Source organism: Lissotriton helveticus, chromosome 7, assembly GCF_964261635.1.
Source record: "Lissotriton helveticus chromosome 7, aLisHel1.1, whole genome shotgun sequence".
Taxonomy (NCBI): domain Eukaryota; kingdom Metazoa; phylum Chordata; class Amphibia; order Caudata; family Salamandridae; genus Lissotriton; species Lissotriton helveticus.
The window spans coordinates 1,562,583,326-1,562,727,504 of record NC_136068.1 but is presented as its reverse complement, the minus strand read 5'-3'; the positions used below and the strand labels follow the sequence as shown (position 1 = coordinate 1,562,727,504).

The 144,179-nt window shown below is 45.6% G+C and overlaps 1 protein-coding gene across 3 annotated transcripts; it reads left to right on the top strand.

Moving 5' to 3' along the window:
• The first annotated feature begins 35,959 nt into the window (after positions 1-35,959).
• On the top strand, positions 35,960-137,912 carry LOC144770503 (suppressor of cytokine signaling 3-like). 3 transcript variants are annotated; one of them, XM_078655060.1, is made up of 3 exons: positions 35,960-36,289; positions 62,609-62,657; positions 133,789-137,912. In XM_078655060.1, exon 3 carries the CDS (start codon positions 133,899-133,901, stop codon positions 134,580-134,582), a length of 684 nt encoding a protein of 227 aa, XP_078511186.1. In that variant the 5' UTR covers positions 35,960-36,289; positions 62,609-62,657; positions 133,789-133,898; the 3' UTR covers positions 134,583-137,912. The 3 variants fall into 3 exon arrangements, with proteins under 3 accessions (XP_078511186.1, XP_078511185.1, XP_078511187.1); XM_078655059.1 differs by lacking the exon at positions 62,609-62,657 and having other exon boundaries at positions 36,151-36,289; XM_078655061.1 differs by lacking the exons at positions 35,960-36,289; positions 62,609-62,657 and adding an exon at positions 101,139-101,252.
• The last annotated feature ends 6,267 nt before the right edge of the window (positions 137,913-144,179 follow it).

Here is a 144,179-nt window from a genome sequence, read left to right as displayed (position 1 = left end):
TCGCTGTGGACCCACTACGCGGAGAAGTTTCGGGGCTTGTTTGAAGCTGGAGGAATCATTTTTTTACTACAGAGGATTTTGCAGAACGCTATTTTCGGCCTACCACTCACCCAACGGTCCGTGAGTAGCTTGCGATCTTTGAATACAACTCGCATTCCTTGCGCGCTATGCTCTGCGAGGCGCAGCAAGTTGTTTCCTAGCAACGCTCAGGAGAACAATTGTGGCCACGCAGTGAGAGTACGCATCAGAGTAACGCGACGCTCTGCGTTTCAAACCTCACGTTCAAGAGATTAAAGCCTCGTTTCGGATCGCGGCCATTTTGGGTATTGTTTTGAGTTCATTTTACCCGCATCTCCTCGTAGCTTTTAAGAAATCGATAATCTTTTGCCATTTCGCAAAGAGATATTCCGGAGACTACAATGTGCATTTATTTCAAGGTATGTGACTGAATAAACAGTGGGCATTATTGCGATATTTTCTTTAAAGAAAAGAAAAGAACCTATTTTGGAAATAATAATAACTTTTCAAAGTGTATTCAGAGAAGTATTTACAAGTGTGTTTTACCACCATTTCATTCAACATTATCTTGTGTGAGGTGACACTTTTAATCTGTAATGGCCCAACAAATAAGTGTTCCAGTTAATGTAATTCTACCACCTCTATTCTTGAGTGAAGATGGTAACCCACAAATACAATGGGAGGATTGGTTCATCATTTTTGACAATTACCTGGAAGCTTTAGATGGGCAGGAGTTTTCAGCAAAACGCAAAAAGGCAATTCTTCTCAGCACCCTTGGCAAGGAAGGACAGAGAGTTTTCCGGTTTCTACCTATAGCTTTACAAGCTAATGGGCAACCTATGCCCGATGAGTACAAGGAAGCCATTGCTAAGTTCGAAGTGAGATTCTCAAAGGAGGAGAATCTTGTAATGAGTCGGTACAAATTTTACACGCAGCATCAAAGGGAAGCCGAATCTATAGACGAGTTTGTAGCACGTCTTAGGGAGCTGTCTATTAAGTGTAAATTTGGGGCCATGAACGATGAACTTATAAGAGATCAACTCATAGTGCAGTCTTCAAACAAAAAGATAGAAGAAAGACTATGGGCGGCCAAGAATCCCACCTTGAAAGCAGCTATTGAGTTGGCAAAAGTAATTGAAGAATCTGAAAATTGTATGAAAGTTAACGATTCTTACGAAAAGAACATCATACAACAGGATGTTTCTGAGGTTTCTGACAAGAAAATGTATCCAGAGAGTGAACATTATGAGGAAGAGTCCATTGCAGTTGTAAAGAACAAAAATAAGTCTTTTCAGAGAAGGAATGTTCCAATTAACAAACAATGCTCAAGATGTGGGAGCTTTAGCCATTCTTCTGAAGAAAGGTTTTGCTTTGCCTCAAATAAAGAATGCCTCAAATGTGGCCGTGTTGGACATTTCTCAAAGATGTGCAGGGCTAAAATAAAGCAGAGGGTAGCCGTTGTTGAGGATTATATATGTGAAGACATTAAACAAAGGGATAAACTTCTTGTTGTCAATGATGTCGACGTCGTAGGTGAAGAGAGGTGTCAAAATAGACCCAAAGCGCTCTTCTATATCGACAAACGTGAAGTGTTCCTGATGGTAGACACTGGATCTAGATATACAATTATACCACAAGATTTGTTCAAAAGCATATGGAAGGAAAAGGAACTTGCACATAGTGATATTTCCCCGACTGGGTTCCAAGGAGAAAAACTGACATCATTGGTTACTTTGACTGTGATATTGTCTTTGAAAAAAGGTCTACTTTTGGTAGAGTTTGTCTCTGTGGATGGTCCACCCATTTTGGGTTGGGTACATCAGTATGACCTTTACATTATTATCAACCCTAGGGCAAAAAAACAAGTTATGGTAATTGAGGATGAGAGTGTGGACAGCATTCTTCAAGAGTTCAAGCCTGTATTTTCAAATGAACTGTCGGAACTGAAATGGTATTCTCATCATATCAGATTGAAAAAAAGTAGTATTCCTGTACAACACAAATTAAGGAGAATTCCTTTGTCTATTAGGGATGAGGTAAAATCTCTGATAGATGACATGCTACAGAGTGGTGTGATTGAGCCGGTAGAAGCCTCTGCGTGGGTTTCTCTGGTAGTGATTTCGAAGAAGTCTGACGGAAAATTGAGGTTCTGTGTTGACCTCAGGTCACTGAATAAATGTGTAATTGCAGACACTTTTCCTTTACCTAATATAGGCGAAATGGTATCCACTCTTCAGAGGGCTAGGTTCTTCTCTAAGCTCAACCTGAAGAGTGCATATCATCAGGTGAGACTGCATGTAACCTCCAAACAACTCACTGCATTTGTGACCACTGAGGGAATATTTCAGTTCACACGGCTTCCGTTTGGATTAATTTCGGCGGCTAGTGTGTTTCAAAGAATGGTAAGTGAGATTTTTAAGGGCATACACAATGTGGTTTTCTTCCAAGATGACATCTTACTTTTTGGAGACACTGTAGCTGGTCATAACAGAGTACTCAGAGATGTTTTGCGGAGGATTTTGGACACTGGACTCACTTTACGTGAGGATAAGTGCTCTTTTCTTGTGCAGAATATTGAGTATCTGGGTCATGAAATCTCAGTTGTTGGTGTTAAACCAAAAAGAGATCTTCTGGAAGCCATACGTCTTGCTCCTAGTCCAGTTGACAAAGACCAGTTACGCTCCTTTATGGGGTTGATTGAGTATTACTCAAAATTTATTGAGGAGTTCTCAGAGAAAACCATACCCTTGAGAGAGTTACTAAAGAAAGGCTGTAAATTTGTTTGGAGTGTGGAACATGCAAATTGTTTTAATAGTATAAAACAAGATATTTGTAATGCAAAAATTCTTGCACCTTTTGATACCAGCAAAACTTCTACTTTGATGGTTGATGCAAGTGCCTCTGGGATAGGTGCTGTTCTTTGACAGAAGCACAAGGAAGGTGATCGTCCCATAGCTTTCGCCTCACGCACTCTTTCCTCGTCTGAGAAAAATAATTCTGTTATCGAGAAAGAGGCTTTGGCGGCAGCTTGGGGAACGCATTACTTTCGTACCTACTTGTGGGGTACAAAATTCAATTTAAAGACTGATCACAAACCACTAGTTCGTATTTTTTCACCTGGTGGTACTATTTCTGCTTCCCCTAGACTTGCTAGATTAGCTGCAAAATTACAGGAGTACCATTTTGAAATTTCTCATTTGCAGGGTTGGAAGAATTTTCAAGCAGATTGTTTGTCTAGGCTCTCTGTTACTACTGAAGGCACAAACAAGCTTGGTTTTAGTTTAGAGAATTTTGACGGTAACATTGCCTGGATTGATGACATCCTTTGCTTAGGTGAAGGTTCTTTTTCAAAGGATGAGTGGGTTGCTGCAATGACGGATGATGTTGTTTTGAATGAAGTCATCCAATTAATGAAACTTGGCTCCAGGCGAGAGTCTTGTGTCAGTATTAGTGTTAGACCATTTTTAAAAGTAATTGATGAATTTTCGTTATGCTATGACAATGTTTTAATGCGTGGAGAAAAATGTGTTCCACCCGCTAGTTTAAGACAAAAGTTGATAGCCTTGGCACATGAAGGCCATTTGGGGCATACTTTAACACAACAGAGGTTAAAGGTTAATTTCTGGTGGCCTGGTATGGATTCTCAGGTGTCTTCTTGGGTTGACTCATGTTCATTTTGTAAAGAAAGCGAAAAAAGATTGAAAGTTGCTGTTGGCTCAAAGATGGGGAAATTGTCTCATCCTGATTCACCTTGGCACACTTTGTGTATTGACTTTATTGGTCCAATGGGGGAATTACCGTTGTCACAGCGTTTTGCAATAGTTTCGATTGATTTGTTTAGCAATTGGTTATCTGTGGAATTTTTGAGAGATATTACCACTGAGACAACTATTAGGCATTTAAGATCTTTGTTCCAGCAAGAAGGGTTTCCAAGTGTTATAATTACGGACAATGGTACACAGTTGGTGTCTCATTCCATGTGTTCCTTTTTGAGCAGTTCTGGCATTACTCAGCGTAAGACCTCTTTCTATAACCCTCAAGGTAATGGTTTGTGTGAGCGCATAAACAGACTTGTAAAAGGAACTATCCAGATGGCTCTTACACAAGGCGCTTCTGTTGATGACTTGGTGCAAGAAATGGTATATCCATATCGAACTACTTTTCATTGTTTCAAGGATAAGTCTCCTTTTGAAATCATGCGAGGCAGAGTTCCAAGCACCAAGTTAACACCTTCCTAGTTAAAAAAAATGTTGTCTAACAATGAGCAGTTTATTGATGCCACCAGTTCACAGTTTCGTTCTTTAAAAACTGAAAAAGGTGATCTAGTAAAGGTGAAACCAGGCAGGGTTACTAGTGGTTTATCCAAGTTTAGAGGTCCTTTCATTGTAAAAAGTGTTTTTCCACAATATGTCATTTTGTCTAATGGTGAAAAATTGAATTTGCGGAGGGTGGCTTTATATCAGAAGAGGGATAGTAACAAAACTCTTTCTTCAAATTCATCTTTTGAAAAAAATGTTTCTAATGGTAGGAATAGTGGTTATATGTTTTCTTCAATGGAAGATTCTACTACTAACGGGTACTAAAGCAATCAAAGCCGCACAAATCCACTATTTTGAGGAGAAAATTAAATCATCTCTCAACTCAGCCCGAGAAACGTACCTAATAGCTAGGAAACTCCTCAAAATACCGGAGCCCCCCCCTCGCCCCCCCCGGTGGAACCCTCAGTTACTCGCTGCAATGAACTTGCAGAATTTTTTAACTCAAAAATTGTTAACATCATCAAATCACTTCCCCCTACCCCCCCGGATGCCCTTAGTGCCCCCCCGGACGTCAACCTGCCCACCACTCAGCTGTCAGCCTTCACCCCGCTTACAACTGACACCACCCTCCTAACACTCAGCTCCATCAAAAGTGGTAGCCCAACTGACCCTGCTCCACTTAATATTTTGAAACTAGTCGGATCTACCATTCTACCTTATCTGACAAAACTTATTAACAATTCACTCACCCTAGGCATCGTCCCTCCCAGCTGGAAAAAAGCAATGGTGAAAGCATTGCTAAAAAAAAACCACCTCGATCCACTGGAACTCGGCAACTACAGGCCGATCTCCCTACTCCCAGGTATCAGCAAAATAGCTGAGAAACATGTCAACCAAAATCTCTCCCAATACCTCGAATCTAACAAACTACTGGAACCCTCCCAAACGGGATTCAGGCCAGGCCAGAGCACCGAGACCGCAATATTGGCGGTAGTCGAAGAGGCAAGGAAGATCATGGACTCAGGGGGATCAGTGGCAGTGATCCTCCTGGATCTCAGCGCTGCATTCGACACCGTCAACCACTCAATCTTGATCCAAAGACTCAAACATCTTGGAATCACAGGAACGGCTCTGGCCTGGTTAGAATCCTTCCTCACAAACAGATCCTTCCAGGTAACAGAGGGCACCTTTACGTCCAGGCCTACAGCCATCAACTGCGGGGTACCCCAGGGCTCATCCCTGAGCCCAACCCTTTTTAATGTTTATATGTCCCCCCTCGAGAAAGTCGTCGCCCCTTACGGTATCAAACTACTGACCTATGCTGACAACACTCAACTGGTGGTCTCCCTCAACCAGCAGGACCACTCCATTCCCAACCTTCACACTTGTTTGATCGAAATAACGAAATGGATGAGTAGTTCCCACCTCAAGTTAAACAACGAAAAAACCGAAATAATGTTTTTAGGTAACAAATCTCTATACAGCTCCATTTCCGTATGGCCTTCAGCCATGGGCCCTCCCCCTGTGTCCAAACCAGAAATTAAGAGCCTGGGCATCTGGTTAGATGAAGAGCTCAACTTCTCAGCCCAAGCGCGGAAAACTGCTGGAACCTGTCATGGCCTGTTAAGATCAGCAAGGAAAATACTACCCTTGCTTCCGGCACAATCCCGCAAACTCCTCATCCACAGCCTTGTACTTTCCCGATTGGACTATGGCAACGCCCTATACCTGGGGGCCCCAAAAAAAGTTCTAGCAAAACTTCAAACGGCTCAAAATGCAGCAGCCCGCATTCTCACAGGAACCCATCGCAGATGTTCAGCCAAACCATCCTTGAAGGCCCTCCATTGGCTCCCAATTCAAGAGAGAATACAATTTAAGGCACTCTGCACGACCCATAAGATTCTGCACGGCAAGGCCCCTCTCATACTCCAAAACCTTATCTCACCTCATACCACCTTAAGAACGCTCCGCTCTTCCAACTGCAATTTAGCCTCAGTACCCAGGATCAGAAAAGCCCGCTCAGGCGGCCGACTGTTCTCATTCAACGCGGCTAAACTATGGAACTCGCTCCCCTCAAACCTTAGAGCCCAACCTAACCTTCTCTCATTCCGCAGAGCACTTAAAACATGGCTTTTCCCATAAAACATTCTCACTAGGTTATCACTAGGTTCTCACTAGGTTCTTGTCTATTAGCGCTGGGACGCCCATGGGCAGCCATGCGCTCTATAAATCTGTAAAATAAATAAATAAAAATACTTCTCATTCCTTTCCTGTTCCCAGGCGGAGTGATGGAGGAGGTGACGCTTATGACTCTCAATGCTGCAGTAGTGTCCCTAACATTACTCCCAATCATTCCATTTCTAGTTCTGTCTCCAATCCTGGTATGGTCAGAAATTCAAGGTATCGTAGACCACCTTTGTATTTGAATGATTATTGTTGTGATTAATTTGTTGTTTCTTTTTCTTTGATCATTGTTGTTTTTATGTTTTCTTTTCTGTATTATGAGGGAAGATGTGTTGTATATTAATTACCTTCATAACTCTATGGTTTTCTTCTGTATGCCCTATGCTGTATTCTAGAATTTAGATGGCTCTGACTCAACTAGAATCTTGTGAGAGTCAGTTTGTGCCTGGCCAGCTAGCGTTAGGGAGACTGCTGTTTGTGCTCCATTAAACTACAGCTTTACTTGTACTGTAGTCATTCTACTTATTTACAACATAAAACATTACCAAAAGGCTTTCCACTCAAATACTCATATATAACTGATGTGAATAATGTTCCATTTGCTCGAATCCCTGGAGTGGGGGATAGAGTAATACCAAACATAGAGCATAGATTAGGACTAATCTTAGCAAGACATGAAGGGCTTGCCCCTGCACAGGCAGATGTTTCCGCCAGTGTCATTATTAAAACATAGATACTGAGTTAACAGACCAGAAACTCTGTTTTGGAATGTGAAATCTGCCAAAAGATGAAAGTCTCTACAGTGAAACGTCCTGCGCAGACGCCCCTGTTATTTTCAATAAACCATTAGCTTGCATTTACCTGGACCACTGCGGTCCCTTACAGAGGGACGGTAACTATAAATATATCATGGTCGCAGTAGATTTGTGCTCAAGATTCATTTGGATGTGGCCTCAGTTTTCGGCTGACTCTCGAACTGTTATAAAAGATGTGCGAGTCTTTATCGGCACATATGCAGTCGGCACGCTACATTCTGACCAGAGTCCTGCGTTTAGCTCTCGAGCTTACAAGGAGGCCATGGCCAAATTGGGCGTTGCATTGCGGTACTCTAGTTCATTCCATCCAGAGGGAAATTCGGTAGTGGAGAGAAAAAAACGGGCCATAAAGCAAACGATAACAGCTAGGGTATTAGGCTCGGGTGACGGGTGGGTCGAACATCTAATAAGTGTCCAACGTAGTCTTAACAATCTGCCAAGAAGTTCTCTAGGGGGTATCACTCCATATGAAGTTCTTTTTGGGATCAGAATGTTAATTTCGTATCTCGATTGTCAGACTTCAGTGGTAGACCAAAAACCCTTTGATATCAAAGAACGTTTGGCTGTTTTACAGGACTTAAATGAAAAAAGAACGAAACAAAGTAACGTGTTCCTGAAGCCAACCACCACTGAAGAGAAACCGACCGTCCCAGCAAGACCTGTCTGGATTCCTAAGTTTGGGGATCTAGTCAGAGAAAAGATCACAGACAAGAAGGAATTTGGGCCTTCTTACAGACAACCAGTACCTGTCCTAGCAATCGACGGATCAAGAACAGTATTACTGCCGCCCCTTCCTGGTAAAAAGGAGAACAGGTTTGTGTCCATCGATCTGGTCAAACCACATCATGTGGCCGATCATAAGCAGTAGGCCAAGTGGACTCCGACAATGTAGCAGACGCCCTAATCTGGCTACTATCCAAGAGGTTCAAACTGAGAGACTCATCACCTTTGAAGAATCTGCAGTGCGAAATGAAGGACTAAGCAACAAAGCTATGGAACGTGTCCCTCTTGAAACCCAAATAACAGTTCGTCAAGAAACGCCTGTCTACAATGCAGTATCATCAGAATAAACAAATGTAACAAGTGATCAAGTGGTTCCAGCGATTTCAATGAATCCTGATTCAATCCCTACAATTGACAGAACTGCCTCTGGGTATTTTATTAACTTTGATATGTTTTCTGAGGATCCCAGCGAGTCTAAAACAATGCCAGTAAAAAGAACTTTCAAAGAACAAGCAACAGACCTTTTTCATCACCTGGAAAATACTTATCTGGTCTCATCATGGATTGAATTTTGGATTATGTTGGGTGTGCTTTTTCTTCTACTTTGGTTAACTCTGGTAATAACTTTGGGAATTCTAATAAATGGAAGATATGTTAAAAAGGACACAGCCAGTAAGAACATCTACTTACTACTCAAGCCACACAAATCATCTCATGGTGAACAAAGAGACTTGTCATCAGTGAACATCACAGCCATTCCTATACCTGGTGGTATAGCTTGGGACAAAAATGATTATGACATTTTTGGCCCGGCAGAGCTGTTGAAAATTTCACACCAGTTCAAGATTTCCTTTACAAATCATGAATACTTAGAAGGTTCATCAGATTATGAACAAATGTATTGTTATAGTCACTATGGTCACCATTTCTTGCACAAATCTGTAAATCCTAGAAATGTACTGATGTATAACCAATGGGAACATTGTCCTACGCCACCAAAGGGTATCTCGAATACATATAAAGGAAAATCTCCATACTTTTCAGGTTTTAATGTTTCAAATCCAGAGTCATTTTACTTTAAAAATGTTAATAAGACAGGAATGTTGACAAATACCAAGCACATTTTCTGCTGCCTTTTATGCTCAACTGTCTTCTCTCGATTTCGACTTTTGGAAAAGACAATATTGAGACAAAAACTGTCTGGGGCACAAAAGACTGGCAGGTGCAGGGATTAGAAGCCTTATTTAGAGCCTGCACCATCTGAGAGCAAATTATGTTTATGAATGGCACTGTCCAACAGACATCTTGTCTTAGGTTACCCAAGATAAAAGACCTAAACAAACTGTCTATACCTGCACCTACACAACTTAGTGACAACACTTCAGAGGGGGAGGTCAATGTACATACTATTTTGCATCACAACAGAACAGATCCAGATTGGAAAAAATGGTTAATGTGTCCCATTCCTGACCACAACACAAGGTTTCAAATTCACTAGGCCAGATCCAAGATATGTTTGGAGACAGCATCCAGGAATAGCAACAACATACAGTGTAGGGAAACTGTGCCTTGAGTACCTACACAAATCTACACTAAAGGATGTAAAGCAACACTTATCTTTACTTAAAGATGGCGCTGATCTAAGTGACTTCTTGCATAAACGTTTTATATATGGTGTATCTATGCATTGTATAATGAAGCATGGAAGATTACGCAAGCAGAGACTGCAGAACGAATACGAGAAATTGATCGTATTAATTTAGAGAAAACTCTCTCAGTGGTTGACAATGGGTTAACATCTCTGTTGTCCAAAATATATTCTTTGGACAGCATAGTATCCTCTGCCATAGACATAATGGAACAGGACTTGGTCATGCTGCAACATGGCCAGTCGCAATTATGTTCTATCATGCTATTAGGTTGGACGTTGCAAAACGTTTGTTCAGGCTAAGTGCCTTCACGTTTAATCAATACTACGTCACTGTTTTCAGAATTTAATCTCACTGATATACAGATCAAATTGGCTCAAAGGGGAGCAGACTATATGGTGCTGAGTATTGAGAAACTGGAAAGATTTCCATTTACAGTCGCTGAAAAGCCAGCTATTGAATGGATAATACATGGAACAATCACTCTGCCTGTTACAATATTCCATTTTCAATATTGCTTAAAACATAGACCAGCAGGCACATATGAAAGGTTGGGTAAAGAATACATCAAGACATCCTGGGAATTACCATACACACACAAATGTTGGAGTGGGAGAAGAGAAGTTTTTCTTAGTAGCCAATGCAAGGTGGCCGAGAGGGCCTGGCGCCTTTTGTATGATGGGGAGGCTAAACTCGCCTATAAGGCGGCGGTGAAGGCCTACCACCGGGACATCCTGGGTGCCAAGAGGGATTATCTGGCTAGGAGGATTGAGGCATCTGTGAACTCCTGTAAGGAGATCTTTAATATTGTGAAGGAGTTTACGACCCCCAGCTCCCATCCGCCCCCACTGGCTTCGTCGGATGCATGGGCGTGTGATCTGGCCGGTTTCTTCACTAATAAGATCAAGGCGATTCAGGCCACCTTCGTGGAGGGACCGGATGGAAGTGGCGTTATGAGGGCGGATTGTGGACTTCCGCATACACCTGCGGCGGTGCTGTCCGATGTCCCTGTTGTTTCCAGCGATGTGTCTAGGTCGCTGCTGGCCAATCTTAAATCTGGTTCGCCACTTGACCCCTGCCCTGCCAAATTCCTGGCCGGGATGGCGGCAGTGGTGAATCCACTGGTCAACCCTATCCTCAATGCCTCCTTGAGGGAGGGGAGGGTCCCCAGTTCTTGGAAAAGAGCGATGGTGATCCCCCTCCTAAAAAAACCGGGTCTCGACGCCGAGGCTTTGGCCAATTATAGGCCAATCTCGCTTCTTCCGGCGTTAGCGAAGATTACAGAAAAACACGCCCACGGTGTCCTGTCGAGCTTTTTGGAAGCTAACAATCTGCTCCATATATCCCAATCCGGTTTCCGTCCTAATTTTAGCACGGAAACGGCTTTGTTGGAGGTTACTGAGATCATCAGGGAGACCTTGGATGTCGGCGGCAGGGCCATGTTGGTCATGTTAGACCTATCGGCGGCTTTCGACACCGTCCCCCATAAGGCGCTTCTAGCTAGGCTATATGACATCGGCCTTAGGGGGACGGTACTTAGGTGGTTTACTTCTTTCCTTGAAGGGCGCCGCCAGACGGTCTGGGTTTCCCAGAGTTCCGCCGAGATGCCGCCACTGGGAGTCGGGGTTCCACAGGGTTCTGTGTTGAGCCCCACGTTGTTTAACATCTTTATGTCCCCTTTGGCGGCCTTGGTGGAGGCATACGGGGCCCAGATCGTCTCTTATGCCGACGACACGCAACTCCTCTTCACATGCGGGAAAGACCAAGAGTTTGATGGAGAGAGAATTCAGGACTGTCTTGCATTGGTCTTCGACTGGTTCCAGCGGAACAGTCTGAGGGCCAATTCAAGTAAGTCTGAGGTTCTATTCTTTGGTTGCGTCGCTGATCCGGAGTGGCAGCAATGGTGGCCGTCCGACATGAGCCCTCTGGCACAGTCCTCCTTGGTGGCCAAGAATTTGGGTGTCAAACTAGACAACCAGTTGTCGCTGAGAATTCATATTCTTGGTCTGGCTGGCACCTGCTACGGAATCCTGAAAATGCTCCGTAAATTTCTGCCTCTGCTGTCTGAGGAGCACAGGAGGATTACTGTGTAGGCCCTTGTCGGCTCAAGGCTTGACTATGCTAATGCCCTCTTTCTTGGCCTCCCTGAGTACCTGGTTCAGCGCCTTCAGGTGGTGCAGAACTCTGCCGCCTGGGCTATTTTTGGCCTACGCAGACGAGCTCGAGCTTCCGGGCTGCTTCAGACGCTACACTGGCTGCCTATCAGGAAGCGGATCCAGTTCAAATCCCTGACTCTGATGCATAAAGCCCTATATGGATCAGGGGCTGGATATCTGCGGCGGAGACTGGCTTTCTATCGTCCAGTCCGCTCCCTGCGTCCGGAATCCCTCTTTAAAGCGGTGGTCCCGCGGGTGAGGAAGGCCCGCGTGGGAGGGCGTTCTTTCAGCTGCAGAGCCCCCCAGCTGTGGAATTTGCTTCCTCTTCCGCTCCGCAGCACTGCCAATTTGCTCCAGTTCAGGAAGAGCCTGAAGACCTGGCTTTTTAATCTTTAGTCTGTTTTTACTGTCTATTGCTCTTATTGTTTTCCTCTGTTGTTTTTTTTCCTCATTTTAGCTGTGTTGTGTTATTTTTACTCTGAGCTGCAGGTGGAAAGCACCGGGACACTCATATCGAGTAGCCGTGCGCTATATAAAAGTTACATAACATAACATAACATAACATAAGATTAGTGGTAAAAATTGTGAAAATGCACTAAGCGGTTCTCTCATTTGTCAGGGTATTAATTTACACGGGGCCTGCAATGGTTCCTATAGCAACTTATCCTGCCACCTGCAAGGTTCGCCGGCTGCAGTGATTGATCCAATTTTTAGGCAACTTTCTAATGGAAGTTACATTATGTTGAACGATCACAGCTGCTGTGGCATATTGCCAGGTTTACTTTATCTCGTAACTGTGTCAGCCAGGGTCACTTGCTGTATGCAAGTATTGTTTCCTAAAACCAAGACAGACCGGGAGTCGCTGGTATGGCCTTCACTGAGCATCTCTTCTATACGAATTGATACTTTAAGCAGAATGAAAGCCATTCTTTAACAAAAAACAGTGCCACTGACCTCGGCCAAAGAAACGTATGATCTGCAAGTCGCAGGGACTTCTGCGGAGACACACACGGAGATACACACCCTATTAACTACAAATTGGACTGTACATTTCTCAGAAATGTTAGGTCGTATCTTAAACATGTCAGATACCAGTGGTATTGTACACGTATTTAAGACAGTTTTTTCGGGACTATTAACGCCATTTGAAGCAGTCCTAGGAATATTTCCAAACTTCGTGCACTCTGTGTTTGGCGGATTGCCTCTCATTTTGGGACTCGCTGCAGGGATACTCTTTTTACTCCTGTTGCTGCGATATGGCAAGCCAAGTCACCAGCGATACCCAGTTCACCGTGGAGACCACTCTACTGGCGATGAAGTGACGTGAGCGCACCGTCCAAATTTTGGGACTACCTCGTCTAGGAGAATTAAATACCACATGGTTTGTATCATTCAGATCAATTTGGCAAGATTGCATCTTACCTGTTCTACGATGCCTGCTATGCGGAGAAGAATGCTTTTTCGGCACCTGTCTCACACTCCTATCAGTCATGCCAATGGATGTTGATACTTTGCTGGACCTGGTAAAGGCTAATGCGCAGTGTAGTCTCCAACGCTACCACAGACGCAAAATGCAACTGCTGAGGAACGAGAGGAAACAGGCACACAGGTACCTTCCAATTCGAACATTGCTAATGCGACCAACACTGACGGCGATGCTTCACACATATGTGCGGTTGATCTTCTTAACAAGGTAATCCAACTTTCACCTACAATGGTAGACACATTCTTTACAGACTTAGAAGAATTGATGTTTTCTCCAAACAATATTACTGACTTTTGATTTGGCACACAGTGTTCTGAGAGACTCTGAATTCGACCTTCATTTTTTCAAAACAAAGTTCTAACTTTGGAAACTCTATTTTTTTCTATGATTAACTTTTTGTTTTTCCAAATTTGAATTTTTTTGTTTTTAGCACAAAGTAATCTGCTTAAAGTACAACTACTCATAGAGAACTAGAATTCTTTGAAAACTTCCAGAGACAATATTTGACCTTGTCCACGTACACAAACAGTTTTCTATAATCTGTCATGAAACAGTTTCGGCACTTTTCCTTTTCTGTATTTACAAGCCATTTCATAAATGTATTTTCGTGATTCATTTGGTTAGCATTTTAAAAAAGTCACCTATATGCTTAGAATGAAACATTGCTTTAAATGCGTACAGCACAAATGCTTTTTCTTGTATGTTATGTTATGTTATTAAATCATTTATTGAGCGCACTAACACTGATTAGTTTCTTGGCGCTAAAATTGACAGTAACACAATCGAAGGTAGGGAAAATAGATTAAAAAGCTTGTCTAAAAAGCCAGGTCTTCAGAGCTTTCCGGAAAGGTAGGAGATCTTGGCAGAACCGGATTTCCAGAGGAAAGGTGTTCTATAAGCAGGGGGCAAGTGTTGCAAACCTACGTCCACCAGAACGTTTAAGTTTGAAGGGAGGGGTCTGGAGAAGGCCTAGGTGGAGTGAACGAAGGTTGCGGGAGGGAACGTATCTGGTGATTAATTGATTAATGAATTAAGGGCTTTTGCCGTGTAGCGACTTAAAGATCATACAGCCTGCTTTGAAGGAGCAGCGTTGTATGACCGGAAGCCAGTGCAGTTTGATGAGAAGAGGAGTCGCTGCCTGCCACCTTGGTTGCTTCAGGATCATCCTAGCAGCATAGTTCTGCACCATCTGGAGACGCTTGAGTAAATAGCTTGGGAGACCCAAGTAGATGGCATTCGCGTAGTCCAGATTGGACAGAACAGTGGCGATCACAACCTGGGTAATAGCTTCTTGTACAACCAGTAACAATTCAGTTTTATGTGTTTGAGTGGGTTTTTAACACATCATGTTTAGATATGTTTAACGTGTTTAGAACTTAGTAATGTCATACATAAGAAAGTGGATTGGGAGTTGAATGGAGTTTTAGATTCCGAATGGATTTTCCTGATTCATGCACTTATATAGGTACAATTCTCGTTGCCCTTATATAGGCATAAGAAATCCAGCCATTATTTAGGCATAGCCCATGCTACCCAAATACAGGCATGGCTATTTCCATCCGTTCACCAAACGTCACAACGATTTCTTGGAAAACCAGCTTAAGCCGTTAGGGACTTCCCCTTGCTTGAATATTGATTTCTCCAAGAACTCAGTTACTTTACAATGAACAACTATTCCCCAGGGGTTCATTCATGACGTTCATATGCCCGACTTTACGTCAACTATGGCATTCCTAAACACCTTCAAGGTATAAATATACCTTCACTTGCTATAGCAAGATACAGTGGTTCGGAGCAGTTCGTAGACCTACTTGCCCGAAGCAGCTCGCTACAGCAAGTGCCGAAGGAAGCCGACTCTCCAGCTGATCAGGAAGCTGCCCTTCTCTGCCGAGATTCCAGCTCCAGTGTTTCCGGCTTTCCTTGCGGGGTTTTGGGAAATTGAGTCCCGAGACAGAGATACCAGACCTCCTTCATTCTAAACAGGTATGGAGCTGATTAGAACCTAGAGAAACCTTTGGTAGATTCTTGGCAAAACTTAACCTATGCAAAAGACCATACTTATTTCTTCCCACGTACTAGACTTAGGTTAGATACATTGGGGTAGGCATATTTTAGAAGCACCAGTTGAGTATTTTAGTATATGTTATTTATGTATGTATTTTTATATGGCCTAGAAACCATACAATACTCTTACAGTATTATTTCATATTACTGTTTACGCTGTACGAATTATACTTCGCATTCTTCCTAACGATGGTAGCAGTTCACCTCTCTTGCATGAGAAAGAAGGCTGTTCAATAAACCCTTTTATTGGAAACGGCCATCTCACTATTTCTCTGCAACTCTGTAGAAACTAAGCATGCACAATTGACTAGGTGAACTAGTTATCTATTGTTTCCACGACTCTGAAAGATATGTTCTTATTCTTGGGGAAACAAATTTGTCATATTTATGCGGTTGTCAGAAACGAATCCACTAATCCCTTCTTGTGAATTCGAGAAAGTTTCTAGTGACCTCTGAGCTAGCTGGCACTCACAATTAAGTTTAGTATATTCGATAGAGACCTATTGACTTAAGTCCTACATCATATCTATAGGATATATCATTGCAATGCGCAGAGCCTATTGGGAATATAGGAACTACACTACAGCCTCGCTCTGAGGTCGCCCTGCTACAGTGCAGCATGCACCTTGTTACCTGTGTACTTCAATAAAGAAGATTACCTACTACAGCTTCTAAGTGTGGTTACTACACTTATTTTGGCATAGCGCTGTCTACGCTAAGGACCAACTTACAAGGACACATTGTTTCACCCAACACTGTCCCTGTCACAAGAAGGAATGGGATTCGTTACAGGAGGTCTGAGAAAAATTCCCTGTATTTTGCGTTGCGACTCTGTGCCGTGATTGGAAATCACTTGGATCATCTGCTTTGCGGTTGGGAGTAACATTGTTAAAATTCAAGAAAGTGTAACCCTATCCTATTACCACTTACCAACGGTCATCTTTAACGGCAAGTCATCTATCCAAATCCAGCATTGCAGTGTGCCGCCGCAACCTCTCTGCATCGTCATTTCTTGCACGCGTCTTTCGTTCTGCGAGTTCCTCTGTTGCGACGGAGGTGTGTCCTTTGAACGCATCCAGCAACAGAGGAGAAGGACTAATTTATGCAACGTAGTTACGCTAGACGGCACGCATGGAGGCCATCTTTGAATACTAACCGTATTTCGGATGTGAAAGGAGTGTCACTTCGTCGGAGAGTCGTCTATTCATCAGAGGTCTTCTGGTTCCAGTGTTCATTTCATTCTACTTTACAATAGTTACAGTATCAGATTTTATTATTTACATTTTTATTCACAGGAAAAGTGTATGCAGCGCAATATCTGCTTTGTCCATTCCAGTGCAATGATTATGTGAAGCTTTACTTCTCCTGGACATTGCGTTTTTGGGAAAATACTTTACCTTTTGGCTGACTTGGTCTACATTTGCTTTAAATTTTCAAATATTATACGCTTTATACTAAACCACTTTCTCTACTGCACAAGTCATGTCTACTAGTAGAACAAGCACATCTACTAGTGGAACCAGCACAGCAGTAGGTGAATTCAATCCTTCTTCTATGCACATTAATTCCCCAAAGAAATTTTTAACCACACCTGGAGAACCATTGGTTGCTTGGAATTAATGGAAGGAGTATTTTCTTAACTATATTGCCAACCTGGAAGACATCAGTGGAAACTTCTCTACTGAAAGGAAAAAAAGGATTCTAATGTATGCTTTGGGTCCTGAAGGGTTACGTGTCTACAATGAATTACAAAAGCAGGAGAGAGTGGGGGGGGGTGATATTGATGTTTTTAAAGCAGCCATTTGAGATCTTGATGATCATGTTCTGACAGTTCTGGTTTGCGTAAAAGGAACATTAAGGCGTTGCACTAGTGGCACAGAGTGGCTTTGGAAATTGAAAGATTAGTACGTTCATGTGTTAATTGTGAATGCTTGGACAGTACTCAAAAAAATCTCAATCCCCCTATGTCTTCTCTGGGTTGTCCTAATCAGCCTGGTGAAGATGTTGCATTACATATTATGGAACCTGTGTTGTGGCAAGATGGTGTTACCAAGTACGTTTTGGTTTTAGTTGACCTTTTTTCTAGGTGGATTGAAGTAAAGGTGGTCAAGAAAGAATTTAACACTGAAACTGTTATTAACTTTCTGGGAAAATGCTTCATAAGAGAGGGTTTTCCTGCGTCCATTCTAACGGACGATGGTATCCAATTTATATCCAACATGATGAAAAGATTTATGGATTTCACTGGCATCAAACAGAGATTTACAGCCTTCTATCATCCCAGAGGTAACTCTGTTGTGGAGAGAGTCAACAGGGTATTAAAGGATGTTTTACAATTGGCTTGAAGGGAAACAAAATTGGAATGATGAACGGGATACATTGATTTGGCCTTACAGAGTGGCTGTCCATGACATAGTGGGTGAAAGTCGTTTCGGATTGATGCGTGGTAGATGCCCTCATTGTAGAATTAATTCAGGATGGATGGGTAGAAGTAAGAAGTATGAATTGGACTGTGATCAGGTAAGGTAGTGTATTACCAAGTCTCAATGTAAGAACAAAAGTTATTTTGATGCCAAGCATGGTACCAAAGAAGTTTGCATTAAGGTGGCACAACTCGTCAGGGTTAAGTGTGGTAAAAAAGTTGGCAAATTGCACTCTTGTTTTCTGAACCTAAGAAGGTGACCAAAGTCATGTGCAACACTGTTGAACTGGATGATGGCAGTGTTCACCACATGAGTCGTATTTCCATTCCTTGTGGTCCTGTTTCTGTGAATGAAAATGGTGCAAAGGTGAAAGGAACCAGTTATTGGTGGATGGATACTTTACATTTTGCTGAAAGGGGAAAAGACTTAGTTAAGGATCCACATTCTCATTTGCTTGAGACTATACCACAGGATGTTCCTTGTGCACCTGAACCTGGGATTGAACGTGATCTTGAACTTGAGCCGGGGACTGAGTGTGAAGGCTCTCTGGAAGGCGCAGCACCTCTTGTTTGTGATTCTGGTTTGGGTGTTGAGACCAGTCTGGCTGAGAGATCCAGCAAAGTTGGCAGAGGTATTAAAACTCGTAAGACTCTAGAGGAGTTTGTTCGTTATTAGATGTACTTGCTTTTTGTAAATGCTTTGTTTTATTTGTAAAGAAAGGGGATGTGTAGTAACATGGTTTTCTTGTTATTGTTTGGTGGGTTGGAATGTGGAACTAGGGGATGTTATCAGAATGGTAATATTGTAGGGCTCTGGAATGTATTGCCTCACTCTGAGGTCGCCCTGCTACAGTGCTGCATGCACCTTGTTACCTGTGTACTTCAATAAAGAAGATTACCTTCTACAGCTTCTAAACGTGGTTACTACACTAGGGCATCCTTGAGAGAGGCTAGCAGAGAAGGTATGAATGGAGAGAGGAACAGAAGAACATGGATTAATGTAAAGAGGGATAGCAGAGAAGAGAGAGTATCGGTGAAGAGCAGACAGCAATGAACAGAGAATGCATCTGTGGAGAGAGACAGCAGCAGGGCACAAGTCCTACAAAAAGAAGTGGGGTGGCGTCACGGTAGGAAGTGACGTTATGAAAGGTGCCGTGCTACTAGTCCCAGAGACCCCAAAGAGTGAAGTCCAGCTGTTTGGCAGGGGGTACGGCATCCCCCCGGTAAAATATGTGGGGGTTCGCCGTCCACCCGTGTGGTACCCCGACTCGAGCCCTGGACAGCAAATAAGAGAGAGGGTATCTGTCGAGATGGGACAGCAGTGAAGAGAGTGTACCTCGGGAGAAGGGCAAGTTCAGAAGAGAGGATATCTGTGCACAGGGGACAGTAAACAGGTGGGAGAGTATCTGGAAAGAAAGGTGTTGCAAAGAGTGAACCTCTAGAAGGGCCCTTTCCGTGGAGCAGTACAGGCAAGAAGCTGGAAACCCATTAGCACCAGCTTAGAACACTATAAAGCAGATACATGCAGGTCATCACAAGACAGGCAGTACATTAGTAACAGTGACCCGACCTAACATGGGGATTGCAAACACACCTGACAGAGACTGTAATAATGTGGTGTTAGAACTGGGATTTTCTGGTTGGCTAAGGCTTATGCCAAAGCCAGGCAGAAACCACCATTCTAGTCAGGGCAAGGGAGTCACACGCCAAGATAACCCCTGCTCACCCCCTTGGTAGCTTGGCACGAGCAGACAGGCTTATCCCGGAGGCAATGTCTAAAGCATTTGCGCATGCAGACAACAGCAACAACATCCTAGGCACACCACAAAAGGAACTCCACACAAGGTTATATAAAAATAACTTCTGTATTGTCAAAAACACATCAGATAGTAATCACACAATATACATTGTGCCAACTGGCACGGGCAATATTTACAAGGGATTATTTACACCAGGACAGGGCCACATGGGCCACTGTCAGAATCAACACTTAGCAGAAATAGCACTTCTAGAACTTAGAATAAGTGTAGCACAAAAGAACAATTAGGTCACAACCAGTAACTACTGGTAAAGGTAGGTACACACTACGCAATACTAATAACCATAGATATAGATCACGCATGGACACATAACCTCTCTAGTATAAACTATAGTAGGCAACACACAACCACCTAAGAATAAAATACATTTAGGGGTGTAGGTCAGAAGCATTACACATGATGCATAGAAACATTCAGAGGTGTAGGTAAGACACATAATGATAAAACACATATGTAAAATAACCTCATAATCCAAAACCAAAGTTCAGAGGTATAAAACACAGGGTGCGTAAAACATACTAAATGCATTGCATTTCCTAGCACCACATTTAAAGCACATATCACAATAGGCAACTACCATCACATAGATAATCACATTGCGCAAAAAGTCACCTTAGGGCCTTGCGCCCTACCCACATACCAGACCCCTGGCCAACTGGCCATCAAACAAGGGGACTCAAAAAGCCCTGTGTCCAGAATGTCAGGGCGTGCTGCCACGCAGCGCCAGTCAGGGGTGCGCCACAGGCGCAAAACAAAACGTTGCAGCTGCCCACTACTTGCTGGGCAGCTGGGAACAGTGACAGGGCCTAAACGTTGCAGCTGGCACTAAGTGCTGGGCAGCTGTAGCAGGCCTGGCACCACTGTGCCATCTCTGTCCCTCCCAGGGACTCTCTCTCAATTGTGCCTAAACGGTGCAGCTGCCCACTACTTGCTGGCCAGCTGTAAATCAACAAAACTGCGTCAGGGCCCTCACTGGCCCTAGAATCCTGTTTCACAGCGTTGGAGCCCTCTGGCTCCGGAATCACCTGTGCCCCCGGAGCATCCTGGCTCCTTGAGTAAAATATGCCCCCCAAACGTTGGAGCCACGGGGCTCAGAACCAATAACCATGCCCCCAATAGCGTGTGGAGCGCACTGGCGCTCAAACAACCAAGGTGCATTTTGGCGAGAGCCACCTAGGCTCTTAAATCAATATGTTGCCCCACGGATCCACACATGGGCTCAGGAAACTAATGGGGCGTCGGGGGGGGGGCGCAGGCTCCTTAAACAACTAGAAGTGCCCCCTATAAACAAATGCCCCTAACGTGGGACAATCACGGGCCTTCTAGCTCCGGGATCAACTCTCCCCACGTTGGAGCGGCCCACTGACACACGGGCCGCTCTGACATAGTGCCTCGCACTGGCACTACAACAATCCATCAACTCCCTCGTGAAGCAGAACAAAACTGCCCCCAGCATCACCCGGCCCAGCCCTGACTCACCGGACCTCGGGCGGCGCTTCCTCGGCAAGGACGGGGCGTTCTCCACCTCATATCCAGCGCGGAGGGGCAGGCACGGTCAATGTGCCGCCCGCCCCCTCCGCACCAGCACCATCTACTCTTTCGGCACCCGGGCCTTCAGAGTGGAGCCGCAAGGCTCCAGGTCAACTTCTCCTCCGGGGCTCCCTCCCAGCTCACATGGGCCCCGGGGGGCCATTCCTCGGCCAGCTGCCTCTCTCCACCGGCCTGCGGCGGCCGGCGGGACTTCCCCCCGGATTGCAGGCCCCGCCCCCGTCCCGGCAAAAGATGCCTGACTTCCTGCCTCGGAGGGCCGCCAATGGCAGCGCGGCCCCGAGCAGGGAGGCGGGCACAGCGTCTCCTCAGTAATCCCCGGGGCCTGCGGTGAATTCTCGGCACACAGCGCTCCTAAGCGCTTATCGGAAAATAAAGCACTCCCAGCGCTAGAGGACCAACAGGGCCTAAGTGGAAATAAAGCGCTCCCAGCGCTAGAGGACCAACAAGGTCCAAGTAGAAATAAAGCGCTCCCCAGCGCTGGAGACACACCAGTCCAGGACAAAGGTCAGGCCCCCAAAGGTTTCAGGGACCTCCATCAGGCATCCAGGGGCTGGGCAGGGCCCAGGGAGGCAAGCCTTCCCCTGGGCCCAAGCAGCAGCACGCCCCTGGCAGGATTCATATAGAAAAAAGAACATTTTGTAAGGGGACACATTCCCTTTTTATACAGTGAATTCATTTGTCTAAAGGTGCAGGGTGGGGGAAAAACCAGGCGCAGCTGGTTTGGGAGCCCCCTTGATGAGCTCAGCCACCCCTCCCATTCACTAGTCAGGCTAGGGTCATCAGTCGCACCACAGGGGGTGGAGCAGCATTGTGTGGGGAAAGCCCAGCCCTATTTAGGTCCTAGGTGCACCCCTCCCCTCACATCAGCATGCTAATCTCAACACTCACCACTGGGCAGACCCATCCAGACTCCTGGAGCCAGGCTCCAGCCAATCACGAGCCAGCACACTCACTACACACGCACACTCATGTCTAGAAGTGGCACTTCCACACTAGACACATTCATGCCGCATACATCATTACGCAGCATTCAATCTCACGAGTTCGCAGATACAAAACTCGACCCTGCACTCCCCACACATCAGGAACTACCATGGTCACACATATTCCCCATGCATTCCTATGGGAGGGCAGGTCACTCTCACACATACACAGAGAGCTCACGCACTTTACACTGTACCACAGTGAAAAAGTGCGCAGAGACCTAAAGTCACCAACACCAGGTTACAGAAATAGGCCAGGAAAAAGCAAAAAGTTTCGGGTGTACCTGCCAAAAAAGGGCCAGGTCCAACACAACCCCCTTCCAGCCAAAACGCAGGGTAGACCAATCACTCCCTTGATGGGCTTCCCTGTATTGGGCGACAAAACATGGACACGGGCCCGCACGGCAGGGACACCCTCCGGTTTTGCGCCACTCTGAACACACATGGATTTCTCTCAACAAGAGCTCTCTGGCACAACTAGGATACCCCACTGGTACTCTCTAGTCATCCACGGCCAGGACCATGCCCTAGGCCATCCAAATGTCACAGGTCCTGACCAATCCACAGAGTGGGGGGCAGTAACCCCTGGCACACAATAGCCATTCTCCACTCTCCCTCTCAGTGTAGCTACAACTACCACTGATCCTTCAACCTAGGGTCCGTACCCTCAGGCTGATCAGAGGTCACGGGCAAGCATGCCCTATCCTACCTCTACTTCTGGGGTTCCGCACCCTCCCAGGGAAGCACCCACCAGAACACAACTCTCCCACCAGATCAGGACCTCAGTCCATCAACTGGTCTACCACCTGGGATCTACCTTCCGGCTACACCGGGGTCAGAGGCGAGGATTCCCTCCCTCTGCACCCCCTTCCAGTTCCATGATCACAGGGTGAGTCCCAGAATGTCTCAGGCTAGACAGAGCACACGCCAGTGGCGTATCAGCGACACACTCTCCTCCAGTACTCCTTATCACAGGGTGATTCTCAGTATGTCCCAGGCTAGACAGAGCACACGCCAGCGGCGTGTCAGCGACACACTCTCCTCCAGTACTCCCTATCACAGTGGGATTCTCAGTATGTCCCAGGCTAGACAGAGCACACGCCTGCGGCGTATAAGCAACACACTTTCCTCCCAACTGTTCAGGACCCTGTCACAGACGCTCTTCTCTCCAGGTCAGGCTACCTGAACCTGGCCTCCCCCCTCCTCGGGGAACAACCTCCAGAGGCCCCACAAATGGTCAAGCACTCTAGACGGTCAAATACCCAGCGAACCAGGACTTCACGGGGAGCACGCATGCCCCCCCCTGAGGGTGACACATCACAAATGTGTCGGCGAAAGTCTGCATGACTCAGAACAGAAATGGCGTCACCATGGTCACTCACGGGTGGCTCAGCCCTTCTGGCTGGCCCCTGACCCACTGGCTTTTCCACTGGGGCTTTTTCCCCCCTCCCTGACCTCAACCAGGCCTTATGCATCCTCCACTTAGGAGCGGCACTGCCCAATACTAGGACCGCCGGAGTTCTAGTTACAGAAACTCCCCATCCTCTAGACACAGGAAGATCCTCCTTAAGTGACCGGTAAGTACAGCCTAGGCCCCTGACCTGGCGCTCCCTTAGGGAACCCTCCAGGCCCTGAGACAGGGTTTTGGGCCAACATGGGACACACCGTCCCACACTCACTCCGCCCTCACTGAGACAGGACGTGAGCCCCTACACCCCTCCCATTCCACTGGGACCTAGCTGGGCTACACATGAACCTCTTCCCCTACACAGTGGAGAAGTGTGGCTCAGGGGTTAGAGGCGGCAGACCCGGAAGCTGAGATCGGTCCTGGACCAGGGTTCAATTCCCCGCCTCGGCGGGTCTTGGACTAAAAATTCCACAGACTCGATAATTCTCGCCCCGGTGCCTCCTCGACTCACGGGTTCACACTCTGCGACTCTGGGCAATAGCTTGCTTAATCTCCACAACGGCCCCTCGCGGCGGGATGCCTGACTTTCACCTTGTGGATACCCTGCCATCTCACAGGGGAATATCAGGACGGGTTCCCTAAGCAAGCGCCGGGACACCCACTGCGGGTAGCCGTGCGCTATATAAGCACAATCTACATTTACATTTACATTTACAGGATCATCAGATACAGAAGCCACTCCTTTTAGAATGACTCCCCAATGCCTCTGCAAGACATCTAGCACACCGCTAGACATCCACCTTCTCGTCCAGTGCCTCTGCAGGACCTCCTGCACACCACCATAGGTACATCTCCCGGGCAAGCTTCTTTTATCACACAAAAAAAACTCACACCAACTCTTCCAGTTCAACACACCACTCATCCACACACTCCCCCTCCAGACTGGTGAGACAGTTCCTCACTGCCCCTGACTCTCAACCTGTACCCCTCTTACTGAGCACCAGGCACCATACTCTGGGAACTGGGAATGGGACTTTACGCACTGGACACATTTTAGCTGCCACCACTGGATCCTACCATACTGGGGAATCCAGACACACACACTACACTCAGGGGATAACCACCCTCCCGAGCAAGCCATTTCTCCTCCACACTCCCTCTCTTCCATATTCCCACACAGGGACAGGAACAGAGATTGGGCTCTGGACCCAGCAAGGGATTCCTTATCTATGGGAACCTCCCCCTCTACTGACGTCCCGCCCTGTCATTTCTCTCATCTGCCACTAAACATAAAGCTCAGGAACACCATTTGAAAATGACACTCTTGAGGAAAAACAAAATCATCAACAATAATGCCAAACATGTGACTATCTAAAAATGCAGAGTTTTGTAATGTAGCCAGTTGTCGCTGTGGTACTGCGCAAACACAAGTCCTAATCCTCACCGCTGACCAACAATGTTAGAACTGGGATTTTCTGGTTGGCTACGGCTTACGCCAAAGCCAGGCAGAAACCACCATTCCAGTCAGGGCAAGGGAGTCACACGCCAAGAAAACCCCTGCTCACCCCCTTGGTAGCTTGGCACGAGCAGACAGGCTTATCCTGGAGGCAATGTGTAAAGCATTTGCGCACGCACACAACAGCAACAACATCCTAGGCACACCACAAAAGGAACTCCACACAAGGTTATATAAAAATAACTTCTGTATTGTCAAAAACACATCAGATAGTAATCACACAATATACAGTGTGCCAATTGGCACAGGCAATATTCACAAGGGATTATTTACACCAGGACAGGGCCACATGAGCCACTGTCAGAATCAACACTTAGCAGAAATAGCACTTCTAGAACTTGGAATAAGTGTAGCACAAAAGAACAATTAGGTCACAACCAGTAACTACTGGTAAAGGTAGGTACACACTACGCAATACTAATAGCCATAGATATAGATCACGCATGGACACATAACCTCTCTAGTATAAACTATACTAGGCAAAACACAACCACCTAAGAATAAAGTACATTTAGGGGTGTAGGTCAGAAGCATTACACATGATGCATAGAAACATTCAGAGGTGTAGGTAAGACACATAAAGCATAAAACACATATGTAAAATAACCTCATAATCCTAAACCAAAGTTCAGAGGTATAAAACACAGGGTGCGTAAAACATACTAAATGCATTGCATTTCCTAGCACCACATTTAAAGCACATATCACATTAGGCAATTACCATCACATAGATAATCACATTGCGCAAAAAGTCACCTTAGGGCCTTGCGCCCTACCCACATACCAGCCCCCTGGCCAACTGGCCATCCAACAAGGGGACTCAAAAAGCCCTGTGTGCAGAATGTCAGGGCGCGCTGCCACGAAGCACCAGTCAGGGGTGTGCCATCGGCGCAAACCTAAACGTTGCAGCTGCCCACTACTTGCTGGGCAGCTGGGAACAGTAACAGGGCCTAAACGTTGCAGCTGGCACTAAGTGCTGCGCAGCTGTAGCAGGCCTGGCACCACTGTGCCATCTCGGTCCCTTCCAGGGACTCTCTCTCAATTGCGCCTAAACGGTGCAGCTGCCCACTACTTGCTGGGCAGCTGTAAATCAACAAAACTGCGCCAGTGCCCTCACTGGGCATAGAATCCTGTTTCACAGCATTGGAGCCCTCTGGCTCTGGAATCACCTGTGCCCCAGGAGCACCCTGGCTCCTTGAGTAAAATATGGCCCCCAAACGTTGGAGCCACGGGGCTCAGAACCAATATTCATGCCCCCAATAGCGTGTGGAGCGCACTGGCGCTCAAACAACAAGGTGCATTTTGGCGGGAGCCACCTAGGCTCTTAAATCAATAATGTGCCCCACAGAGCCACACATGGGCTCGGGAAACTAATGGGGCATCGGGGGGGGGGCCCGCAGGCTCCTTAAACAACTAGAAGTGCCCTCTATAAACAAATGCCCCTAACGTGGGACAATCACGGGCCTTCTAGCCCCGGGAACAACTCTCCCCACGTTGGAGCGGCCCACTGACACACGGGGCTGCTCTGACGTAGTGCCTCGCACTGGCACTACAACAATCCATCGGCTCCCTCGTGGAGCAGAACAAAACTGCCCCCACATCACCCCGCCCAGCCCTGATTCACCGGACCTCGGGTGGCGCTTCCTCTGTAAGGACGGGGCGTTCTCCACCTCATATCCAGCGCAGAGGAGCAGGCAACGTCAATGTGCCGCCCGCCCCCTCCGCACCAGCACAATCTCCTCTTTCGGCACCCGGGCCTTCAGAGTGGAGCCGCAAGGCTCCAGGTCAACTTCTCCTCCTGGGCTCCCTCCCAGCTCACGGGGGCCCCGGGCGGCCATTCCTCGGCCAGCTGCCTCTCTCCACCGGCCGGCGGCGGTGGGCGGGACTTCCTGCGGGATTGCAGGCCCCGTCCCGGCAAAAGATGCCTGGCTTCCTGCCTCGGAGGGCAGCCAATGGCAGCGCAGCCCCGAGCAGGGAGGCGGGCACAGCGTCTCCTCGGTAATCCCCGGGGCCGGCGGTGAATTCTCGGCACACAGCGCTCCTAAGCGCTTATCGGAAAATAAAGCGCTCCCAGCGCTAGAGGACCAACAGGGCCCAAGTGGAAATAAAGCGCTCCCAGCGCTAGAGGACCAACAAGTTCCAAGTAGAAATAAAGCGCTCCCCAGCGCTGTAGACACACCAGTCCAGGACAAAGGTCAGGCACCCAAAGGTTTCAGGGACCTCCATCAGGCATCCAGGGGCTGGGCAGGGCCCAGGGAGGCAAGCCTTCCCCTGGGCCCCAGCAGCAGCACGCCCCTGGCAGGATTCAAGTAGAAACAAGAACATTTTGTAAGGGGACACAGCCCCTTTTTATACAGTGAATTCATTTGTCTAAAGGTGCAGGGTGGGGTAAAACCAGGCGCAGCTGGTTTGGGAGCCCCCTTGATGAGCTCAGCCACCCCTCCCATATACTAGTCAGGCTTGGGTCATCAGTCGCACCACAGGGGGCGGAGCCAGCATTGTGTGGGGAAAGCCCAGCCCTATTCAGGTCCCAGGTGCACCCCTCCCCTCACATCAGCATGCTAATCTCAACACTCACCACTGGGCAGACCATCCAGACTCCGGGAGCCAGGCTCCAGCCAATCACGTGCCAGCACACTCACTACACACGCACACCCATGTCTAGAAGTGGCACTTCCACACTAGACACATTCATGCCGCATACATCATTACGCAGCATTCAATCTCACAAGTTCGCACATACCAAACTCGACCCTGCACTCCCCACACATTAGGAACTACCATGGTCACACATATTCCCCATGCATTACTATGGGAGGGCAGGTCACTCTCACACATACACAGAGAGCTCACGCACTTTACACTGTACCACAGTAAAAAAGTGCGCAGAGACCTAAAATCACCAACACCAGGTTACAGAAATAGGCCAGGAAAAAGCAAAAAGTTTCGGGGTGAACCTGCCAAAAAAGGGCCAGGTCCAACATGTGGTTTTTCATGGGCATCTCCTGTTTTTGTGCTGGCGAAGCTTGCCTGCATTCTCAGGATAGTAAAGGGGCTTTTCTTCTATTATATTGTAATGAATCACTTGCTTCATAACAATATAATAGCATCTGAGGAGATGGGTGCAGTGAAGTGTGAGATAGATCTGGACCGGGCTGAGGAGAGAGATAGATGGTGTAGAAGAGCTGAGAGACTAACTGTAAGACTATGCTAAGTAGAGAGGACATCTGTGAAGAGCGATGGTGCAACAGAGATGAGACAGCCTCTCTGTAAAGGGACTGGGCTGAAGAGAGGGGGCATCTGTGGAGAGTGATGGTGCAGAAGAGATGAGAAAGCCTCTCTGTAAAGGGACTGGGCTGAAGAGAGAGGTCATGTATGGAGAGCGATTGTGCAGAAGAGATGAGACAGCCTCTCTGTAAAGTGACTGGGCTGAAGGGAAAGGGCATCTATGGAGAGCGATGGTGCAGAAGAGATGAGACAGCCTCTCTGTAAAGGGACTGGGCTGAAGATAGAGGGCATCTGTGGAGAGCGCTGGTGCAGAAGAGATGAGACAGCCTCTCTGTAAAGGGACTGGGCTGAAGAGATAGTGCATTTGTGGAGAGTGATGGTGCAGAAGAGATGAGAGAGCCCCTCTGTAGAGTGACTGGGATCAGGAGAGAAGGTGTCTGAGGAGAGAGAGATGGTGCAGAAGAGATGAGAGATGGATTAGGCTGAGGAAAGGATGTCTGTGGAGAGAGATGGTGCAGAAGAGATGAGAGAGGCTATCTGTAAATGGAATGGGTTGAGGAAGGATGGCACCTGTGGAGAGAGATGGTGCATTGGGGATGAGAGAGGGCATCTGTAGAGTGAATGGGCTGAGGAGAAAGGGCACCTGTGGAGAGAGATGTGCAGCGGGAGGAGAGAGGACATCTGTAGATGGGATGGGCTGAGGAGAGAGGGCACTTGTGGATAGCGATGGTGCAACAGAGATGAAACAGCCTCTCTGTAAAGAGACTGGCAACAGGAGAGAAGGCATCTTAGGAGAGAGAGATGGTGCAGAAGAGATGAAAGATGGATTAGGCTGAGGAAAGGGTGTCTGTGGAGAGAGATGGTGCAGAGGAGATGAGAGAGGCTATCTGTAAATGCGATGGGCTGAGGAGAGAGGGCACCTGTGGAGAGCGATGGTGCAACAGAGATAAGACAGCCTCTCTGTAAAGGGACTGGCAACAGGAAAGAAGGCATCTCAGGAGAGAGAGATGGTGCAGAAGAGATGAAATAGTGATTGGCCTGAGGAGAGGGTGTCTGCGGAGAGAGATGGTGCAGAGGAGATGAGAAAGGCTATCAGTAGAAGGAATGGGCTGAAGAGAGATGGCACCTGTGGAGAGAGATGGTGCAGAAGAGATGAGACAGTCTCTCTGTAAAGAGGGCATCTGTGGAGAGTGATGGTGCAGAGGAGATGAGACAGCCTCTCTGTAAAGGGACTGGCAACAGGAGAGAAGGCATCTCAGGAGAGAGAGATGGTGCAGAAGAGATGAAAGAGTGATTGGCCTGAGGAGAGGGTGTCTGCGGAGAGAGATGGTGCAGAGGAGATGAGAAAGGCTATCTGTAGAGGGAATGGGCTGAAGAGAGACTGCACCTGTGGAGAGAGATGGTGCAGCAGGGATGATAGAGGCTGAATGTAGGGGGGACAGAGCTGAGGAGAGGGCATCTGTGAAGAGAGATTGTATAAAAGAGGTGAGAGACGCTATGTCTAGAGGGAACTGGGCTGAGGAAGGGGCACCTGTGGAGAGAGACGGTGCAGCGAGGATGAGAGAGGACAGCTGTAGAGGGACTGGGTTGAGGCGATAAGGCATTCGCGGAGGAAGATGGTGTAGAAGACAAGATGGAGAGATGGTCTGGGGAGAGAGGGCACCTGTAGAGAGAGATGGTGCAGCAGAGATGAGAGAGGACATCTGTAGAGGGAAAAGCCTGAGACGAGAGAGGATCTGTCAAGAGTGATGGTGAAGCAGTTATGATAGAGGCTGTATGTAGAGGGGACTGGACTGAGGAGAGAGTCCACCTGTGGAGAAAGAGATGGTACGGAAGAGGTGAGAGACGCTCTCTCTAAGAGGAACTGGACTGAGGAGAGGGTGTCTGTGGAGAGAGATGATACGGAACAGGTGAGAGACGCTCTCTCTAAGAGGAACTGCACTGAGGAGAGGGTGTCTGTGGAGAGAGATGGTACGGAACTTAAGCAGTAAGAGATGCTCTCTCTAAGAGGAACTGGACTGAGGAGAGGGAGTCTGTGGAGAGAGATGGTATGGAAGAGGTGAGAGACGCTCTCTCTAAGAGGAACCGGGCTGAGGAGAGGGCGTCTGTAGAGCGAGATGGTAAGGAAGAGGTGAGAGACGCTGCCTCTAAGAGGAACTGGACTGAGGAGAGGACATCTGTGGAGAGAGATGGTACAGAAGAAGAGAGAGACGCTCTCTCTAAGAGGAACTGAACTGAGGAGAGGTCTTCTGTGGAGAAAGAGATGGTAGAGAAGAGGTGAGAGACGCTCTCTCTAAGATGAACTGGGCTGAGGAGAGGGCGCCTGTGGAGAGAGATGGTAGAGAAGAGGTGAGAGTCGCTCTCTCTAAGATGAACTGGGCTGAGGAGAGGGTGTCTGTGGAAAGGGTGTCTATGGAGCGAGATGGTTGGGAAGAGGTGAGAGACGCTCTCTCTAAGAGAAACCGGACTGAGGAGAGGGCGCCTGTGGAGAGAGATGGTAGAGAAGAGGTGCGAGACGCTCTCTCTAAGAGGAACTGGACTGAGGAGAGGGCGCCTGTGGAGAGAGATGGTAGAGAAGAGGTGAGAGACGCTCTCTCTAAGAGGAACTGGACTGAGGAGAGGGCGCCTGTGGAGAGAGATGGTAGAGAAGAGGTGAGAGACGCTCTTTCTAAGATGAACTGGGCTGAGGAGAGGGTGTCTGTGGAGAGAGATGGTACGGAACTTAAGCAGTAAGAGATGCTCTCTCTAAGAGGAACTGGACTGAGGAGAGGGCACCTGAGGAGAGAGATGGTATGGAAAAGGTGAGAGACGCTCCCTCTAAGAGGAACTGGACTGAGGAGAGGGCAGCTGTGGAGAGAGATGGTAGAGAAGAAGTGAGAGACGCTCTTTTATGAGGAACTGGGCTGAGGAGAGGGTGCCTGTGGAGAGAGATGGTATGGAAGAGGTGAGAGACGCGCTCTCTAAGAGAAACTGGGCTGAGGAGAGGGTATTTTCTGGAGAGAGAGGGTATGGAAGAGGAGAGAGATGCTCTCTCTAAAAGGAACTGGGCTGAGGAGAGGGTGTCTGTAGAGAGAGATGGTATGGAAGAGGTGAGAGACGCTCCCTCTAAGAGGAACTGGACTGAGGAGAGGGCAGCTGTGGAGAGAGATGGTAGAGAAGAGGTGAGAGACGCTCTTTCTAAGATGAACTGGACTGAGGAGAGGGTGTCTGTGGAGAGAGATGGTAGAGAAGAGGTGAGAGACGCTCTCTCTAAGAGGAACTGGACTGAGGAGAGGGCAGCTGTGGAGAGAGATGGTAGAGAAGAGGTGAGGGACACTCCCTCTAAGAGTAGCTGGGCTGAGGAGAGTGCGTCTGTGGAGAGAGATGGTAGAGAAGAGGTGAGAGACGCTCTCTTATGAGGAACTGGGCTGAGGAGAGGGCGCCTGTGGAGAGAGATGGTATGAAAGAGGTGAGAGACGCGCTCTCTAAGAGAAAACGGACTGAGGAGAGGGTGTCTGTGGAGAGAGATGGTAGAGAAGAGGTGAGAGACGCTCTCTCTAAGAGGAACTGGGCTGAGGAGAGGGTACCTGTGGAGAGAGAGAGTATGGAAAAGGTGAGAGACGCTCCCTCTAAGAGGAACTGGGCTGAGGAGAGGGTACCTGTGGAGAGAGAGAGTATGGAAGAGGAGAGAGATGCTCTCTCTAAAAGGAACTGGGCTGAGGAGAGGGTGTCTGTGGTGAGAGATGGTATGGAAGAGGTGAGAGACGCTCCCTCTAAGAGTAACTGGACTGAGGAGAGGGCACCTGAGGAGAGAGATGGTATGGAAAAGGTGAGAGACGCTCCCTCTAAGAGTAACTGGACTGAGGAGAGGGCACCTGAGGAGAGAGATGGTATGGAAGAGGTGAGAGATACTCCCTCTAAGAGTAACTGGACTGAGGAGAGGGCACCTGAGGAGAGAGATGGTATGGAAAAGGTGAGAGACGCTCCCTCTAAGAGGAACTGGACTGAGGAGAGGGCACCTGAGGAGAGAGATGGTATGGAAAAGGTGAGAGACGCTCCCTCTAAGAGGAACTGGACTGAGGAGAGGGCAGCTGTGGAGAGAGATGGTAGAGAAGAAGTGAGAGACGCTCTTTTATGAGGAACTGGGCTGAGGAGAGGGTGCCTGTGGAGAGAGATGGTATGGAAGAGGTGAGAGGCGCGCTCTCTAAGAGAAACTGGGCTGAGGAGAGGGTATTTTCTGGAGAGAGAGGGTATGGAAGAGGAGAGAGATGCTCTCTCTAAAAGGAACTGGGCTGAGGAGAGGGTGTCTGTAGAGAGAGATGGTATGGAAGAGGTGAGAGACGCTCCCTCTAAGAGGAACTGGACTGAGGAGAGGGCAGCTGTGGAGAGAGATGGTAGAGAAGAGGTGAGAGACGCTCTTTCTAAGATGAACTGGACTGAGGAGAGGGTGTCTGTGGAGAGAGATGGTAGAGAAGAGGTGAGAGACGCTCTCTCTAAGAGGAACTGGACTGAGGAGAGGGCAGCTGTGGAGAGAGATGGTAGAGAAGAGGTGAGGGACACTCCCTCTAAGAGTAACTGGGCTGAGGAGAGTGCGTCTGTGGAGAGAGATGGTAGAGAAGAGGTGAGAGACGCTCTCTTATGAGGAACTGGGCTGAGGAGAGGGCGCCTGTGGAGAGAGATGGTATGAAAGAGGTGAGAGACGCGCTCTCTAAGAGAAAACGGACTGAGGAGAGGGTGTCTGTGGGGAGAGATGGTAGAGAAGAGGTGAGAGACGCTCTCTCTAAGAGGAACTGGGCTGAGGAGAGGGTACCTGTGGAGAGAGAGAGTATGGAAAAGGTGAGAGACGCTCCCTCTAAGAGGAACTGGGCTGAGGAGAGGGTACCTGTGGAGAGAGAGAGTATGGAAGAGGAGAGAGATGCTCTCTCTAAAAGGAACTGGGCTGAGGAGAGGGTGTCTGTGGTGAGAGATGGTATGGAAGAGGTGAGAGACGCTCCCTCTAAGAGTAACTGGACTGAGGAGAGGGCACCTGAGGAGAGAGATGGTATGGAAAAGGTGAGAGACGCTCCCTCTAAGAGTAACTGGACTGAGGAGAGGGCACCTGAGGAGAGAGATGGTATGGAAGAGGTGAGAGACACTCCCTCTAAGAGTAACTGGACTGAGGAGAGGGCACCTGAGGAGAGAGATGGTATGGAAAAGGTGAGAGACGCTCCCTCTAAGAGTAACTGGACTGAGGAGAGGGCACCTGAGGAGAGAGATGGTATGGAAAAGGTGAGAGACGCTCCCTCTAAGAGTAACTGGACTGAGGAGAGGGCACCTGAGGAGAGAGATGGTATGGAAGAGGTGAGAGACACTCCCTCTAAGAGTAACTGGACTGAGGAGAGGGCACCTGAGGAGAGAGATGGTATGGAAAAGGTGAGAGACGCTCCCTCTAAGAGGAACTGGACTGAGGAGAGGGCACCTGAGGAGAGAGATGGTATGGAAAAGGTGAGAGACGCTCCCTCTAAGAGGAACTGGACTGAGGAGAGGGCAGCTGTGGAGAGAGATGGTATGGAAGAGGAGAGAGATGCTCTCTCTAAAAGGAACTGGACTGAGGAGAGGGCAGCTGTGGAGAGAGATGGTAGAGAAGAGGTGAGAGACGCTCCCTCTAAGAGGAACTGGACTGAGGAGAGGGCAGCTGTGGAGAGAGATGGTAGAGAAGAGGTGAGAGACGCTCTTTCTAAGATGAACTGGACTGAGGAGAGGGCACCTGAGGAGAGAGATGGTATGGAAAAGGTGAGAGACGCTCCCTCTAAGCGGAACTGGACTGAGGAGAGGGCAGCTGTGGAGAGAGATGGTAGAGAAGAAGTGAGAGACGCTCTTTTATGAGGAACTGGGCTGAGGAGAGGGTGCCTGTGGAGAGAGATGGTATGGAAGAGGTGAGAGACGCGCTCTCTAAGAGAAACTGGGCTGAGGAGAGGGTATTTTCTGGAGAGAGAGGGTATGGAAGAGGAGAGAGATGCTCTCTCTAAAAGGAACTGGGCTGAGGAGAGGGTGTCTGTAGAGAGAGATGGTATGGAAGAGGAGAGAGACGCTCTCTCTAAGAGGAACTGGACTGAGGAGAGGGTACCTGTGGAGAGATAGGGTATGGAAGAGGAGAGAGACGCTCTCTCTAAGAGGAACTGGACTGAGGAGAGGGCACCTGAGGAGAGAGATGCTATGGAAATGATGTCCTACGGTGGATGAAGAGAAAGGTGGACTGGAAGAAAGATTGACCATAGAGTGAGAAGAGTGGACAGAACATCTAAGGGGAGACCATGAAGCAGAGAGGAGGGTAGTTATCTCAGGAGAGGCGTTTCTCGGGCAAGAAGGGCTGCAGAGAGGAGAAAGAGTGCAAAGATGAGTGAGGCGATGTGCGAGAAGGGTAACACCACCGGAGAGAGTGCATCTGAGGGGGAAGGGGTAGCAAAGAGAGAGGAGAGAGACGGTATCTGAGGAAAGAGCGTCGTAGAGATGAGCAAGGGGCAGCAGTGAGAAGACATGGTCTGAGGGGAGACCGAGTGATGCAGCATGAGGTGAGAGAGAGGGTATATGAGGACAGAGACCGTAGGAAGAAGAGAGAGGCCGGACAAACGGATGCGTGACAGTGCAGCAAAGACAAGGGAGGGCGTCAGGGAAGAAGGAGCAGCGCAGAACGAGAACGTAATGAGGAGAGAGGGGTCTCGGGTGAGACAGGCAATAATTAGGAAATTGAGGATAGCGGGGCAGTCTGAGGCGAAAGGGGCAATAGGGTGGAGGTATGACGAAAGAGGGGTATCTGAGGAAAGAGTGATAGAAGAGGGGCGTGAGGGGCCGCAAAGAAGGGAGATGGCATCCGAGGTGCAGTCCCACTCTAGGGGAGAGGCTTATAGGTAGAAAGGGATATGAAGAGGATGGATATCATGGATATGAAGAGTATTTGAGGAGAAGGGGGTAGAACGGAGGCAACATTGGGCGAACCAGCCAAACAAAGAATTATAAAGTGGCATGGAAGCTAGGTGGGGTCAGGGGGCAGTGAGTGGGGAGAGAGGCACAGAACATAGGGGCACACAGCAGGGCGATCCGAAGAGTAGGGGTGAAAAGAAAGAAGGGGAACAATTGAAATAGAAAGGGTAGTAACAGCTGGGTATTAGAGTGCTGTGTAATACAATAGGGGTGAGCAGATGGGAATTAAAGGTATAGTGACAGCTATTGGGGCGAGCGTAGAAGAGGGGGAAGAATGTATGGGAAGTAGGTTAGAAAAAAAACAGCGAGTGAGAATGTAAAAGAGCTGCGCTTCCAGGGCAGGAGGGGGAGGGGACGACTTCCTGCTATTCACACTGTACATGTTGTCTAATGACATTTACAACACACTGCAGGGAAAAGCATAATAAAAAAACCCTGAAAGAGCTCCGATTGAGAAAAGTCCTACCCCTTACCAACAGCTCCCTCAGCACTTCCAGGAATAACCAGCCGGAGAGGGGCGGGGAAGGGGGGCGGAATTCAAGCAGCACCCAGCCTCTCCCAGCAGCCAATCCCAGGCCGGCGGCCCAGCGGGGACATCCGCCACGGGCCAATCCTATCGCTGGGAAGGGAAAGAAATAAATACACACGTTACCCCTCCCCCGCTATCGTACAACTAACTCCCCCCCCCCCCCTACACTAGTGGAAGGGGAAAAAAGAAGTAAAGCTTCGCATGTGAATGGTGCTGCTCAGGCGGGACAGTGAGTGGAGCTGTCCCGGGATGAGGTGAAGCGGACAGAGCTACTGCCACAGCGAGGCCAGGCAGGCGCGCGGTGCCACGGTTTCCCGCCAGGGCAGGTACTTTTGCAACCTGTCTCGTTTGGTCCATTGCTGCCCACAGTCCTCGGGAGGAGAGCCGCTGTCCTGTGCATTCAACCATTCATCCTTTCGCTGGTCTGGACGTCTGCTAGTACCTGTTCTAAAGAGCAGCTGGCCAGCATGACCCCTGGTGCGGGGTGCTCCTCTCTGGACCGAGGACCGCAGGGATCGGACAAGACCCACCGCAGGGAGGTGAGTTCTGCTCCTGGGGGGTCTAAGCGGTGACTCTCATCCAGAGTAGATGGGATTCCCACGTGGTGTAAAGGGATCAGGAGCGTGTTTGGTTGAGACACTGGCTGTTACAGGGCAAAATCTATCCAAACTGAAGTTGGCGGAGGGGTGTATTCTGCAGGACAAATAATTCAATAATTCTCATTAAAAAAGAAGTGAACATTAAATATTAGGGGTTTTTAGCCGGTATCGAAAAACTTTGCACGGAGACAATGAAACTTGGAAATTGTGTTTTTAAACAATATCACACGTTTCTGTGATTAAGCAAGCACATTATCCATAAATAGTACTCGAGCAGGAGAGACATCTCACAGCATATAGAAACAAAGTATGGTCATCACACTGTAGTGTAGGGTGAGTAACAAACAAGGTGTTGTCAAAATGTCTTCAAAGACAAATGCATCAAACACAGCTGCCTTTCAGGCATATCATTCCCTGACCCGCAATGTACACTTATTCTTTCATATACTGCATTTTTTTGTAAGAATCAGTGTACACGTTTGTTGGGCGGTTCTTCCAAGATGACCCCCCCCCCCCCCCCGTCTCACTTTAAAGTGCACCTCTCTCAGCCAGTGTTTTCCATAGCTCATATTTGTTTTAATTAATTGAAAAACACTACTGTCAGTCGTTGTTTACATTTATCTCCGGTAATGCTCTCACGCGCCGCGAGTCCGCGACCATGTTTTGCCGCCTGTACATTTCACATAATACTACTTTTGATCAAATATCCGGTGTGCGACTAGATACTTTTAGACAGGGGAGGCTTGTTATAATCAAGTTTGAGGGCCGGTGAGCTCGGTAGCGGAGAAGGGGGAGAGGAGTTTGTTGATGTCACATCGTGAAGGAGCCAGGTGCAATATCTGTGGCATGGCCTCATGGAATACATACATGACGCTCGTTTCACAGAGAAACCGTTATGTATGTTGCATCCGCCTGAGTGCCTGGTAGGCTTATGGGAAGCAGCCTTTCTCGTTGTGCCCTATAACATATAGGATTTTAGATGGTAACATTGAATAACTGGGACGTGTTTCACCGAGGAGTTCCGAGTGGCATCAAATAGACGAGAGCAAAGCGCCCGTTGTCAATTATGTCACTCGGAAACCTGAGGTGAACCGCCCCCCCCCCCCTTATTCTCTTTTTACCCACGTGTTATGTATGCCCCCAAAAATCATCAACCCCTGCTTTCAATTACTACCCAAGAGCAGAAAAGGACTGGGCAGCCATATGAAACATGGCCTCTCCTCCCTGTTCTATATGTAAAAAGAAAATAGCTGTCGAGAAATGTTGACAATTTCATCATGTTAATGAGGTAACTTTATATTCTAGGGAGCCTTATTCATTGAATGAAGTGGATATCCCATGCAAGAAATGTTGGTAAACTTGTTTGAAATGTTGCAAGTTCAAGTCGAGTTTTAAGTAAACACAGTTGCTGCTAAAATGCAGTCAAATGACGTCAAATCTTGGTATAGTATAAAAAGTCACTCTAAACTTGGGGGCATGGAGGATGGTGCTGTGATTCAGTTGGAATGCCTCCCCAGAGCTATCGATTTTCGCCAGTGTTATACCTAACGCTACCCGTCGGTGCATTAGCAGTGTAAGACGTCCAGTGCAGTTATTCCAAGCCATGAGAGCGGCAGTGAGTGTAGGCTGGTACAGGAGGTACTGGCCCAGGTCCCCGCCTGGTGGTTTAACTCATAAACACGGTTTCACCAAGAAAGTGGATGCACAAATCCAACATATTCACATACACACGGTTCTGTACTCGCCACAATTGGTTCTGGACTCGCTGTTCTGTTTCTATATTGCCATGTTCTACTTTTCATTTCTGCTTATGTATTATCTATGTGGTTCTGTCCTTGCTGTGTTTTAGTTTTGTACTTTCAGTGTGCTGGTTCTATAGTGGTGTAGTTGTGGTCTGTACGGTGTTCAGGCTCTTCACCCACCACGTATGGCTTCTCTATGAGCTCAGGTCTTTTTCTGGACTTTGTTCGCCCTTACTTGCTGTAATATGGTTTGGCACGCCATATATTTTATTGCTTTACTACCGTATTTTGGTTCTCCACTGTTGTGTTCTGTTTCTGTATTAACTTTGTTGCTGCTTTGCTGTGTTATGGTTTGTACTTGCTATGTTTTATTTCTGTACTCACTGTATTTTGGTAATGTATTTTCAGTTTTCTGGCTCTACACTAACCGAATTTCTGTTCTGTGCTCTAGTTTTATACTCACCATGTTTCACTTCGCTCTTTTGTTCTGTTGCTCATTCTTATATTTTTGTGCTCAGTGTTTTAATTTCGTGCTCACTGTGTTTTCTTTCTGTCCTCAGTGTATTTTCTTTCTGTGTTTACTGTATTTAGCTTCTAGGAAAGCTATGTGTATTCTGTTCATATTGTGTCTAAGAACGAGGCCACAATCACCTCTACAATTCAGTGTGGTGTGTGTGTTGTAATCCCCCCACAGGAAAAATTGTCACAGCTCAGAAGAATGGCAATTTATAAATTGCGAATTACACTTGTTCACTGACCCCAAAATGGCGGATTTTGTCTTTAAATGAAAAATGTGGCATAGGGTTAAAGGCTCCTGTCCTACTCCTGGCAATCTATGACTGCCGCAGATTTCAAGGATTTACGCATGGAAAGAAAAAGTTTGTGAATGCCAACAGTTGTAAATCTAAGACAGAAGGTATATACTGCTCGTTTAGGCATTAGTTATTAAGAGCCACCACACCATTACTAAACTTAATAGAATATTTTATTTGTAGTGAAGAGGGATACGCCTAAAATATGTGGCAAGCAGTTTACCCAACATGTTCTAGAACTGGATTTAGAATAGGAACGTAGGGATTTAGAATACGAATTTATATAATCTTGGAACTGTGTTGGATGAAAACAAGCTATATAGTGCACCAAATGGTTTCAAAATAATAATTCAACAAAACTTTCTTTGTAATGAAAACAGTAAATTTTCATTCAGTACCTCTCTATCGTAACCCATTTTACGTTTTTCTTTTTCTAGACCACATAGATCTACGCATTTATAATCAAACTTCTTCGAGTTTTACCCCGGTTGTCTAACATTCTTGGCAGAAAGAGGTTGTATGTGCGAATGTGTATGGTTGCTGACCCACACTCTTGGGAAGGGATTTCTCCTGCATGGCTATGGTGAGCGTGCTTCCCTGTCCTGCGTCTCTACAATTTTCTTTGTTTTTTGTCAAAATAAGTGCTTACCTAAATAATGGACCGAGACTCCAGAACAGTGCCCAGTGTTCGAGTGGACCCGGACCCTCAAAGAGCGACTTCTGTCATTTCTTATTGGGCTTTTTGGCGATTGCGGGCAAGGCAGCTTGATTATTGGTAAAAGTTTAGGCCTTTTCACCTGCCTCCCTCTGGTGGAGTTGGCTAGTGTCCTCTCCTGCAAAACAATTCCGCCAGTCTGCCTAAGCTAGGTCTTTCAGTTGCATATAATATGGATATGTGTAGAAATGTGTGTACAGTGCAAATTTTAGTCATATGTTGAGTATGTAGATTAGAGGGGTGTGTGCATGAGTGCGTGGTGCAGTGCACTTTGTTTTCTTGGATTCCATATGTGTGAAGCAACTGAAATGATGGGGGGTGCTTTGAGCTAGGCTAGCAAGTTCTCCGTTGATCTTGGACATCTCATTTAGTGCATTCTTTCATCCACCCCTTGATAGATGGATACTGTGTCCTCTGGGTGGGGCTATCTGGACCTCTTCCTATTGAAGCTTGTCACCATCTGCAAGAAACCTGGTCTACTCTTTGTGCTTAACCCCATCCGCGCTAAGCGTTTTACCTCTGTGCGCTAAAGATTCACAATTACCGCGTTACATGACGAGCTCAGCTCGTCATGAGCGTACGACAGGCGTACCTCATGACGAGCTGAGCTCGTCATGAGCGTGGAAGGGGTTAATACACATCTGTACCCAGGATGGTTAGAACCAGTTGGCGAGGAGCTCTTGTTGTCCATGGTCATGCAACGGCCATGCACTGCTTGATTGGAGGTGTTCTCCAGGATTTGAACTAGGCCAGAGCTGTGATTGGTCAGCTTTGACGATAAATACTGGCCAGTTTAACAAGAGGGTACACCTCATCCCCACACGGTGCTAGGTCATTCTAGTGCTCTCTCTGCTTAGTGATTCTGCCCTGCCTTACTGTATGTAAATGGGAGGAAACATTCTTTTCCATAGGCTTATCTGCGAATAGACATTAAGTAAATTTACTTGTTTCATACGTTGTTTATTTTACTTTTCATTTTTTATAGTTTTTAAGAGCACGTGATTGCCTCAAGGCTTCCTGGCGCTGAAATAGACAACAAACTAACCGCTGCTACTGATAGGATAGATACACAAACATGTTACTTTAATTTAGAAAGATCCAAGTCTTCAGCTGTTTCTTAAACTTTTGTAAATTGGCTTTGGAGGGAAGAGCGAGGGAGCTCTTGTTACAAGCCTTGTTTATCAAGTAGAAAATAAAACGAGCAAACAAGGCCTAATCCTCTCCTCCGAGTCCTTAATAGAATTGAAACTTTAAGTTACAGTAGCTAGGACATTTTTCATTCTATGTCAGGACCCGGAGGCGAGGATTATGCCTTCTTTCTTCGTTTTATTTTCAAATAGTAATTGAGAATCATTTGAAGGCAGTGAACACAATAGGGGGAAGTCCCAGATACAATGCCTTGGTATAGTCCAACAAGCTCCTATTATTAAGTGAATAATAGGAAAATGAGAAGGGAGAGGAAGAAAGTGGAGAATGGTTTTCAGAAGCATCAGTTGTACAAAGCAAGAAAAGTGAGTTTATTAATCTAATTTTGAAAACAAAGTGTGGCATCAAACACCACCCCAATATTTTCTCTGTCTTAACTGGTACAGGAGACATGGGCAAAAAGTTTGGCCACTGTTAGAATGGCCAGAGAGAACAAGGACTTCCCAAAATCAATACCTCAATTTTATTAGGGTTCAATCCCCAACAAACTGCAGGACCTCGAGTCTGCCTCTGCATTTTTGGCCTATCTTTAGAGGCAGTCAGAGATCCTGTGCCATCCAGTCAGATGATGATTTGTATAGCATTTACATAGCACATACATTAAAGTTTGGAGCTCTTCATGCTGCTGATGACATAACATATAGAGTAAATTGGGTAGTGCTTAAGGGGGATCCTAGTGGGACTCTTCTTTGGAGATGAGGAGCAGAAGAAAGGCATGAAAACCGATTGTCTGCTCTCCATTAAGAAGCATTGAAGCCAGTGCAATGCTTTATCTACCACTCCTGCAAGCCTGACTATTAAAATATCATCAAGCCCAGATTCAAAGGCGACAGAGACCCAATAGGAGCAAAGCACAATGTATGACAGGGGAAACCCATTAAACCAAACGGTACCTGGGTAATATAGACTTCAATACAAAAATGGTACCTTGGTGCACACGGTATGTATAATAATTTGAAATGATAAGGAATAAAAGTAAAATACTCCCTATATTAGTGTTTGTATCACTGTGACAAAACTAAGTATATATATCTCTTTTATATAGTCTCCTATCTCATCTTGACCCACAGACACGTTAGAGGTTATTATCAAATGATTTTTATTTTTTATTTTTATCAAATAAAAAAAAAGTTTATATATCTCTCAATTATAATTTCAAACACATTTGTATATACAAATACTTTTTACATATATACAACAAAATAGAAGCCCTTCGTTTTGAGTTAGGATGTCTCAACAAAACCTAAAACAGACATTCCTATTGAGATCATGCAGACTCATATGAGGAAAACAATTAGGTCGAAATGATTTAAACCCAATGTCTTAAAGATCCCTCATCACACTATTCAAATTAATCAAAATTATTTATATGTATCTGCCGTCTCTTTATGGTCGACGCGTTTCAGCCAATCAATTCTGGCCTCTTCAGGACTAGGGCTATTTACAATCCATCTGTACAAACAACAAATAAAAGGAAAGGAAACAGACATTATTTTTAAGGTCCAAACCTCAATAGCCAAAATATCTATCTACATATTTACATGTGCATTTTCAATCAAACAAAGTTTTTGAGATCTTCTTTCTGTGAGCGAACTGACCATTATAACCTGCCATTTGTTAGTATAATTCAATTGAATTCATTAAACCAGGCCGGGCATGGTATCTAGATAAAGTTGATTTCTATAGTTGATTATTATAGTTGATTTATATAGTTGATTTATTATAGATACTTTCTGTTGTTACTGGTCATATGTATTTTACAAAGAACCATCTACCCCCGTTGACTTTATCAAAAAAAGAGAGTCCCTTCAGAATTTATTGTATCCTTGGCCAGTATTTGTTTAAAGAATAACTTTTTTAATTTTAAAGGTCAACTCTATTTACAAACGTCAGGAGTAGCAATGGGGTGTAGCTTCTCACCAGAGATAGCAAACCTTGTGATGGCAGAATTCGAAAACAAATTAATTTATAGTGACACCAACCCCTTCAGAAATTGTATAAAAAACTGGTGTCGCTTTATAGATGACATTTTTTTAATTTGGGAGGGAGATAGCATCAGGCTACAGGACTTTCACAATTGGCTCAATTCCCGTACAGTGGAATTTAATTTCACTATGGCATACCATCAAAAGAAGTTAAACTTTCTAGATGTCAATATATATTGTAATGAAGGAGAACTACAAGTGAGCCTGTATACTAAAACGACAGACCGGAATACATTGCTTCACTTCTCCAGCTGCCATCCTAGAACTTTAAAAGAAAACTTGCCTTACGGCCAATTTTTGAGGATAAAAAGAAACTCCAGCAAAAAGGAGGACTATTTTTTGAGTGCAGAAATTCTCAAAGAAAAATTGGTTAACAGAGGTTACCCAAAGAGGTTAGTAAAAAACGCTCTTAAAAGAGCGTGGTTTACTCCAAGAGAAAATCTCTTAACACCTAAAACAACGGAAAAAGAGTCTCCATTAACATGTGTCTTGACCTTCGACCCAAAAGCTCACAAAATCAAAAAGATTATCCAAAAACATTGGAAAATCATAGAACATTTAGGAATCCAGAAACCTCTATTTGCGTTTAAGAAAGGCAAAAATATAAGACAAATGCTTGTGAGAGCCGAGAGAAAAGAGGACAAAAAAACAACAGATCTGAGAGGAATGTTAAAATTGCCCCCTATAATTGGCCATTATAGGTGTTTGAATTGTGTGGCCTGTAATTTATCATCTGACTCAAAAGAAATAGAGATCAATGGATCAATGCACCAACAAAAGAGTTTTTCTAATTGCAACACAAGGAATGCAATTTATTGTATTACTTGTCCGTGCAAAAAGACATACATTGGGCAAACTAAACAAATGGTCAAGAAACGCATCCTGCAACACAAGTCACGTATCAAATGCAAAACTACAGGGGCTCCTTTAGTACAGCATTTTGAAATGCATCATCATTCAGAGGAGGATATAATCTGGTCAGTGTTATGTGTACTAGAAAAGACCAAACCAGAAGAACTTGAATCTAAACTAAACAGATTAGAAGCAAGACTAATTGAAAAATACAAAACAGCAACCACAGGGTTGAATGAAAAAGATGAAATTTGGTCTTTATTGTAAAACTGTGTGAAATTGGTATGTAACAACTGTTAATTTGTTCCTTGATATGACATGTAATGGATACTGTGGAAATATAGTAATGAAAACATTGTTTAGATTGTGAGGAGCGACTGACCACTTTATTAATTATAGACATTATTATTTTAGAATATATAATTAGATAAGCCTTAAAAGATAACATGACCCATAAATAAAATATAGAACTTATAACCCGATTTTTTTACTAAATTTGTTGTATCCTAATGAGGGTAGGCATCAGTAATGCCTGTATTATAAGAGAACTGAAATAGTCCCTCTTTTGTGTTAATGCAGGAAAACAGGAAGCACTATTAGTTCCCCTTTTCAGTTTCCATATAAACTACTACGGAAATGGGAGTCCTTCCTTAGTGTCGTTAACTTGTAGAGGCGGACACTTTCAAACACGACAGAGAGACAACCTTTTTTGAAAACTAGGAGAGACAACACAAAACGTAAGTGCTGTATGCCTGTTAAAGATTGTACAAACGTGGTATGCACACTACGCGGTATTTATGAAAGCGGGTCATGTTTATATTTTTTCAGACCCCGGGGGAAAAAGGAACGCGCATGACTGAGGCTTTCACCCGTGATTTATAAATACTTTAAGAAGCGCTTGGAGCGCGAGCCTAGTAAGTTCGTTCCCCTTTCATTTAGTTAACTTGGCGGGAACCGGGAGTCAAATGACTGATGTACTTATAGTGGTCTCTTTACCCTAGACACTGAAGTCGTGAGGTTTACCGATATTGCAGTATTACCCTGACCTGGATTTCAAAGCGAGCAGAGAGGGTTTACACACATATAAGAGCTAATTGAATAGTTGTAAAGGGTTGCCGACTAGAATACACGGTAAATACCACTCTCTTTTTTTGATAAAGTCAACGGGGGTAGATGGTTCTTTGTAAAATACATATGACCAGTAACAACAGAAAGTATCTATAATAAATCAACTATATAAATCAACTATAATAATCAACTATAGAAATCAACTTTATCTAGATACCATGCCCGGACTGGTTTAATGAATTCAATTGAATTATACTAACAAATGGCAGGTTATAATGGTCAGTTCGCTCACAGAAAGAAGATCTCAAAAACTTTGTTTGATTGAAAATGCACATGTAAATATGTAGATAGATATTTTGGCTATTGAGGTTTGGACCTTAAAAATAATGTCTGTTTCCTTTCCTTTTATTTGTTGTTTGTACAGATGGATTGTAAATAGCCCTAGTCCTGAAGAGGCCAGAATTGATTGGCTGAAACGCGTCGACCATAAAGAGACGGCAGATACATATAAATAATTTTGATTAATTTGAATAGTGTGATGAGGGATCTTTAAGACATTGGGTTTAAATCATTTCGACCTAATTGTTTTCCTCATATGAGTCTGCATGATCTCAATAGGAATGTCTGTTTTAGGTTTTGTTGAGACATCCTAACTCAAAACGAAGGGCTTCTATTTTGTTGTATATATGTAAAAAGTATTTGTATATACAAATGTGTTTGAAATTATAATTGAGAGATATATAAACTTTTTTTTATTTGATAAAAAGAAAAAATAAAAATCATTTGATAATAACCTCTAACGTGTCTGTGGGTCAAGATGAGATAGGAGACTATATAAAAGAGATATATATACTTAGTTTTGTCACAGTGATACAAACACTAATATAGGGAGTATTTTACTTTTATTCCTTATCATTTCAAATTATTATACATACCGTGTGCACCAAGGTACCATTTTTGTATTGAAGTCAATAGGAGCAAAGCAGCGGTGCCATCTTGGTCATGGATCATACGAAGTTTGGTTGTACTGCAGTAATTCTGCCATGTCTGTGCAGTGGTAGGAATGAACGCCCGCCTGAGCAGGATCCAGTAATGAGTTAAATGCAATGTATACAGTTCCCTGAGTATTGACATTTCCATCCGCCATCTTTGCACATAATGACAACCGTGAGATGCTGCTCTGGACACAGGGATCTTAAAGCTAACTCCTCTGCTATCACTCAAAGACAACATATACCTTGTGGCAGTAGTAAACTGCATTGTCCATCACATGTATTGTGCAATAACAACAGACCGTCCCAGGATCTAGAGAAAAGCCATTAGGCACGCTAGGTAGAGTGATGTCACTCTTTTCTGCCTTTACCTACAGGTGAGAGGTTTGCTGCAGCAGAAGCAACCACTATGCCATTTAATACTTTACTCCTCTAGAGGCCTAGGCTTCGTCTCTTGACCCGATCTGTGTACCACTCTTTTTGTGAATGGTGTTATGTGTCATGGTCATTAGGGTCGACTGCTCTCTGTTGCTTTTTATGTAGCACAAAACACCTGCCTGGTCAGTCTCAACTCGTCAGTAAGGAGCACCACTCATTGTCAACATGTCGGTATCTCTCCTCGGTAAGGGGTGTTGTGCTTATTGTTAGTCCAGAGTACAAGCACCTTGCACTGTAAAGTTATTCTTGGCACAAAGTAATAATGCGCTCTCTTAGTGCACACATTACAAGTCATGTGACGTGTGAAGTAAGTTGGGGCATTGCTCTTACTGTAAATGGTGCCTGTGTTTCTCATAAAGTAAGGGTCGCTGCTCTTTGGTCTTGTATAGAGTTCAAATCTATAAATAATTAACCAGGTTTGTTAAGGAGACTACCGCCCTGCTACTGTACATGGGGGTGTGTCGAGTCATTACCAGACGCCATCCTTTCTGGGAGTAGCATATGTATTGGTGGCTAGAAAGAGGCACTTACTGGGAATGACTGACCGAGGGGGGTAGAGGGGACCTTGGAGAACTGAAAGAACTAGGGAGGGCAATAAACAGCCCCATAAGAGTTTGTGCAGGGATCACCTACGTGCTGAGGTCCATGACCCTGGCACGGCTTTTAAAACGGGGTGCTGGGAGCAATACTGGGAATGCTCTGTACCATAAACAATATATTTTCTATAAAGTATACAAATTACATACTAAGAAACACTCTTATTTTTAGTTTCCTTAGAGGAGGAGCTCCAGGTAGTGCATACTGATAATCATCTACTATGTGTAGGGTCACTCTGAGACTCGGTTTGCTCAGTCCTACTGCGGAAGGCCTTCCCTCTGATCTGGATGCGATGCAGGCTGGGAGATGGGGCTGCAGGCATAGCAGCACATTGTGGATGGCAGTATCTGGAGGGCTCCAGGTCTCAGGTGAAGGAGGTGCAGTGGCAGTCATCTCACTATACAAGTCAAGTCAAGTCAAGCAAGGTTTATTCGACGGTTGTCATAAAAGCATATAATACAAATACAGTTCATCGAAGAATAAAAAAATAAATAAGGTTAAAATTACATAATTATACATACAGTATACTTCAAGGGAGCTAAAGTGCATACACGGAGTCCGGAAATGTATTGGTTGGCCTATAGGGGGGGTTGCCGTTGCAACAATTTACTTCTTATTGTCCAAGCCCACCCTAGAAACGTTGCCACAGCTATGGACACAGGTTGATCGGTGCAGGTACAGATTATTCTAACAGCCACCATCCCGCTCCTAGTACCCAATAGTTTACACATGGGAGTTAACCATGTCCTGCGAGGTGCTGTGTACACAGGACAAACAAACAATAGAGGGTCAACGGTTTCCCTAGGGGCCAGGCAACCGGGGAGGCGACCTTACCCCCACTGGACCAACGATTAGTAAACACTCTGACCGGTAGGCTTCCAATTCTGAGTTGAAAATAAAGCTTACGGTCTAAGGGTCTTGTGATAACATCCCAAAAATGTTCAAAACTGGCCCGGTTATTGAGAACCAAAAAGGTGCCAGTCAATGAAAGTGGAGCAGTATTCCTATAGGCTTTCGAGGCAACTGCCTCCCAATACAAGGTTTTGAAAACTTTTTTGGAAGGAAACCTAACATTTACGGGGTCTTCCCACATTTCATTCAGACCTAGGTTCAGTAATACCTCGCCAATCTTACATAACCACTTGATCTTGTGAAAGTGTCACTCTTAATTACATCCATAAGCCCACCAGCAAATACTCTCAATTTGGGTGTTGTCCATAGCCGCCTCCTGTATAAAACTGGGCGCAAGGAAGGAATTAATGCAATTGGGCTTAATCACAGGTCGTAAAGTAAAGGACACATTGGTGTGCTCTGGGGTAACTTAATAAGATTTCTTAAGAACCGGTTTTCAGAGGATGACAATTTCCTTAGGTTCTCAAACCCCCAGATCTCCACCCCATATAATGTGGAACTAACAACTTTGCCATTATACACTGTTAGGACCGGGGCTATTGGCTTAGTAAGGGACCTGGAGTGCTCCAAACTCAAAGCTCCAGCAAGCTGACGATGTTTGAGAGTCGCCAGCTCAGTCTGTTGCTTCGAAGAAAGGTCATGTTGGATGCAGATACCCAGATAATTAAAGGCTTGGACCTTCTCGAGCGGCAGCTTATTCATAGTTACAGTACCCTTGAAGGATTTTGGTTAATTAAAAGACATCAATTTTGATTTTAAAACATTCACTTCCAAACCTCGAGTGGAACAAAAGTTTTCAAAAATTCCTAGAGCCTTTGGCAATCCACTCGGGGTTTTTGCAATAATCAGACAATCGTCGGCAAACATTAAAATGGGAATATTTGCTCCTGCAAGAGTAGGGGCATCACTATTCAATTCTATCAACATTTTTGCCATGCCATTAATATACATGGAAAATAAAGTTGGTGCAAGAAAACAGCCTTGCCTAACCCCTCTTTCCACAGGAAACTGGGGGGTAACATTTCCTGGGTGCCCCCATCTGATCTGATCAAAATTCTGCTCATGTAACCTAATGATTAGGGCAAGAAGGGGGCTCGGCATTCCCATGTCTTTAAGAACGCACCACAAGATAGGGCGAGGGACAAGATCAAATGCTGCCCTAAGATCAATGAAGGCAGCATATAGACTACCCCCAGCTATTTGCACAGTCTTCCAGTACAGCATAGCAAAATGCAGCACTTGGTCGACTGCGCTAATAGAGGATCTGAATCCTACCTGGAGATGGGATAGGATTTTCTGATCCAGTTCCCACTCTAAAATCCTATTTAAAATTAGCCTGCCGAAGACTTTTTGCATAGTGTCAATAAGGCTAATTGGACGATAGTTACCAGGTAGAGATTTATACCCCTACTTGAATACGGGTATAATTTCAGCCCCATTCCAAGATTGGGGTATAGGGGCTCCTCTAGCTATTGCATTTGCTAACAGGAGTATCTACCTGCCCCAAGGGTCTTTGTCTTGCAAAAATATGTCAGCAGGAACTCCATCTATGCCTGGTGCTCTACCATGGACAACTAGGTTGAGGGCAATTAGCACATCACCTATGTTGAATATATCTTCCGTGAGAGATGGGTGCGGAACCTCCATGATTGTACTTTGTTCCACACCCTTGGCATATTGGGGTTTAAAATAAGCCACCCATTCCTCTTGAGCCACCCAATTTAGTGGTTTATCAGGAGTTCCCTCACTTCCCCATTTGAGCACACTCCAAAATCTTCTTGGGTCTTTTTGGGCACCTGCTTCTTTTAGGTCTTGCCAGCTTTGCTCATCCCATGCACGCTTAAATTTAGAAACTACATTCTTATATGCCACCCTGGCAAGCCGGACACTCCTGCTTGATTCACGTTTTATTGCTCTACCTAGATCCAATCGAGCCTGCCGACACTCCCCGGTATACCAACGTGGAGGGTGGCAGACACGATTGTCACTCGGCTTACATGGCCTTACAAAAAGACTTCTTAAGTCAAGAAAAAAGGATTCATGGATCTTTATACTCCTCTCTAGAACTGAGACGAGGCCCCTTCTCTAGCTTGCTTACCCAGATCACTCGTAGCTTGTTGTAGTGTAGTTCCTATTATCCCAATAGGCTCTGCGCATTGGAATAATACCTTCAATAGTATAGACCTAGGACGGAGGTTAACTAGGTCTTCTACTGACGATATTAGACTTAAAGTTTTGGGTTTGCCAGCTAGCTCAGAGTTCACTAGAAACTTTCTCGAATAGACAAGGAGGAGTTGAACCTCCCTGGATAGACAAGAAGGGATTTCGTTTCTGACAACCATAGAACATGACAACTTTGCTCTCCCCTAATCAAGAGTGTATCTCTAGAGTCGTGTGAAAACAAAAGACAACTTATTTTACTCAGTCAGTTCAGTGCATTCTTAGTTTCACCAGATTGTAGAGAAAAGGAAGAGACAGGCGTGTTCAATAAAAGATGTTATTTATTGATCAGTCTCTTTTCTCGTACAAGAGAAATGAATCGATATTATTGCAATACTTATGGTTAAGTAAAGTGCATACAATAAAAGCAGAAGTATAAAATAATACTGTAAAAACATTGATATGGTTTCTAAGCCATATGGTGGTTTAAAATGGATAAAATAGATACATACATATATACATTTGACTAATCGTACTCAACTGGTGCTTCTAACTACGCTACCCCAGTGTACCTGACCTAAGCCTAATACGTGGGCGGGAGTAGATAAGTAGCAGTTTAAGTTAAGGTTGTTTTGCCAAGTGACTGACTCAAGAATTCTCTGTAAGGGGTTATTCAGTTCTGTACCTGAGATCTAGAATGGTTGAGGGCTGGTATCTCTCGTCTTTGGTCTCGATATTCCAGGCTGCCTGCAAGGGCTGCTTGGAAGCACCGGAGCTGGATTTCTCGGCAGGAGAAAACAGCGTCTCGTTCTCAGCGCGTCAGGAAGGCGGGGCAGCGCCAGCGGGGTCCGCTCTGTGCTGGCCTCTTCGGCAGGTCTCGCTGCTCCGATCTCGTCACCACTGCGTGTGTTTGCTTAAGGCAATGTCGGTAATATTTATACCTGTAAGGTGCCGAGATTGACGTAAGGATGGACATAGATACGTCAATAAGGATGTCATACGAACTGGTCGTTAGCACATTCTTTACTGAAGTTCTTGGTGAAATCAAAACAATGGCCGCAGGGATTTTCCCAGGTTGTCATAGGTTTGATTTGTTTTGAGAACTCCGTATGCCTTATCAGGGGCTGAAGGAATATTGCTTGCCTAATTAGATGGCAAGCGTTATGACCTAATCAGATAACGCGTTCCTGTGCCGTGGTGTGGCTTAATCAGATAACGGTTTTTGCATCATGGGATGGCTGCTAGTTAATTGTTAACCAGAACAGGGTCAGGAATAGGGGGATCGATACAGAACCTATAGGAATGCATCACATTGTGATAGCTTGCTTGTTATAAAATCTATGTGCTCATGGCACTCTGCGACTTTGGCCCATCGAAGATGGCGCATTTCATTTGAAATGACTATGTCAATGGGTGAGTCTTGTCCCTCGCCCCTGATATCGGTGGATACTTCCCAATAGGTTAAGGACATACATAGTGGGTTGTGATCGCTCTCAACCCTTTCAACTATCGACATATCTACTAGGTGTTTCCATAATCCCAGACTGATCAGGATATAGTCGATTCTGCTTTCGCGAGGGCCACTCCTAAAAGTAGTGGCCCCTAGTTTATCATGCAGGGTCCTGCCATTGGTTGCTCTCAACCCTTTATTCAAACAAAATGAATTTAACTGAATTGAGAGTTCGGTCCACCTTTTTTAACTGGGTCTAATTCGAGCTTCGGAACACCCCACTCCCTATCTTCCTCATCCATAATATTCCAGTCGCCACCTAACAAGGGCTCAAAGGTCGTATTAAAATCTCCACCTAGGATAATGTGTGAATGTTGAGAGTAACATTCAATACATTCATCCAGGCGGGCTAGGACTGCCGAATTCTTACCCCCCGTGCTTCGTGCATACAAGTTATAAATATGGACTGGTTTTTCATTTCTAAACTTGAGAGTGAGAATCTGGAAGTCCCTATGATTAGAAACAAGTGGTTTAATGAGAACATCAAGATCCTGCCTAACCCAAACCGATAGGCCACCCGATGGGTGTCCTCTACCACCCTTTTCTGCATGGACACTATAATTCAGGTACCCTGGAAAATGCAATGGTTCTAACAACCAGGTTTCTTGGAATAGACATATTTCGTGTTGATTAATAAATAAGGCGCAATCTGGTGATTCTGCTTTAGATTTTAGGCCGGCCGCATTCCAAGATAAAATTGAGCAAGATTTACCAGGTCCAAATGACAGGCTCGCATTTAAATTCAGACTAGTATTCTCATCTGCCATAGAATTAATCGGATCCTCAAAAGTATCCAAAGATATTGGTATTGATGTGAAACCCAGAATCACTACCTCAGGCTGGGGTGACTTTTCTCTAGCCAGGCCGTCTGGACCACCTGTTTGGGCTGCTTCATTCAATAGTCAATCGTTGCAGTCCAAGACAGAACTTCCTTCTATGATCCATCTCGGTCGATTTTCACAGTGCATTGGCCATTTCTGGGGGGGGGGACAATCTAATTTCTCCGTATTATTTTAATGCATTGACCATCAAGTACCTTTGCAAAAATTGTAGTTTTACCTTTCACGCTGGCCACAACATGACAAGAATGCCAATCAATTTTTGGCAAGTCCCAAAATTAAATCCAGGTTCTCAGATTACAAGTTCTCATGTTTGCCTCTCAACACTATATCACTGATATGAATTCACCAACCTCATGGAGTCAGAAAATCCAAGTGTTTCTTTTTTAACTGGAACATGGGCCGCTGCATTATCTGACCCAGATGTTAAAACAGATATTCCTTTACAAGGGAGGAGGTGGGATTATTTACCACAGTCATTTCAAAGCCACCTTAAAGTCCCTCTCGCACCTCAATTGTGAAGTCCTCCCATTTAACTGAAAAATACACAGACCCACTCCACTAACAGCTTCCGATTTAAGATACCCTGGCCTGAGGGAGAATTGTATCCATTCACTACTAGGTTTTATGGAAACCTGTGTAGATTACCCCAATTTAACATTCCTAGGGAATTTTAATTTTTACCTTGAACGCATGGACGACAAGAATACAGAGCAATTAGTGAAATTTCCCACTCACAAAGCGAATCAAACACTGGATGGGATTTTCACGAACAGTCCTGACTTTGAAAAAGTCATGCCTTTGGCATGGACAGACCATAGAACTGTTATGTTCAAACGTACTGTCCTCACAAAAAATCTCTTGACTTCTAATGTGCTGTCAGTGATAAAATACAGCCATTGGAAAAAATTGATAATTTGAAATTAAACAATCTGCTATGCGAGCCCAAGCCAACAATTACTGGTGATATTGAGCAAGCATCTGCCAACTATGCCGCTTGGATCGCTGCATCAGTTTCCCAATTAGCGCCATAAATTGGGCCTAACTATAGGTCCACGCCCTCTGCACCGTAGTATTTCCAGGAGCTCAAAGAACTAAAAAAGCAATGTAGTTTCCAAAAACAGGTCTGGAGGCTGAACTACTATAGCTCAGAGGAAAAAATAAATATAAAATCCGGAGAAAATTATTCATATCACTAATTGGTGCAACCAAAACTTAATTTTGTTCAGAATACATTAAATGAGCTAATAATTCCACCAAAGACGTTTTTTATCACAGTAAAGTCCCTATTCAATATTTGTAACAAATGTATTGTTACTCTGGATCAACAATTATGTGACAAAATAGCTGACTTTTTCTGTTCTAAAGTAAACAATATCTTTTCTGAATTCTCTGCTATATCAGAGAGCATTGAACTGTCCTCAATGGCAAAGATAGTTGAAGAAACCAGCTATGCTAAATCAGACCAATGCCCTCCTTCACTGACCTCCTTCACCCCATTGACTGAAGAGAAGGTAGCAATCCTTATGAAACCTCTAAATCAGGTGTCCCCTCGGATCCCAACCCTCCCGGGGTTCTTTATCCTGTGCCAAACACCGTTTCAGCTCACTTTAGTTGGCCTGTAAACTGGATTTTGTCCTCTAGCTGCTTTCCAGCTATGTGGAAAAAAAGCATCCATTTTGCCTCTTCTGAAGAAATTCTTGCTGGATCCCCTTGAGGTGAAGAACGATAGGCCTAATTTGCGCCTTCCTTTACCAGCCAAGTTACTCGAAAAGGCCGTGAACCAAGAAATTATGACCTTTCTAGATAACACTAACCTCCGCCATCCAGTACAACATGGGTTTAGACCCAAACATTGTAGAGTCCGCCTTAGTGGCAGCCACGGAAAAAATTAGAGCCATTGTAGATGGATGAGGTAAGGCGGCCTTAATTCTTTAGGCCGCATTCGACACAGTTGACCACACTCTTCTGGTCACCCATATCGAATGCATTAGCATTAAGGGAATGCTTTTAAAATTGATTAAGTTCTTTCTAGCCAACAGAAAGCAAGTGGCTGCTCTTGAGGACTTCACCTCTGAGTCTTTCACTCCTCCCTGCAGGGTCCCTCAGGAGCACTTGTTGACTTCTACCCTTTTTAATGTATATATCACCCCTCTTAACTAACTTATTTCAATCAATCAATCATAGTATTTATAGAGCGCATTGCATACCCGTGATGGTCTCAAGGCGCTGGGGGGGGGGGATCAATCAAACAATCAATGTACTTGTAAAGCACGCTACTTACCCGTGAGGGTCTCAAGGCGCTGAGGGGAGGGGGTGCCACTACTGTTCGAAGACCCAGGTCTTCTGAAGGCGAGCAGGTCCTGGGTCTGCCGGAGGTGTGTAGGGAGGGTGTTCCAGATCTTGGCGGCGAGGTAGGAGAAGGATCTGTCGCCGGAGGTTGTTCGTTGGATGCGGGGGACAGCGGCGAGGGCGAGGCTGGCGGAGCGGAGCTGGCGGGTGGAGGTGTAGAAGCTGACTCTGCGGTTAAGGTAGGCTGGTCCGGCGTTGTGGAGTGCTTTGTGTGCATGGGTGAAGAGCTTGAAGGTGATCCTCTTGTCGACGGGGAGCCAGTGTAGGTCTCTCAGGTGGGGGTGATGTGGCTGCGGCGGGGGACGTTGACGATCAGTCGGACGGATGTGTTTTGGATGGCGTTGTAGTCGTCGTAGGTGTTTGGCAGGGATTCCTGCGTAGAGTGCGTTGCCGTAGTCCAGTCTGCTGCTGATGAGGGCTTTGGTCACCGTTCTTCTTGTTTCGGTCAGGATCCACTTGTAGATCCTGCAGAGCATGCGGAGGGTGTTGTAGCAGAAGGAGGAGACGGCGCCGACCTGTTTAGACATGGAGAGGGAGGAGTCGAGGATGAATTCCAGGTTGCGTGCAGGAGTTGTCCCAGGCCGAAGGGGTGGGTCTTAGGATGAGGACCTCCGTCTTGTCTGAGTTCAGCTTCAATCGGATGTTTCTCATCCAGTCGGCGATGGCCTGCATTCCTTCATGGAAGTTGGTTTTGGCGGTGTGGGGGTCTTTGGTGAGGGAGAGGATCAGCTGGGTGTCATCGGCGTAGGAGAGGATGTTGAGGTCGTGTCGTCGTGCTACGTGGGCAAGCGGTGCCATGTAGATATTGAACAGTGTTGGGCTGAGGGATGAGCCTTGGGGGATGCCGCAGATGATCTCAGTGGCTTCGGAGCGGAAGGGTGGGGAGGCGGAGTCTCTGAGTTCTGCCAGAGAGGAAGGAGGTGGTCCAGTCCAAGGCCTTATCTTGGATTCTGGCGTCGTGGAGGCGTGTTCTTAGTGTGCGGTGGCAGACCTTTTCGAAGGCTGCTGACAGGTCCAGGAGGAGGAGGGCCGTGGTTTCTCCGTTGTCAAGCAGGGTCCTGATGTCGGTGGCGGCGATGAGGGCAGTTTCGGTGCTGTGGTTGCTGCGGAACCCGGACTGGGACGGGGCCAGTATGTTGTTTTCCTCGAGGAAGGTGGTCAGTTGTTTGTTGACGGCCTTTTCGATGACCTTCGCCGGGAACGGAAGCAGCGAGATGGGTCGGAAGTTCTTGAGGTCCTTGGGGTCCGCCTTGGGTTTTTTGAGTAAGGCGTGGATCTCTGCGTGCTTCCAGCTCTCCGGGAAAGTCGCTGTCTCGAAGAAAATGTTGATGGTTTTCCGGAGGTGGGGTGCAATGGTACTGCTGGCTTTATTGAAGATGTGGTGTGGGCAGGGGTCTTCCAGAGATCCGGAGTGGACGGTGTTCATGATCTTGATGGTGTCATCGTTGTTGATGTTGGTCCAGGCCAGCAGGCGGTTGGTGTGGGTAGTGGTCGTGAGAGCGGGGGTCTCAGCGGTTGTTGGGGTGGTGACGGTGTTGAAGCTGTCGTGGATGTCTGCGATCTTGCGATGGAAGAAGGTGGCCAGTGAGTCCCATAGGTCTTGAGACGGTGAGATGTTGTTGGTGTTGGGGTTGGAGAGTTCCTTCACGATGCTCTTTGCTGTTGTGTGCGTTGTTGTCTAGGCGGTCTTTGAAGGAGGTATTTTTGGCAGATCTGATGAGGCGGTGGTGTCTGCGGGTGGCGTTCTTGTGAGCTGTGTAGCTTTCCGGTGTTTGGTCACGGGTCCAGTTCTTTGTGAGTTTTCTGCAAGTTCGCTTGGAGGCCTGGAGGTCTTTGGTGAACCAGCTGGCTCTCTTGCTGGTGTCGGTGTTGGGGGGTTTCTTGAACGGGGCGAGGGTGTTGGCGCAGTCGTCAATCCACTGTCTGAGGCTGCGGCGTCGGTGTTGGTCGGGTCTGCGGGTGGGCTTTGGGCGAGAGCGGTGGTAAGCTGGTCCTCAGTGACCTTGCTCCAGTTGCGACGAGGCATCTGTTGGGTGTGGTGGTGTGTGGTGGGTTTCCGGAAGGTGAAGTGGATGCAGCGGTGGTCGGTCCAGTGGAGTTCGGTGGTGTGGTTGAACTTATTTAGTCATGTGGCTTCTCAGTCTTCTCTTATGCTATGCTTACGACACATTGTGGTGTCTGTCTCTTGTAATCCAGAAAAAGGGGCCATACAATATCTGCATGGGCAGAATCACTAACTAGATGCAGAAACCCTGTTGAAAATTAAACTCTGAAAAAACGGAGGTGCTGCTGTTTGACAGAGACACCTACTTTTGGAACACTACTTGGTGGCCCCCCTAACCTTGTGTTCCTCCCATTGCCAGTTCAGAAAGCAAGAAACTTGGGAGTCATTTTTAACGCCAAGTTATCAACGCCAAGTTATCCTTCATGTACCGTGTAAAAATAGGTAACATCTTCCTGTTTTCGCACACTGAGAATATTTAAAGAATTATTCCCTTCCTTCCAGTTGAGTTAAGTGAAACAGTAATTATAGCCCTATTTTTCTCTAAATTAGACTATTGTAATACCTTATAAGTAGGCTTCCAAATCCACATACAAAATAGATTGCAGACCCTTCAAAATGTTGCAGCTAAAGTGCAGATGAACATCCCAAAATTCTGTTTGGGTTTCCAAACTATCAAAGAACTGCACTGGTAAGTAATCAGGGCACACATTAAGTTCAAAGCCTTGTGCTGGGCTTATAAAGCCTTGCACCAGACTGGTCTGCTCTTTTTTTTCAGGAAACTTTTAAATGGTATTAATATTCACCCACACGCACTTTGCAGTCTAGTACAATGAGATCGGTACTCATTCCAAGAATTAAACACCACATTGGGGAGGAAAACGTTTCTCCTACTCTACAATGGTGGAATTCAGTGCCTGGCCACCTTAGAGCTTAACCAAATCCCCTAAAGTTTATTAAACAACTAAAAGCCTGTCTCTTCTGCCTATATTTCTTCTCTGCTTTCGTCCAGAGACATCATTCTGACACTAGTGCCAAGACACCTATTGGCATTCACGCGCTCTACAAAATTACTAGCATTAACATCCAGTGCTCTCCAGGCAACCCACCATGCTTGTTGACTTGCCTCATGAGGTAGGTCTCCAGGTCTACTGGGGAGCAGCTCAGTCTGTTGCTGCCTCATGTAAGCAAAAGGCGCCCCTCTTAATATTGACATCTCTAATTATAGATGGTCCACCCTCTCTGTTAGTGTGTATACATCTCTCGGAATATGTGACGTTACAACGCATGCTATTACATCACATGCCGTTGCAACGCCAACCTTTACTCCGACTTTCTGTCAGTGAGTCCTGAAAGTTGGAATAGATTAATTTTCTATTCTAACTCCAGTGTGTGCAACAGTAGGGAAGGTTTTGGAGTAAAATCCAACACCTTCTACCCACTGCTGCCCACCTTTTTCATTGCAACGACATGCGATGTAATGGCATGCGCTGTAACGGTTGCGTAATAAAGGCTGTTTTCCATCTCTAGTCACTATGTGTCTCTATGATTCTTGGCATACTTGTCTCTTATGACAGGGAGGGTTTTTTCTCTCCATTTTAGAGATTAAGATGAGTGCAGTCTTTCTCAGTTCAAGAATCTGGCCTCAGTTAACCCCCGTGACTACCGCAGACATCTCAGTGTCAATGTAGCTAATAGTTTGTAACATTATAATTGGGGCACTTGTAAGATTGTATCAGTGGCACATTGAACTTCTCGGTCCTTTTTCTGAGTTTCTGTTGCCGCTTGATGTTCAAGCCGGATACTTTAGCCAATGCTGCAGCAATCTTACCAATAACACAATGCCTTTCCACTCTACAATGAACCCAGACCACCACAAATATGCCTGCTGCTGGTTCATAAAATGGAAGCTGGACAGTGCCTCTTGATCTTGGGTGTCTAGTGCACCATGGCTGTGAGCTCCAGTGCTGCTGATGATCAGATTACTGGACGCACTTAAAGGGTCCAGCAGAGTGACATATTGGTCCCGGTCAAGAAACAGGTTGCTGAATGGTAATTAAGAACTCACACATCTTAAGAGCTGCCTTCTCAGGAATAGTCACGCACTGCAAAGTTGTTAAGTGGCAGTGCACCGGTCTGTGAGTGTGCACTGAACTCATTGACATACATGGAGACCCTTCTTTGGGCTTCATACTACCACACCTTCAAAAGAAGATAACCTCTTCACTATCGATGATAACTCTAGCAGTTCTAGAGAGTTGATTGATTCAGATCAACCAACTCTCAAATGGGTCATACCACGTCCCACTGAGTTAGGTATACTGAGGGGTAGTACTGGCTCACTAACAATATTGGTCCTTTGATGACTTGGGCAGCCCATCAACCCTCCTGAGATGCAGATGGTGACACTCCTTATAGATGTGAATCTCGCCAACAAGACAGTATAGCCCAGTGTCTTCTGGGCAGGCTGTCTTCCAGAGACATACTCCAAACAGTTATCAGTCTTTTCTTTCCCTCCAGGCCAGGGCAACTTCTCTCCTGAAATATAGGCACCTCTCCTACTCATAACATGTGTGTTTGGCCTGTAAGGGGTATTCCTTTTTAGGTTTCGCCTGAACAGCGTACATGCGCAGTCAGCGAAATCTGTTTAAAAATGGGCTTAGCACCCACCCATTACTTACCAATGCTTAACATTAGTTGAATTCCACATCACTCTCATTTCCTTGCTTCTTATTGGTCTTCAGGGCCGGACTGGCCATAGCAGGCACCGGTGCGCTGCACGGGTGGGGGCCGGTTTTGGGCCCCTGGGGGCCGTTTTTGTTACAGGGCTGTTTTTGCAGCATAGCTGCGAAATCGGCACTGTACCAAAATCTGCCGAAAACCGGCCTCGGCACAGAGCTCGGGCACCTCCAACCCCCCGAGTGGGGAGAGGGGGGCCGGCCGAGCACTTTGCCAGGGCCAGTTGTGGTTCCCAGTCCGGCCCTGTTGGTCTTCTCTTCCTGCAGTGGAGCATGGGCCTGCAGTGGAGCATGGGCCTATCACAGCTTCCCGTTTGCAGCCAGTGTCCTTCCACTGGTTGCGTACTGCTCTAGGAACTTTTTGTTTTGTTTTGTAACTTTTTGTTATGCACTCTAAAAGAATGCATGGCACTGTACAGTCTCCCTCCCCCATCTGCATACCCTACCTCACTCTATTCCAACTGTCCACTGCTGCTTCTCCCCCAATCACTGCTGTCCAACATGTATAAAAACTAATAGATTTCTGTAGTACTCTCAGTCTATGTGATGAGGCATGCTCTGGAATGTTGAGCGCCAGAGAGTGCTGCTTGAGGAGTTTGGAATGTAAGGATTCAACTGTTGTGACAGTTGAGCTGACTCTTGGTAGCTGTGTGACCGCGGTGGTTACAGCACTGCTTTAAGTAAACTAAACTTATCACCTACTACCGGAGTCGTCGTACTTGTACCTGGGAAAGAATACTACAACTTTGCTTAGGTGAAACCTATTGGCTTTGTCAGTGGTTGTTCCGTTAATCAATGCATGTGTTATTTGAAAAGGACACCTCTCCTCCTTTATTTGTGTCCATGTGTCTGTGGTAAGTAAAGGGCAGCATGCATGAGCTTGTGCTCTCTAAGGGACACACCTTCTCTTATTGTACACCTGTGTCTGGTCCATGAGACAAACAGATGTCTGTGATGTGTAAGTGCGTGAAGATAACACGCTCACTACTCTCACTATTAGAGAATGCTTCTCTTGTTGCTAAGCTGCAGTACACTCCTTGTTAGCATGTATGTGGGTCTGAAAAAAAAGGGGCTGTACGGTCATAGTATGGGTCTGGTCAGAGAGGACCTCCGTTTCCGCTGTCAATGTATAGGTCTGGTCTTAGATGGCCTCTGCTCCCACTATCAGTATACGTGCATCTGATCTAAAAGAGGTTTTGTCATATCGATTTATACAGTGCACTATCACCCCAGAGAATTTCCTGGCTCTGAGCAGTTGAGCCCAGCCAGTCTTAGGGCCCGGAGGGACTTCTCGAAAGCCAAGGTCTTCACAGTGTCTTGCAGAATTCAGGAAGTGAAGAGGAGGCTCTGATGTGTAGCAGCAGGTTGTTCAATGCTTTAGGAGCAATGTAGGACGATACTCAACCGCCAGGTCTATTTTTCTGTATGCATGGGATGTGTGCGAGTAGGAGTCTGGAAGATTTGTGAAAGCAGTTGCAATACTTTTGGTATGCTGCGCAGTGTTATGTAGTGCTTTGAAAGTGAGGGTGATTGACATTTTATATATATCTCTGTCCTAAGAGGGGATACATTCATGCTGTGTCCGTATTTGTGTTTGGTCCATGAGGCTAGAACTCCTGCTGTCCGTGTATTTGTCTGATACAGTCCGGCACCGGCTCCCACTGTCAATGTATTTGTGACTGATCTGTTCGGGAATATGATCCTGATGTCCATGTTTGTCGCTAGTCTGAGAAGAGATCTGTCCTTGCTGACAGTATGTGTCTGGTCTGAGAGAGGATTTGATTTCACTTTCACTGATCATGTGTCTGTGATTATTGGAGCTCTACTCCAGCTGTCAGTATGCATGTCGGTGATCAGGAATGGACACGGGTCCTATCGTTTGATGTTTATACTGCCCTGGGCTAATCTGGCATAGGTGGTGGTCAAAAAGCCTCTAATTTCTACAGAAAGTGATAAATCTTGTGGAATCTCCTCTGCTATAATGAAAGTGTTCTGGTGGAAATTCCATTGTGGGATTCTTCACCATGTTCACATTCAGCTCCTGAAATTGACGGATGCCCTATTATGTACCAATCCTTAGTTTGGCGTTCTGTGTCATCCTTAAGAGGCACCCATCATGTTGTCATTTGGTTCTTATTTCGTTGAACTTCTCCTATCATGGTGTCTCCTCATTTTCAATGAATATCATATGGAGACCGTTCTATAAGATTTGGGTACTTGTTGAAGACATTATGTAGGCGCTCTCCTACGTGTGCTATATGATCTGTACACCTTCTTACTGTACCTAAATATCTCATTGTGGTCAGCCTCCCTTTAATTTATTCCATCTCTTTGATCCTTTTTATTGGACTGCCCCCCCCCCTTTGATCTGAGAGCTATACCCTATGTAATCAATTCGAATTTGCCAGAATGTGAATCTACAGAAGTCTCCTCTTCACCTCAGTATGCACTTGTGAGAGCTCAATCGTTTGGGGGTGATAACCTATATTGTGTGCTGTCATTGCGTCAATATTTTGTGTGTTCACACACTTGTTCGTAGTCTGCCCACTATCATACATGGTCATTGTTATTGTTGCAATATTGCATGCCCAATACTGAACACGGAAGAAATACAGGGACATTTCATGAAGAGCAGCTCATGTCTTGCTTTTGTAAATCAAATACAAAAATTAATAAGTATTAGCAAAGAAGGAGACATGTTGGACTCTGTGCGGCTGGTCTATACATTTATTACAGGATTTTGCTTCATTTATATAGTTTGTTTATGTACTGTGGCCAAATCCACCTGACAGATCAGCCGAGTGCTGTATAGGTGAAGCAGAAGAAAAAATATTGATGAATCTTAGGTAATGAACAGTATGTACAGCATTTATATGTTTGAAAGAGACATTAGCAAGAGAAGTTTCTATGTGGACTCAGAGTGCAACAAATTATTTCAAAAAGTTAATTGCAGACTTGAGCAACTAAGTGACAAATTGCAGAAATCAGCATTCATGCGTATCATACAACATGGTATGTAAAAGGGATGGCAAAGCAGGTTTAGCTGTAGAACAAAGTTTAGGGAATGGGGAACCAAAGCCAAGGGAAAGCGAAGCAAGTGTACCTGTATATGAAGAGTGGAGCGGGAAGCGTAGTCAGTTGAGACTTCGGCTTAAGATGACTACAAGATTGCCTTGAGGGTCTCTCAAGTGGAGACTATTAGTGCTTATGTAGGACATGCCTTTTACGCTCTATGTTGAATAGTTGCTGGACGGGTGTGCATCTGAGGTAAACTTGGCATTTATTCAAAATGTTCTCTGTATTACCCTGGGCTGATCTTATCATCATCTTTCTGCGTAGTGAAAGTTTGAGACTGACTGGAAATTTCCTTTGACAAGATCTGCTCTTGGTAAGTAGTTTCATCTTCTGTGGGAGATAGGAGGTCGAGTAGACAGCTTTGTCTGTGAGGCAGGCAGCTTTTATATGGAGAATGATTGAGGGAAAGCCTATGAAAGGCACTTGAAAACAGGAGTGATTGATCACAAGCTCCAAGAAATGTGACGGAATCTGGCTACTGAGTTAAGGATTGCTGTGATGGAAGTAAGGTGAGCTTTGCTGGGGAAGGCTAGTAAGCAGGGCATCGCCATACTCTACTAAATATAATACTAGTGCTTGTACAGCAGATTACTTGTAAAGAGTTATTGTTTGTTTGTATAAGCTTTATTCGAGACAATTCTCATAAAAGCACATTAATCAAAATATTTACACAAAATACATAATACAGAATAAAAAAATTCATTAAACACAGTACAGCTCATACAACATTACTGATAAAACAATATATGCCAATACATAAAAACTTTAAAAAGGATTTCCTAATTACATACGACCCCCCAAGAACCGTCGTCTTATCGCCCAAGCCCAACCCATGTATTTGGCGACACCCATAACTATCGAATCCTGCTGTGTTGTGCATAAAATTCTTAGGGCCACTGAACTTTCACGTGTCCCCAAGTTTTTACATACCGGCGAGAGCCATTTCCTCCTTGGATTCACGTAGGCTTCACATGAAAAGAGAAAATGGCCAAGGCTCTCCTCGGCAATTTCGCAGGCAGGACATAGACTGTTAGTGGATCTGTGCCAGCCAGATGTCAATTTATTAAGAGGGATAGATCCTGACCTCAGCTGGAAGACAAGTTTCCTGTCCATTGGTACCGTAACATTATCCCAATAGTTTTCCAAGACAGGTGAAATTTTAATCTCCAGGAAACGGCCAGACATAGAATCTGCCCTATTGTCATTCAGCATCTTACCGCCCACCCAATCCCAATATTGTTTTTTAAGAGCTTCTTTACTTGGGAAGGTTTCTCCCTCGGGGTTGTTCCAAAGATTTGAAAACCCTAGATTTTCCAACATGGTCTTCAGATGTTTTAACCATTTTATTTTATGGAAGACGTCTTCCTTGATGATCCACAGAAAACTCTCAGCGTACTGTCTTATTTCCGGAGTCGTCCAAAGGCGTCTCCAGTAAAGAACTGGCCGCAATCGAGCTCTGTCGATAATCGTGCGTCTACCAAGCTCCAGGAACAATCGGATTAGGGGGGTGCTCTGTGGAAGTCCTGTAATTCCACGCATGAACTTGTTCTCGGAGGTCTGAAGAGCCGTCAGACCATTCCAAGCCCATAGTTCAGCGCCGTATAAGGTAGCACCCAGAACCTTCGCGTCATACACCGTCAGGGCGGGTTTTATAGGTTTTGTTTTTGATTTACGGTGTTCCCCCCTTAGGACACCCGATAGCTGCTGGTGCTTTAGGACTACTTTGTTCACGTGATGCGTCCAGCCAGTCCCCCCCGCAATCTGCACTCCCAAATATGTAAATTCATTGACTATATCGAGCCTGCTGTTATTTAGGGTAATTTTAGGAAAGCTTCTGCGTCCAGCAGAGAAGGCCATTAGTTTAGTTTTTCCTACATTTACCTCAAGCCCGTGCTCCAAGCAAAAAGCATCAAAAATGCTTAATGCACGTTGCAGCCCCATAGGAGTCTTAGACAGAATAAGAGTGTCGTCAGCGAACATCAGGATCGGGACCCTGGTGTCCGCTAACGATGGGGCGTCAACACTAGCCCTCAACATTCTCTCGACTATCCCGTTAATGAATAACGAGAAAAGCAGAGGGGCCATGGAACATCCCTGCCTAACACCCCTTTCAACAGGAAAGTCCACCGTTGTCTCGCTACTTCCTCCCCATTGGACTCTGGCAAAATTGGATTCGTGCAGTCGCATGATTAAAGTTAGCAGTTCTGCAGGAATCCCCAACTTTTGGAGCACCGACCATAGTTTGTACCTGGGGACTAGATCGAACGCAGCCCGCAGATCAACAAACGCGACATACAGGCTGCCCCTCCCCAGCTCAACGGTCTTCCACCGCAATATAGTGAAGCGAAAGACCTGGTCGATGGTACTGGTAGCACGCCTAAATCCCGCCTGGTATGGCGAGAGGGCGCTGTTATCTTCTACCCAGTCCATTAGCTGGTTGGTTACCATTCTCCCGACTATTTTCTGCACGGTGGCTATTAAGCTTATAGGCCTGTAATTAGCAGGCAATGAGCGGTCGCCCTTCTTGTGGATGGGGATAATGGTTGCACATTTCCAGGTGTCTGGAACCACTGCCCCCTTTGCTAAAGCATTTGCTACAAGCAGGATGTATCTCGCCCATCTGGCCACATCATATTTAAAAATATCGGGGGGGATACCATCTGGGCCTGGCGCCCTCCCGCATTTCGCAGAACTAATGGCAATTACTACTTCACTAAGGAAAAAAAGATCTTCGATTGCGTAGACCGGTGTTATTTCATCAGCTGTCACAGACTTATTACTTTCCGCATACTGGGGCCCAAAATAATCAACCCAGGATTCCACTGATACATTATTGTCGGGTTTTGCTGGGCCCGCACCACTACCCCACTTGATAATTTTCCAAAATAACATTGGATCTTTATTATCAGAGGCTTCTTTTAGTTGGGCCCAGTGATCTTCGTCCCATTTCTTTTTTGCACGATAAATGGCTGCTTTGTACAATTTCCTATTCTTTATCACTGAGGCACGATCCCGGTTCCTTATCGCATGCCCCAAATCTAGACGTGCTGCTCTACAATGGTTATCGAACCACCTACCCACTTCTTTAGTTTTCTTCCCTTTTCTTTGCTTTATGAAAAAACATGGTCTTAAAGCGGAGAATAACTTATTGTGGATTTCTGTGATAACGTTGTCCCCAGGAGCCACTAGGGCTACTGCTTCAATCGCAGAAATTGCACAATCTACCTTGTTAGTTATATATGTCATAGTGACTTCATTTGCTAACACCTTGGGCCATTTTAACCTTCGCTCATCATTGCTTAACAGAGGAGTTTCGTCATGTGTCTCATTAGGATTTCCTGAACCTGTATTCCACCACTTGTGTGACACACATAGGGGGTTGTGATCACTTTCAACCCGGGGCCTGATTGCCATGTCAACAACCCCATTCCACAGCTGGAGACTACACAGTATATAATCGATTCGGCTCCTGTTAATACCATTGTCAAAGGTAAAACTGCCCTCCTTATCACCAGGTGTCCTACCATTGAGGGCTCTTAGACCGTATTCCAAACATATTCCATTTAATAGGAGAATCTCTTTAGTCCATTGCTTCACAGGTTGTAAGTTTAAAGAAGGTACTCCCCATAGATTGTCCTCTTCACACTCGATGAGGACGTTTGTACAAGTCAAGGGTTCAAAAGTCCTGTTTAGGTCCCCAGCAATTATCTTTACATTACCCTGGGAATTGACCTCCATAGCGTCGGACAACAACTCGATTGTAGATGAGTTTGTTACTTTACCACCTCTCACATAGACATTGTATAAATCTATTGGTGGACCATTTACAACAGAGATTCTAAGGGCTTGTAAATCACTATTTCCCAGGTCTAGGATTTTTATATCAATGTGCAAACCCTGTCTAACCCACACAGTTAGGCCACCCTTTGGCCTCCCTCTTCCCCCTTTTGTGGCAGGTATATAGTAATTCAAGTAACCTAAGCAAAAGAGTGGATCACAAGCCCAGGTTTCTTGAAAACAACAGATGTCAAAACCACTTATAAAATCCACCCAAAGTTGGGAGTCCAACTTGCTAGCCAATCCGGCGACATTCCAAGACAAAAAGGTGCCAATATCTACATTTGACCCATCCCTGGCTTTGACAAGTGGAGATTCATGGGATGACATCGATATTCCCATTAAGGTGGCCAGCCTTTCTGGGTCATCTACTGTGGCCACAGGTAAATCATCCATTACAGGCTGTACGACATTTGAATTTAATATTCCTAGTCTAGAACCACCTTCGTCGGTCACACACCCGGCCTCAGTGCTATTCTCCTTAATGTCTGTAGCAATAATATAATATTACCACAGACATCACCTGGCGCCTCTACTTCTTTTGTAATTCCACCCACGTTGTCAATACCAGTATGTCAATACCCCCACCCTGAGTCCTGCCATCCTACATGGGGATTATTGTGTGTATGTGGGGTATAATTAAAGCTAACATGGGGAGGAGGTAAAGAAATCACTGGCCATAGCGCCATTGGGGGGACTATGGGCTCGTTGAGTAGACTTGTAGTTACACTAGTTGATCTGGGGTAAAAAAAGGTGAGGTCCACAATACCAATACCGCCCTTATTTGTTCCCCATCCTTGCCTTGTTATCCACCCCACCACCCTAGGATCTTGAAAATTAACCACTATACAGTCCCCCCCCCAGGGTTTTTGGTGTATAACCCATCCAGTCTATTCTCCTTGCCCCTATTATTAACCCATCAATGTCACCCGGCAGAGGACGATTTTCCTTTAACCAGTGCATGGTCTTATTTTTAAGCATCTGGAAATTTTCTCTCTGCCCTGGGGGTAAAGATGGTACATTGATGAGAACTGCCACATAGGGGAAGGAGTCTGGGGTAAGATTGATCGGGGGTTTTCTATGAGGTGGCTTTTGCAAGGGCGTTGGGATAGGTTTGGGAACTTGGGGAGGAGGTTGGGGGGCTGGTTTCTGCACCTGTTTATTATTTGCTAGGGGCGCAGTTGTGGCTTTAACAGCCGACTGGTTAACACTGACCCTATTTCCTACCCCCGTGGTGTTAGGAGGTATACGTGTATTGGTAGTTGTGTTTACAGGTGTTGGTACTTTACCCACTTGTTGGCACGAAGTAACCACAACGTTTACAACAGCCGGTTGGTTTTGTGGCTGGGGTAATGAGGACTGTACGGGATGTGTTGAATTCGACTGCGATGATTCAGAGCCCGTATTCACTTTCTCAACCCTAACTAAGGGTTTTGCGGTGACTTTAGCTGGGGGTTTATTTTGTTTAGAAGGTAAAGGTGAGCCATTTCTAGGATTTCTACCCTTGTCCTGTGTGTGGGGGTTGTTTACAACCTGAGGATTTGAGCTTATTTCCAACCTACTCGTTTTAATCAGGGATTTAGTAGAATAGAAATTATCTAAAGTTGCTTGCTCAAAGTGGTTTAACCTATCTGTGAGTTTTGCAATTCTATCCTCAATGGGAATAAGTACCAGTCTAAACATTTTTTCCAATTCTGGAAGCACATTTGCGAATAGTACATCGTTAACATTACTTGATGCTTTTGGAACAGAACAAGATTTGTCCACTTTGTCTTGGATATCCTGAGAAATAGGAATAGTTGATGTTACACATCCTGTTCTTTGTACTGGTTCTTTAACTGGATTCCCAATGTTGACAAGTTTATGTAACTTCCTGATTTTTGGTGGTGGTCGGACCATTTTCATACACTTTTTAACAGAAGCTGGACATTTCCTTTTGGCCCCAGTTTTGGAATTAGCCGATACAACATGAGGACCCACATCAGTATGCAATAGTGGGTGAGATATACTACCACTGATATTATTTAAATCTGCTACGACAGTCTTAGTAGTTTTATCTCCCGGGGCTTCAGAGTCTCTGTTTGTAACCGGAATGCTCACTGATGATAAAGGGGTTACCAGAGTGGGATAGACTATATTTGGGAACTTGTCCGTAGAGTTCTTGAGTATTTCAATGGAAAGCCTACGCTCGGCACGCTTCTCTGCCAAAGTTAGTTCTTTGTCTAATGCCAGTGAGCGATTAAAAAAGAATTTGTCTAGAGGACCAATGGCCAAGGGGCCAGACTCCGTGGGAAGAGACATCAAGTGGCTGGTTACAGGACTTGTATTTACAGCAGTTGCCATAATAGTAACGAAACAATACAAGGGAAACAATGTCACTTACTATGGTAGATGGAGTGTCACAATGACCAGGGGTGGTGGCCCAGCCCGGCCTCCTTCGGCCCCGGACGGCCACAGACGATCCCGCCCTTGTCCCGGGCTTCTCCCGGTCGCTCCCGCTCGCTCCCGCGAAGCGGGGCTACTAGTCTCCTTAAAACTTGGCTACTGCGTGATAGGCGGGGGGGCGTGGCCAGCGGGGAGAGCAGCCCAGGTGATGGTGATTGGGCGCGCAGGGGCTCCTGGACGCTGGAGTCCCCTGCCTATGCTCGCAGCCCCGCTGGTTACTCGCCTGTCCCCGCGCTCCTCCTGTGGTCACTGGATCTGCCTCCTGGCAGGCGACGCGCTGCGGGACCCGCGAAGCGGGTCCGGCGAGTCGTGAAGAAATCCACAAGGGGTCAGCAAAGAAAGGGAAAGTCCGCCGTATTCCTCTGGCGTCCTGGCACTAGAAGTTCGTTTTCAAAGGGGTCCCACAGGCACAAGGTGAGATCAGGATTTTAACCACTGTTGGCGGGGGGGCGTGGCCAGCGGGGAGAGCAGCCCAGGTGATGGTGATTGGGCGCGCAGGGGCTCCTGGTCGCTGGAGTCCCCTGCCTATGCTCGCAGCCCCGCTGGTTACTCGCCTGTCCCCGCGCTCCTCCTGTGGTCACTGGATCTGCCTCCTGGCAGGCGACGCGCTGCGGGACCCGCGAAGCGGGTCCGGCGAGTCGTGAAGAAATCCACAAGGGGTCAGCAAAGAAAGGGAAAGTCCGCCGTATTCCTCTGGCGTCCTGGCACTAGAAGTTCGTTTTCAAAGGGGTCCCACAGGCACAAGGTGAGATCAGGATTTTAACCACTGTTGGCGGGGGGGCGTGGCCAGCGGGGAGAGCAGCCCAGGTGATGGTGATTGGGCGCGCAGGGGCTCCTGGACGCTGGAGTCCCCTGCCTATGCTCGCAGCCCCACTGGTTACTCGCCTGTCCCCGCGCTCCTCCTGTGGTCACTGGATCTACCTCCTGGCAGGCGACGCGCTGCGGGACCCGCGAAGCGGGTCCGGCGAGTCGTGAAGAAATCCACAAGGGGTCAGCAAAGAAAGGGAAAGTCCGCCGTATTCCTCTGGCGTCCTGGCACTAGAAGTTCGTTTTCAAAGGGGTAAAGAGTTATACATTGCACCATAGCTGAAGTGGTTACTTCACACTTTAAGTAACTACATTGATACTTGTGCCAAAGTTTAGAGACACGTCCACGCAGAAACCTAGAGTCTTTGAGGGGGGCACAGTTATAGGAAGGATTTTCAGTTCTTTGAGTTTGCCACTGCCAACTTTTAGAAATTCCTGGTGTTTTCTTTGCTGTAAAAGGAGAAACTGTCACGATGCACTAACCTTGCAATTCAGATCCTACAAGAGCATCATGAGCTTCCACACTTCTCTGAACTCACTGCCAGAATTACACCAATATCATGTCGTTTAGATGTAGACTTAGAGAAAAAGAAATGGGATGAAAGAGAGAGAGAAAAACAAACACTGGATATTGTCGCACTGCCTGGGTGCACAGCAGGGCTTGATTTGCACTGCAGTAGCGTTGATATCTAAAGACTTTGGAATCTAATGTCTTATCTTGTACATAAGATACCTGCTGACACTCTGTCTTTCTAATTCTCTATTCCGGAATGAAACACAGCCTTTTTCATGAGCTGAAATCTAGGTAAATGTGATATGGTAACTGCAGAGAACACTTTTCAATTGTTATACATTGTTGGCCAAAGAGTGCTGCTTTCATTATTGTGTGATCACATCCCATGGCTCCTTTAATAGCATTAAATGAGGATTATTAAATAAAACCGAACTTGCTCGCTTTTCCCCAATACATTTAATATAGCAGAACCATGACATTTGAAGCCCATGGTCTCATGCAAGGCCCTCCTTAATTAAAATTTGCATATTTATAAGTCTAAATCAATATCCATAATAACACAGGAGCTGTTTGATATAATCCTCAACATAATAAAGACCCAATTTTTCATGAATAAAATACTGTGGACTTTTTGGGGGTAAGCCAAGAAGATGGCTAGAAAGTGATTTTCTTCAACTTGGAGGTTAGTCACACGAATGTGGCCCCAGGTGCAAGTTCCATAGGTTAAGATCATTAACCATAACACTTTCTATAATTTTCCACAAACCATTTTTTTCTCTAAGGTGGAATTGGCTAGCTACCTACATTTGAGGCAAAATTAAATACAATGCCCACTGACAGACTAAATCTTTCTCACCTAAGGAAGAGACAAGGGGGCCAGGTGCTCAATGAATCAAATGTTACCCACAAGTACCAGAATTGACAGACATTCCCAATTGACTTTCCTTTTAAGCAGAATCAGCTTAGTTTCTTAACTCGTCGGGCCACATGCCATGTAAAATGCTTTCAACAAGTTTGTCTCCAGGTCCATATTCTCCATAAAGAACACAAAGATGTGAATTAGACTTTTAATCTGTTTAGGAGTACGACCTATGAATAGAGCATCATCTGCTTATAGAAGAAGTGCTGGTATGAGCTTGGATTTTACCAGGTGCATATCCTGTCCAGACTCTATCAAGAAATAATTTAAATTATTAATATACAATAAAATAAGATGGACGCCAGGAGACAGCTTTGCGAGGACCACTGTCCAATTTCAAAGGTTTAGTGCATTTGCCCCATTCTCAGCACCTAATTGAAGGTTATTATTATTATTATTGTGCGTTCTTATATAGCGCTCGATTACCCGTAGGCATCTCGGCGCTTGCCTTGGGAACCCGTCCTGGCTTCCCTAAGGTGAAAGCCAGGCATCCCGCCGCGGGGGGGCCGTAGTGGAGATTAAGCAGGCTAATGCCCAGAGCTGCAGAGTGTGAACCCGTGATTCGAGTAGGCACCGAAGCGAGAATTATCGAGTCCGTGGATATTTGGGCTCAAGATCCTGAAGGTGAAACATCTATGTGCAGTACCCGGAGAAAATCTACCAATGTTTTATCCAAACCAATATTAGCTAAACCCACCAAAAGCTGTTCACATGGTTGATTGTGCTATTGAGGTCCATGAATATTAAGTGATAGCACTGCCCTTCGATACCATGCATTTGCACACTATTAGATGTATAATTTTCCATTGTATGAAACCGAACTGAGCCTCAGACTTCCATCATAAGATTCAGTGTAGCACAATTTGGCCTACATTTTTAACAGTGGAGTACAACAGAGAAATTGGACCGGTTTTCACTCTTAGCCATGAAATCAGCAAAGTACTGCTACAGGCCGAGTTAAAACATTCATAATTACCGGCTACCAATATTCGATTTCAGATTTATATCAGTCCTTAGGCACCCCATCCGGTCCCGGAGCTTTTCTTGGATGGCTTTCAATAATGTAAACAACTTTTTCGACTTTTCAAACTGGATATTATGAGGATGAGCTGGAAAGGAACCTCTTGTAGACTGCTCCATTGGATATGGGTAATGATATGGCTTTTCAAAATGGGTTACCCACTGGTCCATTGTAATATGTAATCCTCATACCAGTATCTGAACATTGTTAAATTTTCTGTAATTAATGACATTAAAGAATTGCTCGACATCTTTAAGCTTACAAGGGACAGCCATGATTTCCCAAACGTGTTCCCTAAATTCGGATTTTTGCTTTTTGAGCATTGGTTTATAATCTACTCTGCGTCCACCTATTTCCTCTCTATACATAGGGAATCTATTCAATGCCCTCCATAATCATCTATTGTTCTGTGAACATGTCATCTTAAATCAATGAGGACAGTCACACTTGAATAATTCCTCCTGGAAAGCTGTCCTGAAATACATACAGGTCAATACAAGCTGTATTCTCCATGATCAGATTTTCAGCTTATTTTTAATCCATTATATTTGATGGATATATGTGTGTTAGAAATGGGGGTCTCTAGTTGGCACGGGCTTGCACCTTTGTCCAAGTAGGGACCCTTCTTCCTAGTCAGGACAAGGGAGTTACATTCCTAAAATAACCCCTGCTCACCACCTTGGTAGCTTGGCACGAGCAGTCAGGCTTATCTTAGAAGCAGTGTGTAAAGCATTTGAGCATAACCGACAGTAATAGTGTAAGCACTACAAAAGGACACCACACCAGTTTAGAAAAATAGCCAATATTTTTATATACAAGACCAAAAACGAGAAGAATCCACAATACAGTACTCAAAAATCTACAGTTATCAAAATACGCTTTAAAAACAGTTCCTTGATGTCGATAGCTCCGTCCAGGGCTATTACGGCGTCGTGAGCAAACAAATCCAAACAATTCAGGCTGGTTGCGGCGTTGCGGACCAGCTACGGTGTCGAAGACCAGCAAACAGTACCTTTTAGAGATGCAGGGTGCCAAGGCCCTTGAAGTCACTTGAGTTGCAGGTCGAGCTCCTTTCTGTTGAGATCAGGAGACACTGGTGTCGGCAGCCTCGGGTGCTGTGGTGCGAGGTGCGGCATGCGGTGCCCTCAAGTCGCGGTGCGAGCAGCAGCTCGGTGGCGGCATCAAATGGCGTCATCGGTGAGATCAGGGTCGTGGTGCGAGGTGAAGCCGGTGCTCGTCACGGTGCTGGCAGGTCACGGTGCAAGCAGCGGCGGCGTCGTTGCTGAAGCACTGTCGTCGGCTGACGAACGTGAGTCGGTGGTGCCGGCGTCGGTAGGCCAAGCCTGCGGTGCGGGACAAAGGCGTTGCATCGTGTAACTTTACAAGCAGTGCCCTCGCACCACGGTGCAAGCAGTGGCATCAATTTCGGCATGGAGCAGCGGCGTCGGGGAGGCCAAGGTGTCGTCGTGAAGCGAGGCGGTGCGGAGTGTGGTGCCCACAGATCACGGTGCGAGCAACGGCTCGGTGGCGGCATCAGCAGGCGTCGTCAATGAGACCAGGGTCACGGAGCTGCTTTGCGGTGGTGCTCTCTGCGGTGCCCAGGCTTCGGCGTGAAGTGAGGCGGTGCGGAGTGCGGTGCCCACAGGTCGTGGTTCGAGCAGCGGCACTGTGGCGGCGTCTGCCGGCATCGTCGGTGAGACCAGGGTCGCGGTGCGGTGGTGCCCTCTGCGGTGCCTTCAGGACACTGAGTCGGCAGCGGCTTCGTAGACGTCGTCGAGTTGCTTTTCATCTGTCGCAACACAAAACACACAGTCCCCAGTGCTGAGGGCAGAAGAGCTTGAAGTCTTTGCTGTTCCTGAGACTTCTTGAACAGGGGGCAAGCTCTACCTCAAGCCCTTGGAGAAATTCACAAAAGTAGATTGCAGAAAGTTCAGTCCAGTCCTTTCACTGCCCAAGACAGAAGCAGCCACTGTAGGCCAACACAGCAAAGCACACAACAAAGTGGTAGTCCCTCCTCACAGCTTCCCCAGCTCTTCTTCTTGGCAGTCTTCTTGATCCAAAAGAGTTCTAAAGTTCAGGGGTCTGGGCCACAGTATTTGTATCCAAAAATCCTTTGATCCTCTAAGCATTTGATGTCTGTGCTCAGCCAGAACCAGTTCTTTCTTCTCTGGTGTGATTTCCCGACCAGGGGTGGAGACGGCATTGCCAGAGGTAGACCAGGCCCTTTGAGGTGCTAGGAAATCTCCTCCCTCTTCCCCATTCAGCCCTTTCCTGACCTACCTAGACTATCGGGAGCCACCCTTGCTTACTAGCCATCTGTCATCCAAAACCCAGACAGGCAATCCACATTCCTGAAGAGGCACATGGGATGACTGAGCAAAAAAAATACCTCCTTCTATTGTTAATGAAAGAGTCAATGGGGACAGCTTGTTCGTTGCTCTGCTGCCTGCATTCAAATAACTGTAATTTTCTTTAATGTTAGCATTCCCTGGCAATCCAATCGGTATTGCCGTATTCACACTTTGCTTTTGTGTATTGCAATGTGATGATATTGCGGGAAGCAGAGTTGAGCGGGTGATGGATTCGTATCGAAGCTTTGATGGCCTTAAGACTCTTCGGTCCAGTTCCGGTTGCTTGAAGTTATTGACCTAAGCAATGTTTGTTTGTAAAGCACAGAGCAAAATATTTTAAAAAAAAGGTTTTTAAAAGTTCGATGATGTGTTGCATGCTGATGGGCTAGTGGCCATTTTGGAACGTTTTGCCTTTACCAGAAAAACCTGTTCCAGGATGGCTGTTAATGTGTCATGACACTTGTTATCTATAGGTATCCGTTTTCTGAAAAATAAAAACTGTGTGTAGTGTGTTTTGCTGGTGTGTATGTTAGTGGTATATGTCCTGGTGGGCTGGGGCAGCTGACTCCTACTGACCTCACGTTCTACTTCCATAAGGCGCTGTGATGAAGAAGGGGGGGTCCAGACTAGTGCAGCACCAATCCCAGGTGCTGCTGTGGACGAGTCACAGCTCTGTAGTAACACACACAAGCTGCGAGGAGAGGTGAGAAACCACGGATATTCATTCAAGGATGAATCACAGCTAAATAAACATCAGAAACAAGATTCGTGGGCTGGATTTACACAGGGCGTGTAGCCGCTTTGAAGCTACTGGGGGGAGAAGAGAGGAGGGGCTCACAAGAAACATTTCGAAATAAGTTTGTTCGAAAGGGCGGTGAAAGTATAAGGCACCCTTTAGCGGAGGAGGTGACACAAAAATATAGGAAAATAATACAAACGAAGGATAAAGGTAGTCTATAACAGAAAGAGAGGAACAGCGCTGAACTTAAGGCTCACTAAAGCCGTACAACTTGCAGGGTTTGTCCTAGTGGGCTGGGGCAGCTGACTCCTACTGACATCACGTTCTATTACATAAAGCGCTGAGGAGCAATGCTGCCCATTCCCATGCTGCTATAATGAAGATGGGGGGGTCCAGACGAGTGCAGCACCAATCCCCGACGCTGCTGGGGGCGAGTCACAGCTCTGTAGTAACACACACAAGCTGCAAGGAGAGGTGAGAAACAATGGACATTCCCTCAAGGACTAATCACGGCTAAATAAACTTCAGAAACAAGCCTAACATAAAGAACAGCGTCCCGCCAGTGGTGCGCATGCTGTAAGGAAGAAAAAAAACGAAGAAAGCAGCTGCCACACTGCGAGCCGCTGCTTGCTCCCGAGAACACAACGCTGTGGGAGCAACATAGAAAGTCGTGTATAGAACCAGAGAGAGCGAGATATGGACAGTGAAACAGGGAAAGGCATAGATAGATACGCAAGCATAGACAGGGATAGACAGAGCGAGCGAGACAAGGGCAGTGAGACAGGCTATACAGATAAGCGAACAGAGACAGTGAGAGTTTGACATATAGACAGAGACACTGTGAAAGACAAACAGACTCCGAGGAGAAACATGGCACGAGACAGATGAACAGACAAAGTCATAGAAACCACAAGACCGAGGTGCGGACACAGAAAGACACAGGGACAAGCAGAGGCCCCCGGAGAGAGAAATCCAGACAGAGGGTGCTGACTGTCACACCGACAGGCACTGGGGCTGGAGGCGGCGGGCACCAGGGGAGAGCGCTTCTCCACACTGTGTGTGCAGAAAGCAGCCCTCGCTCTAATGAGAGAGAGAGCGAGAGAGAGAGAGAGTTGTGAAATGTTCACAGATGAGCTGTTTTGTCCGCAGAGGCAGGCAAGAAGAACTGTGCACACAGTCTGTCGTCCATCCCTCCCCCTTCAAGCAATGTGGGCGGGGGAGTGAAGCCATCCATTATGCACCGTTTCGACTGAAACGTGACTATTTTAAATTTGCCGATGAACCCCTCTTACTCATAAACACACACATCTTTCCTTCCGCTGTGCAGGAGTGCACAACCCCCGCGTCAAATGGAGTTAGCAAGCACGGTCCCCACAGTGAAAGCAGACCGCGCTACAAATAACAAAGAAAGAGTGGGAGTGGGTGCAGGCTGCTAATGAAAACAAGCAGCTCAAGAGGAGTGGTGGGGGCGGGCACAGGAATGGAGCTGCCACCCTGCGTGTCGCTGCTCGCTCCCGAGAGCAAAATGCTGTGGGAGTCAACATTACAAAAAGAGGCCTTAAGCCATTTGCGTGCTTCCATTAGTGAAAGACACATGAAAAAGCCAATCCGATGTGTGCTAGAAGTCCAACCCACACGGAGAAGTTTAGAGTACTTACAAGAAGTCTCCCATAGACAGCGCATGTGCGCTGCACTAGGCTCGACCTAAAAAAGCAAAGGTGGTGCTGGTTTACACCTTTTTATCAAGGTTTCTTTTGGCACCCAGTCTGGTGCTGCTCAGATTTTTATATTTTGGTAATAAAAGCAAACACGGGGTCATCAAACTTTGGGCCAGGTCCCCCTTGCAGGCAGCTGAATTGATCTCAGGTTTGGGCGCAAAGCACTGGCCAAGAGAGACATCATGGTAAAAGCTGTGATGTGTTGTAGTGAAAAAAACTGATTGGCTGTGAGCCATTCTGTAATGGGCCGTAAGTAACTTAACATAACTGCAGTGTGTGACTTGTTAAATAGGTTTAGAGCATGCAGTTTAAAATAATTGTGAACATTTTGTTGTTCTGCGGAGCCCTTTGGTTTTTTGAGTTTTTTTTTATACTGAGGGCAAAGCATTAAAAAGTTTGAAGACCACTTGCATAAGTATAGTTGCTTTTACCAAGATGTGCGTCTTGTTAAGAGTCACCTTCAGGTGTTTGTGGGAGTTCAGATTGTGGCTGGGTATTTATAAGTGGCCTGAGAGCTCTGTAGTTCGGGTCAAAGGCTATAGGAGTTTCTCACAGTGCCTGCCAGTGGGTCATTAAGGGGTGAAGAATATATGCTCATCCAATCCTTGGCCTCTCTGCAGAGCGCACAGCGCAACGGTTAGGTGTGACAATTGTAATTGTGATTCTTTGTGCAAGTGTGAGAAGGAGGCACACAGCTGTCAAAATATTGACAAGGCAGAAGTAAAACATAGTGTTTACAGGGGAGTGGATACTTTGCATGTTTGTGGGTATGGTGCAATGAAAGGGAAGCAAGGAAATGCCAGCAGTAGTGAGGGTACAAAAGAAGAAAAAGATGGAGTGAGATAGGAGGAGGAGGGGGTGAAATGTCTAAGAGATTCTGAAGAAGAAAGTGGTGTGAAGACGAGAACTGGATAGAGACACTCCAAAGACCCCTACCCCTTCCACAGACCATAGTAATGTTTAATATGTTCATTCAGGGTCTCTAAATGCCAGGACTGAAACATAGTCCATTCGAATTGTTCACAAAATTATTGTTACTCATTTATCAAACACTACTAACAAGCACTGGCAAAGCCAATAGGTCTGCCTTGTTTTAAGCGCATGTCCGTTATACGGTAATGTCTGGGTGCAATAACAGAAAGTTTATGAGAGGCTCCAAATACTAGTTGGGTGGCACACTATGGGAAGCACTGGATTTTAGCTTACATACTTTAAGCTTCACCCATAGGCTACCGCTCGTGTAAATAATTTCCAGGTACACTTCTTTTTCCACTTTTTTCATCCGACTTAAAACACTGCTGAAGTGTATTCGTGGCTGGAGTAGGTGGACTGGAATAACTTAACATGTTATTTGCCCTCCCTAAGCACTACAACAGTGATCAGTGATGGACTGGAAGCAGTGCTGGCATTGGAAAAAAGTTTCTTCTGGAGCCCATAAATTAGAGATCAAGTTGTGGCAGAGGAAAGGGTGCAGAGGCACGTGGGGTGGAGCTTGAAAAGCAGAGCCGACAGTCAACTTATACATTTTTATTTTATTCTATTTATTTTAAATCTACTGCAAAGAAATTGGTAACAAGAACATATGTGTACATACATCTGTTCTTGATTACTTAATTTGTCACAAAGAGGCTGCATTTTAAAATGTCTTACAGGCTCACGACACCTGCTACAGAGATCATTGTGTGCACAGCTATTTTGAGGTTTTTTTTATAGTGGTAAGATAACTCTAGTGATAAACACAGTATTAGGAGAGTTCTATGGTATGTCCAGTCACAGTTTTGACTGATAAAGTAGCACAGAGGGTTCATGTGCCTACTGCAAAGCACATTGTGTATCATGCAGATCACAGATTTGTATTTCTTTTAAATAGGTAAGTTGGGTACTGCAATGTACACTGAAATCCTGTTGTTACTTCCAGTTAACAAGTTCCAACACTTTTAATATATCACAATGCCCTATCTACCAGCATCAAGGAGCTGCATGCAAACTGTAAGTCATGGGTTTAGATCCTTATTTTTTTCTCAGTTTGTTGGCATTCTAAGATTGCAAAGAAGTATTTGGAAGCAAGATCTTATTAGTACAGACAACCACAGTCACTGTGTTAGGTTTTATTTCCTGCCTATGGCCATCCACTCATAACATGTGATATCTATAAATATGGATGATATGTGATTCCTACACATTATAAGTTAATATAATCCCCATTATCTTATGTAACATTTCCTGTACATTGATTTACATACTTGTATGATTTATTGTGCCTCTGTTTGTGCTGTAAAGTACTCGGATACCCTACATTGGGGTGAGTAGTGCTATAAAAGAAATAAAAAAATAGTAGGTGTCATTTATATCAATATTAGTTTAATTTCTTATACAGACAGATACATTTTGCATTCTTACTGTGCAAGCAGACCTCTTTCATAGGAGTTGAATGAAGTTCAAATCCTGCCTTCAAATCATAATTTGAAAAAAACAGAAAAGCACTTACCTGGGTACAGCCGACAGCTGCCTCTCTCCTCCCCATCACCCCGCGCCCCCACCCATCCTCCTCCTCTTCTTCTTGTCTCGAGTACCGGAAGCACATAGACTCCCCTAGCCAATCACGAAGCTGCCTTATGGAAGCATTGTGATTGGTCTGAGTGCTGTGGTTTGGCGGACATTGAGTGGGAGGCGGTGGCCTTCACTTAGGCTGTAGAATACACCCGGGCGCTTCGGCCGGTCAAACCACCATGCGCACTTAGAGAGTGCCACCACTTCTCCCCCTGCAGAGCTCTGGCAGCCTAGCCCCACCCCAACATGCATGAAATGAATAGAGCCACTGCAGTAGGAAAAATAAAATGATAATAACGTTCCATTATTATCATTTTATTTTTACTTTTTAAACTGCTCTGCCTTAGCGGAGGAGCCGACGCTGACACTCAAGCTACTGCCCAGTTGCATAAGCACTATACAAAACATTAAAAAAGACAGTAGTGCATATCAAGCAAACCGTATACTTCTTTCTAGGCCAACACCAAATCAGTTAGAGTTCTGTGACGGGGTCAAAATGGCGCAGCCTCTACTCTAAGCTTGTGTGATAAACACACAGCTGCCCCCCTTAGACTCATTCAAGGTGGGAGACGTCTTCGTGATTTAGAGGGATCAAATCATTATCAAACAACACTTTTCTCCATACAATAAATGTTTCTAAAATACTGGAGACCCGCCAGAATATAAATAAACAGGTCCTGTTCTTTCTGCCAATTGCATACATTTGAGAATAAGCATATTTTTAATCGCCATGAAGTCAAAGGTGAACCGAGTGCAGACAACGCAGCGCTCAAACGTGAAACAATATTTAGAAGTGCATATAGATGAAGACACTGTACAATCCCCGGGTTTACTTGGTATTCCTTGTATGGAATTGGGGGAGTTGTGCCTTACATCGCAGTCCCTCCTATTACAAAGAGTTTGCTCGACAAAAACCATGGGGAAGGTTTGCCAACGTTACGACCCTACACAAGTTAAGGGGTCCAAGCCATGTGACTTTTCAACCAGCAAGTGGTTAAGGCAGGAACCGGATACCATCCTTAGTCTTCAAAGTCTCTCAATTAAATAAACAGTCCTCGCCAAATGGATTGAAATGAGAAAGTGATTTACCACTATGTAAATAGGCTTGAGCCTCTGACAACAATTCAGCATTAATATCCTTAAGTATCCAAAACACTGTGTGAGAAAGTATGAGAATGGATCAGCACATTCAGATTTAGTACACAGCCCTTCCTCATTACACAATGTGTGCGGTTGGACAAACTATTGTGAAAGCATCCAAGGTGCACAAAATGTTATACAAATCAAAGGTGCATATATTCCCATATTCCGCAGCCCCATGCAACATGTATAGCCTTTCACATACTCGTACCTACCAACTCATTGAGTGGGGACTCTGTGTCCTATTCTCAAAGCGTTACCCATATTCGGGACATCACTGTGAGAGCGACAGACTCCTCACACCATAATTCAACACCCCATAGCCATTAGTTGCCAGCATGCCAAACCAGCGTTGAAGAAAGTCCCCGTAGTTAAACATGAGCCCCTGAATGTTAGTAGTTCCAGATCACCTGTTTAAAGCAATCGTCAATATATATAGTCTCCAAGCAGTCCAAGATACACCAGAGAAAAAATCCTGATAAAGGGAATTGAGTCAATCACTATATTCGTCATCCATATATACAATGCACTAAGTGTCCCAACCATTTCTACCCTGAGGCACCGACACCCCGTGAGTGGTAGATGCATCAGCTTCCTGGTACGCCGCCCTGTATCCTGCGTGTGTAGGCAAAGGAAGACTCGGCAGACCGATCCCGCTCAGATTCCCTTGTCTTTGGACAGTCTAGACCGCTAACTCATGGTGGCCATCTGTGGGGGCTACCCGAACCCAGGTGCACAGGCATCCGCTCTACACTATCACCTGAACTAGCCCCAAACACTGGGTACCAAGGTGACCTAAGCAAACCTGAGTGCATGCACACCCTAATTAGACATGCCACAGTGAATCTACAATATGTAGCGCCCGCCAGCAACCTGCTAGAGATCCAACACTACTCTTCTATTGGATATGTTTGAGTTGTTCCAAAACGTTTAACCACACACCACAAACTCTTTATAAGTAGTAGGTAGTGTCCAGTGTGAATATGTTTACTTTCTACTCAAACCAATCTGAATACAATAATCCCGCCCTAGTTTGTTATAGTTTGTAACCATACTAGATTTGGCTGTGTATCCTATATATAGGCTTTCCTGTTTTCAGTTTCTATTTTTGATAAATTCTGGTGGGGTTTTTCCCAGTTTTTTCAATACCTTACGAAAACAGTGGTTATCAGTTGGTGCACATTTTCACGCCATTAAAAACAACAGAAACAGTGTTTTTCTGGTGTTTATGGAATGTTTTGCTTTTAATTATTGCTTGCTCTCTGAACTGATAGTGCATGTGTATAGATAGCGTGTGTACTGGGTATATGAGGTCCAAATACATTTTCACAAATCAAACTTATTTTAGTACACCATACAATACTTCTGTAGTGAGTCTTTGTTCATGCTCGCTCGCTCTCTCCTTTTTATGTAAACGTTTATCTGTGAAAAAGGCCCACGCAACATTGGCACTTGATACAGCAACGCCAAAACAGCCAGTACACAATTTGATAACTCTGGCCAATGACATATCTTTCCATGCCAATACTGATGCACCTGAAGATTGTGATTGTCTACGACATGTTCTGCAACATATGCATTGAATTGGGCACATATACCCTTAGTTATTGAAGTGGTAAAAAATGAAGCAGTACTTTTCAAAGTCTGGAGACAATTCAGAAGAGATCCAGAACTTGTGCAGAGTACCTCAGTGAGGCTTCATTAACCTCAAATGCCATGGTTGGTGAAGGGACATTTCTATGCATCATTGCAAGCCATTTCCCATAGACTATAAAATAAAAATTCCCGAATTGCTCCCTAACATTTCTTTGCTTACCAAGCGGCAATAATTCTAACATGGAGCATGTTGCAGTGCCAAAGTCACTAAAAGTGTTGCCCAGCCTACTCTCAAGGAGACGTTTCACATCTACACTAATTACGCTGAACACTTGGTACACAACGGAGTTTTCAGACACTAGTGTTTTGATTAAGTCCTCTACAGCAGTCATGATTTCCTGTAAAAACCTAAGCATTCAGTAGACCGTACTTTTTCCTCATCACTATCAATATGTGACCTAAGATCATCACATTTCTTGCTTTTGGCAACATCACCAAGCAAAAATCGTGTAAACAGTCGCCACATGCATAATATGGTTTTCACAGACTCTAGGACTGAGAACCACTGGATAAATGACACAGTTAGGATTACTCTTTCTTTGATGCCACACAAAGAACAAAATTAGAAATATTTGTATTTTAGTTCCCGGGCATAACGAAACAGTGTACCAGAATAGACTACAAAGTCAATAGCATTCTTTATTAACTCTGAAGATTGTGTAAAGATGAAGTCCTGTCATCATACAACTTTTTCATACATGTAGCTGAATTACTGCAAATACAAACAATATCATTCCAATCTTTATTGAACTTGGTAGGAACTTTTTCCTGCAGCATTCCAAGTGACACTGCTTTCCATGTGTGCCAGCATCTGGTGTCATGTTTTCACCACTATCACTTATGCTTGGTGACATCATTCTTTTCAGATATACCTATCACTACACCTTGTGTTGAATGTTTAAAGCCCGGTGTGTTTGACGGTTCACCTACAATCAATGCTGACTTGCTAGAACAGGGGGATGAGGTATCAAAGGATTTCACCCATTCTCTGTGGGTAAATGTGATGGTACATATTGAGAAACATTCTTCTGAAACCCGCCATTTTACCTATCAGTGAAATCAAATGTAGCCAAAATATTAATTATGATTTTGATATTTCCTGATTCTCTAGAGTTTTTAAAATAACGAAATAAAACCTAAAACATTCTTCAAAACACTACATCTTTAGACCAAATAATGCAAAAGTGAAAAAAGCAGAAGGAACAAAAGACAATATTTTAGTGACATCCCTAAACAACAAAACTCAAGCAGTTTAATGTTAGCCCAGTTGTTCTTGCTGCTGCCTTGCATAACAAAGTTGCATTGCATTTGCTCCTTCAGGAAGAAATAAAAACAACTCTTTTACTCATCTTTTCCTTTCTTTGAATAGCACTTAGTTTATGGTTGCGAAGGTGTTTTTTCAGTGTTTATATCTTTATACCAGTGATGGCTATTTTCCATTCGGTGGGGTTTTATCATTAATTATAGGTTTAAATCTAAAACCAGATAGCCTACCTATATAACATAATTCTTCCTTATGTGTATTATACACAAGGTTGCACATAGCACACAACCATATTCAAATATGTAGGCATTGCTACACGTGGTGAAGGATACATTCTCATTATATCAGAACCCCCAAGGTACATATAGCAATATAAATCACCATATCTACCGTGGGTCAGAGGGCATTATGATAATATTGACTAGCACTTTAAGCCATGTGCATCATTCAACCTTTTTTAGGTGCTGTTCAACTTGTCCATCATTTGCATTCACGTCATTCCAGAAGCCCTTTAATGTTGCCACCTCAGCAGTCTGGGAACACTACTTCTGCCACCTGCCATTGTATTTCGTTTTGGTGTGTTGGAGTTCCGTAAAATGGCATACCAGTGGTGCTCCCTCCACTTTGCATCTGATTCTACTGCGATGTTGTGCTATCTGTTGTTTCACCATTTGTGAAGTCTGTCCCACACACATCATTTTTGTGTTGCAATTAGGAAAAAAATTAAATTATACGTTTTACCACCTACTTCCAGTGTTTCTGTTTTTGTTGTAAACTTACAAACCGAGCATTTACCACATTTGTAATGGCCTAAAACTTCAGGTAAGCAAGCCCCATATTGTCCTGTTGTCACATTTCTTAGGGGTATCTTTGTGAGCTCTCACTACATGATCCTTAATGTTTCTGTTTCACTTGTTTGCAAATAAAGGCAACTCTCTGCATGATTCTTGTATTAGCGGCCAGTTTTGTGTAATGATTTTCTATACTTCATAGCTCACAGTTGAGAATGTACCCCCCCATCCCTATTATATCATCCACTTGCTCCTTTGCTCTAGGTGTTGATAAGTGTTCCCTTGGGCACACCCAAGCTCTTTTCATAGCTCTGACAATGATTTGCTTAGCATAGTCTTACTACAAAAGTTTGTTTTTCAATATTTCTGCCTCTTTGAAGTAATCCTCCTTAAATATCAGGAGTCGGTGACAAATTCCGCTCGGCCTGCAGAAATTGTGGAGTTTTCCCACTCTGCGATTCACGTAGCGTGCAGAGTTTAAAAAAACTCTGCAAAGTGGCACAAACTGGAGTTTTTCCTCTGGCTTTACTCGCCAACGTTTAGTTGGCGAGCTGGAAAATCATATGCTAGACCACCTCCCAGTGAGATTTGTCAACATGGACAGTCACGGTAGGTTGCTACCGCCCGTTTAGAACATTTACTCAAGCGGCAGAAAGAAGCAGCGTCCTCTTACGCTGCACGTGGTGCCATTCGCACTGATTTTACAGCGCAGGACAAATTCCCAGTGCGAAAATCAGTGCGAGCAGAGCAACTTACTGCATTCTGCCACTTGCGGAACTCCGCCTAGCGCTGCAGAATCTTTCCTCCACTTTGCGGAGTTCCGCGTAGCAGAACTCCGCCAGGACTATTAAATATAAAAATGCTACATAGTCTCAAAAATTGGCCGGAGGGTAGGTTATCCCTCAACGCCCTTGAATGTTGGCTGTTATATCTAAGGAGGGAATTGGTATCAGTGGGTTTTTTATACAACGTGGTGTGTAAAGCACCATCTCAATGTTTAATCAGAAGATCCAGATAATTGATTTCTGTGTGACCATAGTTGGCCGTAAAGTGTAAATCCTGGCTCTGATTATTCAACCAATCTACAAATTCATCCAATCCTTCGTGCCTACCATGCCAGATCTAAAAGATAATGCCTATGTAGTGCTTACATACCCTGATAAATGAAAGAAAGAGATTGTTAGGTGTGTGTATCACTTGCTCCTCAAATTTACCCACAAACAGATTTACTTCATCTGGGGCGAAGCATTATCCCATCGCAACTCCCTTCTTCTGTATGTAAAATTCGTTTTTGAACCTGAAACTCTGTTTTTTTTTCTCATTGCCACCCCAGAAAGAGCGAAGATCACACCACACAATGCCTCATCCTTAGCTGCCTTTGTTATACATTCATTATTCACCTTTGATAGCATCATCCTGGGGTATAATAATGTAGAGAGAGTCTACTTCCAAGGTTGCTAGGATATCAGATATCAACCCTGCCTAAAAATTCTGTCATTGATAAACTACATACTATCCCGTGCATACAGTGGTAACTTAGGAACTTCATCTTTGATATACAAGTAAATAAACTTACATATGGGTTCCAATACTGATACAATCAGGCGACCAAGGGGATGGGCTACATCTTTGTGTATTTTTTGTAGGGTATAAATAACCGGGGTATGAGGTAAGGTTTGTTTAAACATGCATACTACTTCTCATCTATCGTGCCTTCTTTAAGGACCTCAGAAATTATATTCTGTATTTGCTCCTGAATCTCTCTAAGGGGGCCCAGGTCTACCTTCTTGCAGTGTAAATCAACACAAGGCCTGTCCTAACAGAGATACACCTAAATCTACAACTCCAACACTAGAGGAGTATCATAAATTTAGATAACTCCCTCATAGATTTTTTCTTCAAGGTGTTGTGGTGTATTTCAATTAAAAACATATACCAAGTAACATACCATCATAGACCCACCCAAGCACCAGAAAAAAAGGTGTGGAACAAAGAGAAAGCACCTCACGGTTGCAACACCAGGGGGACCGCTGGATGATACTTACCAGCAGGACCACTTATCATCATTGGTAACTTTCTCTTTGATGAAAAGAAATGTGTGTGCTGTTTTAACCCAATGAAATCAAAATAAGATAAACCACTTCTCACCAGTGATATAGTCAATCTTCACTCACATTTAGGTTCTTTATCTTATTTTGATTTCATTGGGTTAAAACAGCACACACATTTCTTTTCATCAAAGAGAAAGTTACAAATGATAAGTGGTCCTGCTTGCGAGTACCATCCAGCGGTCCCTCTGGTGTTGCAACCGTGAGGTGCTTTCTCTTTGTTCCACACCTTTTTTTCTGGTGCTCGGGTGGGTCTATGATGATATGTTATTTGGTATATGTTTTTAATTGAAATACACCAACCTTGACAAAAAAAGTCTATGAGGGAATTATATACATTTATGATACCCCTCTAGTGTTGGAGTTGTAGATTTAGGTGTATCTCTGTTAGGACAGGCCTTGTGTTGATTTACAGTGTGTAGAGTGGGGGCGGTCTGTCCTTACATCCCCCTTTAGCTCCTATTGTGTTGATGACTACCTTTCGGTAGTGCCTGTTGTCTGCCAATTGTTTATATAACTACTTGTCGTAATACTGTATATTCTGAATCAATATTGCACCCACTTTTTCTGCCGGTTTGATGGTTATCCCGGAATTTCTGGAAAGGGAGATTAGTGCATCTTTCTCATGGGAAACAGAAATTGCATCTCATGCGTTACATACAACACATGTGATTACAACGCGGTTGTTACAACGACCATGTTGTTACATCGCAGTACCCTTACAATGCAAACCATTACAACGACTCCCTCTAGGGGGCGCTCCAATCTAAAGAATAGTATAATTTACTATTCCAACACCTTGCCTACTGTTGCACACATTGGAGTTGGAATAGTAAATTATACTATTCCTAAGTCCAGCGTGCCCCCTAGAGCAAGTTATTGACACGACTTGCGTTGTAATGGTACTGCGATGTAACAACGCGGTTGTTTTAACATCCACGTTGTAATCACGTGGTGTTGTAAACCTCTGCTGAGGACTTTGGTTTTGTAATGTGAAAGGACACAGTTGGATAGATTGAAGGTGACGAATTTAATATCCCTGAACAGATTAGTCAACCGGGGTTCTCATGAGAAAGCTACATTGGCTCCCCATCCCACAATGACCAGCATTCAAAGTTGGTTGCCTTATTTTTAAGTCCTTGCACGGCGCAAGACCAAAATTAATTTCTAGCCTTATTCAAAGGCATACACCTACTCTCAACCTGCGCTCATCCTACATGAACCTTTTGGCCACACCCTCTTACAAATTGACGCGACAAGGTGGATGCAGGTTTGCAGTGCTGACACCCAGATTCTGGTACTCCCTGCCATCTGAGATCAGAGCCTGCACGGACCTTTTGAGATTCAGATGGCTCCTCAAGACATGGTTATTTACCGAAGCCTATGACTGAAATAAAAGCAAATGATAAACAAACAGGGCCTCAGCGTATCCCAGAATCAGTGCCAAGAAACCAATCGGTGTACGTGCACTTTACAAGAGACTTTAACATAACATAACTTAACAGGGGTGTCTACCAACTGTAGTGCTGATTCCTCGTTTGCCTCTCTTGGTTGGTAGTTGTGGTTTAGCCATCCTCTTCCTCTTCCCCTCCGTCTCCTCTTTCCTGGCTCTAAAAGACAACCAGGGGTATCTGTTTGGTTCAATGTGTGATCCTTTGATCTAGGGCTAGCTACTTCTTGATCATCTGAGCTCACTGATGAGTTTGAGAAGGTGAGTTAGTCAACTGGCTATTATCCAATGTCGCTGTCACACTTTTTGCAGGTTCCACCAAGTCCACCGTATGTTTAATTCCATCATTTGATATTGTGTGATTTAAGTATGTTGCAAGCTCACTGTCAACTCCCCCCTTCTTTTGGGGATAACTTTTATATGTCTATGTATGTCCTAGTCCTCGCTGGAATACAGAAATACTTTGTGTTTCATAACTGTCTCCCTCATCAAATGTGACATGTGATGCACCGTATGTACCACAGGGATGACATCTTGTTTCAACACAATCTTGTGCTTAAAGTTTTTTAAATACCTCAACTTCTCTGCAACCTTGTTTAGAGAATCTTCACCCACCTCAAAACCTCTAAACAGCTTGTCACACACATAACTGTTTTTCTACCTTGGCAATCAACCCTTCACCAGAACAACAATGCTTAAATAATCATTCAAACCATGCTGTTCAGCTCTGTTGTGCACTTCCCTCATGCCTAGGCTAGCATCCAGCTCTTTCTATGCAACCTCAAGCTTGCCTAACAATTTCACATGTTTTTGTGGCCCAGTTAGGTGTAGAATCAGCCTGAACCAACCAATACGGAAACGCCCTCTACGCTGAAGCCCCGACCAAGCTCATCAACTGACTGCAAAGAATCCAAAATGCCTCTGCACGCCTGATCCTCGACGTCCCACGCCGCGACCACATCACCCCCCAATTGAGGAACCTGCACTGGCTCCCCATCGACAAAAGAATCTCCTTCAAGCTCCTGATCCACGCACACAAGGCACTCCACAAGACCGGCCCAGCCTATCTCAACAGTCGACTCTCCTTCTACGTACCCTACAGGAATCTCCGCTCCGCAGACCTCTCCCTGCCACCATCCCATGCATCCGTAGAACCACAGCCGGAGGCAGATCCTTCTTCCACCGCGCCACCAAGACCTGGAACACCCTCCCCCTCAACCTTCGACAAACCGAAGACCTTCTAACCTTCAGGAGGTTGACCAGTAGCAACAGCAACGCCCCCCCACTCCCCACCCGCAGCGCCTTGAAACCCTTGCGGGTAAGTAGTGCGCTTTACAAATTGATTGATTGATACCACACATTGTCTCAAAAATACCTCATGTTTCGGCTTGTGTATCTCCTCGGCAACATCTTCTGTTGCCTCCAAAACTATTGCCTTTGTTTCCCTAGTTCATCTACAGGTTAGATCCTTTTAGCCATTCCAACACTGCCTGACATTTTAATGTTGCTGCTCATGTAACACTTAGGATACTCAGCATTTCTACATAACAAACATGCTTAATTGTTTATTATAATTTTTTCAAAAAGATAGCATGTTCACGTCGAGTAAAGAGACCAAGATGACACAAATTAAAAATATTTTCCAAATGTTATTCTTCATCACAGCTCCGTTAAAAACAAACCATCTGCAGCCCAGCCAACGCGGTTTGTCTTGCTAGGAGACTTCATCAGGGCTGCTCCCTCTTTGACATAAGCGTGCATGCTGTTTGATTTCTGACTCCTCTGTCTCCTTATGTCAGCTAGGCTTGCAGACTTAATTGACAAATGCCCAGCCTTTTGTTAATGGCAAAGTGTGTTTTGCCTTCACAGCACTAAAATTCCACCACGTGACACTATTCATCTAGCTGACCTCCTCACTCTTGCACACAGCCTTCACTGTACATACATCTCTGCATCACCAGCTTTTATTTCCCCAACACAGAATGCACGGATGCCGCGCCCCTTCAACTGTAGCCACTGATTCCTTCAAATGTGGGATTTTAATTGGAATTAACTGCCTCAATTTGAAGACTTGTCGCATCTCATTGTAATCAGAGGTATTTGTTGAACCCCTCATGCTGCATTGTATCTTCCTCCATCCCTGGCGAATGAGTCACTGAATCAGAGCTTCTAGGTAGCAATGTATCTCCATTTCAGGTGAAAAACACCACTACCCTCCAACCCAGGCAGTTGCCTCCCTGCACCCACTAGCACACTTTCAGAAATCTCATACCATATTATTGTCTTTGCCTGTTACAGCTGTGACTAAATTTGTTGTGTGCCTCCGTTGTAGTAGTTGTTTGTGAACTCTTCGGTCACAAACAGAAAACATTACAACTCATAACAAAATGGCTCAGTTTTGGCTAGAGGATTGTGATCCCCCATTTTGTATTGTATTGATCTTGGTCAGATGGCGATTGTGCTCATTAAATGTTTGCAGATATTTCCTAACTTTACCAGTATTTCCCGAACTGTGTTGTTTTGGTATTGTGTTCTTTTTGGTTTCAGGACTGAGCTGTATTCGCAGTCATATAGGGATTGCAAAGAGTATATACTATACATAGCCAGGGGGTGGGGGGGGGCATTATTTACTGCAACATTGTATTACATTACCATGTATAGTGTTTTATGGATTTTCTGTAATTTGTATTCTAACATTGTAAAAAAAAAGTGTTATGTGCTCACATCTGTGTACAGGCATTCACATCTTTATTGCAACTGTGCTAAATGTGTTGAAACGCTACCTTAACCCCCCCCCCCCCTTTCCCCCCCCAACACACACACACCTCTTTTCCTGAGATAGTCCTTAATTGTTCTTCCTTGTCTAACAGGGGCTCAGGAAGGCTTACTACTCAGACCAACTTTCTGTCACAAAGTAAGTGGGGAGCCCTGGAACACCCACTTTCATAGGGCATATAACCTGATGGAAAGAATAAACCTCTATATCAGAAGAAAAATACGTTTTTTCAGGAGTGAAATTTAGTCAGAAAATTACTTTATAGGTTGATCTATTTTTTTTTAGAAACAATAATTGAGTAGTAGTGCAACAGCTAGGCTCACCGCTATATGGAAGTATAACACCATTGATGTATCTCTGGCGATTTGGAGTAACTTATCGTTATAGTAACTTACGAGAACAATGCATGGTGCTGAATTAGAAGCAATTTCATGTGAGGGGACATGGCTCTAAAAAAATAGTTTTATTTGTAACGTCTTCTGGCTGTCGTGAGTTGAGTCAGAATAGGAGGAGAGTGGGCCTGTAGGCAGGTTTTCTGTCTTATTAAGATGTTTTGTGAACCAGGGTTGTGAGGGTTTCAGACTTTTCCTCTTGATTTTCAGCAGCACAAGTACCGCCATCGAGTACTTCAGACAATCATGACAATAATGTTGTTCTGGGAATCGAAGGAGAGAAGGTTCTGTGATGCACTTTTGGCAACAGCACTTATGTCAGTGTTTTTATGTCGCTTAACCACTTTGCCTCTCTTTCCCTGTTGGCTTACGGTTCTCAGGTGGGGTAAGGGTAGTATACATGGAATCTGCAGGTGACCTGATCAGTCCACAGGGGTGGGGTCATCTGCACACAGAAGGGTATTCTTTGAGATGATTTGATCCATAGTGGCACCTTTCTAGTGTGTGGGGTTTGGGCACTTATTGTATGAGATGATTGTAAATCTGAAAGGAGAAGAAAACCTTAACAGAATTGTCATTGGCATTACCACATTGCAGATTGAAATCATTGACAAAGATGCTGGCCTCTGCGATCATCCATTGACCCTTGACTTATTCCATGCATTTTTCAACTAATGTGTTCAGCAAAGGGCAGTGGTAGATGGCATTAAATATAAGAATAGAGGTCTTGACGGAGATTTCAAGAAATAGGCATTGGAAGTAATGATTGTGAACAGTAGGAAGGTTTCTGAATGTCAATATTGTCTTGTGGATAACAGCTACTTAACCACTGTGTCTGTCTTCCTGGTCACATTTTTAGGTGGAATACTGTGGGGTGAGAAGGATGTCCAGGACTTTGCTTGAGGAGTCATTAAAAAAAAAATATTTCAGAACTAGGATATTCGGGTTGTAATTCTTGATGGTGTCTGTATTTTCCATGTAGTTCATGCCAGCAGAATTGAAGTTATGCGTTATGCCATGATATGACTAGTGGATGGAGTTGGACATACTCTTCTTTGATTGTTCAGTCTGAACTTGTAAGACGTTATTCAGTTCATTCTTCTTGATTACTATGTAGGAATGGGGAGGTCTGTAGCTTAAGATGAATGTGATGGAGAGGTTGACTTGAGCTAGGTCACTTGGCGGTTTCGAGGTGTCCCCTGTGATTTCATAGCTTTCGGGAGATTGAGGAGCTCTACATCTTTGAGGGAGGACTTTGTTCTCTTGTGAAGGGGATCATGGTTGCTCCTTGGAAGACTATCTCACTAAGGGTTGAACTTGCAAAACTGACAGTTCGTTTGGGGATGTGAATAGCCTTTTAGCCTGACCAGCAATGAAGATAACTGACTACCTTAGATAGTGCCTCCATTTTCTTGCTTAATTTAGCGTAAGAGCATGGCAGATCTACAGGGGAAGATGAGTGAAACTCTGAGAGAGAGAGAGAGAGGACTTGGGGTGACCTTTTGTGCTAAAGTATGGTCGTAGAGTTTTAGATTTGTGTGTAAATTGCAGAGAACCTGGGGGTTAAATATGAAAAAACATATTTAGGGAGCCAAAAGATTGAGAGGACATAGGCAAATAAAGGTGGAAGTCAGAGGGAGGCCGGGCACAAGACAAAGGTGGAGGGTTGAGGAAGTAAGGGGACGAGGAGATGGAGTGCTGTATAATGTAGGTGGTTGGGCTTAAGCTGATGGGAATGTTATGTAGAGGAGGCTAACTGAGGAGAGGAAGAGGTGTTTAGAGCTGGGTTTGGAAGGTGATGAAAGAGGATGTCTCTGGGATTAGAGCATCTCAGACTTCTAGAATCTCCTGCTTAGGAACTTGTGGGAGGAGTATGCCTGGCTGCCCAGAATTCCAGGTTGAAGAAGATGAATAGATAATGGTGGAATTCTGACGAGGTTGTGGTTCTGCAGTAACATGTTCCATCTGGGAAGAGGGCCGGGGGCATGGTGATGTTTGGAGATTCGCCATGGAGAAAGTGGGCACATGCAATGCAGAGGGCATCGGGTCAGTCGAGAGAGGGTTGAGAGATAGTAAGAGGCAATCAAACAGTGCCAGATTCTCATCTTTCACTCGCATCATGGCCTTGCCATTGTCAAAGATGGAGAGATTACTCAAAGAGAAAAGGAGATTATTTTAGCCCTTTGACCGCACAGGATGACCGTGAGTGAAAATGTCCGTTTTGAGAGACTCCCTCCACCTGCAGTGATATCGGCCAGCAATCAATGTTTCTGTAAGTTCCCTAAGGATCTTGTGCTGGTACAGAGGAATATCATTTCACACACTGTTTTGTAAAAAAATATTATTCTTTATATACACAGTCTCTTGTGCAGACATGTGGACTTGACTGAGTCAGCTGACTCCTGAGCCAGCATTTCGGTTGTGCCGACGTTCCCCTTCGTCATCGCTTCTCCCACCGCGCCCGTGGGTTTGAAGTCCACTCCAGGCCCTTTCCCTGGGTTCTCGGAGTAGTTTAAGAAAATGGGAGCAGACGCCTGGAAAATACCCTGCACGTTAGGCCTGGTGCCACAGGGCTTCCAGTGAGTCACAGGGAAAGTATCTCGGTAGGAATCTGCCAACCACGGCGGTGTTCTAATGTCACGCCACCCTCCGTGACTTGCCTTTTCCCGTCCGCTGGCCTCCGTGAGGATATGAGCTGGCACGCCGCAGCGCCTTCTGTGACGCAAAGAGGGCGGAAGTGTTTTACAGACTCCGCTGTGCGGAGCTACGCGCCGGGGTCAGCTGAGGTCACCCCTTTCAGAGCACGTGACGTCTTGCGTGCTCTCTTTAATGCTCTCACCCACTGTTTTGGGGCCAGTTTTGCACGACCGCTCTTCGGAAAGTCTGCTCCTGGGGTTGCCACATGGTGATGGTCAGATTTTTTTTTTCACCTCCATGACCGGTATGTTAATGTCTGGCCGGTGTAAAATTTAGGAAAATCACTTAAAGACAATTTTTTTTATCAGTATATAATTTAAACAGTAAATATAGTGAAAAAGAACTTTAAAATGTGTTCTAGGGCTGCCTTAAGGGTCCTTGATTACTTTCATTATCAAACAAAGACATTAAGTCAATATTAACAAGCATTTGCAATGCAATAGGTCTCGCATTTGCGAGCGTTCCAGCTATTGGCATTGTAAATGACAGTGCCTTTTATTTATGTGTTTTGAAAAGCTGCAAGATGTGCGTAAACATACACTTTGTACTTACAGTCATTGCTTGTGAAAAAGAAAGGCTGGTAGTAAAAGAGGCGTAGTTACTGCCAGCATTGCTTCTCGTAAGCAACAATTGTAAGTCCAAAGTGCGTGTTTACACACCGCTTCCAGGTTTTCAAAATACATAAATAAAAGGCATTGGTATTTACAATGCCAGTAGCTCAAACGCTCACAAATGTGAGACCTATTGCATTGCAAATGATTGTTTAACAGTGAGGCTCTGTTGTACTACGGCTGTTTTTCTCCGCAGCTGGGGTGCATGTATGATGTTCTGTTACTGAGACTCTGGTGCGTGGAGCGTATTCCTGGCAATGATGGTCCGCTCTGTGTATAGTGTCTTTTTTTAACAGTGAGGCTCTGCTCTGTGTACCGTGTTATAATTACCTGCTGCTGACCGCCCCTGTGCACTCAGGAATCGGATGCCTTAGCCCCCTTTCCGCCCCTAAAAATATCACTCCCCCTTGTATTCTACACTCAGGATGCCTGGTCTGTTCTGCCCATCGTACTCTCTTAAATTGGTTTATTATTTCCACTGATCGGTAGAAGCAGAGACGAAAGCATTCTCGCAAATAGACTGCATCTATACTGTCCTGTACTTGCCCTGTAAACCAAAGACCCATCCAGCACTGTAGCATAGTGTGCCCCATAATTTCAGGCCATGTGATAGAGCTCAAATGGAACAAGAAGCGGCGACTATTGTCCCAGGTTGCTTGGAAAGTGAAAGCGCGCATGGCGCGCTGATCATAAAAAACAAGAAGCAGCCGCCATTGTGAAAGCAGCATCTCGCGAATGTTTTAAGCAAAGCACGTTGTGCCTGCAGTAGGAGAAACTCATCAAAGAAAATAGTGTTCACAGACTCGTAATGAAACATACCATGTAACATCAGAAGTAAAAGGACCTGTCCTCATGGGAGGTTACAAATGAAGACAAGGCTGTACTAAGGAGGGACTAAAAAGGCTATAAACGAATCAAATGCCAGCATTTACAAAGTACAATGGCACAAGCCAATGAAAAATATGAGCAGAAAGTGGGCGGAACTTCAAGTCCATATCTCACTACAGCATGCCTCGCAGAGCATTGCATGCGCTGCTCCGGCCCGACCTAAAAATTAGTTAAGATGATTTTCTAAGACGTTCGATTTAAGTATAAAATAAATGGCCTGTATTTTTCTCTAGAGAAAGGTGGCAACCCTACCTGCTCCAAAGTCTTTGCGTTAGTGCATGTGTGTTCCTTCACATCCTCGTGCACGTCTTTTCCTGAAGGCTTCAATCTCCCCTAATTGAATACTCCATGAGAGGTGTCTGTCATAGAGCCATTGGGAGCCCAATGAGGGTAAAACAGAAATAAATTTTTTTTTAACATAATATTCCTATTTTGTAGTAGGTAAAGTAACAAGTGATACTTTTCGATTCGATAATGCTTTATTCGATTTTGTTTTAAAATCATAAAAGTGTACATAAAAACAATCTTAAATGAAAACATACATACAATGACAATATGACTACAAGTTAAAAGGACATGTGCCCAACCTCAGGGTTCCATAATAAGACATGTTATTCATACAGTTTATCACTATCGACTGTGGTAATACATAGAGTACTCAAAAGTTACGACAGTTGTATAATGGTTCGAATCTATTGGGAGCGGAGAAACTAATGCCATTGGGTACACGGACCCTCCTTCCCAGCGGATGGTGATGCTCTACTGTTGGTCTAAGCAGGGGGATATTTGGCGTACATGGATAAAAATCAAGTAGATCCCAAGTGCGTATAGGGCCATCTCCTTCTTGGGGCGGGCAAGATCTTAGGTACGGGAATATGTTCCTGTTCCTGAATTTAACCAGTACCAAGTCCCCGGGAATGTTTTTTGGTAATGAGCCCAGCCAGCCCACCCTTCTAACGCTCAGGATTCCACCATCTTGATCCGGGGCTAGGGGTCTATTTTTCCCCAACCAGAATATGACCTTATTTAATAGGTCCTGCTGTCTTTCCGCTTTCCCGAGAGCAAGTGCTGGTACTCCTGAAAGAACGGACACATATGGCGTGGCTTCTGGAGGAAGGTGTATACGTGGTGGTTTGTTTGATTCTGTTCTAACCCCTGTGAACCTTGATGGAGCAGGTTTAAAGGGGACTTTGGATGCAATTGGGGCTGGGATTTTGAGTGGTTGTGATGTGAGTTGGGCGTTTATATGTTTAGCAGTTGGCTTAGATGTTTCCAAGGTTGTAAGTGACTGGGAGCGGTTAGATGTTGCCATATTATTGATAGGTGTCAGAATGGTCGTGATTGTATTCTCTAGTCCTGAGAGCCTTTCCCCTATGGAATTGATTTTTTCCACTAGTGGAGAAATGATGGCTTTGACAAGATGCTCGATCTGGGTCAGTAGAGTCAACTGGGGGTAGAGTATTGTTTCGTCTGATTTGTCTGCAGACTCCATGGTAGTAGGGAGGTTATTGGCAGGTAATGTAGGACTTACGGATAGTTTTTGTAATTTGGAATGAGTCCCTTCGGGATTGTTCTCGTAATGCTTCCTTTTAGTGGGTAAAGGCCGGGGGAGGGCTAGATCTTGGATATTGTCTTTCTTAGGTGAAAAGGGAGGATCCCGTAAACTGCCGTTAATACTTGAGGAGCTAGTGCCTTTAACAGGAGGAGGTGATTCCACTGCGACATACTTGGTATTGCATAGGATGTTTAATTCGTCCCACAAAGACGGGTTTTGCACTCTTACTGGAGTTTGTAAAGGAGATTGCATACTGATTGAAGAGTGGCAAGGAGAGTTATAGTCTATCTCATGAACAGTAGGCAGTATGCTGGTGCTATTCATGTGATGCTCTTGTAGCCCTTCGCACGAGCCCCTCTCAGAAGCAATGTTTGTGCCCCCCTTGTGTGACATTATTAGAGTAGGATTAATCAGACCACGAAAATAGCCAATTAGTAGTTAGAATCACTGTACCTCCTCTCACAGTAGGGTCGAGGGAGGGGGGCCCGTTCGACCCCTTCTGTCCACGGAGGGCCACAGAGGGCCCGCCTTTTGCCCGGGCTTAGCCCCGGGCGCTGACCCGCGCGCGATCCCGCGACGCGGGGGCTGGTGTCCTTTTGTTACGCCTCCTAGGGCGGAAATCCGGTGTTGCGCCGCTAGGGCGTCTGGGAAATGGAGTTTTTCCCCCCTCGCAGCCGCTGGTGTTGGTTTGCGGCGTCGAAGGGTAGCTGTGCAGGAAGATTGGCCCCCTGGACAGGTAAGCGTGAGCAGTAAGGTGTGCCCCCGGAGTGATTGCAGAGCCCCCCGCTTCCCCGGGGCTGGTGTCATTTTGTTACGCCTCCTTGAGTGCAAATCCGGTGTTGCGCCGCTAGGGCGTCTGGGAAATGGAGTTTTTCCCCCCTCGCGGCCGCTGGTGTTGGTTTGCGGCGTCGGAGGGTAGCTGTGCAGGAAGATTGGCCCCCTGGACGGGTAAGCGCGAGCTGTAAGGTGTGCCCTCGGAGTGATTGCAGAGCCTACTTTTACCCATGGATTTAAGTGGGATGGAAAAAGTGGGGAAGAGGGCTCTTAAAGGGGCATGATGACCTATGTGAATAAGGTGGGTGGCTTAATCACAAATACTAAATTTCTGTGATTCTCATAGTGTGCCAACCGGACAGTATTTTGGTGCCTCTCTGAGCATTCTGTTATGGCTGTCAGAGATATAACACAACAACAGACATACACCTAAAACCAGCCACGGCTATTTTCTTTATCAATGGTTGTTATTAACTTAAGATAAATGAGTCACAACAATGATTTTGTTGTAAATAATGATTATTGCAAGTGTTTCAATTCTGTAATTTGTTAAGACTGTGAATTAAACATTAAAGAGGACAGTGGAAGGGGGGTAGTTGTCTTCAGAGTATCTCAGTCACTCCTGTTATGTTCTGCCTGTTAGACATGTACACCCTTATTCTCTCAACATCTCCTCCATCTGCAATTACATCTCATCTCTTTCCTCCTCAGTACCCTGTTTTCATTTTCTCCTGAATGCACTTCCTTCCGTCTCTTTCACTTCACCAGCCCCAAACACACAGCGCACCCATTCACCTTTAGGCCCTGCATTTTCTTTCACTTTTGCCTTGTCAGTATTTTGACATCTGTGTGCCTCATTCACACCGATTTGCACCGAAACGCCATTGCAACTGGAATAGGTAACCATTGCTCTGTGAGCTCTGCAGAGAACAAAGATTCAGAGTACATGGCCTCCGAGCACGTTTTTGACCCACTCCTAGGCACTGTGAGATATTCGCACTGCCTTCGGCCTCTGCTCAATAGCTCTCAATCATGATCCATTGTAAACATCTCAATGCAATTCAGTTCAAAGCATGTGCTATATAATAGTTATATACCACAGTAAAAAAAAATGCAGAAAAACAACATGAAAATAGCTAACACGCTTAGGGAATGCAAGATTACATAAAACATGTAAAATATATAGGAGCTAAATCGGTGACATGGATTGAGTTAATTTTTTTTTTATTACGCTCATTGTTCAGACATCGATCAGTGTTGTTTGCCAGGAAAGTTAAGGAGATGAATGGAAGGCCCAAAAGGGACCCGTTTCAATGTCCATTTTAAATAACTACGGGTTGTGAGACTACCCTGCCCACTCAAAGCCTTGATTTTACTGAAGTGAATGTTACTGCCCAAATTTCTAAAAGGTAAGTTGGTGTCAGCTTGGGCACGAGCAGGGCAGAGAGGGCTCTCGCAGGTCAGGCCCACGTTGACCTCTCACTGTTCGCCAGTATTAATTCCTGTGATGTCACCTAGCCCTGTGAGAGCTCCGAGACTCAGAGGCATCCTTGCAGAGGAAGCACATCTTTTCTTATGTCTCTCTAAATCTGTGTTGTACTCATAACTCCTGTTGTTCCCACGATGTCTCTGTATCATAACTACCAAGTTTCCTAGGTATATGCTTTACTATTTAGTCCAGTACTAGTATTTGTTGAGAATTCTGCAACTTGTAGTCTTGGTTTTATAGTGGGTTAAATAAGACTACAAGTCCCAGAATTCTAAGAAAATCCCGAACTGACTGATCGAATCACACATGGAACAGGGGTACTTGGCAGCTATAGGCTTGGTTTATATTAGCTCCTGCTCCCTGGACTCCTCTGCTGCACTTTTCTTTCATTTCTTTCTCTAGTGTATTTAACCCAGGCCTGTTCATTAATAGTAACTCCTAAGCCCTTGTGTAGGGGTGGGTGTAAATGGCACAATTCAGTGTTGTGTAAACACACAGAATTACCGAAGAATTTTGCAAGATTATGCTTGAATTACACAAGAAAAGTAAGTATGCTCTTAGCACCATTTCTTACCGCAAAAATGACCCACTTCGTCCAAAATGGACACACTGCGTTTTGCACTAGGAAATATCGCTAAATGCAACAGAACACGAAGTAGTGAGTGCTTGATAAATGTGCTCTTGGGGTAGGATTTTCCCCCAATTTATTGGCGGTACTTAGCTGTATTTTTATTTGTGCAAAAGGCACCGGTGTGTCCAAAATGGGCACGAGGATGAATTTTGCACAAAAAACAGCACTAAATGCAGCAGAACACGAGTAGCGAGAATGTGCCCTCGCTTTAGTATTCCCCCCCCCAAAAAAAAATGCTCTTAATTATGCAAGCAGGAATAATCATGTAGGTTTCAGTAATTCCACCTCAAAGAGTAACGCGTAATTTCTTAAATTACTCCGGCATAATCGAAGTTCTGTCTAGTTGTACCCGTGTCTCGCCTGCCTCAGCTCTATCTGTTCGCACCCAGTGTTTACACGATCACTCTCTCTCCTTCGGAGGCCTCTCTTCTCACTGCTCTTTGTGTCACACCTCTTTGTCGCTCTTAGCGAGCTATCATTTCTGGTTACTCCAGTTTGTGTCCGTATATCCACCCGAGGCCTTTTTTTTCCTGTAGTTACTGTCCACGCGCCTCACAGGCCTCTTTCACTCACCTTGGTTCCCGTAACCCCATTCGTTGGGGGACTCATTTCCCAAAACTCCTCTTCCCAGGTGTGTGTGTGTCCGTGTGTGTGTGTGTCCCTGTGTGTGTGTGTCCCTGTCTAGTCTTCAGAGAAGTGTTCTGATTTCTTGTTCGCAATCCTCCCCCCCCCCCCCCCCCTTTCCTCCGGAGGCCTCTGTTCTGGTCCCCAGTTCGCACTGGTCTTTCTGTCTGCCGAAGGGAGGCCTCGTGCAGTAAGCAATTCGTAGGCCTCCCTTTTGGTGTCTCGTGTCATTCTAAGCCTCGAAGGTCTCGCTTCTCGTAAGTCCTGTTCCTGCGGCTCTCGGAGCTGTCAAATCCAGTCTGGCATCCTCGGAGCCCCTCTGTTACCACCGCTGCCGTCTGTACATCCCGAGAACCGCCGGTTTCTGTGCTTACTGGAATATACATATATTTTAAGGTTTCTTCTGTAGGAATCTTTAGCACGTGACATTGAAGATCCTTTGCTAAAATAATGATGGGAGGCGTCTGTCCCAGGCACGTCAGCCTCCTTTTGATGTGCCTGCGTCAGAGGGCAAAGCACTTTAAAGAGAAAATGGCCTGAAAACCGCACAGGCAGCAGCTGTGAACAGGCATCATGTATACTTTAGGCTAGAACTCTGTTTACAGAGGGCGTGGGGCACCCCATGGCAAGGGCCTGCTCTCTTGTGAAACAGTTACAGAACGGTGTGCCATCACAGATGCATACTGGTGACGCTGTTCCCTCCCTCCCTCCCGCCCACGCGTGCACACACAGACCAACCCATGCTGAGGGAGCCACCGATGGAAACCACCAAGAACTGTTAGTGCATGACTCACTACCATCCGCATACACAGCACATCTCTGTGCTCAGCTCATAAAATCTGTAAAACCTAGATCTACTGACGAACACACACACACGAGTGCTGGGGAAGGCACACCTGCCAACTCACAGGGTGGCATCGTGGGTTATACAGTTCCAGCTCCATTCACATCGCCCTGGAGGAGCCGAAATCACAGGGTGCCACGGGGAAGACCTGAAAACGACTGCAAAACAAGCAGCTGTGGCATAACGGCAAGAGCTGCTGCCCGTGGATCTTTGGAACCAGGGTCGGAGTCTGGCACCAGCTCAACATCCCGTGAATCTGGGTAAATCACTTCATCTCCCGGTGCCTAGAAATTAATGTGTCCTAGTGACCCTAACAGGTATGTAAAGCGCTCCAATACCTTCGGGTCGAGTTCGCGCGCTATTTAAAACTGCACACACGAAAATAATAGTAGTGCCACCTTTCATTGTTGGATGGAGTGCACGGATTTTTTTTGTAAGATGCTGGCTGTTCTCGTTGGTCTTTGATTTGTGCGGGTTATACTTTTGGCAGACCCGACCTATTGTCATTGTTGCTTTGTCGAAAGAGGTTTATTTCGCAAACCTTGATGTTTGGATCTGTGTTATCAACAGGCTTTATATGTTTTCATTGTTCATAGGGTTTTGTTTGTTTTTTGGCATACTTTGTTCACAGGAACCAATTAAAAGAGCCAACGTTTTTTTTAAGTGAAGCACACGTGAAGGACAAAAGAAAACGCTCGAGTCAAAGTCTGGGCTCCGGCGCTACTGCGCCTACTGCACTTTTGTTAGCCACGCCCCAGACTCTTTGGTCCGTGGCCAGCCCTCTTTGCTGCCTTGTCCATCGCCCCATTAGGCTCTCCGTCAGCTCCTATTAATCAGAGCAGTAAGGAGGCATATAGCGGCGAGGATTAAAAATAGCTCCGAGGGGTAATTAATAGCGCCCGGCGGACTCTGGCAGCTGGTGCCGCTGAACCGAGCCCAGGGCATCTGGGTAATGAAACCTTAGAGGACCGGTCACGGAGTGCCGGGAACCCCGCGCTGCTCTCCGCTCGTGTGTCACGGGTCGTTGAGGGAAGCGTGCGTTTAAATACCTGGGAAACCTCCCCCTCGCCCTCCGCCTCTTTACAGGACTCGCGGTAATAATGATTCATCTTTACACTGGTGCGAGCAGAATCAGGATCACAAGTGGTGGGCAAAAAACACAGAACCAGAAACATTTATTCAGGTAAAACTCAGAGGGATTTGCCCAGGGAAAAACTGCAGGGGCATTACCAAGGGTGGCAATAGGCAATTATCGCCGGTTTAAGCGGCGATAATTCTATCGCTCTATTAGCAAGCTGTCGCTAACTAATGTTAGCGACAGCTTTTAGGCGATAGCGAGCGGTTTGGGGCCTGCTTTGCATGTCAGCGATATTTATCGCTAATGACATGCAAAGTGGGCGTACCCAACCTGTTAGCGACTGAAAGCAGTCGCTAACGTCGCTATCGCCTATTAGCAAGGCAGGCATAGTAATGGAAATATTCTCACTATTGCCAAAAACCAACGCCTGCTCAGACCAGTGCTTAGCCGTGTTATCCAATGGCAGGTGGATAACATGGCTAAGAGCATTTCGTCGCTAATGCGTTAATATCGTTGTATTCTCAGCAATATTCACGCATTTCGCCGCTATCACTTGATATTTTAGCGCAATGGAGAAAAACGTTGCTAATAGCATGTTTTCTCCGCTAACATATCCAGCGATAGGCAGCGATTAAAAAAAAATAATAATAATAATAAAATAAATAAAAATAAATAATCGTCGCTAAGCCTATTTAGCGATAATTATCGCTACTTGTTGGTAATATGCCCCGAATTGTTTATAGTTTAGCAGTCACGGGTGCAACACGCTGTATTTCTGCATGACTCGATTTTGACCTGGTCGCTGGAAAGGGCAGGTGATTACCGCCCTGTGGAAAAAAACTGAAGCAGCGGTGTAATGGTTTTCCCCATAGATACCACCCAGTATTCCTGAGATGAGGGCGTCACCGAACTTCTCTGAAAGGAAGTGGCGCACCGGGTTGTGTATTTTAGTGCAGGCGCCCGCTACTGTCTTAATACCTAATTTCCCCATTCCGAGCTACAAAACGCGGAATGTACTGGTGTTTCCACGCACAGAATGTTACCACATTGTAGGGCATATTTACAAGGGCATTGCGCCACAGTAGCGTCCCTTTTTACGATGCTCCGGTGGTGCAGTGCCCTGCTCCATATTTAAAATGTGGCACAAAGCCACTTTGCTTGGCGTAACGTCGCATTGTAAATATCGTCCCACCGCCACACCCATTGCTTTTTGACGCTGCCCTAGATTTACAAGGATCTGTAAATCTGAGGCAGCGCCAACAACTCACGCCATTGAATAGCAGGCGTTAGAGTGGCGCAACAAGGAGAAATACTTTAGGCTTGATATTCAACATAGGCACGCAACGCAGTGCAGCCACCACAGAGGCTGCACTGCATTGGTGACAGGGAGCTCTGGTGCTGGTTTCAGTTGCTGTGCGCCACGCGCACACCTTAGCACCATAGCACTAAGGTGCATGCCTTAGTCTAGCATAGGTTTGGTACAGGAAGGGTACCCTTCATGTACAAAATACTATGCCTAGACAAGTAAAAACACTTTCCCCACTTTATATGTGTGCTGTCCAGTGCAGCACGCTTGCAAAGTAGCAAAAGAAAGGAGAAATGAAAACATTTTCCCTCTTAATGCCGCCTCTCAGATGGCATCAACCCCTTCCATTCTCATGACGGCCCCCGGTGATAAGTAACACAAAGCAATGCTTCGCACTGCTTTGCGTTACTTGTAGGGTACTTTACAACGCAAACAAAGTTTTGCAATGGAAAGTAATTTGATAAAAAAACATTTTGTGCTGGTTAGCATCAGTGCAGGAAGTGCAGGAAGGTGCCCCTTCCTGCACATAAACAATCATCCCTGCAACGCAGGCACACTTGCGCCATGGTACAAGGTTGTCTGCGTTGGCTCTAGGCAGCTTTTTTTGTGCCGCTACAAAGGAAAACACAGGGGTGCGCCGTATCCTTCTGAATACAGCGGATCCCTACATTTTTTAAATGACGCAGAGTGGCACTGCTAAATTGCTTTCAGCGCTGCGCTGCCTCATTTCTTTGCTAATATGCCTCTGTATGTGGTAACAACTTTGCACTGAATGTCTAACAGTTCTATGACTTGCTTGGCCAATCGGACCTTCCAGCCAACATCATGGTCCACCCCTCTCACCCGTGCTGGTATAGGACGTTATTTCATTGCTTTATAGTTATGGATGGCCTCTTTAATTGTGACATGAAATAATTAATTTAGAGAAATGTTCAAAGCAGAAAAATGTATATTGTTAAATAACTGGATATCTTTGAATACCAATATTAATACGAACGTTGTAAGGAAACAACTTTGTAGCAGATTAGAGCAATTATGTTGAGTGCTCTAATCTGGGTGGGTAGGATTCTAACGGATAGTTCTATTTTAAGCATTAAAACCATTTCCCCCCACATTAAATCCGTCTCGAGTCCACATTATCTCCTTTATTGCAGCCCCAACATCTAGTCACTTACCAGTCTTACCTTCATTTCATTACTTCTGACCAGACTCTAAAAACTTTAGTTCCCTTCATCCTCTGTTCATCCACTCAGCCATTCATACTCCCAAGCAGCATTCATATGTCGTACGAAGATAACTGGGCATTTAATACTGAAAGAATACTCTTTTATTTAGATATGGAATCATGCAAAATGAATTAAAAAAACTGCGTTCTGTGATTTTTTTTCTTCCAAATAGTAAGTAGAAGTGTAACAGAAATTAAAATCTGTATCAACACATTCAGCCCCAAAATAAATTCATGTTTACAGTTCTTATACTTGGCAATCATAATCTTTCTACCATTGTTTAAGAATTTATCTTTAATCGGTTTATCTTGCTCGATGGCTTGCTGCATTCAGCCCCTTGTTTGACTCTGGTGCCTCGAGCGGGAACATGATCCGAAAACCTGCATCAGCTGCCTTGCCATGCACATGATGGCTTTGAGGGAGCGATCCCTCAAACTTATGGTGGCACGACGTGCAATGCCACAACAATCCATGTGCCAGTCCAGAGGAAGGTCCCGGGAGTGGTTGCGTGGCCTGAGGTCTCTGTTGCACTCCAAGTCATCGAGCCACTTGGGTAAGTCGAAGTCCCACAAGATGAAAAAAGAAGTCCAAGCGTGCTTCAACTTTACCTCATCTATCAGCCGACCAGCTGAGAGAGCGTCACCACTTGAGGTCTGGCTCCGCAGCTGAGCCAGCGCCTGAGCCCTATTCTTGTAGGCTAGTACTCATGGAGGAATTGGAGGGGTCAGTGTATCCTGAAGAAAACCAGCCTTTTGAAGACCAAATGGACTGGTTTGAGGATCTGGTTAAAGCCAGTGGACTGGATACTTCTCCAGATACTGGCATGCTTTCTCCCCCTATCGCGGCTATAAAGGAAGGAGCGAAGGAGTCACAAGTCGTGCTCTTTCATGTTGTTGCCAACGGGAGAGGATACAGCTAAGTTCACCATTCGCTGTGGACAAGACACCACCGGCTCACTAGGCAGAGTGGTTTTGTCAACAGTGGCCCTGCGACGCCACGCCTGGTTGGACCACTGGCTTTTCTGGAGATGTCCAGTCCTCACTCATGGACATGTCCTTTGATGGCTCCCATCTCTTTGGAGACCACATGGATTCAGCACTGGAGCGTTAGAAGGACAGCCGGGCTGCAGCCAGATCCTTGGGCCTTTCTATGGCCCCTCGTCATCCTCAAACTCTCTTCTGCTTCTTTTGTGGCCACGGAAAAGGCTGTACAGCCGTGTCCTTACCTGCCCAGCCTCTGTGGCGCACAAGCTTTCAAGTCTCTGCGTGGCCGTGTACGCGGTTCCTACCTGCTGGGCAGGTCAGGTGGTCAGTGGTCAGGTCAAATCCATCTACTCCTCCAGCAGGCACAGCCTCCAAACCGTCCTCGTCGAACCATTTACCATCATGGCACCCAGCGGGGGGTGTGAGGGGTAGGGTTCACCATCACCTGCCCCACTAGCAGTCCATAACATCAGACAGGTGGGTATTTGCATAGAAGGAACTACTCCCTCCCCTTCGAGACTACACTTCCCTCCAAGCCACCTACTTATGACAGGCTGACGGAGGACCAGCTATCTCTTCTCTGCCAGGAAGTGACAGCCCTTTTTGCCAAAGTAGCCATAGAGCGAGTGCCAACAGCAGAAGTAGGTAATGGTTGCTATTCACGCTACTTTCTGGTGCCCAAAAAGGACGCAGGCCTTCATCCTATCCTCAATCTGCCCTCTTTAAATTACTTCTTCAAGAAGGAGAAATTCAAAATGCTCACTCTTGCTCAGGTCCTGTCTGCCCTGGACCCTGGAGCATCATTGGATTTGCAGGATGCATAGTTCCATATTCCCATCCTGCCTGCCCACAGACGTTACCTGCAGTTCACGGTGGGCAACACGCATTTTCTATTTGCTGGGCTCCCTTTTGGCCTCACCAGTGCCCCTCGGATGTTCACCAAGGTTATGGTGGTGGTTGCAGCTCATCTGCGGAAATCAGGTGTGGCAGTCTTCCCATATCTTGACAGCTGGCTTTTGAAGGCAGGCTCACCCAGGCTGTCGTCTCCCACCTCCAGACTACAGCGGACCTCCCGCATTCGCTGGAGTACACTACCAGAGTGCCAAAGTTACACCTTAATCCCTCTCAGACACTCCCTTTTATCTGCGCTGTTCTGGACACTGTGCAGTTTTGGGCCTGTTGGAAAACGAGGCAGCATCTGTGAGGCCTGCACAAATAACATGACTACATTTGTCCTTCACTGGGAACCAAACACCCAATTGTAGCGCCTGACTCTCGAGGGTAGCGCTGCAGAGCAGTCTGAGGCTTACTCAAGGGAGGTGGTGTGGGCTAGTAATCGCCATTTGCAGGTGCGCATAAATAACACTCAATAATTGATTGACCAGTCTGTACTTTGCTTTATAAAAGGAAGAGTACATTTATTAAACACACACACTACTCAATACTATGCACCAATTTACAAATACACATAAGCTGTTGGAATTACTTTGTGACATTGCACAACATCTCCACCCCTCCCGCAAGGGGGGTGGGGTCTAGTACCACCACTCCCATGTATGCACATCATCTTGCCCCATAAGCCAAGAAAACGCTGGGTTTCCCTTGCAGGCTTGCAGGCAATGATGGGCTGTGCTGCATAATTGATGACCGGCTCTCCCGCTGCTCCGGGGAGAGCCGCGATGTGGGCCTTTGGCCGCTTCTTCGACTGTTGGGGGGGTCTGGTCCCACCTGGACCCCCATGTGAGTTAGATGGCTTGGGGAGCCCACCCCCAACCGCTTATGTCATTTGTTGGGGGCACGGTCCCACCCGGGCCTCTGGCTCCTCCTCCGTTTGGTTTTGGGGTCCCGGACCCACCCGGGACCTCCGCAGGCCTTCCAAGATGGAGGGCAGCGCAGGGAGGCTGCTCCCGCCGGCTCTCCGTGCGGCCAGCACTCTTCAGTGCTGCTGCGGGAGCCGGCTGTCCTATTCTGGCGAGTCTGCTTCCCCGGGTCTTGTGGGGAGTGCGGCGGCCTCTTCCACACTCTGGGCACGGGGATGGGGTCCTGGGCCCCCAAACATCTTCGAGGGGGGAGGTGGCGCGATGGCGCTCCCCCTCACTCTGCCACCTTGGGGCCCGAGATGGAGTCCTGGGCCCCTCCTCCTCTGCATGGGATTGCGCGATGGTGCGCCCCATCGCCATTTTCGTCGGGGGCCAGGGTGACTCCTGGCACCCCGTGGGGCATTGTCACGGGGAGCGCCATCACCATCCTCCTCGCGGGGGGGGGGGGGGGTGCACCAGTGCTCCCCCGCCTACATCTTCGGTGGGGGCCAGGGTGGGCTCCGGGTGCCCCTGTAGGGCACCGTCAAAGGGAGTGCGACGGCGCTCCCCGGCTTTACTTCTCCTTGGGGGCAGCCCCCGGGACCTGACCCACCCCGGGGGCATCTCTGAGACTGGCGGCAGAGCCCAACGCGCTTCGTCGTCGGTCTTCTTAGGGGTCAACGGTCGCCTACCTTCCCGGGGCCATATCTCAGCCCCTGGGTGTCCGATCTGCCCCATTTCCGCATCTTCTCACTCCTGGTGGCGTCCCCCAGCCACTGAGAGCACTCTCCTTCGTCCTCCGGGTTCACTGGCCTCTCTTCTCCCTGCGCAGAGGCCCCCGCTGTTTCTGTGCACCGGTCCTGGGCTCTTCTTCTGGCGTTGTTAGGTGCCTGGGGGAGGGGGAGGTCAGGGGTGTCCTCCTTCCAACTGCCCATTGCGCCAGGCTCCAGCACCTTTCGCCGTAGCAGACCACACCCCAGAGAGAGCTTCTCATACTGTGCATGTACTTTTTAAAAGTTGAGTACGGGGCTGGCAGCAAGTCTCTGTGTGTCCTATCAAACAGCGACACATCACTTCCCTGCCCCTGCTCCCTCCTTCTTGTCCAGCCTCTGGGTTGTTCAAAATGGCAACGTCCAGTGTTTCTGGACGACCCAAAAGCAGTACAAATATGACTTTGCACTCTGCAGAATACTTCTTCTCACATCTGCTACACTGGCCTTTAGTGCATGTCTGGAATCTGTAGGCCTTGTGAAGTTACTCTAGCCATGGTTTCCACATCCCTTTAAGGGAATAATGAAGTGAAAAACACAGTACAACACACTGACTTTCCCTGGCATGTTTCTTTCCAGTGTATAAAGCATATTTCATGTCACCACCCAGTTCTTCATAGGTCCTGCCACACCATTGTTTGTACCTGCTCCTGGACTGCGCACACCAGGAATCTCCCCTGCGCAGCCCTACACGTGTGCACACACATGTACACGTGTATCTGCATGTAACCAGGCGGTGCCCCTTACTCCAGCTGCTGCGCAGCGGCCTAGTCAAGCCAGGGGGACACCAGTAAAATCTCCATGCAGTCTCCTTCATTATGAGTTCACTATGGGTGAGTCCCAGATTATGAGGCTCCCCCACAGTAAAAGCTTAACAATTAGTTGCTCAAAAAGCGAAAAATCCGGGCAGACCCTAGTGTCAGAACCACATTCTAACAGGGCCTATCTTCCCGAATGGCGAGTCCCGGATATTGAGGCTATTATACTGATGTTTCAGCCTATATTCTGGATTTCGGTGAGACTGGCTCTGAGGCTGCTGGGCCTCCTGCATGCTGCTTGTGACACATTCCCGTTGGCATATGGGGGCTTTACAATGGGACCTGAAGTTCCAGTGGGTGCATCATTAGGGGTATCTCTCCGACATGGTACAGATCTCAAAGGGAACTACAGAAGACCTGCAGTGGTGGCTCACAATTGGGTCAGCAGCAGATTAGATCTGATAGTAGTGATAGATGCATCATTCCTTGGATGGGGGAGGTGGAGATCAGAGGACTCTACTCTCCGGTGGAATCAGAAGTCCACCTCAACCTATTGGAGCTCGGAGCTCTGAGACATCCGATTGGCATTGAAAGCCTTTCTACCCTCCGTCCAGGTAAGGCTAGTGCGAGCGTTCACAGACACCACCACCATGTTATACTGCAACAAGCAGAGCGGGGTGGGGTCATGGACCCTTTGTCAAGACACCCTGCATCTCTGGTCACGGTTGGAACAGCATGGCATATTCCTGATGGTTCTACATCTGGCAAGTTCTGTGAATGCCAGATCGTACAAAAGCAGCTAAAGTTACCTAGCGGATTATGAATGACACCTCCATCCGGAGGTGGTGCAAGGTCTCTTTCAGCAGTCGGGAAAGCCTTGGTTAGATCTGCTCTCTACCTACAAGGACACACAATGTCAGCAGTTCTGCACGCTGGAGAATTCAAGGCGACTCTCACTCGGAGACGCTTTTCATCTTGAGTGGAATTCAGGCCTCTTGTATGCATTTCCTCCCATACCACTCCTGCCCAGAGTCCTCAAGAAGTTCAGGAACAACCAGGTCCAATTCATCCTTGTGGCTCCAGACTGGTATTCCAAGTTGTTGAGAATGGCCATCGGTCCTCCAATGAGGCTGACCTTTCTGGAGGATCTTCTGTCGCAGCAGAAGGGGATAGTTCTCCACCCCAATCTCTCAACACTCCTCCTTGTTGCATGGAGATTGAGTGGCGATAGTTGACAGCTTTCGACCTTCCTCCCAAGGTCTGTCACATTATCTTGGTAACGAAGGCGTCCCTCTACCAGGATGGTTACGCCTGGCGACTTGGTCTACCATCTTCTGAAATTAGGAACATTCAACTTCTTCAAAATGCTGTATCAAGGATGTTACTTAACCGTACAAAATTCTGCTCCATTTCTGACAAGCTCAAGGAGTTGCATTGGCTGCCTATCCATAAGAGGACGATGTTTAAAACTCCTTTCATTTGTACATTGTGCCATTTTATAGGACTGGACCCTGCAGCCTGCAAAACCTTATTTCTCCCTGTGACCCTTCAAGGAATCTAGGATCATCTAGTTCCAGGCTTTTGTTAAACCATCAATTGAGTTGTAGAAGAGGTCAGTCCTTCGTGGGTCTCAGACTCATATGGTGAAATCAGCTCCCCCCAAGCTATGTACCATTTAAGATCACACTTGCTTTCTTAAAGAATTAAAAACCTGGATCTTTTTTAGCACCCTAGGTCCCAATGTCAGTCTTGGATCGCTAGAGCTTGGCTCCCAGCACCTAGAAGCCAACATGTGTTGTGTTGTGTTATGTTAATCACCTAGGGGGGTTGTCCTGGCTCTGAGGAGGTATGAGCCTAGCCAAGCCTAGGGCCAAGAGGACGACTTGAAAAGCCAAGTATTCAACTTCTCGCAGAATTCAGTAAGTGAGGGGGAGGCTTTTATATGCAGTGGCAGGTCGTTCCACACTTTAGTAGTGATGTAGGAGAAGGCTTGACTTCCGGATCTTGTTTTCCATATCTGTAGGATGTGTGCAAGTAGGAGTTTGGATGATCGGAGGTGTCTTTAAGGCTTGTGAAAGCAGATTTGATTGTTGAGGTATGTTGGGGAAGTGTTATATAGTGCATTGAAAGTGTGGATGAGGAGTTTGAATTGTGCTTGTTTGTGTATGGGGAGCCAGTGGAGTTGCATCAGGCATGGTGTGTTGTGAGTGGAGAATGGGCGGTTGAGAGTGATTCTGGCTGCGGAGTTCTGAATGGCCTGCAGCCTTCCGGGGAGTTTTTTGTTCTGGCATAGAGGGTATTCCCATAGTCCAGCTTGCTTGAGACTAGGGCGTTCGTAACAGTTTTCTTGGTGCTGATTGGGAGCTATTTCAAAACCTTTTTCAGCTTTGTCAGGGTATGGAAGTGTGAGGCGTTGACTTGAACAGTCATGTTGAGTTTGTGTGATGTTTTTGGCATGGCTATTGGTATTAGTTCTGTTGGCCACCAGGTAGAGTCCCACGGAGAAGTGCTGTTCCTGAAGATCACTACTTCAGTTTTGTCAGTGTTCAGATTTAGACAGTTGGTCTTCATCCAGTGGACGATTTCATTTGTGAGGGAACTGAACTTGATTCAGGTCCTGGGCATCTTGTCCGTGAGGGAGAAATTTAGTTGCATATCATCCATGTAGGGGAGGATGTTAATATTTCGAGAGCTGATGATACTAGTTAGAGGGATTGTGTATGCATTGAAGAGGGTCCGGCTTTGGGAGGATCCCTGCGGAACTTCGCAGATGAGGTCGCAGGCTTCCTAGGTGTTCGGTGTCAAGCTTCCTGACTGTGTCCTTCCAGCCCGAGAGGAGCAGATCCATTGGAGTGTATGTCCTTGGATTATGATATCATACAAGTGTTGGATAAGGATTGGGTGGAAGACTGTGCCAAAATGCTGCAGAGAATTTCCGGAAGATGAGAGCCGCCATGTCTCCTCTGTCCAGAGTTATGCGGCTGTCATCTGTGGTGGCAATGAGGGCAGGTTCTGTGCTGTGGTTAGGTCTGAAATCAGACTGAGATGTGTCGAGGATTTTGTGGTTGTTGAGGTATTTGGTGAGGCATCTGATGATGATTATCTCCAAGGCCATGACTGGGAATGGTAGCAGGGAGATGGGTCTGTAGATGGCAAGTGTTAAACAACTTGTGGAGGGTTTCTTCAGCAATGAGAGGACAGTTGCATGTTTCCAAGCATCTGTGAAGGTCACTGAACGTGGAGGCATTCAGAATGTGTGTGAGCTTGGTGCTGATTGGTTGCATTCCTCCAGGCACAACGTGGGCAGGGCTTCGTTAGGGCCCCTGAGTGAATGGACCCCTGGTGGCTGTGGTTTCGTCTGGGGAGATGACAGGCCATGTCCTTAGCATTGGTTCTCTGAAAAGATCGGGAGGTGTTTAGCGAGATCTGTCGGGTCTGTTTGGGGAGTGAAGTTGCTGTAGATGGCAGTGATTTTGTTGCTTAAGAATTGAGAGAGATTGTTGTAGAGGTCTCACGAGGAGGTGATTGAGTTGGAGGTGGCCGTTGGGAAGGTGTAATCCTTCAAAATGTCAAAGTTCTCTTTGCTTCTTTTGCTGCTGGCATTGATGCAGTCCACCAGAGTGGCACGTTTGGTGGTCTGGATCATTTTGTGGTTGGGGCTCAGGGCAGATTTGAACATGCTTCTTTCTGTATTGCCCTGGCTTATTCTCCATAAACGCTCCAGTTGTTTGCAGTGGCATTTCATTAGTCTGAGTGTCTGTGTACCAACTAGCCTGGGGTCTAGATCTTGTTGTATTGTTGTGTTTGAAGGAGGGCCAGTGAGTTGGGGCAGTAGGTGGTTTAATTGTTGAAATTCTTGATGGCTTTTAGGAGGCTGTTGCTGTGTACAGGTTGGGGGTATTGAGAGCAGTGTTCCAGTACTTGTCAGTGATGCAGTTCCAGTTTTGTCTGGCTGGTCTGGTGGTGGTGCATGTGCACTGGACCGGAACAGTGATTCTGAGCTTGATAAGGGTGAGGTTGTCCTGGAGACTGGTGTGTGGGATTGTCAACTCTAATGTTGTCGAAGGTGGTGAAAATAGGATCCAGGATGTGTCTGGTATCATGGGTAGGCCCCTTTACTTGCTGGGCGAGGCCCCAGATTTCAGGGACTTCAATTAGTGCCTTTGAGGGGGTCAGCGTCTACCAGATGAAAGTTCGGGTCTCCGAATATGATTAAATTACTGCAGTCAAGGGTGAGTGGTGCAACGATGTCTGTGATGGTGTCAGTGAAGTTAGTGCATGATCCTGGTGGTCTGTAGATGAGAGTACTGCGTATGGTGAAGTTGGCTAAGACATGTAGCTTGAATGACAGGTATTCCTTGTTGTAGCTTTAATGACAGGTATTTCATGTAGGAGGAGGATGTGGCTGGGCTGTGGAGGTGGTGGAACTGATGTTGTTCTTGGTGGGTATTAGTGTTCCCTACAAGAACACATTATATTAAATTGCCCAAATCCTGTTGCATTGTTCACAACTGCCTAAACAGTGCCTTTTTCTTCAGTTCAAGGATAGTTCAACTTTTTTTTCTTATTTTTTTATTTGTTAATATATAGCCTTTACATTATATAACTTTCTAGCTGCCTGAGATTTGTAAATCCTTGGTTAGGTGGTGATTTATGGTTATTTCCATCACAAATATTATAAAATGCATTGCCCAACTCAAAGGTTTGCTGTTTAAAAAACCATCACTAGTAAAACAGCCACATCAATTACTTGTTTTTATTTAACATTTTTATTGCAAGCATAAGGCAGGCACTCTTGGAAGGTGGCATATTTCCTTTTTTTCTTTTTCATTTGTGGCACATACTTGCAAAACATAAAATAAAAAACACTGCAACAGCTTGTCAAGGCTTGCACTATCAGCTTTGTCAATGCTTGTTTTTATTTGTATTCAGTACTCTATAAGAGTGCACTTCTGAAGAACCGGGTTATTTAAGACCCAGCGGCGCCAGGGGCACGCCCAAAGTCTTCGGGTTCACCCGTCTTAGAATACAGAGACACGGGATACTTCTTGGTGGTGTCAAAGATCAAATTTATTGGCTGCAGCCAGTAACAGAAGTCCTAGAAATCATCACGGTATGAGTTCTCAGGAGACTGCTCAATTTTACAAAGCAAGTCATCCCTTTTTTTGCCAAAAATCACATTCCAGACAAATACCTAACATTTACAAACTGTCCAATCACATGTATCCACACCAGAGGTATCGCATGATGGTAAAACCCACTTTTCAGTTGCCCAGCCCATGATCAATCATCGGTCAAACCCAACATTCTTTTTTAGACATGTCGAACGAACCCATAATAAAAAAGGGCACAACCCAATCATAAATAGACCATAAAGAAAGGAGCAGAAACAGGTGAGAGTAGGATAAGGCATATTTGTGTGCAGTAAAAGTTTATGATGTCCTGTGCTCTGAGCCTTAATCTTGATCAGCTAAAGGGCAGGAACTGGTTTAACAAGGTCCGCTTCAGGCAACAGGGTCAATTCACTCAGGTCAAACAGGAGTCAGCACAAACTCGAGCTAAGGTGTACATGTCTTTAAAAAGACTAGTTCAGCCACAGTCATCGGCCTATGTGAGGACAACCACATACACAAAATGGAACCCAAGGGTTCAGAACGAAATCCCTAAATACGTAGTGAATCCATCGGTCTAACATGATGAAAACACTCATATTTGCTCACTAACTAGTTACGGTTCGCTAATATCAAATTTGTAACGGAACCATGACCTTTATGTAACGGGTTCAGAATTCACGGAACCTCAGCCCCTCCTTTTGCCCTTACATAGGCAATAACCTAAACTCACGTCAATCTGAGTCCAGGTCTATATTCATCAGATCATCAAGATGTTGCTGGAGCATATTCCTATTACTTAGTACCTCTCTTGGGACAGGTCTCCTTGCACACGTAGTAGCACAGAGGCCACATATAGCAGGAGCGCACTGCACACAAGACAGAACAGGAAAAGAATCGCTAAAGCCATCCCAATGATCATCAGAATCTTCCATCCCCAAGTGGATAACAATCCCCAGAACCATCCCATCAACGACCAATCTCCTTCGTCCATGTGTACAGACTCGGAGATCTTATGTAGCTTGGAAATGGCCTGGTACACTGTAGGAGCATTGTCTGGAATGAAAATGCAGCAGCTCGATTGAATCAATTTATATACCCCTCCTCTGTCTGCAAGTATGACGTCTAACGCAACTCGATTCTGCAACGTCATAAGACGATCCGATTGGAGCTCAGCAGTCAAATTACTAAGGGCACCGGCAGTCTCAACTATGGTGGACTCAACCACTCTCGTCAATTGCCGTATGTTCCTACTATTAACCATAGGTCCCCAAAACGGCAGGAAACCCTTAAGAAAATCTCCCAATTCTTGTCCTGAAGTATCTTCCTTACTGAAGACACCTCTAACTACTCTAGTTCTGTGGTAATCTGCCGCTGCAGTATACGTAGGGGGCAACAGATACGAAACATAACATGTTCCCGAAAAATCAGGGGGCAACCATGTATATGCTCTATCATAGCACACAAAATACGTACCCTTAGCTGCTAAAAACGGAGGGGAAGTCTGAGACACAAAAACATACGTCTCAGTACAAACACTCTTCCCTAACTGAGCTCTCGGATTCTTGCCATTACCTTGCAGACAAAAATGACCACGATGGGGCACGATCCAAATCGGGGATGATTTTTCCCTTCGCTGCTTTTCACTCAAACTAACACCATATCCAGTCACGTTCCAACCAATATAAGCTAGTGTCTCATCTTTAGGGATAGTCTCATAGGAATCGATTCCTCTAATCATATCTACTATTCCTTTTACTAGAGCACTATTACTTGGATTATCTTTCATAGAACGCAGGGGGTAAACTTCATGGGCATATATAAACATCGTCCTATATGCCCATACAGATCCATTATAGCTGAATGGCAGACACACCCAGCAATTAGTGGTGTTTACTACTAACTGATGCTGATGCAGAAGCTGCACAAAGGAATTATTAACGAATTTCAATCTTCTGGTAGATTCATGTTCAGGCAAAGGATGAAAAGAATGCGAAGAAGTAGTAGTAGGAAAAGACATAGGTTGTATGGTGGGTGCAAAAGTCACTTGGAAAGAAAAAACAAGATATCCCACTAAGAACATCGTTATGCTAAGTAACATTAAAAGACATTATATCAAAAAACATTTGCTACTCATTAGTCTACACAGTCTCGTCTTAAAGTTCATTTCTACAACAGCTCTCTCGATCTCAAAAAACTCCATCCTCTAACCGATGCTGTTCACGGCGGTTGGTTTTCTTCTGCTAAAGAATACTTCTGTCAGCCCAGGGAACTCCCTTAGACCAACCAGAACCGTCGACCTTGCGTCTTCGGCTGCACTCCCTAGTCTTTACACCGTGACCCTACAGCTGAACCCGGATAGTGGTTCACAAAAATATACCAAAAAAAGTTTCTTGGCTGAGAGAGTTCAGTTCCAAAAATCAAAAATGAATTATTCACTTTATTAGTTCATTGTCCCTAGGTCGTAGATTATAACAGTCTTTTCCAGGCTTCGTTTGACTTTGGAATAATAGTTCAGGTTCAGTAGTGTCCAATCTTAAAGACAAAGGCACAGCTTCTTGCATAACATCGTCATCTTCTTTCGCGGAACCTCTCCATACCAACTCAGCATCGCTAAACGGTGCAAACTTCGGCACCCTTTCAGTCTCGGAATCTGCAATACCTTCACGGACCCACTGGTCGTACGGCAGAGGCAACGGTGCTCTCTTACAATGTACGCCGTGGATCCAGTTCTTTTTCCCGAAAACTTTCACTGAGGTCCTCGTAGACAACAAGACTTGGTGTGGGCCGGTCCAGCGGGGCTGATCATTCTTGGTTCGCTGAAAGTTCTTCACCAAAATCCAGTCACCAGGATTGAGGGTGTGACCTGGATCCACAGAAGCTGGCGGCAATTTATCATGAACCTGTTGATGCAAGACACGTAATTTAGTCGTTAAGTCATGCAAGTAGTCCACTAGCATAGGATAATCAATGTCACTGAACTTCGTTGGCCTCGGCACTCCCCACACATTTGCCGGACGGCCAAAAACTATCTCATAGGGACTAAGGCCTATTCAGGAATGTACTGTAGTTCTAGTTTACAAAAGTGCCAACGGTAAAGCATCGGGCCATTGGAGACCAGTGCTCGCTTGAATCTTGGCAAGTTTCAGCTTTAGGGTGCCATTATAGCATTCCACTAAACCAGCCGATTGGGGATGATTCGCAGCGTGAAACTTCTGACGAATTCTCAACCCTTCACACACTCTTTTCATCACCTTCTCCACAAATTCACTTCCATTATCACTCCATACCATCCTTGGCAATCCAAATCTAGGGAAATATTCTTTGACCAGGACTTTGGCAGTGGACGAGGCAGTATTATCTTTTAGGGGGTATGCTTCTACCCATCTAGAAAAGGCACAAACAACTACAAGGACGTACTTTAAACTATTGCACCTTTCCATGTGGATGAAATCCAATTGCAAAACCTCGAACGGATACGTCGGAGGCGCAAAATGACCAGCTGGAGTTGGAGTTCCGTTGCCAGGATTATACATCAAACACACCATGCAATTCTTGACCACATTCTCCGCACATTTGGGAATTCCAGCATTCTTCCATACTGGAGCCAACAACTTACAAATCCCTTTCACACTAATGTGAGACAAACCATGTGCCATCGTAACCACCGCAAGCACATACGCATCTGGCAACATCCATCTTTGGTGTTCTGACAAGTCAACCCAACAGCCAGTCGAATCCAATCTACCCGTAGTTTCTCTCCAAACATTCTTCTCACTTTCAGTAGCTTCAGCCTGTATTGATTTCACACTCTCAATCGTATCTTCGCACATTCCAACATCACCAATCCATCTCGCAGGGCCTGCAACATACATTCGGCTCATCAGATTTCTTGCTGTGTCTTTCGCAACTTCATCCGCAAACGCATTACCACGGCCAACATCATCCGTAACCTTCCGATGAGCACTACACTTCACAATCGCAACTTGCTTCGGCAAAGTAAGTGATTCGAGAAGCTCATTCACCAACTGTCCATGCTGAATCTTAGTCCAATGGGATGTCAAGAATCCCCTTTCTTTCCACAAGCGTCCAAAACTATGAGCAACACCAAACGCGTACTAGCTATCGGTATACACATTCACTCTCATTCCTTCAGACAAAACACACTCTCTTGTTAATGCAATCAATTCCGCTGCTTGTGCTGAATTATAGCTCACTCGTGCAGTCTCAACAACTGTGCTTAATGTCGTGACGGCATATGCTGCAGTCGTATCACCATTCGGAAGCTTGTAGCATGAACCATCAACCCATAAGGTACCATCAGGATCCGGAAGAGGAGAATCTTTCAAGTCAGTCCTACCCTTCGTCTCCTCTTCCGTCCTCAAAAAAACAATCATGCTGTTCCTGACCATCTGTATCCCAGACGTCCGCAACAATGTTGCTGGATTCAATACATTGCATCGCTTGATATGCACATGACTAGCCAAAAGTGTCAATTCATAACCCGACAACCTCGCACTAGTAAGGTGCTGAGTCTTGGTACGATTTAACAAGGTATCCACTGCATGTGGAACCATCACAATCAACATATTATCCATCACCAGTCCAGCAGACTGTCGGATAGAAACAGCCGCTGCCGCTGTAGCTCTCAAGCAACTCGGCAATGCTCTAGCTACCGGATCTAAAGTTAACGAGAAATACGCACATGGACGCTGCTTATCACCAAACTGTTGAGTCAAAACTGACAGTGCACAACCCTCTCTCTCGTGGACATAGAGTGTAAAAGGCTTACTGTAGTCAGTGGTACCCAACACTGGAGCAGAACACAAAGCATCACGCAATTCAGAAAAACTTTTCTGACAATTGTCGGACCAAGGAAGAGGGTTCGGTATATCCTTACAAGTCAATGCCAATAGAGGTTTTGCCAATAAAAAAAAGTTTGGAATCCACTGTCTAAAATACGACGTGATACCCAAGAAAGCACGTACTTCTCTCTGTGTACTTGGCACAGTCATTCGAGCAATCGCTTGAATTCGTTCTGGGGTCAACCTTCTCCCCTCCTTCGACAAGAGATGACCTAAGTAGGTCACTTCTTGGCGACAATACTGCAACTTAGAAGGTGACACTTTATGATGCAAGTCCGACAAATGTCGCAACAAAGAAATAGAAGCTTCTTTACAAGTTTCCTCATCATCAGCAGCCACTAATAAATTGTCAACATACTGAATAAGAGCAGTACCAGCAGGCAACGCAAGAGTATCAAGCTGAGTCTTCAAAGCCTGGCTATAAATAGAAGGACTTTCGCAATAGCCTTGGGGAGCTCTCTTAAACCGGAAGCTTCGGCCTCCTAAAGAGAAGCCAAAAATATATCTACTTTCCTCGGCAATTGGAATGCTGAAGAAAGCATTCTTCAGATCTATAACCGAAAACCAGGCAGCTGAAGCAGGAATCAAAGTCAACAAAGCAGTAATATCCGGAACAACTGGAAACTGTGGCACGACAATCTTGTTAACCTCTCTAAGATCGATCACAAACCTATAAACAGGTGGCTGAGTAGAGTCAGTGCGCTTCAGGACAGACAAAACGGGACTGTTGCACACATTACCTCTCGTTTCTTCAATCACATCTTTTTCAATCAAATCATAGATGATCGCTAAAAGCGCTCTTTCACCATCGCTAGAAATCCTATATTGGGGGATGCGCGGCAATTTAACATTCGCTTTAAGCGTTACAACGTAAGGTGGAATCTCCAAAAGACCCACATCATTAGGACCAGTAGCCCAAAGAGTATCGGGGAGAGAACGCAATTCCGGTGGAAGCCGATCTTTAGACAAATACATCGGAGAGATCACTTTCTTACCCAATGTAAGCTGTACTCCCGAAGGAGAACAACGTAATGTTGCATGCAACCTTTTCAACAAATCCAAACCCAACAAATTCTCACCACATCCTGTCGTTAAAATGAGAGGTGCTTCCAACTCACAAGGCCCTATAGAAAGAGACAAGGGGCTAGAAACTGGGTTACGAACTGGGGCGCCAGAGAATCCTACTGAAACATTAGTTAAGCCAGACAAAGGTGCGCCAGGGAGTTTAGAGTACATGATAGAACTCTTCGCTGCACCAGTATCCAAAAGAAAAGGCTCTACCACACTCGATGTGGCTACTGCAACATAAGGCCCACTCTGATCTACTGGAACCGACACTACTCCCTCTCTTTGTCTATGGCTGTCCTAGCAATCATTATAGTCAGCATTCTCACTCTCAACATAATAGTCATCAGCATAGTACTGAGTCGACTGACCAGATGCAATTTTCTGTTGATCAAAGCAATTCATAGAATTCTGCGGGGGAAAGGAACGTTCGTTCTGAGGAAACACACCATGTCCTCTACCCCTTGACACTTGCTGGAAACCACCACGACCTCTCGGGCCGGTATACCACTCGCACGTTGTCGTAAAACAGGGCACTCATTTTTTATAATGACCTTCCTCCCTACAATACGCACACTGATTTAAACCCAAAGGTGGTCTTGGAGCAAAATACTCAGGCTTCTGTGATATTCTCTGAAACTGTGGAGGTTGCTGAAACTGCGGACGTTGTTGTGACTCTTGCTGATTCGAGCGAGGCGGATACGCCTGCTACAAAAGGACCTTTGTTTTCAAGTCGTTTGTCTTTTTCTCTACTCTGCCTTTCTCGTCCTTATCCCTATTCTCATAGTACTGTGCAGTCGCCAATATCTGGGCAGACGAGGAAACAGCCCAAGAACTCTCAGAATCTTTCAACTTATTACATAGTTCAGGAAGTAAGTTAAAGACAAACTTATCTACGAACAATCTTTGTCCACCTTCCGTACTCATATCTTGACCACTATGATCTATAATTGTCTCTTCAAACCTAGTGAAGAAGTCAGATACACTTTCGTCCTTCTTCTGCTTACATGCTGCTAACTTGTCCCAATTTACTCGTAATGCTGGCATCATCGTTTTCATAAGATTTATAATTCTACCAGGTAGATCTGCCACTAGAGCTTCAGGTTTAGCACCACCAACCTGTCTAGCGTCCACAGCAGCAATATTGAGCCATGAGTCACCTAATTCAACTGCATGATCCTCATGACAAATCTTTGCCCATAGAGGTTGAGGTACTACATTACCCAACAGCATATCTATGTCGGCTAAATTCATGATGCATGCGTCAACTGTCTGAGACAATTCTTTGTAATAGCCAGCTGGATTCTTACGGGGATCAGGTAAAGACTGTTTAAGGACCAAAACTTCTACTCTCTTCCATGGCACATGTACCCCTACTCTTTGAAAATGTGCTGGTATAGCTGGGGGAACATTATTCGCACCAGCAGCTACCTCATCGCGCCATACTGGAGGAACTTCTCTCATTGGATATTGTCGTACCTTTCTCCTAACTGCGGAATCAGGCTCAAACAGTCGCTGAGAAGGGAAATCGCTCCTTAACGCAAGTACCATCCCAACTGCATTCTCAATTCCGGGACCCACTATCGTCCCTTTCGCAAACTCAGACTGGACATTTAGCAACTCTACTGGGACTGAACCCAAATCATTATCTTCCCATTCCTCATGAAGGAAAGTACACATAACTTCAAAAACATACCATTGCTTGGGTGCTTCCCACTGCTGGAAAACATCCATAACTGACTCTAAGTTATACCTCGAAACATTCGAAACCCATCTGCGAGCCAAGAGATCTAACACAGCCCGTTCTTCGGGACCAGGTAGCTGACTACGCATTTGTTTACGTGCAGAAACAGGGGTCATACTCAATGACCCAAAGAAAGGAGACAAAAGACCAGTAACCGTATCAGTCATTCGTTGTCGAGCAGAAGGAGAAGCTGTCATAAGGACAGGAGACAAAGTATTTTGAGGTGATAGAAGCGTAGGGTTAGTAGCAAGAGAAGTTGAAGGTACAGGAGAATAAGGCAAAGTAGTTCCAGACAAAACGATAGCAAAGTCGGCGGCCCCAGAGGAGGCTGCGCCGTAGGAGGAAGAACCAGCTGAGGAGGAGCCGGTGGCGGAACAGCAACAAGAGGTTGTGCAACTGGAGGTTGTGGAGGTGCCATAGCACTCTGTGCATAAGGGGGTGGTAGTCTCAACAAAGGTGACATTAAAGGATCGTTCTCAGGGTCCTTCGTTACATTCTCAAGAAGAGATGGCAAAGCTGGATAACATTTATCAATAGCCATATTATGTTGCCTATCTGACACCTCAATTGTGGAGTGTGGAGAAGTGTGGCTCAGGGGTTAGAGGCGGCAGACCCGGAAGCTGAGATCAGTCCTGGACCAGGGTTCAATTCCCCGCCTCGGCGGGTCTTGGGCTAAAAAATTCCACGGACTCGATAATTCTCGTTCCGGTGCCTACTCGACTCACGGGTTCACACTCTGCGACTCTGGGCAATAGCTTGCTTAATCTCCACTACGGCCCCTCGCGGCGGGATGCCTGGCTTTCACCTTGTGGATACCCTGCTGGGGTTATCTCACAGGGGAATACCAGGACGGGTTCCCAAGGCAAGCGCCTTGATGCCTTCGGGTGATACGTGCGCTATATAAATCGCAATACATTTACATTACATTTACAATTGCTTTATCTTCTTCATCCTCTTTAAACTGCCTAGCAGCTTGCATTATTGACAACCCCTTTTCTCTCTTATCTCTTTTAGCTTGTTTAATTTCACGTTGTCTGGCTTCTTTACGCCAAAGGCGAAAGGAGTCGAACATTGCCGGCCGGGCTTTCTTCTTAAATAGTTTAACTTCCAAATTATCTAGAATCTCTGTGTCATAGCTACCATGATGTGGCCATTTTAAAACACCGTCTTTCCTAGTGTATCGGACCCATACTTCATTGAACGTAATGGGACCCACGCCGTGTTTAGAATAAAGTTCATAAGTCGGAGTTCCAACTGGAGGTATCGGACCTGAATCCTCCAATCGGGAATCCCTGTTACAACCACAACAAAATATCCTCCTAATTTTGCTAAGACTAGGCATCTTCATTCACTAATCTAGCTTCAAACTTCAAGGGATTATCTACAACGATAGTCTCGCAAATATACGAGTCCCTCGGCTTTTGAAATTGCAATTTTCAAATCAAAGCTAAGGACCAAACAAACTAAGAACCAAAAACTAAGGACTGGGAGCGACCCACTTATACTTAACTGAGGTATCAGTCACGCCACCAGAAGACCCGTCTATCGTCTTGCCGTACAAAGCATCACAAATGGGTCCAAGACAGGGCGACAGTCAGGGCAGCAGTCCTTAGTAGCCGTCAGGAAAGTGGGAAGCCTCGCAGAAAAGACCTTCAGTCCACGTTCGACATGCCGGGGTCGATGAAGTGGTGGCCGTCCTCCAGAATTTCCTCACGAAGCTCCTCACGATCTTCAGGCTTGGACCGATACCGCTGAAGTTGCCCCACGTTGGAAGCGCCAACTGAAGAACCGGGTTATTTAAGACCCAGCGGCGCCAGGGGCACGCCCAAAGTCTTCGGGTTCACCTGTCTTAGAATACAGAGACACTGGATACTTCTTGGTGGCGTCAAAGATCAAATTTATTGGCTGCAGCCAGTAACAGAAGTCCTAGAAATCATCACGGTATGAGTTCTCAGGAGACTGCTCAATTTTACAAAGCAAGTCATCCCTTTTTATGCCAAAAATCACATTCCAGACAAATACCTAACATTTACAAACTGTCCAATCACATGTATCCACACCAGAGGTATCGCATGACGGTAAAACCCACTTTTCAGTTGCCCAGCCCATGATCAATAATCGGTCAAACCCAACATTCTTTTTTAGACAGGTCGAACGAACCCATAATAAAAAAGGGCACAACCCAATCATAAATAGACCATAAAGAAAGGAGCAGAAACAGGTGAGAGTAGGATAAGGCATATTTGTGTGCAGTAAAAGTTTATGATGTCCTGTGCTCTGATCCTTAATCTTGATCAGCTAAAGGGCAGGAACTGGTTTAACAAGGTCAGCTTCAGGCAACAGGGTCAGTTCACTCGGGTCAAACAGGAGTCAGCACAAACTCGAGCTACGGTGTACATGTCCTTAAAAAGACTAGTTCAGCCACAGTCATCGGCCTATGTGAGGGCAACCACAAAATGGCTGCCATACACAAAATGGAAACCAAGGGTTCAGAACGAAATCCCTAAATACGTAGGGAATCCATCGGTCTAACATGATGAAAACACTCATATTTGCCGCACTAACTAGTTACGGTTCGCTAATATCAAATTCTTAACGAAACCATGACCTTTATGGAACGGGTTCAGAATTCACGGAACCTCTCTTCCTTGCGTATCCTCGTGATTTTTCTTGTTTCCCATTGCTCCCTGTGTTAAATCTTTTTCAGTATTGCTACTATTATTTATTTTTCTAAAAGGGTCCAGCCATGCAAGCATGTGCTTCATAATGCATGCGAACAGCAAATAAAAAAACATTGGCATGTCAAATAGCTCGGCTTTTTAAAATGGTGACCTATTGGCTTTACCAACACTTGTTTTGTAATGGATGTCTATAGTTGCATATTTGTAAAGGCTTGTAAGAATGTAAAGTTATGGCACAAACCTTAACCCTACACGGGTGAAACATGCTATTACACGCGACTGTGGTTGCTAAATTTGTGTCAGTGAAAGCTAGGTCCTAGCAACACCTAATTTCACACCCGAACCATACTGGTAATAGGAGTTTTAAAACCCTGTGTGGAGTGAAACTATTCTATTCTGATTTTTATGGCTCTTTGAGATGCCTCATGATAATTTGGCATGCTGTTCTAGTGGCACAAAAGATGACTGCTTAGTATTGCCTTAATTTATCGCCCGCCTGAGTCTGCATCGAGCACCAGGGCATACATTGGTGTGTTAAAATGCCGTGGAGTCCATCCATAGAGAATGAAAAAATCAGCTGCACTTTGGAACAAAACACACAGAGTCAATAGAAAAAACAGAAAAAAAACAAAGCCACTTAGGGCGACACATGAAACACACAGAAGGTGATGGGAGAAATGCTTGCAGTTTGTTTAAGCACTGGCAATCACTCGGGTAGTTCCCAACCTATCATTCATGGGTATGCCCAGGCGTGGGTCCCCTGCTCACTGTGTCACTGTAACCAAGCTGTACCCAGGTGATGAGCCCATAACTTGGATGAAACCGGCCCTGGGTCGCTTGTGTTTTGGTTCAGAGATTACCTGGCCTGGGAGTTCGGGACGGACTGTTCCCATGAGGAGTAGTAGTTGGATAAATTGCAATCATTCCTTTTTTTGTTAGAACATTTCACCCACTGAGGATTGAATGTTATAAATTAAACATTTGAGAAACAGGAAGACAAACGGAAGATTTGTACCAGACATTATTGGCCTTGAGCCTATGGAGCTCTCAGCACGTACTGTTCTAATTCTTGTTACTGCTCATCCGTGATCAGATTGTTATCATAAAACCAGTGGTCCATTTGTATCACAATTTAAATGGTACATATCCAAAAAGAAATACGTTTGCCAATCAATTATAGGTCTTCACAGGTAAGTAGGAAAAGGGAGTAACTTTTCTTAGCTGTCTGGACAGATATCTAGCAAGTTTAAAAAACTTGTTGCAGAAACCAGGCCTAGTACACAAAGAGGTCTATGGGCGTTCATCAATGTCAGCTCTATTGCTATAGTATCAATTACTTGATTTATTACATTTATAGGGACCAGCTGGTTTTACATTATTTTAATGAAATAGATAGAAATAAAAACAAAGCCAGGAGGTGTGCCTTTCTGTCACATAAAAAACAAACATTGGCAAAGTCAATCGGTCTGATGTTAGTTGCCAGCCTTTTGGCTTTGCCATTGTTTTAATTTAATTTTATTTTGCCATGTTTTGTGTTAAACGTTGTTGGTGGTAATGGACCCATGCCAATATTTTTTTTAAAAAGAACATTGATAAAAAGCCACAAAAATAAACTTTTGGTGCTAAAAAGCTCACATTGTCACAGCAGTCCTTACACAAAAGGGAACCAGCTGAATGCCGTCACTCACATAGAGCTCAGTGAATGGTTAAAGTAGATTGACCTGTTGCCCTGTGATATATAGCAGGTGGAAGAAAAATGTGAATGATGCAAAAAAAAAAGCCAATGGATGAAGTGGTATGGCTGACAGCCCCAATAAATAATACATTCTAACTGAACTAAAATATTTAAAAAAGTAGAAGCAGTGAGGTATTTGAGGGAGGATGAGTGACTGAAAACCTGAGTTATTTACCGTTCCCTTAAATATACGGATGCAAGATTTTTCTTTTTTCACAACGTGTAAAAATTCTATTCCTCTAATGGGTAAATTGGGAAGATTGCAAGAAGCCGCGGCGTATATAAACTACGCAGAGGCGTGGTTGATCAGCAAATGATACCTTTATTATCCCGAGCGCCGGGAATACAGCCGTTTACGTGCGCGGGCAATCAGCACTCTAAAATGGCCACCCACCAATGTCCTAGCATGCACTTCGTGTCGCTCTCAACCACTAGAGCACAACACCACATATCTCCCCCCTTTGCAAGGGGGGAAACAAGGGAGGTGGGGTGACTATAGTCTTACTTGATCTTCATGTCAAAGTTCTCAAATCTCTTCGGCAACTTGACCAGTCTACCCACTCTTGTGCGTGGGTGCGTCGGGACAGTGTCAACTTGCTGGCCACTCATTGGGAGACTTCCGTCTCTTATATCCTCGCTCAGCCTCGACCTTTCTCTTCCATTCGTACCAGGGCTCTGGGGTGTAGGCTGACCAGATTCATTCACGCCAACGTCCCCATCCGGGGTGTCCATATCTTTGCTTTCTTGGTTGGACGTGGTTGGGTCTTGAACTGCTCCTTCCGGTGCTTTTGCCATTTCTGGAGAACGGCTTCCTGCCAGGGCGGTGGGATCTGTTCCTGTAGAGTTTTCCCACCTCATGATCTGGTTTCATCTTGCCATCCTGTCCTGTGACCATATTTTTCCATCACTTAGCAAGGCCGACCTTGCGTAGGGCTCTACAACTTGTAACAGTGGGCTAAACTTACTGTCTCCTTTCCTCTTTAATACAGCCTGTTTCACCCTTACCCATTCACCTTTTTCCAGGGTGACTTCCTTAACATTATGTCGTTTGGTGAAGTATTCCGTGTATAGAGCCTGCACTTTTTCAATATTGTGACGTACCACTGCCAGGGACCACTTGCTTTGGATAACGAGTTGTTTCCATGCTAAATTGTCTCTTGTGAAGAGGTCACGCCCACGTAAGATTTTGAATGGACTGTACCAGTTGTTCGCCGGGGTGATGCGATAGGCCCAGATGATCCGTTGGAGTTCCTTCTCCCAGTTTTTTCCTGCGCTTATCGCAGCTTGTACCGAACCCATGATCACTCGATTGAACCTCTCTGCTAGTCCGTTCCCTGCTGGGTGGTACACTGGGGTGTGCTTGACTTCTATTCCTTTGCGTTCCATGAAGGTCTTCCATCTCGCCGATATGAATTGCGGCCCGTTATCACATGTCCCGATCCTTGGGATACCTTCTCTTAAGAACGTGACGGTGAGGAAGGACAGCACTGCTTCTGTATCGGCTTCTTCACACACTTCCACTTCCGGCCACTTGGAGTATCTATCCACTAGCACTATCACATATTTGGGTACCCCATTTGTATCCAAGATGGGGCCCAAGATGTCCACTGGTAGTTCTTCCCAGGGACTGGAGGGACAAGCGAATCTCCCTAGTGGCGGGCGTAGCAAGACTTGTGTTTTGTCTGCGTTGTTGCATTGTTCACACATCCTTACGTGTTTTTCCACTTGCCGTCAATGGCAGGCCATCAATACGCCTGCTTCGTCCTCGCTTTGGTCTTTACTATTCCCAGGTGTCCTTCGTGTAGGATGGTAAGAAGATGATTTATTAAGGGCTGTGGGGGGACCACTTTTTCTCCTCTTAGTAGGAACACTGAGTTGTCTCCGATGTACAATTCTTCTAGAACTTCCCAATACTTTCTCAGACTGCTGTCTAAGTGCTTCTTTTCTGGCCACCCTTGTGTCACGTACTTCTTTACAGCATTAAGTGTGTCGTCATTCACGTAGGCCTTCTCCCACTCCTGCACACTAATCACCGCTTCATGGTCTTGGGTGAGCGCGACCATGTATTCTTCCCATTCCGTAGGTTCTTGATCTGCTGCAGGTTCCATCGCCACTGCTTTGCTCAGGAAATCCGTAACTTTGTTTCTGGTGCCAGGAAGGTACTACACGCCATATACGTAATCCAGTAGCCTCAAGGTCATCTTTGCAATGTGGGGTGTCGCACGTGCATGCCCGCAGGAGGTCAGGACCCTCACCAGTGGTTTGTGATCCGTGCAGAGCAGGAATTTCGAGCCCCATATGAACTGCCTGAACCGCTCCATGGCCCAGACTGCTGCCAACACTTCTTTTTCTATCACACTGAACTTCTCCTTATTGGGTGCTAATGACCTTGAGGCGAAGCTGATGGTGGTGACTTCCCCTTCTTGAGATTTTTGTGTTAGTACGGCGCCTAGCCCCTTGTCGCTGGCATTAGTGGTCAGAATAGACAGCGCTGCCTGATCAAACCCATTGAAAGGCACTGCAGCGCAAATGTCTAGCTTCAAGCGCTCTAATTCCATTTGCTCTTCTGACCATTGGAAGGTATTCTTCTCCTTTAGGAGTTGCCGCAGGTGGTGTGTCTTGGACGCAAAGTGAGATACGAATTTGCTGTAAAACTCCGCCATCTCAAGGAAGGAACAAACGTCTTCCTTCTGCTTTGGTGTGCGCGCTTCTTTGATGGTTGCTACATTTGCTCGTTTTGGCTCTATACCTCTTTCGCTAATCTCATGTACCAAGTACGTCACTGATTGCACTCCAAATTTACACTTCTCCCACTCCGCGGTGAGTCCATTTTGTGCCAACACCGTCAGGACCGCCTTTAGTTTAGCGTCGTGATCAAGTTTTGATTTCCCCATGACGAGGATGTCATCCTGAAAGTATTGCACTCCTTCTATCTTCTGGAACAGCCGGTGCATGAGCTTCTGAAATACCGCGGCAGCAGACGCTAAGCCGAACGGCATCCTTAGGAACTTGCAGCACCCGAACGGTGTGATCAAGGATGTTAGGTGATTGCACAAGGGGTGCAGGGCAATTTGGTGGTATGCTGAGGTAAGGTCCACCGTGGAGAATCACTTGACTCCTTTTGTCCTTCCAACATCTCGTTTATCCGGGGTAGTGGGAAGTTGTCCACTACTATGTTCTTGTTAAGTTCCCTTAATTCTACACTGAGGCGCTCCTTGCCATTGGGTTTCTGCGCCACTACTAATGGTGCAAGCCACTCTGCGCTTTCAATGGCCTCAATTACTCCATTTCTTTCCAGGCGATGTAGTTCTTCTTGCACCGCCTCTCTGCTCCTTAAGGGAATATTGCGTACTTTGTGGCTTACGGGTTTTGCTCCGTTCTTGAGGCGGATTTTGTGGGTGAATTTTGTCAGTCGCCCAATTGTGCCTTTGAAGACTTCTGGGTATTCCTCCTTCTATGCATTTTTCTCAGACGTTTGGACATTGTCAGTCATGAGCACTTGGGTCGTGCCTCCCGGGTTCAGTTGGATGCCTAGGGCTCCTTGGTCCATCCATCCTAGTACTGAAGGTCCTTTCTCTGCGACATACAATTTTTCTTCTGCAGTCCGCCTCTTGAACTCGAACATCAGTGGTTGATAACCTACCATTGGTATAGGTTCACCTGTGAACGTGACTGGATGTATGTCTGTAGGGACCAGGTGAGCACCTACTCGGGGTTCAAAGTCTCGCTCCCATATATTGCGTTGGATTATTGTGTACGGGGAGCCTGAATCCGCTACCATGTTCACCTGTATACCTCCAATAGACTTTTGTAATGCTGGCTTCCTGGACCTTGTACAGTCTATTCCTAGTACTTGATCATCTATGCGTAGGACTTCGCCTCCTCTTTCATCTTCAGGGCATTCTTGGTCTCTGTCCGATCACTGAGTGACGTACTTTACTTCCGCTTTCTTGGGCTTGTGTCGACATACTTTTTCATAGTTTCCCATTATTCCGCAGTATGAGCATTTGGCTCTGAAGGCTGGGCATCCTTTATCGTTTCCTGCATGTGTCTGGCTGCCACATCTGTAGCATGTATTTCTGCTGTCTCCTGGCAGTCTTTGGGGTTTCGAGAACCTGGAAGAATATTTGTTCTGGTACCTCACACACTGCAATGTTTGTTGCTGCGTCACTTCTTGTTTGTTTCTGTCCGAAATCTTACACACTGGAGTCTTATTGATGTTTTCTCATTTCGCTGCTTCTGCACATCTCTTAGACAGTTCAGCTTTCTTCACTAGTGCCACTACTTTCTTGAGGGGGCATCTCCGTTGACTCATAACTTTTCCTGAATCGCTGTGTTCACTGTATGCATTATGATCTGGTCTTTGATGAGTTCGTCGTGAAGTGCGCCAAACTTGCACGTCACTGCCAGCTTCTGTAGTGCCGCTACATACTCGTCTATCGATTCTACGCTGTGTTGTTTCCGTTGGTAGAAGTTGCACCTGTCGATTGCTGTGCATACTACTGGGTGATAGTGGGAGTCTAGATCTTTTAACGCGTGTTGGAACACATCCGTGTCATCTGCGGGACTGGTCTTCTTCACAAGGTTGTCGTATACTCTGATGCCTTGTGGGCCTAGGTTGTGTAGGAGGATCTTCTTACTCCTTGAGCTGGAGAAGGTACCGTCCGCTTCATCTTCTAGTGCGGACAGGTAATTTAAGAAATAGCGCTTCCAGTCTTCCCATGGCATTGCAGACTCGACATTTTGGGCAAGAAGGGGACCAGATTGGTGAGGGAAGAAGATTGCGCGCACATATTAGGCGCGTTGCTTGACTCTGGAGGTGGTTGTTCTGCAGCTCCTGGCGGGCTCCCTGGGGCTTGCCTGTCACTGGACGCTAGTGCTTGCGTGGTTGAAGGGTTGCTATCCCCTTCGTGGGCTGGGCTGCGGTGCTCCAGCGTTCTGCGCCTTCCGCAGGGAGCGGTGACTGATGCAGGCTAGGTAAGTGCTCTCCTTTTCTGATCTGTGCTGTGCACGTGCACTGGTGCACTGCGGGGTCTCGCCAGGCACTTACTGTTGTGTGTGGAGTGCAGTCTCTTTCCTCGTCCTCCGGTGGCCTGAGAGGTCATGCAGCGTACCTGTTCTGCTGCATATGGGGCAGCCTTGGATCGCTGGACAGTGTGTGCTCCACCACTTTACTTGGACTGGCCAGGGTGTGCTATCTATCGTGTCGCCCCAGGCCTGGGGCCTTACTGGCTCATCCTCTCAGTGCCTCTGGTTGTTGGAACAGGCAGGGGATGTCAGCGCTGCCAATCGCCGTCTTTGGGCGCTCTCGTGTGCACCCCCCTGGGGAGCGGCCATCTCCTCTGCCGCGCTCGGGACGTGTAGCAGGTGCTCCGTGGGTCCTACGGTGTGTGCCGCCCGATGTGGAGCAGCGGTGCCATCCGGTGAAGACTCGTCGCCAATTTTGTAAGAAGCAAAAGATACCTTTATTATCCAGAGCGCCAGGAATACAGCCGTTTACGTGCGTGGGCTATCGGCACTCTAAAATGGCCGCCCGCCAATGTCCCAGCATGCACTTCGTGTCGCTCTCAACCACTAGAGCGCAACACCACAAAGATGAAGACCTCTCCTCAGGTGGATTATTCAGATGTTGACAGATACGGATGGCTTTACACCTGCTCGTTCGAACATTACTAAGATGCTTCCTGTCCCACCTGGTTGAGGTCTGGCAGATGGAGGGGGGAAGAGAGTGAGGGGGGAAAGGGGGGCTGAGAATAAGTCTACCTTTACACTTTCTTTAAGTGTTTCGGTTCAGAATTAATATGCAATGTGCCTGATTGCGCAACGCCTGAGTCACTAAACCAGCAGAGTATGAATTCGACAAGTGACACTGAACTTTGACTGTAGTTCTGGTGCATATTGCGGATCAGGCAGTTGGGAATCCCCTGCTCAGCGTGCTCAGCGTGCAATAATTTGGCAGAGCGGTGAGGAAATCTGGCCTTTTTCGGACCAGCAATTATGATGCCCAGGTGGGTCCCTGAGTAAACCTGAAACAGACTCACATACAGTCAACAACCACGCCTCAAACACACTGCTTCTGGCAACTGTCCATTGAACTAAATGGCAGGAAATCAGTAAGGGAACCAACGCCGTAAACCTGCATTTTACAGGGGTCATCTCAGCAATTGCAAACTGCAATCCTTGCAGAGCTGAAGCTTTGCATTGCAATGTCATTCACGTTCCCTCAAACTGTTGGGTCAGTGGTCAGTAAGGGTCATATTGTAGCCCTCTTCCATTCCCTCGCAGACCACCTCCTCTCCATGCCACTCCTAACCATTGCTCAAGTGCCCCTTCTGTCAGACATACCTCCTGGTCGATTTCTTCACATGTACTCTGTTTTGCCTGCATGTATAGATGTATGTATAAATTCATTTTTGTGTTTTCTTTCTGTAGAGCTAGTCATGTGCTTAAATACCCTTTGCTGGCCTTAGAGGTTGTTCGTGCAAGTGGAAAAAGGTTTTGGGGATGCTGGGGTCTATAAACTGCGAAGGAGTGGTGACGAACATGAGTGTAGGTTGTTATTGAGCCGCTTGGAATTGGAGGGCATTGCTCCCTGCTTCTTGGAATACGACAGACGATGTTATTCATCTGCTTATATATACATTGCACTTTTCATCCAAATGATTGATATGATGAGCTGCTGTTACAGTACTGACTGCCGATTGAGCACTTGTTAATAAAAAGACTTAAATAAAATATCATCTGCTGGTGGCTTCAGAGCATCTGGCGTACAGCGCATGAACACACACTGAAGTATAAATAGGAAGCCAGGAAGAAGAAGAATTGTCGGAAGGCTGAAGATGCATTAGTGGGAGCTACAGGAGATTGTCTTCAAATAATAACTTTTTATGTGCAAGAATCAAATCAACAATTAATGAATAATTAAGATAGCAGGAAATAAGAGCAGGAGGAATGGGTGGACGATGAGTCGTGCCTGTGATGAAAGTCTGGACAGATACTGTAAATGTACAACACATTTAGATTCATTGAACGTTTGTTTTAAAAGTTCTGTTTTTAAGCTTTCAGACTACCTTTGTCCTTTGGTTGTGGGGATAATCAAGATGGAGGATTTGGCACTATTACTGTTCTCGAGAGGTTTTCCAAGGGAATCCAATTAACCTCTTTGAGAAACGTTTACGTTCCGGATAAAATGAAAGCAGCTCATTGAAGCTGCCACCAAAGCGCCATTTTACTTTCTACATTATAGTCTTTTGTCTGGAGTCTGGGTGTTCCCTGAACCAATCCCCACGCATCCTCTGAGTTCCCATGTTAGACATAAAAGTAGTGTAGGCAGGAAGAGGCAGCCCCCCAAAGCCTTCATTGTGCAACTTTGACTCTACAAAAGGTGCATATCTCTTACAAATAATTAGATTAGCAGGAACCTCAGCAGCAGACTAAAGCCAACCCAAACACTCTACAACATTCGTCCCATGAGAGCCCCAGCTGATAGAAATTTACACAACCTTCTAGCAAGCATGACAATTCATGAATATTCATATGCATCACAAATCTACATTCATCCATGAATAGCCATCATAGAATGTGGGTATATATAGAGCAAGGCGAAATGGAAAGCCAAATGTACTTCACAGCCAGTAACGTCTAATTCATCTTCTGGGTAATGTCTGTGTTTACTGAAATTTGCTAGTAAATAGCTGGTAATATGTGTGCATTTGTGTTTCCCTTTCTGCAGCGCTTGGAAACAGTGAGATCCTGATGAATGCTGGTGAGCGCTCATTCTTTTGACAAAGGAGTTGCAGCTGGACTGGCCCCAGTCTGGGCAAAGCAGCACGAGTAACAACGATGGTAACGCTCGGCTGGTGCTGCTCTTACCGCTGCCTTTACCTCCTTCCTTCAAGCTTCATGGCCATGACCTCTCCCGAGCTGTCCTACCACTACAAGTCATTCTGTGGAGACTTTGGTGGTGTGGAGATGGCCCTGCAGAAGCTGGAAGCCAGCGGGTTCTACTGGAGCACCCTGTCTGGCACAGAGGCCAAGAAGCTCCTGTCTGACCAGCCTGTAGGAGTGTTCCTCATCCGAGACTCTTCAGACCACCACCACCTTTTTACTCTCAGTGTGCGGACGACGGCAGGGATCACTAATTTGAGGGTCAAGCAGGAGGGGCAGGCCTTTTATTTGGAAACTGTACCTGGTGCCGAACGACCTCCGACCTTTCCGTGTGTGGTTAAACTGGTAGATCACTATATGCACCTGACATCGGTGGGGGAGTCTGACTCTAATCTATGCTACATTGACGGAAAGGACCACCCAATCCCCTTGATACTCACCAAACCCCTCATCCACAAAGTGGTGTCTCTACAATACCTGTGCAAGCGAACAATGGTGGCAAATGTTCACTCAGGCTCAATTCCTTCAGGAGCAGACTTGGAGGACATGCCTGTGCCTACCGTTCTTAGGAGTGTTTTCAAGAACCAGCCACAAGACGTGGGGAGGGAAGAGGGTCAAAAAGAAGGAGGTGCCTGCTAAAGGAAGCCTTGGTGCAAAGCAATGTTTCCATTTCTTGCCAAGGAGCTGAGAATGCCGAACTGATAACTGGTAAAGGCCAATTATGATCGTGCCTCACCCTGAGATGGGATGACGCTGCAGTCGGTGTGTCACTGAAGGCGCCTAGGTATTAGCACTATAAGTCTAACATAAAATAACAATGGTGCAAAGTTTTTGTTTAAGGAGGCTCAGGATGGAGCGAAGATCCAGAACACAGGTAGAGAAGCAAGGGATGCTAAAATGGCCACCAGCGGAGCTTGGGGCTTCTAGAATCCACAAAATTAATCCATTGGCTCCTTAGATCAATAACAATCTATTTACTGCAGCTTATAGCTGCTAACTAATGCTGGAAACAGTAAAGGAAAGTTAGTCTGGGTATAGAATCTCTGGTCCAGCAAGACGTGGGGAAATGTGGTTCATAAAAGTGGGTTCTGTTGAGCTAGGTCTGTTTGGTGATGTCCTCCCACTTGCACATTATTGCTCTCCTTTCTGGGAATATCTGTGAAGTGAACTGAACTGTATTGAACCCACACAGAAAGCTAATCACGTTGAGCTGGGGAAGAGTGTGGTCTCAAAAAGCATTCCATTGGCGTGAATGACGGGCAGCCAGTTTACATTGGGTTCAGATGCTTGTGGAGGGTTCATGTGAGCTGCAGCTGGAGAGCTCCAGGAGGGCAGCTAAGTCACCGACTATTGTTTACACAGTATCTCGAAGGAGCTTGGCTCTTCTCTGTGGTTGATGTGGTTTGCGGTCATGATTCCTGGAGTCTACATTCACGGCCGTGGTGGGAGGGCCAGTAGTGAGTGCAACATTTCTGTGGTCCCAAGCCTTGGGCTGCTTCCAAAATTGTGGCCTGCTGGTTATATTCGGCCTTCTGTCTCTATCAGATAATTGTCTTGATTTAGGAATTGAAGCATGTAGGGGCAAAGGAACCCCGCTGCTAATCGCCTCAATTTATAATCTGGAATATCTTTTCACAGGAAGAGCAGAGTGGTAGAAGTGATATTTTACTCCGGACAATGGGTGTCTACTGTTTGAAAACACCTGTCCTATTTAATCTTTATTTACAATGTTGTAGGAACCTCGCATTTACATTCAGGGCAAATTCATAATCTGGTAGACCGGGAGAAAACAGGCGTTCAAGTGATCAAAGGGAGGATGAAATCTAAAGCTCCCTGCCTTACAGCAGCAAAAGCAGCTCATGGGGGCTAAGAATAACCAGAATTTTTTTTACCCTCTATTGCTTCCTTCAGATCTAGATCTTGGCCCGAGGGATTTTTTTAAAGTTGGGCTCCAAGTAATTTTACAACCCTGATCTATATTAGCCCAACTGAGAATACTGCATAGAATTCTCCCCTGCTGCAAGTCGAAGTATTAATTTAGTATCTGGTAATAGTGATTGAAAAGAATTACATCATAACAAAACCGAAAAGATCCTCCCAACACTTATAAACTAGTTCTTAACTATGTAGCCGGCATACTCCATTACATTAGCGTTGCCTGGTCTTAAAGGCTTGCAGAGGGCATGGAGAAGGACTGCCATAAAGGCTGCATTCTTTGTCCAAAGGCAAAGTGGAGCTGTGCTGTCCACTCCCGAAAGCTAAACTTTGCAGCCGAGTTTACCCCACTAATATGTCATACCCAGGATAGAATTAATACGTTGTTCCAATATACATCAATGACTCCATGGACGACAGTTCACTTGGAGTGATATCTTCCATATTCTGGAAATTCCTTCCTGAGGGCATGCAATCGAAAGAAGTAAACCCCTGCCCAACTAAAATAAGGCTCACAATGCAGCTTTTCAGGCATTGCCGTCCGATTATTACAAATTAATCTTCACTCTGTCCTAGTTTGTTTCTGTTGGCTTGTAATTGAACACCAAGGTCCCACTAAAACATCTGGTGATTTATGGCACACAACTTTGAATGAAATCTGCTTTGTTATCGTTGGTGTGTCTAGAACATTTCCTTTCACTTTATTTTGTCACTGAAGCTCTGTATGTGGAGGTGGTGCCAAATAAAATGAATTGCAGGTTGGCCATGTTGCCTATTCATTGTGGAACCGAGTTGCTTATGGCCGAAAGACAACTCAGTTGAAGAAACCAAGTCAGCTTGAAGTTGGCTGGCTCTCAGCTGATGAAAGTGGCACCAGCAGATGTTCTTAAAATAGAAATGGGCTTCAGTATGTATCAAATACATTCATCTTGTCAGCACCCTGAAGTTATCTTTGGTGGATTCCAAATGCTCTATAAAAAAACCAATCATAAAATATGTTGGCTAATTTAGGAGCATAGAGATTTTACAGATTACAGTTACTAACCTTTTCACATTTTGTTAAACCTAGACAAATATTTTAAGATTTGGTATATGCTGTGACACTGTCCTTAAGGGATTTTCCTGATGAAGCCTAAAATTAGCCAAATAGAAATCAGTAATGTGCATCTTATTTTTGATACAAATTGAAATACGTGCATAAAAGAAGATTATTTTGGAAGGGTCGATAGGTTTTGACCTCTGCTTTCTATAATTTGGCCTTAATGTTAGTGGCCATACCCGATAGTGTCACAAATTCACCATTTCCCCCTTGACAACACACTCTGTCTTGTTTTAAACATTCATTATAGTAATTTTTACAAATCTTATTTTTTTTTTATATTTGGCCCTATTATATTTGGCCTTATTAAGATATAATATGTTCTAGGAGTATTAGGACTTGGGGACAATGTATATTATCACAGGAAATGGGTGCTTTGAAGGAACTGCCATTAACGCTGCTCTACCATTCAGAGTAGCCAGTTATGAGCTTACATCTTGAGTGTGTGAGTCTCCCACCCAATGAGTGAGATTTGAACTGGATTTCTTAGGGAGATTTCTGATGGTAAGAAATCATAAAAGGGTCAGATGTGGACTTGAGCAATACCTGAATGTGTCAAATTTCTCTGCCCCCTCATGCTCTCAGACACTCACACACAATGCATTCTCCAATCCGGCCTCGCACTTAGCAAGCAGCTTGGAAATACAACTTTATTTTGGAATAATACATGAAAACAAAAGTGCTCTAATACCATATCTAGGACAGGGTGACTTGTAATCACGCTACAGCTGGATAAAACAACATTTATTTGGAAACATGGACAGGGTGCAAATTAAAAGGAGAGTTGATTGATCAAGAAAATACTTTGTGAAAGTGTCCAAGCTGGAGACCAGCCAGACAGAATAAGTCACAGGCTGAGAATCATATCTTCCTCTGAAAGCTGACAATCCTGCAAGGCAATCTGACTGAGTGCAAATAAAGACTTGTGATTATCAGTAAATGCTTTGGATGATTTCATTTTAGTCTGGCTACAGACACAGACATACAGATCTAATTTCATCATGACAAACCTACACAATGGGAAATACACAGAAAAGGGATTTGAGTCAGCCCACTTCAGCCATTATCTGTTTTGGGAGAACCCCATTCAGCCATTACTTATATAATTGTCCACATTTAGGATCAGCCCATTGCATTTCATAAATGTGTAATTTTTCTCCATTTCCATTTGGTAAACAAAGTAGTCTGTTGCTTTGTCGAGCATTTTGTCTTTGTACATTTGATTCTACCACAGGCAGAGAAGTCCGTGTTCGGAGACTCCCCGTGGTTTTCACATATGTGGAAGAGTCCGGTCTCTCAACAGCTGTGAAACTTTTGTGGGGTTGAGGGTGTGAGGCTAGATACATCAGCATTGGCTGGGACTAGTGTCCCTCTTCTCTCTATCTACATATTATAGAAAGTAACCCATGTCAAATGCAGTTCAGTTTCACAAGTAGCAGTGACTGTGATTGTCTGACACTGTGCTGCATATGTGTGGCAGCTGACAGCAGGGGTGGTGGCCAACTGCAGAGTGAGAGCCACGGGGTAAGCAGCAGCATGAAACTCCATTCCATCTAAAACTGTTGCCCCCTACCTGCACCTGTTTGCTACTGCGGGCAGTCTGATTCAACAGTAAATAATTAACTTTAGCAAAGGAGCTTTCATATATCTGTCCATCATTTGCAAAATTGCTTCTGGTAGGTATTTAATTCCTCGCTCACCCTGAATACCTTCCAGTGTCCAAGATGGCCACCATTCAATAGGTAATAAGTGATGACATGCCGGATACGAGCATTACTACCAGCAGTCTATACATCACCAGAAATACCCACCGCTTCCAAGTCCCTGGCTGGTGGTTATACTTCTAAGTGATCGAGCTATCCCTAGATGTTTTGTTTCTGTCATACTTTGCAGGTAAGCTGGAATAATACATGTAGGCGATCGCAGGCGATCCCAGGTGATCCCAGGTGACCATTAGAAATATACTTTTTCTATTCTAAATGCGTGCTCCACAAGAAGAGTCATTAATTGGGTATTTCTAAAGTTGGAATTAATTATAATGCATTCACTTGACTGCAACTGAGTGAGGCAATAACCTCCAGCAAAGGTGGGAAGGTAATTGAATGTAGTGTAATTTCATTGGAAGTAAAGTATGTGAACAAAATCTAAGGGGCATATTATCAAGAACGTTGATAAAATTATCGCCGCTTTAGCGGCAGGACACTGCCGCTAAAGCGGCGATAATGGGCTTGATAATATGCTCTTGTGAATTCCCATAGCAGCTAAGGTTCTGGAGTTAACCTGGGCTGCTATGGGAATTCACAAGGGCATATTATCAAGTCCTTTATTGCCGCTTTAGGGGCAGTTTCCTGCCGCTAAAGCGGCGATAATTTTATCGCCGTTCTTGATAATATGCCCCTAATTTTTTTGTACTTACTGTGAACTGGCTAAACTTGGAGCGAATTATCCAAAGGAAGAGAAATGAGACCTCATTACGATGGTGGTGGGAACGCCACCGTCAGTGGCGGTCCCACCGCCATCGTACCTGCATTACCGCCCGTCGCATTATGATGGTGGGCGGATAGTTGACGGTTGGAGAGACTGACCACCACAGATCTGACAGAGTGTAATGCCTGCGATGGTGGCAGTGCCTGCTCAGGCACCACCGTAGGTATTACAATGTCAGTTCCCACTGGGCGTTTCATGGTTGTTGACCCGCCATGAAAATTCAGGCGGAAAGGGACATTGGTGGCCCATAGCGGGCCCTCCTTCCCCCCTGACCCTCCGACATGAGCCCTGGGAGGCATCTATGGTGCCCTGACATATCCCTGCACCATGTGGCAGGCACTGCATGGTGCCTGCCACATGGTGCATGGATATGTACAGAGTGTACCTTTTGTAGTGCGGCGTGTGCTGCAGTCCACAGCACACACCGCAATACAAAATATACAAACGCCTTGAAGGCAGTCGCATCATGATGCCGGTTGCGGGACCACCGTCAGCTAGTCGGAGAGTCCCGTTTCCGAGGGGATGGCGGTCGTACATAAGTCCGACCGCCATTCTAATCAGGCCCTGACTATTTAAAATGGGAAAAATCTATGTGCCTAGTAGTACATTTGACTAAGTATGATGATGCAAAGGAAACAATTAAATGTGAAAGCCTCAGAAATTGGAAGCAGTGTTCACTGAATAAACAAGGAGTTTCCCCAGAAGAGTTTAAAAAGCAGAGAGAGATTGTGACATCCTTAAAAAATAATCCTTTTGAATGGATGAGAGATTTATTTAGCCGATGCTGATGTTGACAAGACAAAAAGATAAAAGTGGGATAAAACGAGAAAGGAACTAGCAGAAGGTGCATAACCTGGTTTTAAGTCTCTTCCTAAACTTTAGCTCGTATGCTGAATTGTGCATGTCTAAAGATGGGTTGTTTTAATCCTTGGAAGCCAAATAAACAAGCATTGGCATAGCCAACAGGTCTCGCCTTTGGGACCTTATAATTATTTTGTGATGCAGCACAATATCCTTGGTGCAACAACATCAACTGTTGCATGGCTAAACACTTATAAGGTCCCAAAGGCGAGACCTATTGGCTATGCCAATTCTTGTTGGTTTAAGGTGTTGTGTCTGTGATCTAGACCATTATGCTTAAAAAATAATGGGTTTATGTTTAAAAAAAATGCTTTGTTTGTGAAAACAACGGCTTTCATTTAAAAAGGATATATTTCTTATGGCGAAAACGAAAGAATTTTGGATAGAAAATAATTATTTTTTTAGTTAAAAAACGTATGAAGTGACAAACATTATAATAACGCAAACCCCAAATTTATTTGGGTCATGGCTACTATGAAGCTAATCTTGAATGTGCAAATTAGAATCTGGCCAAAACCCCTCAATGGTTTGCAGCGTGGCAAACTGGTAGCTTTGTAGAGCTTTGGTGCAATTTGTCAAAGCCTTTCCACTACAAACTAGCATTGGCAAAGCCAATCGCTCTCACCTATGGGCAAACTATTTGCTTTGGCAATTGGGTGGGGTGGAAAACGCAAAGGTGTGTGGAGTTGGATAACAGGAGGGCAGATAGAGGTGGAAAACAGGACAGTATAAAAAGCATTATGAAGCAGCCAGCATGTGTCACGTCATAGAACTATCTTCCCCTCTGTCTGTTGGGAGGGGGAGAAGAAATAGAGACCAAGGTGGGAAGGGGAATAGAAACAGTGACAGGACATGCTCACCCTCCATGCCAACTTTAGGGAGTAAAACCAAAGGAAATGATGGACGGAGCGTTGACAATACAAGCACTCACCCCCAGTCAACTGATCTGGGTTTAATCCATCACCATTCTTTAGCCCACTCTGCCACCTCAGTTCAGACATGGCCATATGCAAATCAGTCTGACCCTGTGCCACATGGGAAAAGACCAGCCCGAACTGCCAAGCCATGCCTTCCCTGGACCGGAAACAAGCTCCCCAGGACCGGTTTCTGGCATTGCAGCCGTCTTCAGCCGGACTTGCTTGAATCCAGTGGCAAAGTGAGCAAGGGACTCACGTCGGAGCATACCCTGCCAACTTATGGCGAACAAAGCAAAACCAAAGAAAATGATGGACGGAGCGTTGACAATACAAGCACTCACCCCCAGTCAACTGATCTGGGTTTAATCCATCACCATTCTTTAGCCCACTCTGCCACCCCAGTTCAGACATGGCCATATGCAAATCAGTCTGACCCTGTGCCTCATGGGAACAGACCAGCCCGAACAGCCAAGCCATGCCCTCCCTGGACCGGAAACAAGCTTCCCAGCACCGGTTTCTGGCATTGCAGCCGTCTTCAGCTGGGCTTGCTTGAATCCAGTGGCAAAGTGAGCAAGGGACTCACGTCTGAGCATACACTGCCAACTTATGGCGAACAAAGCAAAACCAAAGGAAATGATGGACGGAGCGTTGACAATACAAGCACTCACCCCCAGGTGTGGAGTGCAAAAAACCGATGGATTTAGGCCCAGATCTCTGTACTGGGGTGAATGTATGACAATGTTCTGCATTCTGTCCATCACCTGTTGTTTTTGCCTTTTCCCACTTTAGGGAGTGTCACAAGTAGTCGAGACAAAGACAATGAACAACAGAGCTCTTTCTCAAGTAAACGAGACCTACTAAAACTAGATACCCAGCCCTCAATTTCCAACTATTAATGCAATGGCTTAAGAGCACTGCACTCACAATAGCTATTTGTAACCTGAATGCTGCAAAACAAACTCTGCCTTTTATCCTTCAGAGGTCGATGAAATGAGTACACTTGAGTTTGGTCATTATTACATGTTATCCCAGCGCTGAGACATCCCTGATGTTATTATTGTTGGAAAGCACAAGTCAGTTTTGTTTACAAGCAGGCGCTCCTGGGTGCTCACATCGCACAATCAGCCCAGGGGCGGATTTGATGCTGATCCGTTGGTGGAAGAGGTGGGAGGGGAGAAAGGAGGAACGTAGGCTTCTGAGGTCTCACATCAACGAGAGCTCTGAAATGCACTGCCAGTCACCCCATCGCCCAACCCGGATCTCAGCTTATTGTTACTCCTGGGCTCATCATTTCTTATTCAAAAGAAAAGGGAAAGACTTTCCAAGCTATTCTAGCTAGCTAGACAGCTTTGCTGGTCCATGCCTCTGCTGTGGAGATCTGTGTACCTCGCTACATCTCGCTACATTAGCCTATCATCTGTCTGACACTGAAGGCAATGGAACGCGTGCACGTGCTTGGCTGAAAAGCCAGAGCGATCGCAAGAGTTCGTTTTGTCTTTGCAGCGCATGCGCGCTGCGAAGGTTGAGACCTAAAAATCAATGACGCGTGATCCCCCCCACCTGAGAGCACTTGAAGAATCCGCAATGAGTCCCAGAAACGGCATGAGATCCAGGTGGCTGAGTGTGTGTATGATTTGACGGCTTCATCGAGGTCTCTGGGGAAGTAAATGAAACCCAGAAGATGCTAATGCCGAGGTACATAGCTGGGCAAGAGATGTGCAGAATAATGAAAGAACAGCCAGACTCTCAGGCAGAGGTATCAGATGCTCTAAAGGCATAATATCCACTGGAAAAGAGCACTGGCTGTAGGCGCTACATTCAACCTTGCCTCACAAGGAACAGGCGCAACCAAGGGCTCCTTCATCACACATCCCTTTGCCTGGCCCACTGCTGCGAGTTTTACGAGTGCTCATGTGAAGATGCAGTTTAACTTCAGATTCTTGAAGGATGCCACCCGAGTCTCCTCGCAGCCTGTTTTTTTCTTCGTTCTTTCGAACACGGAAGAAGAGACGTGTGGGTAGTAGATCACGCTGACTGCTCCTGAACGAAAGACTACGATTGCATAATTAGAACGCCTGAATATTACGGCGATTGGAATAGTTGGGAGGTACATATTGGATCCGCGCCTTGTGCGTTGAGATAAGAAGCAGGCACCATTGAAATTGATTATGGGACTCCTTGTGTAAGACGATGTCTTGTGGGCTTGTGGAACAATTTATTTACTCCTAGCCCTGTATATCTACACTCCTTTGGAAAACTTGTTTGACACTAGATGTGTCAACTAAGGGATATAACCCTAGGCGGATGAAATAACTTCTAGACCGTTGTCCTGGGCCTAACTTACGCATGCCCTTTGGCGCTCTCTTGACATCCCCTTGTCCTGAAGAAGACCCGTTATAGACCCGTAACTAAGGCGTTCATAGGATCGAAACGTCGACAAATTTTATAGTAGTGGACCAGCATAAAATATCCGGTGTCATTACATCTAACTGAAGTGGATTACCGTGATAATTTTAATTTTAATTTTAATTAAATTTGGAAATTGGCCACAAGATTTCTCCCTTTCCCCTTTTCACTGTTTTGTATATACACTTGTGTGAATGTCACTATTTTCACTATATGTCACATTGTAAATCACTTTATACTGTTTTGCGCCGTATTTTGAGAAATATGTATGAATTTCAATAACTTTTGAAAAAGTATTGATATGCATAAGGGTTACCTGTGAATGAAAAAGATTAATTCAAGGATTAAAGCGAGTGAATACCCTGAGCCCGGGTTGTTTTGTGATATTGGATTGGTGTGGTGAGCAATCTCCTTGGTTGGAGCGTTGTTCTAAATAACTGTGACTGTGAATTATATTTATAATTTAAGTTGACTTTATGTATTGAAGGAATCAAGTATCATACCCGACAGGACCATTGTGTATATTGAATT

What these genes read in the sequence shown, in the direction of transcription:
- LOC144770503 (XM_078655060.1), top strand. Translation starts at nt 133,899, where the DNA reads ATGGTAACGCTCGGCTGGTGCTGCTCTTACCGCTGCCTTTACCTCCTT.